The sequence below is a fragment of the Pholis gunnellus genome, assembly GCF_910591455.1.
Source record: "Pholis gunnellus genome assembly, chromosome: 6".
NCBI lineage: Eukaryota > Metazoa > Chordata > Actinopteri > Perciformes > Pholidae > Pholis > Pholis gunnellus.
The window spans coordinates 22,324,830-22,451,669 of record NC_136532.1 but is presented as its reverse complement, the minus strand read 5'-3'; the positions used below and the strand labels follow the sequence as shown (position 1 = coordinate 22,451,669).

General features: G+C 43.6%; 6 protein-coding genes across 8 annotated transcripts in view; 1 reads left to right on the top strand and 5 right to left on the bottom strand.

Moving 5' to 3' along the window:
• Nucleotides 1–9,358: 9,358 nt before the first annotated feature.
• On the bottom strand, nucleotides 9,359–29,737 carry camsap1b (calmodulin regulated spectrin-associated protein 1b). Its single transcript, XM_079162131.1, has 18 exons — nucleotides 29,348–29,737; nucleotides 27,745–27,911; nucleotides 23,349–23,611; nucleotides 19,929–20,090; nucleotides 19,400–19,480; nucleotides 16,875–17,016; nucleotides 16,486–16,625; nucleotides 16,245–16,341; nucleotides 15,854–16,010; nucleotides 15,315–15,400; nucleotides 15,118–15,202; nucleotides 12,328–14,602; nucleotides 12,105–12,241; nucleotides 11,793–12,019; nucleotides 11,273–11,375; nucleotides 11,038–11,150; nucleotides 10,658–10,776; nucleotides 9,359–10,191 (listed from the first exon to the last, which is right to left on the bottom strand). Exons 2-18 carry the CDS (start codon nucleotides 27,908–27,910, stop codon nucleotides 9,895–9,897), a joined length of 4,650 nt encoding a protein of 1,549 aa, XP_079018257.1. The 5' UTR covers nucleotide 27,911; nucleotides 29,348–29,737; the 3' UTR covers nucleotides 9,359–9,894.
• Nucleotides 29,738–33,188: 3,451 nt separating this feature from the next.
• On the bottom strand, nucleotides 33,189–40,090 carry ubac1 (UBA domain containing 1). Its single transcript, XM_079161154.1, has 10 exons — nucleotides 39,682–40,090; nucleotides 38,525–38,645; nucleotides 38,363–38,436; nucleotides 38,150–38,257; nucleotides 37,960–38,062; nucleotides 37,495–37,603; nucleotides 37,124–37,379; nucleotides 36,510–36,596; nucleotides 36,246–36,384; nucleotides 33,189–35,574 (listed from the first exon to the last, which is right to left on the bottom strand). The coding sequence occupies exons 1-10, from the start codon at nucleotides 39,817–39,819 to the stop codon at nucleotides 35,459–35,461; spliced, it is 1,251 nt and encodes a 416-aa protein (XP_079017280.1). The 5' UTR covers nucleotides 39,820–40,090; the 3' UTR covers nucleotides 33,189–35,458.
• Nucleotides 40,091–41,817: 1,727 nt separating this feature from the next.
• Nucleotides 41,818–82,265, bottom strand: notch1b (notch receptor 1b; the record flags this gene model as incomplete). The annotated part of the gene is made up of 34 exons (XM_079161379.1): nucleotides 41,818–44,687; nucleotides 44,812–44,909; nucleotides 45,050–45,197; nucleotides 45,646–45,944; nucleotides 47,295–47,457; nucleotides 47,760–47,850; nucleotides 48,182–48,395; nucleotides 50,112–50,260; nucleotides 50,380–50,814; nucleotides 50,900–51,471; nucleotides 51,933–52,045; nucleotides 52,698–52,955; nucleotides 53,688–53,820; nucleotides 54,531–54,715; nucleotides 54,841–54,994; nucleotides 55,226–55,427; nucleotides 55,950–56,178; nucleotides 56,308–56,460; nucleotides 56,945–57,064; nucleotides 57,775–57,888; nucleotides 58,046–58,191; nucleotides 58,320–58,512; nucleotides 59,851–59,961; nucleotides 60,045–60,278; nucleotides 60,434–60,547; nucleotides 63,732–63,845; nucleotides 64,568–64,753; nucleotides 64,931–65,086; nucleotides 66,025–66,258; nucleotides 66,415–66,537; nucleotides 68,400–68,738; nucleotides 69,415–69,677; nucleotides 81,388–81,469; nucleotides 82,208–82,265. The coding sequence occupies 34 exons, from the start codon at nucleotides 82,263–82,265 to the stop codon at nucleotides 43,314–43,316; spliced, it is 7,557 nt and encodes a 2,518-aa protein (XP_079017505.1). The 3' UTR covers nucleotides 41,818–43,313.
• Nucleotides 82,266–119,138: 36,873 nt separating this feature from the next.
• Nucleotides 119,139–120,198, bottom strand: LOC306697217 (gamma-crystallin M2-like; the record flags this gene model as incomplete). Its single annotated transcript, XM_079160997.1, has 3 exons — nucleotides 119,139–119,418; nucleotides 119,524–119,766; nucleotides 120,166–120,198. The coding sequence occupies 3 exons, from the start codon at nucleotides 120,196–120,198 to the stop codon at nucleotides 119,140–119,142; spliced, it is 555 nt and encodes a 184-aa protein (XP_079017123.1). The 3' UTR covers nucleotide 119,139.
• Nucleotides 120,199–121,646: 1,448 nt separating this feature from the next.
• inpp5e (inositol polyphosphate-5-phosphatase E) lies at nucleotides 121,647–126,114 on the top strand (the record flags this gene model as incomplete). 3 transcript variants are annotated; one of them, XM_079160451.1, is made up of 11 exons in its annotated part: nucleotides 121,647–121,712; nucleotides 122,296–123,137; nucleotides 123,364–123,487; nucleotides 123,583–123,680; nucleotides 123,777–123,901; nucleotides 124,128–124,247; nucleotides 124,765–124,872; nucleotides 125,279–125,440; nucleotides 125,547–125,662; nucleotides 125,761–125,897; nucleotides 125,970–126,114. In XM_079160451.1, exons 2-11 carry the CDS (start codon nucleotides 122,365–122,367, stop codon nucleotides 126,112–126,114), a joined length of 1,908 nt encoding a protein of 635 aa, XP_079016577.1. In that variant the 5' UTR covers nucleotides 121,647–121,712; nucleotides 122,296–122,364. The 3 variants fall into 3 exon arrangements, with proteins under 3 accessions (XP_079016577.1, XP_079016578.1, XP_079016579.1); XM_079160452.1 differs by lacking the exon at nucleotides 121,647–121,712 and adding an exon at nucleotides 121,717–121,801; XM_079160453.1 differs by lacking the exon at nucleotides 121,647–121,712 and having other exon boundaries at nucleotides 122,188–123,137.
• Nucleotides 126,115–126,169: 55 nt separating this feature from the next.
• The window catches only part of pmpca (peptidase, mitochondrial processing subunit alpha), a 6,756-nt gene continuing 6,085 nt past the window's right edge, over nucleotides 126,170–126,840 (bottom strand). The window contains exon 13 of the mRNA XM_079160454.1: nucleotides 126,170–126,840. This exon is cut by the window's right edge and continues 1,235 nt beyond it. The gene's annotated coding sequence lies outside the window, so the exon portion shown is untranslated.

Below are 126,840 nucleotides of genomic sequence, written 5' to 3'. Positions count from 1 at the left end.
CATCTGTGAATATACACACTGTAGTGGCACGTTTATCAGCCATATTCGCATTGTCAGCATTTCTCTTTGTTGTGCTGTTTTGGACACTGATTTTTATTTTGTTGTGATTGTAAAAGAGTAAATATTGTTAATTTATTTTACCATTTTAAGTCTGCTATCCCGTATGTTCCATTCTTCTGTTTACTCTATTGCTTTGTAAATAACTTTTAAATTATTTGTAGATTTTGTGCCATTTTGCATGTGGGATGCATTGTGATATCGGTGTTTTTAGTTCAGAGCCTGACCGATTTATTGGCCGAGCAGATATCATCAGCTGAATTCAGCTTTTCAAAAGTATGTCCGGCTGAAAAGGTAAAACCAAAAATGTATTAATTGTGCCCACAAAACATTCTACTTTATTTAATGTATATTTAAAGTCTTATTTTCGTAGCTGAACTTCAGCATATTCATGTTATATTTGTGTGGTTTATTTTTATAAAGTATTAGTGTTGTGTTTTTGACATTTATGTATTAAAATGTCTCACTCGGTACATATCCAGCCAAGGAATAGTTTGAAATCATGGGAAATTTGCTTATTTGCTATTTTGCAGAGAGTCTGATGAGAAGCTTGACGCCACTCTCACATCTGTACGTTACATATACAGCTAGAGCAAGCGGCTGCTTAGCTTAGCTTAGCATAAAGGTTAAGCTAATGGAAGCAGGGAGAGAAGTGTTTCTCTGGGAGTTTAAGGTGCTGGTAGGAAGATTTGAGGGCAAACCAGGCAATCGCTGTTTCTCCCTGCTTCCAGTGTTTATGCTAAGCTAACGGTCTTCTGGCTGTGGCTTCATAAGTGACGGGCAGACATCAGAGTGGTATCCATGTTCTCGTCTAACTCTCAGAAAAGAACAATAAGCAAACCTGAAGAAGCGCGTACAAAGAACGGTCAAACTATTGTATTGGCTGACATATCAAATGTGAAGACCCAGTATCAGTCAGGCTCTAGGGTTTTTATTGATTTACTCTTTTTAAACTTTAACTCATTTGAAGTTGATGGTAAATATTCATTCATATTGTGATCCTCCAGTTTCATAACTCTTTAACGAGTTGCAGTTACACTGGTAGCAGAATCGTTTTGCACAGACGGCGACGGGCACAGTCGAGTCCATTTCTATCCTGTAACCCGTCTCCAGATCTCGTTGGAACATACTTGAGCTGAAACAAAGTGCTCTCCTCTCCCAACTGTACAGGCCACACCTTTTGCGTTAAAAGGCAGTGCGAGTGTGCAGTATTTAATCTCCATTTGTGTTTCGTTTAATCGCTGTAAATAGGAACTTTGTACATCGTTTCAGTCTCTTCTGTTTGATGAAAAGTGAAAGAGGACTTGGAACGTTTGTTTTGCACTAAGCTCTTCGGGGGGATGTGTGGAGCGTAAAAGCATGACCCTTTAATCCGTACAACACAGTGGACGGTATTCAGCTCTGTGATGCAAAGACAAGTCAAAACGTGCAGTAACATGTCGTGCTTTTTGTTTTCATTTTTGCAGACGTTTGAAAAAAAAGTATTTTGGTGAGAACCTTTATTTAGTTAAAGAAATATGAGGAGACAGTCATGATGGATCTTTGATGCAGCATAAGCTTCTTTTTTTTTTTTTTACATTTAACTGTATTTATTTATTTGTACCCTCTACAAGTGTCCGTTTACAGGGCAGGAGAGCTGAGGAGTAAAAGTGTGAGCGACCTCGATGGAAGATACGATCGGTGTGCTGATCCATTCATTTAACGTCTTCCTTGGTCCTCGCTCCCGACTAATCTCAACTGTCCACACAGAGCTCACTCAGACCTCCTAGTGTCCATACTTACAACTACCACAAGGGGCATGTTAACACTAAACAGCATGTTTTGATATACAAGCTTGCCAAGACAGATACGTTTTGTACATTTAGTGGGATGTCCCATGGCTAGAGAAACCCATATTCAAGTCAACTGCTTGCAAGTTGGGGCCATTATTTGATACTGTGTATTTCTATGAATGGAACATGCATGTTGTGTCCAGGTGTTATCAAAAGCCTACGTATCCTGTTTACCTCCACTTTATGTTTTTAAGTCACTGTCAAAAAGGGGTTGGTCCATTTTGTACTCTTTCTTATGAGGAGCGAGTGTACTTCTCGACGTATAAAACATGAACAAATAAATGCTGCATGCAGCCAGATACCATTAAAGAAAAGACCTTTTTATTTATTATCCCACATCGTCTGACAACTTGATGAATATGGAAACAAACATGTAGATGAATGTGTGTTTTTATTTGATTAGAGTGCTTTTATTTGAGTATTATGACTTCATCTCGCAATCACATTATCACAGAGATCACATTTAAACTGCAGCAGCAATCAAAATAAACAATTTTCTGAAGGAAAAAGTTTGATATATGTCTATGAGTAGCATGAGAAGATCAATACCACTTGTGTCTGTATGGCAACTATGAAGAGACTGCTAGCTTAGCATAAAGACTAGCCTGGCTATGGCCAAAGGTAAAGAAAATCCGCCTACCAGCAGCTCTAAAGCTTTACAATTAATTAAATCTCTTGTTCAATCGCAACAAAAACTGTAAAGATGTTGGTTTTAAGTTGCATCTTTACAATAAGATGAGATACGTTTCTACATTGTTAAATCTCATACAATGACCTCAAGTCTGATGGATTCTATAGTACAGTAACCTTACAATAAAAAGCTAATCAGTGTTTACTTTATCTCACACAAAGATCATTTTTACATGTTATTTCAGCAGCAGGTAAAAATAAAACTATTTTCCTCTAACTTAAAGAGTGATAGAATAAAACTACAATATAGTGTGTTGTGTTGTGTGCACGTCACTTTAAGCGAATCCTTTACTAAACTCCTTCGGTGGCTCTGTCGTGACGCCGCTGCTTGTTGGCTTCTTTCTGCTTCCACCGGTCTCGGGTCCAGCGGCCGTTGTTCTGCACGACTTCGTGCAGCAGGTCCATGAAGGCGTACTCGTTGCCGGACAGCAGCGTCTCGTCATCCGGCGAGGCGCCGCCAGAGGGAGCCTTTGGGCCGTTCTCTGCCCTCTGTCTGCTCGTCACAGCTCGCTTTGATTCACTCCTCTGTTCTGCTTTGGTGCTGCTCTTCTTCTTCTTCTTCTGTGCACGATTTGCTGCAGATTCCAGGTCTTGATCTGGAGAAAGTTTCCCCTCGTTCAGAGTTTGGGTCCATCCCACAGTGGTCGGGTCCAGGATGATCTCCTCCTCCTTTAGCTGCTCTTCTCGCCTCGTGCCAGTGTGGGTAAGAGCCTCACTGAAACAAGTGGTGTCCTCATTTGGTTTTGAGGACTGCGAGAGTCCAAACTTCACGGGAGCTGCGGTCATTTTTAAAGGATCTTGGTTTGCTGCAGTTCGTAAACCTTCCATTAGATTGTTCTCGATGTCGTCTTCCTTTTTGTCCCAGGCAGAGCCGGAGGGCCGCTCCTCTGTCTTTAAAACTGTCTTCACCTCAGCTGGAAACATTGATGTCCAAACAGTGAAGACATCCGACCCCTCCTCCTCCTCGTCCTCCTTCGCTTTACATCTGGCCTGCCACTGAACTGCGGTCGGAGGCCAGGTGGAGATCCTCCCCATGACTTTTCCCGTCTGCGATCTTTGAGCTGAACCGTCAGTGGACTGTTTGTTGAAATCATCAGGACTGAGTTTATTCTGGTTTGTACCGATGCTCAGATAAGCCACAGTGTTAGTGTTGACAGAAACCCGGAGGGAGTTTTCATCTAGATCTCCACCAGCCTCGGCTTGTTTAACATTTCTTATTACATCAGCATCATCCGTCTCAACTCCTCCATCTACTTCAGCTTCATCTCCCCGTTTCTGCTTTAACCCGGCTTGGTTTTCTCCATCTTCTGACTGAGCTTCCGTCTCGGTTTGCAAAGTCACTTCATCTTTCACAGGTGCACAAAAAGGAGACAGGAAGAGAACAGCATTAGCCGACTTAGCTCTGACTCCAGTAAAGGACGTCCTCCATCCCGTCTCTGAGTCCCACTGATTGGTTCCTCTTTTCTCAGAGCGTCCTGGAGACGGAGCACGACTGGATCTGCCGTCTTCTTTCAACTCGGGTCTGTCTTCTTCTGGACGTCCGGGCGTCACAGCTTTGCTGTTGCGTTTCCTCCGATGCAGCACCGCCAGGAAGAACCCCACAAACAGGAGCAACGAAAGAACCACTGCGGAGGAGCAGGTTGTTAGAACGGAAGATAATCTTTCAAGCAATATTTTTCAGGACGATCAAACAGAAACATACCTATCACGACAACCAGCGTGAAGACAACGTTTGTATCTGACGGTGGTCTTGATGTCGCACACGTTTCTGGAAGGAAAAACAGACACATGAAGCACACGTTATACATAATGGTTCAAATATCAAAAGACCAGAAGAACCACACACACACACACACACCAGTCAGCCCAGTGGGTGTAGATGTAGCTCTGGGCAGGTCAGACGGTTCAGGTCGGACAGAGATCTCCGTCACTGATGGAGGCGACGTCACATGAGCTGCTGAAGGGAAACAACGGACAAACTAAAGAGATTCAAGCAGCTCAAGCTGCACAGTCCTCTAAGTGTGTCATTTAAATAACAGATCAAGCTTTCATCCTCTTATCTGCACCTGGATACACATGTGCTTCAGAATGCTTATAGTTAGAGACGATCATGACGAATGATGGTTTAGCTTCTAGAAAAAAAAGAATCCATCTAACCAAATGTTTTGAGAACAAGTTCCGCTCACTGATTTTCTTTTTCAAACACATGGTTGGACAAACTCTTACTGAAGGCCATGAGATCAGGCTGAAAGCTCCAGTAAAGTAGATCTTGTGCCACAAATGTATTGTCAAACTAATATTTTCAATGTCAAGCTTAAATAATGTGTAATCCTTTATTATTATTATTACTCAACACAAGAATAGAGAATAAAAATATTAATGAAAAAAGTTATATTTCAGAAGAAAATAAACAAATATCACGAGATATTTGTAGGAGGTGTTGTGAACACATTGGGCCTACTGTTGTGTTTTTACTAACTTTGGTGAAGACTCGATACAATTTATGGCAGAAAAAACACTGAAATAAAATTCAAAATGGTGGACACAGTGGAGAATTCATTCAGGGATATTTGTCTTGAAGGAAAGAATCCAATTTAAAAACAAAACTAAACAAATGGCCACATGGTGGTGCTGTTCACACAAACACCACACTAACTAGCATATATAACTGAAGTATTTGAACGACTGAATGAGTAATATTATTAGGGAAAAAGTTATTTTTAGAAGAGTCCTAATATGTGAATTTTAGGACTACCGGGTGAAAAGGTGAGATTAGTTTTTGGGGTGTGGATGACCTGAAAGGTTTAATGATATTAAAATAAAACCAACAACCAATTCTGCTGGTAAAGGAATTCAAATATGAACAAAACTAACCAAATGCACCAGAACTTAAAGTAGACGTAGTGACCGTTGTGAGGACGTCAGAGGGTTTTGTCTCTGATGTGGGTCGTGCTGGAGGTCTTGCTAGAGAGATCAACAGAGATACTGAGCACACATTGAATTAAAACTCTTAAGGTAAATCATTAAAAAAAAAAACAGAAACGGGGGACAAGAAGAACCACATGTACCAGTGTTTGAGGACATAGTGACGGGTGCATCAGTGGGCTGGACAGAGGTTTTTGTCTCTGATGGAGGTGTTGTCACAACTTTTGCTGGAGAGAACAACAGAGAGACTGAGCACACATTATATATGTAAGGAGCGGGAAAATAATCCCGATTGTAACCGTGAAGAATTCCAAACTGAGAAAAGAAGATGTACCAGATGTGGGTTTGCGGTGGGCGGTCTGAGTCACTGATGGCGGAGGCGACATCACACACACAGACACGTTCCACACAGGTTGACCCCTCAGAGATGGAGGACTCGCACAGGTCACCTCCGTCTGTCTGTCGAGCAGAGATCTGCTTTGTAGCTCTGAGAAGAGAAGCAGCTTTAGGTTTATAAAAAAAAGTTTGTAGAAACACACACAACTTCATGTTTTACAAACCTTTTAGGAAGTCGACAAAGTCTCCAACTCCACAGGAACAGTCCCAGGGGTTCCCATCTAGTCGGATCTTGGTGGACCTGAGAGACCCGAAGACCTGAGGCGAGAGCCGAGTCATCCTGTTCCCAGACAAGTCCAGCTCAGCCAAGATGGTGTTGGAGCTAAAACTGTTTGGATCAACGGTTCTGATGTGGTTCTTACTCAGATTGAGGCTCGTGAGGTTACTGAACCCCTTCAGATTGGACTCATGCAGAACTTCAATGTGGTTTTCTGAGAGGCTGAGCTCGCTGAGGATGTCCGGCTGACCGAACCATTTTGGGTTAATCTCTGTCAGGAAGTTCTGGTTCAAACTAAGATCTGTGAGGTGCATGAAGGAACTGAAGGCCTCTTCAGCGATGCCTGTAACAGCAGCGTTGTTGATTATAAGACTGGTTACAGAGATGAGGTCATCGCTGCGTAACACAGTGGAGTTTATCTCCCCGACGTCCTTCACAGCCAGCAGCAGAGTTGACAAACCAGGCCTGAAAGCTAAGAGCACGGCAATCAGGGGTCTGCAACACAACAGCAGTCTTTATCAGCTGCATTCATTGCGTGATTTCAGACCAAATTGGAAACCCCTTTATTAAATTACTTTATTGATTCTATCAGAGAAAAAAATGGCAGCAGTGACGATGCAGATACAAGACGAGTGCATTAAAGGGAACCTCAATGTCTCACTGCATTTGAAAGCCAGTACTTATGTACGCATGATGGAACATATTTTGCAGCAATTACCTGTATATTTATTATTTGACCCAATTTCAAAGTTCTGCTCCCATCTAGTGGACAAGTTGCACAATGTGACATCACCAGACTGATGAATGTTTTTAGAAATGCACAAACTTTAAATCCATGGATGTTAATGTGCCGAAGCTTTTCTGCATTTAAAAGAGTTTATGTTTGGTCGCCCATTACACAACATCTGGATCATCAGCTGATACTGAAACGCTCCACTGGTTATCAGAGGGATGAACATTTTCTTGGACAGAATGGCAGAACTTTTAAGAGTAGAAGAATTTGATTTACACATTTAAATATGTTCTACAAAGCTGTGGTATGGAAGCGATTACATCAGAAGACAAGATATCACTTCCAGATATCTGGCTAAACAAGGTGAGTCCTCACCTGATGGAATCTCCGTGCAGAACCAAACCTGTTCCACTTCGCTACAAGAATGACTCAAACGCACATTTATCAGCAACAAGACGAGAGCAGCCACAGCTGTGGAGAAACAGAACTCAGATCAGCTCCGACTTCAACATTTATTACGTGTTGTACGAGCGTGGAAGACGTGCACTTACCCTTCATGATGGACGCTTGCATGCAGGTCTACAGCTCGGACTCTACCTGGACTGAGTTTACAAAGTTTGGGGGGGGTCTTGTGATCACCTGAAAGAAACATTGTTGCCATGGCAGATCATAGCTTGCCATGGTTATGAGCGCTGGCGTCAAGGTGCTGTTCCAGTTGGGTGGTGGAGTGTGAGGCAGTTAGAGCCAGAGGAGGAAACCCAGCGTCGTGTTGGATGATACACGTTTGCCTCTTTGCTTTGAGAAGATTCCCTCAACCCTGTGTCGTTAGTGTCAACTCACAAATGGGAAGAAAAACTAAACATGTCAGTGAAAAGATGCAGCTCCGCCTGTTGTGAAAGAAATGTGAAAAAAAAAATAATAAATAACTTGTTGGTTGTGCAAAGACTGAAATCAGTGTGGTGTCTAAAGAAATAACATAAACAGTGGAGTCTCACAAATGGACAAATCAAGCCATGAGAAAAGAATAAAAATGAAAAATGTGACTTTTATTCACTTGAAAATGTGTTTCCGTTTCAGTGCTTCCATTTGTAAAATAAATAGATGGCATGGGATCAGAGATAAAATCAACAAGGATGAAAAGTACACTAGTGTAACAAAAATGGTGACCAAATGCCAGTACAATCGTTTAGTGAACATAGAAATACACTTGCATACAATTAAGGATCTGCCACCCCGTCCACCCAAAAACACATCAATATGCAGCAAAGGAGAAATCAAGTATTAGCTTGTTTTTGGAGACAGCAGTAGTATCGTATCGACTTTAAATGTCAGTATTAAATCTTAGCGTTTGGTTTAGTTTCAACAATTTTTACGAGCGCACAACAGCAGGATTATCTATTAGTTTTTATGCCCATTCGAAAAGGTTAAATCCCAACAAACAGAAAGTAAAGTGCTCGTGCAACACTTGTGGTTGTTCTCGAGGCCAACAAACGGTTTGTAAAAAAAAAAAGCACTTTTGTATTTCTTTTAAAGACGGAGAGAAGAGAACATGGCAGCTGTTGTCAACACCTTGGAGGAATGTTCTTTAATGTTGGTTTAATAACTGAACCACAATCCCCACACACACACACACCCCTCTGTGAACGTATCAAATACTGTCACTCCAAGCGGTTACAGAGCGACACGCAAACACCCTTCACAACAAGAGTGTGTGCGCCGCGCTCGTGGTTAAAGACGGGACGGGCCGACAAAAACACTCCGGGGGGAGGGAGGGAGGGAGAGAGGGTGAGGGGGGAGTTACATTGCATGAAAGAAGCCGTCGACAAGTGTTCGTGAGTGCACCTTTATACAAGACAATTCAAGAGTGCCCAGTGGAGCGAGAAAACACAACTAAGCTCTAAACATCAGAGAATATCCGTTATGATGAAAACACATAACATCAGCTCAGACTCTAAACCACATCGCTGTAGTCAGAAAGAAAAAGGCTGAAACAAAAGAAAAGAAAGCATAATTTCTGTACCAAAAATCTATCCGTCACCCTATTCTTCCCTGAAAAGGATGTTTTGACAAATAAAAAGTATTTAAAATGACCGTTAACTTTCTTTTCTTTTTTTTGTTGCTATACACATATCCAGTGCTACACGATCAGCGTCTAGTTTAAAAAGCCGTTGAATAAATAGACGATAGTACCACGATGCGTGAAAAGGCCAACGGATGTCTGAGGGAGACCTGAGGAGCTCCCCGGGACTAAAGAAGAAGACAGTTCAGAGCAGCAGCTTTGTTTTTTTGGAGATCCCCGGTGAGGCAAATTCGGCAATGCCAGCCTGATTCGACCGATTCGACAGTCCACGCAGGAAGAGATTGTTGTTGGGACAGCAGAGCAGACTGGCGGTCCTAAAGGGTTGTAAAAAGGTCATTTGCTTTCGGATTTTCCCGAAAAAGAGCGACAGAATTCCCCCAATGCCCCCCCCCCCCCTCCTCCTCTCCTTTTGTTCCCAATTCGTCCGAAAGGAGAGACTTTAGTGCTGCAGCTGAGCTCTCGACCATGACAGTGCTGAACTAATAAATACTTCATGTAAAACAAAAGAACATCCACCACGTATGAGAGAAACACAGAGGAAGACAATGCCACATGCTTGAGTCGTATAAAAACCGAGCCGGACCAAAAGAAACCCGAATAGATCGCACTGAGATCACTGGGAGGCAAATTCAGCCGGCATTCCTTTTTGTTGCAAGCACCGATCCCTCAGACCACCTGTGACACACACACACACACGCACACACGCACACACACACACACACACGCACACACACACACGCACACACACGCACGCACACACACACACCTTTTCCCTGGTTTCTGCCCGGGTCCACCTACAGAGGACCGCAGGTCCATAAGTGCGGCCTCTCCCGAGTAGGTTTCCAGGCCGAGCGTGGCGGTGAGCTTGGCTGTGGGCGTCAATGCAGTGAATGTCTTTTCAGGAAACAAGCGAGATGGGGAGGAGACGATTTGGATGAAGGAGGGTTTGAAATCCGGCTCTCTGCTATTTTGCGCTTTTCTTTGGCACAGCACCTCTCTTGGCCTGCCACAGGTGGTTGTGGATGGTGATGGCGTCCACGCTGACTGACACAGTCTTGGCGGGGATGACGGTGAACTGCTTTCGGTCCGAGCTGTACTTGTACAGCTTGTCGATCATCTTCTTGCTGATGCTCTTGGGTCCCGTCCCCGTCAGCTTTTGGATCTCTTCCGTGTCGGGGAAGAACGAGTAGAGCGCCCGGAACTGGCAGCCGCCGTCACGGAACAGGATCATCAGGTGGTTGGACTCGCACTTCTCCAACTCCTGGAGGGGAAGGGAATAATAATAATTAATACGCCGCTAATATAACACTGAAGTACAGTGAAGTAGTGTGCAAAATGAGTAGGAAATTCACTTTTGGGCTTTAAAAGCTGTGTATGATGTGGTGTTTTTAGTCTTGATACCAATACCGAAATAATATCACGGCAAAAAACTAAAACAGGAAAAATAATGGAATAATTACAGAATATGGAACCTTAAACTCTGTGCAGTCGTCAGTTCATGACCTGCTTAAATCTCCTTGAAACTGTATTTGTTGACTCCATCCCTCCATTCTTAAACCCTCCCACCAATGTTAAATCCACCCGATTCCGCCCCCAGAGCAGTCCTAAAGCAGAGCGCTACGGCTCTTATTACTGTCATTCTTAAAGTACCAGTACTAATGAAAAGGTATTGCGATACCTCTTCTAGTATCGGTACATTGTAAACACTATGTTGGCAGAGGACTGACCTCTAGGATCTGGTTCTTCTGAGGCTCGTTGACTTTGCCAGCCAAGCAGCAGTGGGAGATTGCATTGTGGATGATCGGCTTATTGGACTTGGCGCTGGGCTCTTTGAATAGTTTGGGACCTAAAAGGAGAAAAGCCAGTTAGATCTCATAGTTGTTGGTACACTTAAGAGAGTAAAGAGGTCGGATGACTTGTGCTCGTCATGCAATCGTCACTTTGGCAGGAAACAATCATCCATTTATAGTATTCTGAAAATCAAGACAAGCAACACAATGAGCACGGCATGTCAACTCCACTGACACTTCGCTCTTTTCTTCACCGATCAATAAATAACACAACTACTGGTGTGTTATCATAGCAACATATCTGATAATAAACTGACCAGTGTATTCAGCCATGGAAGTGATGGAGGACGCAGTGGAGCCGTTGTCCCAGTCCCTTTCTGCAGCTCGACTGTTGGTACGAGTGCCGGGAAACGACTCCACGGAGTCGCAGCTGGAGGACAAAACCAAAGGAGGCACAGACTGAAAATACTAGAACTACTGCAAACAACACACAGAATATTTCTGAAGCGCAAGCTAACATTGTAAACAAAACTAAAGCTGGAAGCAGCTTACCGCTGAGAGCCCGCCCCTCCAGAGTTGACGCTGTCGGCCTCGTTGGTGGCAGCGGAGGCCAGAGACAGACTGGAGCCTGATTGGGTGTTGTTCAGGTTGTCAGCTGTGTGGAACAGAGAGTTTGCTTTGTGGTTAAATGGCATTTGCTGCATGAAATCCCCAAGTTTGTTTCATTTCATATAATTTGAGGGCTGTACCCTCATTACGTTGGCATTTGCATTTGATTACGTTGTAATCATTTTTTGATTTAGGTTTTCTTCTGCCCAGTTGCAGATAACTATTAGGCTACACTAATCAGTGTATTACTCCATTTGATATTTAACCCGTCATTTAATCCAAAGAAGTGAAAACATTTGTGTCAGAAAAGAATCTCAGTCATGTGGCAAAGTAACCGTAGAACAAGTATCAGCCAACGTGCCCCACAGCTCAGCTGGAGAAAGCAAATGAAGCACACTGTGCTAGAGCGTGTTAAGAAACAATGTGACCGTTAAATGTCAAACTCATGATGTAACGATCTTACGTGTGGAAGAATAGCACTTGGAGAAATTGTCGCTGGACGACTCCTCTCTGAGGACGGGCTTGGGTCGGTGTTTCTGCTTGGGTTTGGGGGCTTTGGGGGCTTTGGGCTTCCCGAGGCCTTGTTCCTCCAGCATCTCCTGCTGCTTCCTCCGGAGATACTCCTGCTTTATCAGCTCACGCCGGGTCTTCTCATCTTCTTTTCGCAAGCGGTCCTCCTCTGCCTTCCGTCTGGTGTTGAAACCAAACAGCAGTGTTAGCGTGTGGTTTTTAGAAGAACGACATGTAAATCCTATGCAAACGTTGGACAGGTTACCTGACTTCGTCTCGTTTCAGCTCTGATTCTGATTCTAGCTGTTGTTTACGGACTCGAGCCTCCTCGGCTTTCTTCTGCTGCTTCAGCAAGAACGCCGCTCTCTTCTTAGCAAGCTCATCCTCTGCCTTCTGCTCGTCCTACAACACAAGAACATGAAACCCGACATCAACGACTGGATTGGAATAATTGAAATAAATAAATATATTTCATTCAACGGCATTACCTTGAAGAAGAAGCCCATAACCGCCTTCTTCTCTCCATCACCGCCTTCTGTCGTGTCCTCAGCAGCTTCCTCTTCCTCGGGGGCTTTCAGCACCGACAGGTCCACCTCGATCAGTGCGGATCTGTTGCGCTGCACCTCCTCCGATGGCATGTTCTCTTTCCCTGAACCGTCTGAGGAGTTGAGGTCGGACTCTCTCTGGGCGCTGGACAGGCACTCGTCAAAGGACACTTCCGGGGCGACCACGGCCTTCAGGTCCACTCGGGTCGGCACGCGCATGTTTGCCTCGTCGTGAAGGCGGAAGTTGGCGCTCCGAGCGTGGCCGGCGCCTGGCCTGTCGATTGTCTCCGCTGCTGCGGTGGGGGTCCTGGGGCTGTCGGGCTGCTCGGTCCTGGGGGACCGGCCCCCGGCTAACTGCCTTAGGTGTGGTAATGTCTCCGAGCCGCTCTGGGTGGGGGTGAGGGTCCTGGAGGCCTGCCGGCCCTGCTCCTTGGCTATCTTTAGCTCCGATGGTTTGGACCTGGAGCCCCGGCCTGAGCTCAGCTTGGGGGGTTTCCTGGTGGGAGTGAGGCCGGCGCTGGAGATGTGCTCCACGAAGTGAAAGCCTGCCTTTCCCTTTGAGTCGCCGTTTTTGTCGCCGGCGACGGGAGGAGGCTGAGCTGCACCAGACGGGGACTGTACATTCTGTTTCATCAACATCTCCTGCTGCAGTGACAGCTGCATCATCTGTTGCTGGATGCTGCCGATGGCGTCGTTCAACAGGTCGATGGAGTGGCTGCACTCGTTTAGGTCCAACTCTTCTTCCAGATAGAAGCTTCCGCTGGGCTCTTTCTTTTCTGCTGCTAAGGCACCTGGCGGGGGGGTTACCACCACCACTTTGTCCCCTCTGAGGGCATCGACACACATGTCGTCTTTACTTGATGGTGCTCTCTCCGCCGCACTGAGCTCGTCTTTAGAGATGTCAGCTTTGAGTGGGTTGGGTAGCGTGTCGCTTTTGCCTTTCTTCACGATGTGCAGGAAGGCAGCCTTTCCCAGCTTCTGCCTCTGCCTCGCCGACAGCACTTCCATCTTCTTCTTCTGGTGCTCGATGGCACGCCGCTTCTCCTCCAGCTGCATGCGGAGCTGGATAATTTCAGAAGCCAGTACGTTAGAACCGCCGCCACCGTCGCCGGAGGGGCTCTGGTCCCTTTTAAGCCTCCAGGAGGAAGCCAGGGGCCCGCTGCTCTCCGACCCATCCGGAGTGGTCCTTTGGGAGCTGGAGGCACTGGAGCGGAGGTCGTGGTTGCTGCCGAAGCGCTGCTGCTGGGCCTTGCGCTCGGCGAAGGAGGTCATGCGCACACTGCCGCTGGCCATGCTGCTGGCCTGGGAGTGACCGCTGAGACAGGGGCTGGAGCGACCGCTGCCGCCGTTTATGTCTTTGTCCTCGTGCTCTTTCACGTTCATGTCCTCTTGGAGTTTGGCCGATTCTTCTTCTTCATCCTCATTAAGGGCTTTCCTGGCCCAGTTGGGGTCTTTAGTGGTAAGAGCTTCATCCAGATCCTCTTCCTCTTCATCCAGGTCCTCAAGCTCAGGGTCCAGGGCCTGGGCAGGCTTTGGCTCTTCAGAATCTGAATGAAGGTAGAAGCCCCCAGCTGGCTCTCTGGACGAGGGGTCCACACTGCTGGTAACAATGGGGCAGAAATCTAGCGGACCCTGTTGAAGCTCCTCTGACAAGTCTGCCTCCTCACCCGGAGGGGTAAAGGTCCGGTTCAAGCTGCAGGGAGCTTTCCTACGAACGGCCGATGCAGATCCGTCTCCCCTGCGTAGAGAGCCCCTCCCAGAGGAGTGGGGCCCCTCACCGCTCTCCTCCTGCTTGTTCAGACATACAGACTTCTCTTTAGCTGCTTTGATCACAGAAGGCATCAGTGGTTCTAGGTAAAAGCTATCGGGTGCAGGCGTGGACTCCGCGGATTGTTTGGGTCCCGCTGCGGCAGTTGCTTGCGTCCCGTCGACCCGTTTGGGGACGACGGCAGCGTCAGTCCTCGCAACTGCCACCAGAGATTCTTCCCCATCCTCGATGTTGACGTTTCCCAGGAGGCTGTGGCCGTTGACGCGGCGCATTGCAGCCTGCGAAGGCTGGTGGACAGACGTCTGGTGTTTGGGCGTGACGGTGAGGACGTTGGACGCCAGGCTGTCCTTACTTATGGAGCGAGCCAGACTCACGCTGTCGCCAGAAGCCATGTCTGCATCGCCGTCTGTGCCCGAGTGAAACATGTAGGGGCTCAGCGTGGACAGCGGTCTGCAGAAGGAGAGAATGAAAATAAAATAACACTTGATTGTATTCTTATTAAAACATTTGAATTTAATTGTTATAATTATATATTATAAGCTGCTTAAAGCTAGTGTTAGGAAGTTAGTCCATCCAATGTTCAGCATTTCTGCTTCAGCATTTACATTAGCCGATGGATTGTCTATAAATCGACTGATCAATTAACAAGCAAATCATTGCAGCTGCACAAATATTTAGACACAACCTAAATCTTTGCCGTATAAATTATAACATTGTACACGTTTACAAAAGGACGGACAGGGAGTGAACCTCTAATTTAATTATATTTGCATCCATTACAATTAAAAAAAATGTATCAGCGGATTTACAACAAAGCCCACTGAGCTTTAAAAAGGTTTCATCTTCTCACCTTCAGTAGTATATGGACTGCCATATGGAAGCAAAAGTTATTCCAAAACCATGAGTAGAAATATACGTTTCATATTAGAGCCAAGTCAGGTGTTAGTTTGAGCTACTTTAGGTACCTCTGCCTCTTGTCAGGCCATGCAACAACAGAGCCTCGGAGTTGTCCGTCCATTTGAGTCAGGGAGTTGGAGCGGTTTCTGACACCTTAACAGAAATACACACAAAAGCAAAGAATAAATATAACAGCTGCTGGTCACAATCATATACCGACAAGCAAACCGTTGTCGTCTGTTGGTGTAAAGACTGTTGTCCTTACCGGCACCATCTTCTCCATGCTGCTTCTGCTGCCTCTGTCTGAGGGGCAGGAGCGGGTGGGAAGGACTGAAGGTTGGACTCCCTTTACTAAAAAAATAAACAGAAATCACTTCTTTTAAAGTCTTTCAAACACTGTTGGGAGAGCGGATTAACAGAAAGTCTTCGCTTCACCAGTGCAAAGTATGGGGTTAGAACATTTCCCCCTCAACCAAATACATACAGTTATCTCTCAACACAGACAAAAGGCAACAGACAAGAAAGTGGCATGAAAAAGTCCCAGTGACAGTTCAGGACCCTTTGAAGCTGGAGTGCAGGACGTTTACATATAAATGCACAACCATTACATTCATAAAATGCAATAATCATCTTAGCATTGTGCAAATCCATATTAAATGTGTTGAGGTGAAAAGAGGGTTAGCGGTGTGGGGCACATGTGAAGACCATGCTGCAGATCTACCCATCCTTTGAGGGCTACTGTTACTGGTTAGGAGACAGGATCATGATGAGGCGGAACGAGGAGCAGAGCGAGAGAAGACTTACAGGGGGTCAGAGTCTTCAGGGTGCAGGAAGTACCTGTTACACACTTCAGGGCTGCTCTGGTTATCGGCCGAACCAGGGCTGACCAGGAAGCTGCGCTTGGTGGCGTTGGAGATAGGCACTGATGGGCGGGCACTCTTGGGCTGAGCTATGGTTCGAGCTGAGAAAAGGAGGAAGAGAGAGTTTTAGTGACTAATACTGGAAATCTCAACATAGAACCTCGACTGTAATCCAAATAAAAATAACTTAAGAAATAAGAAAGGGGCATTTTAGATGCTACTTCCAATGATGCAGACGTGACATTTTCCTGATTACACGTGTAATAGTGACACTCGTTACTCAGAGAGACTGGAAGGAGATTTAGGATTTGTAGTAATCACACGGGGATGCTTACCATCTTTGAACTCTTGGAGGTCTCTGGGCTGGACAAACTCTGGCTTGACAGTCTCAAACCACCAGAAGAGTTCAGCAATGAAGACCATCACATTGTGCTACATAGAGAGCACGAGAAACACATCAAAAGGACTCGATGATCATCACTAAGCTCACAATAACAGCAACAATTGTTTAGCCCAAGTAGTTTTTACATTGTTATTGCAAACGTTTATGAAAACACAGGATGTCACGTTTTGTACCTTGAGCACGAGTGGCGAGTAGAGCATGTCCTCCATCGTCAGATAGAAACTCTTATTCAGATACTCGTTGGCGAACTCTTTGAGTAGATGAATGTTGTACAGGCTATCGGCAATGGAGGGGACTTCCTTCAGGCAAACATCTGGTCAGACAGGCAGAGAGAGCAGAGTCAGATCGGGACACAACTCCATGACCTGCTGGCTATAAATGTCACACTGACGGGACCGGGACAGGAAGCCATGTGCAGGCGCCAAAAATAGGGTCACACATGGATATTAAATTCAATGTGTGAGCAGAGAAAGCTCGATGCTCTTTACAGAAAAATATGTTGAGGGCAACTGATAATTAAGATTAATCTATTGAACGCGGGTCTGCGAGTGGCTCAGCGTACCCTCCAGCTTCATGAGGTCTGGGCAGTAGTAGTTGACCACAGTGAGCAGTGCCGCTCCGTCACACACGTCCCTCATCAGGTCTTCCAGCAGAGGGAAGAAGGGCAGCTGGCGGCCTGAAGCATGCTCCCGACGATACCGCACCTAACCACCAGGGGGACACGAAGAGGGCGTTATGAGGAGAACGGCAACTACAAACACCACAGTGATACTAACAACCAAGGACACCACATGAAACATCCTAAATGCATTGACTAGTGTCACAAGCACCAATCTCTTTTGTTGTGAGATTCACGTCTGAACTAGTCAAGGCATATATTGATCACGGATGTTTCGCTTTGAAGCATCAGATCAAGGTTCGCCCCTGGAGTTTCAAAGAAAGATAGTGGTTTGATTTGCTGATAATATAGTGTAAGATGATACTCCTCTTCAACTGATCAACAGCAGATTTAGTGCAAAGACAAAGCCTTGCTGCTCGTGATCAAGCAGTTTAGGGAGAACCCTAAAGAGCTGGTTAACTGTGAGGAGGTGGAGGTGGAGGTGTTAGAGCAGTGGTATGAACAACACAGTGGATGGTCAGCCTTCCTCTGGCCTCAATAGCAAGAGGAGCCCAACGTGAGGCAGCTGACTGGGAGAGAAACTGGGCTAATCACTGTCCCACTTCTGGGAAATGAGTAGTAAGAACAGGAACTCACCGACTACAGATGCAAAGCTACTAACAGCTGCTAAAGATGGGCATTTTCAGATAGAACATGCACAAATTAAGGCTGAACATTGTTGCAGAGGCACGTTTTAGAAACTGGAGATGGAGCTCGATTACAGGCCTACATAGGATTTGGAGCAACAAAAATATAGATCGCGCAGGAAGCCAGAGCAGACTGAACTGGCTGGTACTGCAGCTTGTAACTCCAAAATGCTTCTGCGTGACATCAAAGTATTCACCTTATACGAGGAACACCACTCGGTATGCAATGACTAATCAATCTGACATTGCAGTGGCACTTGTAAAAGAGCTTAGTGCAGATATGCAAATACGTATGTTGGCCGATAATGAACAAAAAAACTGCAGTACAGAAATATCAAAACAGGTTTTTATATATGTAGTTTTTTCACCAGAGAGCACTGACAAGGTGATTTTTTGAAAAATATGTTTTTAAGGAACTCTTCAATAAAGAGATCAAAGCTTGATTTTAAACCCAAACTGATCAAAGAGGGCAAAGCCTAGCACAGAAACTATGAGACGACTATGCACGATTTAAGAAGATCACAACACAACAAAGTATAACAAAATACTTATCTTAAACTTGTAACATGTACAGCATTTTCTCAACATCTACAGTGTATTGGGAGGCTATTGCACAAAGTTAGACTAACTATACTAAGGAAGCTTTTGTCACAAGTCACAGGTGAAACTACCAACCAAACTTAAGGAACTCTACTACTAAATAAGTTCTACATAAAAACTTCTCCCGACAAAGAGGGAACACTGTACCGCTTCTAAGAGCTCCTCTGGCTCCAGCATGCAGTGGGCCAGCTCGTGCATGACATCAGGCTGACACACACACAAGAGAGCAGAGATAATGTCAGAGGAGACCGTGTGTGTGAGAGCAGAAGAGAGAGAGACCGGAGGGGGAATGACAAAGCAGATCAGTGAGAGGAGGTGGCCAGGGATGGGACTGCAAAGCAAAAAGGAGAGGTGGAGGCATGGATGTCCTCTTATTCTCACTGGGCAAGCAAATACCACACACACACACACACACACACACACACACGCACACAGCAGATCCACATGGCGTACTGGAGCTTGAAATGAGGCAGCACACATTGCGTCGCTAAAGGAATATCTCTTGATCACTTCACAAATAGGTCAGAGGAACCTTACACCTGGGTGACATGTTTGCCACGAGGGAACGAAAAAGAAGAAACAAAAGAAAGAACAGTCAGCGTTCTCCCCCTTGCTGACCGACGCTGGCTACAAGCAGCACAGAATGAGCTTGAATGAGCCATGGTGGAGAGTGTGCGCGCACATCAACACAGGACTACGCGTGCAAAGGGGGGAGAGAGAGGAAAGAAAATGGGGTTATGGGGGCAGGGCTGGCATCCAACTTACAGGGACTAGCTTCCAATACCATTTGGAGGGAGACTATCCAGTTTGCAGGGATAAGAGAGGAGAGGGAGGGAAAGACAGATGAGGAAGAGGAGCAGAGAGATCAACAGGTCAGAGGAGACAAAAGGGTCCGATCGGAACAGGAGAGCAAGGTCACAACAGCTGCCATCAGGGAGAAACATTCCTTCCATCACAACTAAGGATCTTGTCTTGAATTTAAGTTTTTGAAAAAAGATTTTGCAGCAAATGACACCTGGATAAAGACCAATGAAATACATGTTACTTGGTTAGAAAAGTCACTTCTAAAAGTTCCAAAAGGCCAGACAGATAAAGCTACTGTTAGAAATGTGTCGGTCACTTTAGCTCTGGTATTTTAGGTTCTCTCTCTCCTGTAGAAGAAGACGCTGGGAGTGGCTTTACCTTTTGGTGGCTGGGGGATTCCAGCGGGTGGTGCTTGACTTTGTGCTCCCTTTCTGTAATCTCCCTCATCTTCGTGTTCACCTGCAGTAGAAAAAATGACAGTGTGTGTTTACATGTAGTCAAAAAAAACAAAAACAGGTCAATGATGATCTTTTATTCTCCCACATGGGAATAAAAACTGTCCCAAACGGAGAGCGACGGTGTGGGACATCATGGTGATTAACGGACACACTGAGTCACGGCTTTCGCAGCCTCGGGCCTTCAACTCATTGAAAGATAAGTGCAATATGAGCCACACTGCTATCTGTCTCTGAGCACCAGTGACATGCAGGCCTCCAGAAAACAAGAGGGCCACTGTCACCTATAATGTCAGCATGAAACTGATTATTCATACCGCATGGTGCAGAGCGACAGCCGAGGGTCATAATCAGATTGACAGTAAAGAGGCTGGACTGCAAGATGTATGGAACGCTGTGGATGTGAAAGGTTTTTAAATATGATAAATGGGCGTGTGCGTGCGTATTCCAACCTTGTTGATCCAGAAGACCATGGCGTCCTCCAGGTCGAAGGGCAGCTCCTTGGAGGCACTGAAGGTAGAGAAGCGCTTGACAGAAGCCACCACTTTCTCAATGCTGATCATCTCCACTGTGTAGGCCATCATGAGGGCATCGATCATCGGCATGTGAGCACTCTGAGTGAGGGGGAAGTACAAACAGAGGACAATTCAATTTCAATGGATTAAATCAATGAAAGCTAAAAACAAAGAAGCTGAAATTGCAATCTAATGCAGATTTACCCAAATAACACACAGAGTTTATTACTGTAGAATATGATATAATGTGTATCTCCTCCTCCTCCTCCTCCTCCCTGCTCCTCTTCCAGTAAATGAGAACCATGCTAAAACTGAGAAAGTGTATTTAGTTTGAATCCCTTCTAATACAAACTGAGAAATTACACATATACTATATAGTAGTACTCCCCAAGACCTGTAAACAGACTTTGATGTGTAAAATCTGTAGGGTTCCTTATGAACATCCTACACCATGTCATGACAACACCTTCATGAGAACCAGTTTAAAGCATAGCCCTGTCTTTACTTTATTGAACAATCATTTGTAGTAAAAATAGTCAGTGAGCAGTGGATTCTGGGACAGAACAGCCACTATTGTGTGTGAACAAATGACTGAGGTGAATGGATAAGGATGCTGTCTTATTCAGAACTCTAGCAGGACAACCCTGAGGTTGAAATAACTCGCTACGGTTTAATCATTTAGCCCAATGGGTGTCCGCCCTTAAACCCACTCTCTATACCATAATGAATCCAGAGGCCCAGCAGGGGGGTATCCCCACTCCAAGTGGCCGAACACCTGCTTCCTGCCAGTAAAAGATATCCCTTTTTAATAGCCAGGGAGGGGATTAACACCAAATACTAATACATCTGATCCCAGCTGACAAAACACCATGTTGGTAGTCGGCCTCTTTTCCTGAATCTCATTCTATGTAAAAGTCTACAAAAGGTTATTCCTCGTCCACAACATCACAACTATGCAGCACCTGAATCCATTATAGAGCAAATACGTCCATGCCATTGTTTCAGTCAGTGCTTTGTGCAACATATTGCTGGATTAATCCAATTGGTGATGGAAGTGCACAGAGGTTAGGCTCGTTAGCATAAAGAACGAGAGCTATTCAGAACATTCAGCACAGCGTACATGAACAACGACAAAGACAGTGAAAACCTACTTCCAGACAGACCTAGACTAAGACATGAGACAGGGGAGAGGAAAGAAAAGGAAAGGAAAGGAAAGGAGGAAGACGAGCATAAAGGAAGCTAAAGGCTGCGCAGGTTCTGCTGGCTCATTGGATTTACTCACACTGTTTCTTTTCTGATTCGATTAAATCATCAAGTCTTAAAAATGTTCACGTAAATTCTTGGTGCTTTAAACTGCTAACTTCCACAATTGCTGTTGCACGAAATGACTCAACTTAAAAAAACGGTGTACTGCACTTATCATCCAAATGTCAATAAGTAGTGCTAAAATAAAATTTAAACAAAAGGGCAAATATAGCAGCACGATGTGCTGTTAAATCTTTTGTTCTCCACCAACACTCACTCTGCCCTTCATCAGGGCAGCGAGGAGCCCCATGGAGAGGGCTGCTGCTGCCCTGAGCTGTGTCTGTGTTTGACTGACAGACAGACAGAGACACACAAACAGACACACACACACACACACACACACACACACACACACACACACACACGTTTAAGTGGACTCCAGAGGGTGGCGAGCTTCTCAAGGTTTTACAAGTCCAGCTGTTGCCCCAACAAGAGTCAGACAAGGTGCAGAGGAATTGTCTGCCGGTACAGAAGCGGTTTCATTCACACAAACACACACGTAGAGAAATGTTGCTATGGAAACACCTTGTCAAGTCAGCAAACTGGGATGGGGGGGGGGGGGGGTTCCCAACAGTCTATCAGAGATAAGCGCTGTTCTGCTGAGGCTTTTCCGTCCCCTCACAGGGCTTTTTGTGTCTGGCTGCTTACACACGAGCCTGCGTGGATTAGTTTGTCAGATGCCGCACCCCCAACCAGCCTCAGCCTGCAGAGACGAGGCCTGCTCCACCGCCATCGCTGGTTTCCATGGTAACAAACAGGGGTAGGAAGATGGCTGAGAGCAAGCGAGCTGGTTGGCGTTCATCCTGTCCCGTGTAAAGTGTGAGACGCTGCATCTCATTGCTACAGAGGGGCTGCTCTGTACTTCAGTCACTACAATGCAGGCTTTCCCCTACCATGTTATTGGGGGGGGGGCGGCCCCCAACGGCCCCTCCCGCCCCCCTTGAAGGACGAGTTAATTTTGCTTAATTTATTTACACGCCGGCATGTCACGTCTGTCACTGCATGGTCGCGCGTTTACAATTCCCCTGCTCTCTGTATCGCGCATTAACATTAAAATATTATAAGCATTACACCCACCAGGCAGGATAAAAGGACATTCTAGATGGTTTTAAGGGCCAGCATTCTGTAAATGCTCTGAACAGATTGACGAAAACGCAGGTGAGAAAAATATCACCGACAATGAAATCCATTCTAAGAAGTAAGCAAGAGTGAAACCCTCCTAACACGGATGATTAAACTGCCTGTTCTCAGAGGGCACAGGCACCCTTTGTTTATTAGGATTTATACATTATTTCTTCCATAAACTAGAGAGAAGTATCAGCTTGTTCCATTTGTGAACGCTCCAGTAGAGAGGATGCTCACTAACATGGAGGTAAAATCAATGTCCCAATTTTACTGGATGTTCTTCGCATTGTATGACAATATAAGTGAGGTAGGTAGTAAGTGTTTTCTTTTTCTCAATTATTTAGTCAACTAATTCATTAGATCAGGAATTCATTCTAAAGAAACTATAGCTGAAACAAAAAGTCGTCGTTTTTTTTTGTAGTTTCAAGCTAAAATAATTGAGATACATTTGTTCCAGATCTTCAAATATGAATATGTGGACAGGAGAGAGAACAGATGTGGGAAAATGAAACACCGCAGCCCTCATCACGGCCCTGTTTTGCATGATAGTCCTCACACAACTAGCAAGAGTAACAGTCAAATTCCACCTCATCATTTGAATAAAGAAATGATAAGAAAGCGGCCAAATCCTCTTCAGAAAGCGCCAACAAGTCAAGCAAAACAACTCACTACTTATACAATCGCAAATAACGTGAAATGTCATGCCTATGCACAATGTTTCAGTTACTCTGCACGGCAGAGAGAACGCTTCCTCGTGGCTCAAACGTCTGTGGTGGAGACTGATTGCACTGCTGGATCTAGATAAACGCACTGATTTCACTGGAGGTAAAATAACACATCAGGAGCAGGAAGAGCTCAGCTGATGTGCAACGTTGTCATAGCTTCTGGCCTTATTTCCTTGACTCAACCTCGAGTCAGTCCACTCACCATTTTGATGGGCACACAGGCCAGGTCCTCATCTGTGACCGGTGTGTCGTCACTTTCCACAACGTAGATGCCCTTCCTGGACAGAGACTGGATGACCGAGAGGTGCGACTGCAGAGACGCCGCCTGCTCCGTCTTGAGGATGAGCGCACAGACGCGGCAGTAGAGCTCGCAGGAGAGCAACAGGTGGATGACGGGCGGCTTGATGTGCTCCTGCTCGTACTGGTCCGTGTAGAACGGGTCCCTTAAGTCCTCTGGAATGTGGTCTGCAATGGAGACAGTGGTCAGGTGAACCATGAGGCAATTAACAATATAATAATATGCTGATGCAGGAATATATACACCTTTAACACCAACATCTCTGCCTCGGCCTACACCCATCAAACGTCTACCGTGTCAATAGGCTACAGGAATGCGACAACTTTCTATCTAATATTTGTTCTTTGCCGGTTTCAGTTTACCTGAAGCAAACAGGACAACTTGGGTTTGGAAGTCACAGCCTATTACTTCAGGAGAACATTGGGAAACGGAGCCTCTCAGGTGACACGGTGGGCTGTGCCAGCACTAACTTAACAAAAAACAATGAGCTACACTACAGAGTCTGTTGCTTTGGATGTGAAGTCACTCTCAAAACCCAGAAATCACAACCATATAAGGGCGAGGGACGGAGGCAGGCACAAACCAAAGTTATATTGCATCGTAAACCACACAGAGGCTTAAAATAGGTCGAAAATTATGCAAGAAATCCGGTGCGGTGATAGAAAGAACCCTGTTCTGTTAAATCTGTTTTTCTGTGCTTTAGCTCCAGCGTAAGCCGTATGTGCGTGCGTGCGTGTGTGTGTGTGTGTGTGTGTGTGTGTGTGTGTGTGTGTGTGTGTGTGTGTGTGTGTGTGTGTGTGTGTGTGTGTGTGTGTGTGTGTGTGTGTGTGTGTGTGTGTGTGTGTGTGTGTGTGTGTGTGTGTGTGTGTGTGTGTGTGTGTGTGTGTGTGTGTGTGTGTGTGTGTGTGTGTGTGTGTGTGTGTGTGTGTGTGTGTGTGTGTGTGTGTGTGTGTGTGTGTGTGTGTGTGTGTGTGTGTGTGTGTGTGTGTGTGTGTGTGTGTGTGTGTGTGTGTGTGTGTGTGTGTGTGTGTGTGTGTGTGTGTGTTATGTGTTCTTAGTGCTGGCTCTGAATGGGGAGATAAAGGGAGCAACTCGTCAGCAATCTCCTGCTCAGGAAAACAGGAAGGCAGGCCGGCAGCTCCTTCCAGCTGGTTTTGTAGATGATAATACATAAAGCACAGATGTTGAACGGCACAAGTGAGGATGTATAAAATATGTAGGCAAAGGAATATTACATTATAAAACATGATCGGGCGTGTTAACCAGATAAATGCTAATAAAGAATAAGTCATCCAGCATGACAAAAGAATTGAAACAAAGACATCTTAGTCACCTACCACCAAAATGGCTGATTAGTCGACCAATCAACTAAAAGGGGACCGCCCTAACACATGAGCTATAGACCGAGAATGTTTTACTCAGATCTAGTGTTGGATAAGACCACGTTGAACATCACAGGAAGGTTTCCTAGGTTCTAACACATTCAGTCTTTCCCAAAAACAGAAATGTTGCTCTTCTCTGTTCAGACATTGTTTTTGTTTCTGCCTGTGATCATCGCACGGTGCATCAGAGACTTGTCACCTGCTGAGTCAGCTTAGAGAGTAGGGATGTCCCGATCCTTTGTTTGGAACAGTAACTCTGAGTCTTTGGTTTGATCAAATCCCTTTATCAATGCAACTATGAACATTTGTTGTTATGTAAGAAAGAGATCGCATGAAAAAAAGTGTAAACAGAAATGGCGATTTTCAATACGATTGGGCATGCAGCACTTATGTCAGCAGCCGCTAATGCACAGATCACATGACTGTCTGCCATCGTGCACATGGTGCAAATAAGGATGTCATTATACAACAGCATAAATCTATTATGAACACACTCGGCAGCAGTGTGGGTCGTTCCTGGAGAGCCACGTCTGAGTAAACACATCTAAACAGTGGCAATGATTGTGTATGAAAACAAAGGGGTCTGGCTGGGGCGAGTCTTCACGTTTGACTTCATTCCTCAGATACTGATGTTGTGTGGCAGCTAACCCCCCCCCCCACCCCACAAACCCTCCTGCCACCAGAAGCCAGGCTGAAACATCTACTCACTGGGATTGGGTGGAGCATTGAGGATGGGATTTGGCAGCAACACCCAGGATGTGCTTCAGCAGAGTCAGCCAACCGTGATCAGCACAAGCAGGGGAGAGCAGGGTAAAGACATGTGCTCGCTCTCTCTCTCTCTCTCTCTCTCTGTCTGTCTGTCTGTCTGTCTCTCCGGCTGGGAGCAGCTGTGGTCCATGAAGAGGGCGGTTGGACAGGAGAGCATGACGTATACAAACGAGATGGCCCCACTTATTTTAAAACAGCGCTACGTCACCGTTTGTGTCCGTCAGTCGATGCAGGAGCAAACAACTGCGCAGCATTAGCTACGTAGCAGACACCATGTGAGCCATAGGGTGGAAAACAAATGGGCCTAGTGTATTCAGTTCCCAGGGGAGGAAGATAATTGCGGCTGCACCTGAGAGTTGCCTCCCTCTGGGCTGCCAAAGCTTTGGAGCCAACGCATGCTTTCTGTTGTGACTGAACAGCATCTCCGCCCAGGTTTATTTGCGATGCATCGCTAATATGCTTACATTTTTGTGGCCTGCGTTGCTTGCCAGGCACCAATGATGACAGACCAAGAACTGAGCGAGCAATTGCCTACAAGCTTTGTTATGAACACTGAGAAAATATGAGCCCATAAATTACCTTAGAGCAAACTGCTAGGCTAAAAGAAAAAAACAAATTGGGCAAAAGAAACTGTAGCATTCCACCCATAAACTGGATTACCATTAAAACTCCAATCTGACTGACTGTTCAATATGAATACTTCAGCGGCTTTAGAAAATCTGGGTAATGACCACCGAGAGACAGCGGAATACAAAGCAAAGCTTGTACGAGCCTCTGAAATAATGACCAGAGACTACGCTGATGCAACAGACATGCAAAGCTGCAAATAATGGGCCTTGTGCACAAGTTAGCTGAGGCTTACACTGACTTAGCTTAACGTCTATGATGAGGAGGAGACACAGTCAAACAAACCTAAAGGTAAACAGCAGCCCTGCAGTCACACAATAGCGCCAGTCTGTGATGTTACTGCAGCAACCTTTGCAGACGGAAGCTTAAACACCTGACAAACAGTCAGGATGTACCACAGGTTTACTTTCTCATGGTTAATATATAGGTATGCACAAAGAAACAATGTACAGCCCATAATAATTCATAGTGTATCTAATCTGAAAACATGCCAACACTTTAATGGCTGGAGATATGAAGGGCGTAAGCCAACAGCACCACATCAGACTTTAAAATGAACATTAAGTTGAGTCAACATCTCTTTCAAGCATTTCAAATAACTTACACTAACATTAGTATTGTTGACTCTTTGTAGGAGACAGATCTATATTCTTATGAATCCATGATTTCTTATTGTGCTTGTGTGTGTAATTCATTCCATGTAATTTATTATCTTGTATCTGGGACCTGAGTATGTAATAAAGTTTTGATTTGAATGGATTTTAACCTTAATGCACTTGACCAGCTGCTCCCAGTAAAAGAAATTGGACTTATGATATCAACTACTCAACAGAAGATAAGCAGCGATAGTGCTGCCTTCTTTTAAAGTGGATCTTAAGGTTCTTAAGGTTGTCCTAAAATCCAAACAACTCATCTGAGTCCTGGAAATGCATTCAGCTCTTGACTGTTGCAAGCAAATCTGTCCTAAATGCTCAGTTACTAATGCTGATACCATCGTGTGAGTGACCGGCAGTGCAGATCAGTATTTTCCATGCTCTGAGTGTCCATGTCTAACAAATATAGCCTGATCCTCAGCGCCCGTCACTCAGCCTGATTTGGGTTCAATCTCACTGGCCAACCGACAAGAATGAAAGGATCTGGTGAGTCAGTGTGTGGTGGTGGTGTGGGGGGGGGGGGGGTGGCTTCAGTTGCCAAGTGTCATGGAGGGTATTACTGTTGGCTCAAGTGCACACACACACAGAAATATTTCTCTTTCTCTTCCTGTCACTGTTTCCCCGCTGACGCTTTACAACAATCTGCTGACGGCAGTACGTGGATAAGAGTAAACGCATTGTTTCAACAATAACGTCTGAAATAACTATGAGAACACGAGGAAGACATTGTGCGGATAGCGCAATCTCTTGTTGTTAAATCTGTAATGGCAGATATTAAGACATTCTGTCATAAAGTGTAGCTAAATGTAAATGTTAATAAGAAAACTTAGTTAGCATTTGTGTAGCGTGAATGCCAATTTCATTACTTACCAATGCCATAGGCTGTGGCAAACAGCCAGCGCAGGTTGGCAGCTATTTTTGCTCTGGCCGAGTCGTACATCTCCAGCGGTACGACTTCCATTGTGCCTTCTGCAACCCCAGACAAGTCCACCTTTCTCCTGGTACTGCCCCCACTGGCACACAAATCAACATCCATCCTTAAAAACAAAGACAAATATGATGTTACCGTCACCATTATACTGAACATACGGCTGAGTAACAGTCAAATAACAGGATATCAGCCATCCACGATATATTGAATTACAATTTCACTGGTTAGTGTCTAGATGCTCTATTAGAGTGATTCTTCAATGAGTAACGAAATAAAATCCTCATCTGGTGTTTGCTGATTATAAAGGAAAGTGCTGTTTTGGGTGCCGCTGTTAATCCTCCCTATAGTAGTCAATTAGGCTTCTATCTGGTGGCTGAGACATAAGCACCAAAGTAGCATGCTCCTCTCTGGCGTGATCACATTCATTATGTTGAACACTTGATGACAGAGAGCAGACCATGTCTTTGCAGTTAAATGAACCTCGGCCTACAGTGACTGAAAACAGTGCTGAATATGAACAATGAAACTCTCTGGTCATTATTTATATATGTAGCAGGCACACATGTACTACTGTATATCCAACAACTGCAAAATAAAAAGGTAGAAGGCTGAATCTTTTTCCTTCACCCAATAAATGATCACATTAGTTGATTTAACCAAAAACACTTGCTGAGACAGCACATTTTGGGCCATTAATTAAGAACCTGAGCAACTTAACAGATAGTTGATAAAGCCTCAAAACTACAGTCTCACATCCTGCACCAAAACAAAACTCACAACAACACAAGATTGTATGTACTGTCTCACTGACTTGTGCTTCCTCTCTGGTAACTATCTTGCTTAAATTGGGTCATATTTTTGTTTTGTTTTCAGTGAGTTCTCCTTTAAAAGCACAACTTTGTACTCTGCTGCTACACAGTATTATAACCATTACATCGCGTCTGCAGTAAGTCTAGCAGACTTGTGTTTTTATAATCAGTGCTGAAGCTAAATGAAACTCAGAGCACTTTCACTTTCAACTGTAGATTCTCTTCGCACTAAAACCCCATTAGTGGCCACTGAAATATGCTTAACGTTCCAAAAACACTATGAATAAGTCCATTATGACAGTGATTCTGAGGGAAAACAAGTGCATCCACCTGCTCACAAACCCACCCTACTAAAGCTCCTTAACATCTGCAGACAACCTCAGTTATCCTCAGTAAAGTGAATGTTATATATGATATGATATTACCTGTAGCGTGCTACGTTGACGTCACCTCACCACCTTTAACGGCCCAATGCTGGCTTGATGAAAGAAGCTAATAGGTGACTGCTAATTAACTACATTAGCTGTATCTATAACATTAGTATACTTGTGTTACGGTAATCTCATTAACGAGGGGAAGAACCGTTAGGTGACAAAGTACACATTTGGTTAACGTCAGGTTAGCTAAACGGGCCATACATGCAAATGTTAAAAAGCTAGCCGTTAGCTCGCGAGTGTCTCCTGTGACGTTAATACAGGAGCAGCATGACGTTAGCTAGCTGGGAAGACATTACCTTGAAAGGTGTGGTGTGTATCTTCCAAGGCACCCTTCAGTTTAAACACTTATCCAAGGATCCGTCTCGCTTCACAGTGGCCTGCTGTGTAGACAATACACCAGCAGCAGCGGCGCATCGTAGCCGGCTAATAAAAGCTAGCAGGGAGGCGAGGAGTCTGGGTGGTCTCCTCCCAGAAACAGGACCCGATTCGCGGCCTGTGTGTGACTACCGCTCCGCGGCAGGCTTTCAGCTCAAACAACCGCCAGGTTTAGAGAAAAAGGGAGAGGGCTCTCCCGGGAAGAAACACGACGTACAGAGAGGCTGTTCCGATTCAAAAACCTAATGTTATCTCTGTATTAGACGCCTCATTTTAGTTAACAGAATAACAAAAACACACATATAATTGGCTCTGGCTTTGCAGCGAGAACCAGTGGATGTGTTCGCGCTCTGCCCATAGAAATGTAATTACCAGCCCAGGCGTTCGTAAAAGCAGCGACTGCGCATGCGTGATTACCTTCCAGAGCACTGGTAATAACTGTCAATAATAAACCAACAGTAGGCCAACTCACTCTCCTAATTAAATTGCATTCGTTGTTTTAAAGCTAGATTCTTTCAAAGCAATGACTTAGCTCAGTTTATGTTATATTCTAAATCTAACCACTAGACTCTGGCTAAGGTATTTGTTTGATAAAGTGACTAAAACCACTAGCATGCCCAGTGGTTCCTTCCTTTATTATGTCTTTATGTCAGTATGAATTTATCACAATATAATATGTCCACGTTTTTGTTGTTGTAGTCCTGTGTTGTCGTGGTGACATTGACGAATGACGCCATCTAGTGGTGAAATGTGGTATCACGATTTGAAGCATTTCAGTAGTTTTGTAACGCAGTCATTTTTAAACACTAATTTGCTATCAAAAAGAATTGTTTGCATATTAAAGACAAATTAAATGACTCATTGGTGATGGTGTGTTATTGAAATAATTTAATTAACATATCATTTAAATAGGTATGTCTTATTCAAATATATTTACAAGCCTTAATGGCTCACAAAGCACAAATAAAAAACCTAAAGTGCTGTTCTACTTAAGATAAAGTGAATGTGTGCAAGCATGTGTACTACATTAAGAAATTAAGCCTTTTAATAGCTACCACAAATATATAATAGAGCTGCTACATGTGAAATAAAAACACTTGTAGATAGAAATACAAAGGGAAGAAGCAATATGCCTCTTAATTCCATGAAATAGATATGTCCCGTTGACTTAACGTGTGAATACAGCTACTTATTCATCTTTTAAAACCTGTCTACTTATTGATGCATTGACATTTTCATTTGTAAGCCATCTATTTATCATGTTTTACTGTCCAATATAAGACTAAGACCTCAATGCAGGAGCTGCACTGGGAAAGCAAATGTCTCAGGGCAAAGCCGGTTACTTTAGCGGTCAGATCACCCCAAAGATCTGATGGGGAGGAGCTTGCAGAGGAAGTTGAGGAGAAAATAATGGAGGTGGTTCAGGAGCAGCCCTCTGCCTCCAGCAGCAGAGACAACTACTGTCACTACCCTTCAGTGACGTAAGAAATAACATCATTGGCACACTTTTACACACAGGAGCCACAATGCAGCTGATACTTCTGTTTAAAATTGCTGGCATTTCGTTCATACGCATCCGTCTTCACAAGAGCATGCTCGAGATTCATTTAAAAAGTTTATTTTCACTGAACATCTAAGGAGTAAATCAGTTTCGTTCATGCTCACCATATATATGTTTGTACACACATTGTTCAAGAGTGAACACAGTACACTTCTGTTCTCTTAATCAAAAGGCCCACAGACAACAAACTAATAATTGTTTTATGTTTCACGGGCAGATGAATCGGAGAGATCTGAGAAATCAGCTGGTCATAGAGGAGGACAGAGGAGCCACAGCTGCTCCTGAAGAGCCACAGCTCAACACGAAGCAGCCCTGAAGCAAGAGAGAACAGAAAGAGAGGCTTTTGGAAAGGCCCTGTGGAAGGAGCAAGCTGGGGGGAAAAAAACAGCCTTCCTGTTGAAATGGAGCACTTGAGGGGACGAGTGGCTGATCTCAAGAAGTCATAGAAAGAGGAGCAGCGAAGCGAAGCTGAAAGGCACAATCACCGAGGTGACCGCAGAGCTCCAAGAGGACAGGAAGTTGATTGAGTGATCTCCAGAGGGATCTTGAGTCGTCCTCTTGTCAGCACCTAAAAGAAACAGCAGAGCGTGAATTGTGCCAAAATCAAGGCACCGCCTCATTGAGCAGCAGGAGGAAAAAAGAGGATTAAATCCAATCTCCAGAACCTTCATTGAAGCCAAGGACAACATTGTCTCCTCACTGCAGGAGAAAGTGGACCAGTGAACCTCAGACCTCAAAGAGGAACGAACAAAAAAACCGGATCACTCCAGAGGATGTCTCCCAGCAGCTGAAGGAAGCAGAAGAACTGGACCATCTGACTCATGAGAACCAACAACTCGCTCCTGAGAGCAAAAGGCTGCAAAGTGACCTTGAGGCTGCTCTAAATGAGAGGAAGCTTGATCACAGGCTGCTTCAGGGCGACCGAGGAGCTTGCAGCAGACTTGAGGAGGCCATCGAGAAGCAGCAGACTCGGTCCTCGAGAGCTTTTAAAAAAAGATCCAGATGCAAGAGGAAGAGACCTCTGACAAGATGAATTCTTAGGGCATTCCCTCAAATATGAAAAGCAGTGCTTTGATCAGATGATTTTAGAAAAGCAGGCTTCAGTCGATCCTCTAGCAATCCTCAGAAGAGACTTATACCATCTCTGAGAACCAGCTTACCATCACTAAGCTCCAGTGCATAGATGGGCTCAAAGAACAGCAGTCAGAGAGCAAGACAAGATGCCCTAAAACAGAACAAGACAACAATCTCAGAGTTGCAGCAGAGAGTTGATCAGATCAACCTTTTTGTGAGAAGAAAGCGTCGAGCTCAAGGAAGCTTTAAACCCGTCAGGTGGCAACACTGGAGGAGAAGCAGAAGCCGGCCGTGGCGCTGAGGCTCAACCAGCAGAAAAGTGGCCTGGATGAGAGCACAAAAGCTCCACACCACCTTCAGCAGGAACACACAGATCTGGTGAGGAGACACGGCGACATGAACTCACTGCTTTAAACTCACAGCACCCTCCACATCAGCTACACACACAGGAAACCCCCGACCAGCCTTCAGACCGCCTCAGTCCACGTTCAAACTCATTTTACTGTACATTTATTCATGACATTTACTATTTCTTGTCTGTCAGTCCTGGAAGGTCCTGGAACCTCAGCAACCTCTGTTGCTGAGGTTTCTCCCATTTGTATCTCCATTCAAGGGGAATTTTTGGTGTTTTTCCTCATCCGAGCCGAGGGCCTACAAGGACAGAAGGTGTCGAATGCTGTATATAATGTAAGTTTGTGATTTGTTATACTGGCTATGTAAAAAAAAAAAAAAAAGAGTTGAATGTGAGGACTTAATCATCCAGATGACAGGTGACCTAAAATCTCTTTTTGAATAATTTCAGAGCCGTGACTCCGAGACAATATAACCTCAACCTGATAAGAGGACACCTGACAGCACTTGATCTTTTCAGGCGGTTGCATGGACTTTCATATTTGCCGATAAAATAAAATGCAAACCTGCATCCTATGACACACGTTATTCACACCTGAGCTTCTCTGACTGTGACATGTCAGAATGTCTTCTGTAAGCCTTCGTGGGTTCCAAAACAACAGCCTCACTCGCATAGGACACCCGCCTGGCACGACACACACGCTCACTTCTAAACATGAGTTTTCGTGCCATTCGCTTCAAGAAAAAAAAAAACAGAATCCCAAAAAATACAGCCACAAAAAATACCTTTAATGCAATAGTGATTTAAATGCCAGTAGCCGTGAGGCTGTCTGAATGAACAGACGGTGAGAGTATATTGCATAGGTTGTTAATCGGGGACAGTCCTGTATGAAAGCTGAGTGAAAACCAAACCCTGTGACTCAAACCATCCCTCAGTGTCCCTCAGCAATACAGTTCATCGTGTTCTTCTCCTGTTTTTCTTCTTCTGTAAAACGGACAGTCTCCCAAATGTTTGTTTGGAGATACTACGGGAGAGCTGTGTATGCATACTGATGCAAAGCATGGAGGTGGTGAGACAGCTGGTCACTGTGGCCGTGATGGAGGCCCACCGCCGTGCAGAAAGTGTGCAGAGGGGCTTCTGGAGATGAGTGAACAAATCCTTTCTTCATTCTAACGTGTTGCACTACTTTCAATCACACCGAGACCCTAGAAGTCCATCAGAACATTTTACAATGGTTTGTAAAAACAACATTTGAATCATTTAACTCCTTTTTTTTCTTCACATTTTGTAGATTAGCTCCGAGGTTTGCTAAAAATGTTTATAAATAAGAACAAGTTACTAGTTTGGCTTCGATATAAATAATGTAATAATACATAGTTCAAACAGACACTTCTCTCTAAAAACATTTAAATATCTTCAAATATTGCAATTACGAAACCATGTCCTGTAGTGCTCTTATTCATGAAGTTCTAGACAGATTAGTTAAAGCCATTTTCAAATGTCAAACTAGAGAAGGGGGGGGTGAGCAGAGGTGTGCCCCGACGACAGCTTTAGAAAAACAATCTCAGCCTCCCTGAGCAGAAAGTCACGTCAATACCACAATTTAAATATTGAATAAAAACACTCAAAAAGCTTGGCAAAACACACACCCACCCTCCATATTGTTTCTAACCGTCGGTCCAACCAGGAGAAGCTGAACCCGCCTTCTTGTAGCCGGAGATTTGAAGTACTCAATGCAAAGGCTAATATTGTAGAACACGCTACCCATTGCAGTCCACACATCTCTAACACGCAAAACAAACAGATTTCTTTACAGGTCGGCTGAAGTCCTCGCTATTGCACAGAAATACAGGGGATGTTTCAATGAGGGTAAAAACTAATGACAAGGCAGAGTATATAGTGACATTTTGGTTTGGTTTGACAGCATAAATGTTCACTGCTCTCAAAAGACAAAAAAGAAAAAGTAAACCAAAAGACACTGGATGTGTCTCAAATTCTTTTTTTTCCTTGTGTGTATGAAGATGCTCGCACCATCTTCATCTTTCAAATGTAAAGGTTAAAAAGGCAAACCCCTTCTGATTCGGCTCAGCTTCGTTTACCGTCCCGCTACAGCCGTTTGAGACGTGAACCCTTCTCTTAACTTCGGAAGTGCTGCAGTGAGTGATATTCGTAGAGGTGAACAAGTGCTAAATGAGCGCGACATTAAAATATGACATTCAAGAGCACATTGACAATAAAACACACAGGCCTAATATATCGTTTTTTTTCTTGTAAAAACATGACTAAGACACAAACAGTTTAGTGTACAGCTTTCGTCTAAAAAAAAAAAAAAAAACAAAGGCAAGAAAGTCAAATAAATACTCGTGAAGAAGCTCGAGGACAAATGGCCGGCTGACGGTGACCTCGTGGGCGCGAGTGGAGAGAGAGGTAACGTGTCTAAAAACCCGTTTTCAACGAGCTGAACAAACGCTCGACCACCAGCCTCTCACTTACAAGCCGTTACTTTGATTTAAAAATAAAATAAAATAAAAGACAAAGGGGGGAGAAGAACCAGAACGCGAAGCTGACAGACGTTTTTCACACATTCACCACAGAAGAAATGTAACAATTTAAAGAGACAGACAAAACTGTAATCGATATTTAAATATTGCAAAACATACAAAAACAGTTCTCTTTGAAGTGTAAACATTAAATTGATGTCTGATGTCATTTCTGCACATGGAGAAATTATATAAAATAAATCAAGTCTGTCACGACTATAAACTGTTCTCGTTAAAATGTAAAAACAACATACTAAATCTCTTTTTTGTATTATTATTACTGTAATAATGTTTATGTTAACATTTGTTTTGTATAAGTGTTTTTACTGTACTGTTATAAATAGTTATATGTGTAACATCTTAATTCATACTCCTCCAGCGTTGTCTTTACAAGGCAAAAACAATACTTGTGTCTCTGCCACACCCAGATACACACGCATCCACACACACACACACACACACACACACACAAGCTGCCTGTCACACAGGGGGTCACCAGGAAGCTCTATGTTCGATTGAGGGTCTGGAAGATTCTGGATATTTGGAGCATGACCGGGCCCGTCTCGGGGTCGTTCATCCACTGGGTGCTGTTCAGAGGATTCTCCAGCATGTCTTCAAACGCTGCGTACAAACACAGTAGACACCGGTCACAAACATACTGAACAGAACCAGCTGCTATTCAAAGGTCTTTAGGCAAAAAACGGATCCAGACCACTTGAAAAGGGGGGGTTGTTTGTGGTATGAAGGCAAAGTCAAATATTTTGTGATAATAAAGTGTTAACATGAGTTAAAAAACCTAAACTACAATTAAATCCATCTGCTGATTAAGAAAGCGATCTTTCAACCTTCATTTTTTTGTCCTGCGTCTATCTGCTCATCACTGTTTATGATGTGAAAGGTTCAGATACAGTCTGGACTTATACTGCTCACGATCAGTTACTCCTCTGGGTTTACTCCTCTGGGTCCGTTTGTAGAAAGCTAGTGTGAACAGGAGCCCGACCAGAATTAAAATGCAACAATGTTTTTTTTCTTGGTCCAGACTAAATGAACTGTACTGCAGAAAGCGTCCACATTCTGTAAAGCTCATTGCATTTACTAAATTACTTTCTTTTTTTTGGCCGACTCAGCCTTCCTCAGCTCGGTCTGGTTCAGCTGTGCTGGAGGTCTTAAAACACTACCACACCACAAAATAGGCAAAGATGTTCAAGATAGTTTTCGATATGGTTTGGGTTATCATTCTCCTTTTAGTATTTACTCTCCTGGCCTGTCCACTAAATGTGACTTGACTCTACCTAGCAGGGTCTTGGGATTGGTTAGACCCAACTGGACCACTGGATTCTCCAGAATGGCTTGGAACAGCGGGCTGTTGGTGTCGATGCCTTTGTCCAGATCTTCTGGGGAAGGTTTCCGGTCTCCCAGCAGCCACTCACACTGCAGGACGGAGAGAGAAAAAGAAAAACATAAAAAAATATTTAATTATAAATATTCCTTTAAAAAAAAAAAAGAGCCATTTCTCAAATCTGCACGCAAACCCTGTTGTGGGTGTGTGAACGTACCGCAGCATCCTGTTGGTTGTTATTCACCCTCAGAGCATCGACCACCTCCTTCTCATCGAACCCCATCTCCATCAACGCAATGACAGCCTGCAGAGACAAGGAAGAAGGCTGAGTGTCTAGTTTAAAGAAACGTTCAGTCCCATAAAGTCTACATACACAGTCACAGTTCTACTCAGTGTGGCAGGGGTCTTGGGGAAATACACAATTTGTGCTCAGTGGAAGAAGAAGAAGCTGGGTTTTGTTGGAAGATGGTACTTTAATCCCATTTCTATTTTTGGACATACTGGGGAGCACTGTTCCTGTGGAATACGGAGGTACATTAAGCTAAAAAAAATTAGGGAAACGAGAAGATTATGAACACAATCAACGTGATCTACAAATCCTATGACTAAAGCCACTAACACTTCCTATCCATGAGTTCACATTTCAATATTCTCGGTATCTAATAGGCTTTATTCCTCAAGTCCAGACCTACTACTGAATGTCTATGTATAGTACTGTATGTTAGATGGTGCAGCCAAGTAGCATCTTCCTACAAAATACAGAGCGATGGAAAGCTCAGAGGGGAGTTATACAACAGTTAGTAAGAGTCAAAGAAGGCTAAGGCCACCCACTCTTGAGTCCGGTCTGAACTCCCGTTTCCTGCGGATCCTCTTGAAGATCTCTGTGAGCTCGTCCTGCCTGATGCTCTCTTCCGTGCTCGACTGGCTGGAGAGGCTGCGGAGAAGGTTCGGACCGAGGGCTGGCACCGGTGTGGCGGCAGCCGTGGCCCCGGCTGCCCCGGACGAGTCCTGGCCAGGTATGGGTGCGTCTACAGAGGGGTCATCTACGTGCTCGATAAGCCACTCCATCGCCTGGGTGACGGACATGCTGCAGAAAGAGAGGACAAGATGAGGGGGGAAAAAAAGGGTTATTTTCTAGAGAAACACCGTCGACATATTCCAAATAGTTTGGCCCGTCATCAGACAAGTCAACAAAGACTTACTGGTTCAATCTGAGAGCTTTGATGGCTCTGCTCTCAGGGAAACCCATCTCAGTGAGCTGCTGAAGGGCTGTTTCATCCACCCGGTCCTCTTCATCCTCATCCAACATCGCTGCAACACAAAGACACCGGAGAAGTGCAACTAAGGGTTGAGCAATGCGTGTGTGAAATGTCTCCAACAATCAACAGCAGGATTTCCGGCAACAAAACATATCGAAATATGGCAGATATGCAAAAGAAAGACTTTAAATGCGGGTCGCTATATTGAGCACACGAAGACAGAACATTTCATACCTCATTTTTTAAATAAAATGTATGTAATATGTATTGTAATACACTCTCGATAACTCCAGGACTTGACCACAATGTGTGCCGAGGTTGGCTCCAGGCCCCCGCATTAACCACAGTATAAGATCCCATCCTAATTTTCCTGACTTATAAATAGATTTGAGGGATTGTAAGTTTTACCATTGGCCTTTTTGAAAAGTTCCACAGCATCAGGGTTCAAGGCTAGAAGCTTCTGGGCGACTTCAATGAGAGAAACCAGGATCTTTCTGAGCTCCGTCTGAAACTGGAACAACACAAGCGCAACAAAAATCAATAACATCTTTGCAGCGGTCTAAACTAAGCTAGATATCCATTCCACCAAGAAGCTTACATCTCGGATGTTGTGCTGGGTCACAGTGCGGTCAGTGTGGCGCGTGGACAGGTTGCCGGTGGCTTTTAGAATTGCATCTTTGTCTGGAGCCTTGTTGTCTTGTTTCTTCTGTGACAACCAGGAGGAAGAACAAAGAGACATAATTAACAGCAGGCACAATAAAGACACCACATCTCTGGTGTAGAATGTACAAATATCGACTATTCAGCTCACCTTTTCATCTGAACTAACGTCTGCCATCTTTGGAGGGGTCGGCGGCGGTCTTTTCTTTATGAGCAGCAAAACTTCTACGAGACACATGAAACACGGTCAGGTGGTGGGAAACGGCGGAGGGTTGTGTGCTTCCCAAATCTCGTCACATAGGCCGGAACATACCTTTATCTTTGAGATTTTCATCAGCGACCGTTTTGGTGTCTGTGAGGACTCGTTCTGTAGCAGCGTGTATGAGTTTATGGTGGGTAAGTGTTTTGGGGTCTTCTAGACTCCCGTGTACATACTGTAAACCAAGCACAATACAAAGTGAACAAACAGAAGGGATTACACTGTTGACTCTCTTCATTATTGCATCATCTGTTATATATTTCTTTGTCAAATATTCATAAAATCTAGAAAATGGTCGAAAAGGGTGACATCTTGAAATTGTTGTTGTTTTTTTTTACCAACAGTGCAAAACTTGCAAGTATTCGATTTACAATATACAAAGCTGACAAGCAGCGAATTCTCCCATTAAAGAAGTATGTTATGGTCTGGAAATAGCTTAATAATTAGTTTAAATGATTAACCGATAATCCAAATCAGTGTCAGTTTCTATTAATCAACTAGAGCTAAAACAACAACAAGCTGATAAATCACTTAATATTAATCCGCAACCATTCTGATTATCGATTAATCGTTTACGTCAAATATCAAGCGATAATGATTCTCCACTCATCATATTATTGTAAATGAAATATCCTTTAGTCAGACAAAACAAATCATTTGAAAACCTAAACTGGGACTCTAAATTTTTTTGAATTTTTCTAATAATTTTCTGATGTTTATAGACTAAACTGTTAATTAAAAAGGCAATTAATCAATTAGTTGTTTCAGAACTGAATCTGACAACAAATTTCAACTTTCATCATGATGTCTGTGGCAATATGTTGATGTTACACAATGTAAACATGTACGTTCCCCATGTTGTCACGCGAAACAAACAGCAGACTACCCCTGGAGTTTATGCTATAGGCCGTAGAAGGAGAAGAGATGAGTATAATAATAGACAGCCTGTAAAGTAACATGCCACTCAGACGAGCCACTGGGAACAGACAAGGTGTATAGCTGTTAGCATGGCTAGCTAGCTTGAGATGGGCAGACAACCTGCTAAATTATAAATAGCAAGGTCTACCCAGTTACTATAAATACAAAGCCAGTGACACTGACACTGACAGTGTACACACAGGGTAGGGCACACTGCAACCACCCCAGGCAGAGGAGTGACAGGACAAAAAAAAAGCAAACTAGAGAAGACACAAACAACCCCAAAAACCTACATGTTTCAAGCACTTCTCCTTCAGTTTCTCAACAGTGGTGTCTTCCGTGACCTCCTCTAACCACTCCGTGCCGTCCATGGTGCAGATGTGTATTTTCAACACTTTCCCGGCGAATATCTTCTCCTCCTGGACGAACATAGCTGCAGCCTTTGGGAGTAAAGAGTACCAGTCCAGTGACGTTAGCTAGCAGCAGTTGCTATGTGCTCCTGGCAAAGCTAGCGTGCTAGCGTTAGCACCCAGCTAGCCGTCGTTTTTGTAAATCCAACCGACAACAGAGCAACACAAGGCGCAGGTTAGCTGAGGGCCATCTTCGGTCTCCTCTGCCGGGTTTCGCTGCGGTGGCAACCGATTAGAGTGTTCAGTGACCACCAAGGTGTTTATTATGCCCAGCGCAACACACAAGCCGCCAGCCAGCAAGTACCCTATTTTTACTGTAAGGTTTGAACTTTGAACTTCAACGGTGCCACTAGCGGTGCATCATGGGAGCTGTAGTTCTTCTCGAAGTTACAGGCTATTCCATTGATACAAATCACCCTGGTGAACTCACGCCAACGTTTAACAACAAGGCTAACAACAGCATTCATATATACAGTGTATATATATATACAGAAGGGATTACACTGTTGACTCTCTTCATTATTGACTCTCTTCAATAATATATTCATTATTGTTGGCTCTCTTCATTATTGCATCATCTGTTATATATTTCTTTGTCAAATATTCATAAAATCTAGAAAATGGTAGAAAAGGGGGACATCTTGAAATTGTTGTTGTTTTTTTTACAGTGCAAAACTTGCAAGTATTCGATTTACAATATTCAAAGCTGACAAGCAGCAAATTCTCCCATTAAAGAAGTATGTTATGGTCTGGAAATAGTATGTTATGGTCTGGAAATAGCTTAATAATTAGTTTAAATGATTGAATATATATTTATATTGTACATTGTTGTTAAATGTTTATGCTTACATCGTTCCTGTTTATTGTAAATGTTGTGTATGCATGTAGAGAGCAACGAAAAACTGGAGTCAAATTCCTTGTATGCGTAAGCGTACATGGCCAATAAAGCTGATTCTGATTCTAAGGTGTTCCCTTAACCTGTGATAAGTGAGGATGGATTACCATTCTAGAAAAGCCTGCAACTGCCACGGCACCCCAGACCTCCAGGAAGCCCAGACCTCCAGGAAGCCCAGACCTCCAGGGGCCCAGACCTCCAGGAAGCCCAGACCTCCAGGGGCCCCACAAGTTCCAGGCTCAACTGAGTTATGCTAATTTACTTGAACATTTGTTTGGCAATATTCACCACTAAAGAACAATATCAACTGCTACAATAAGGACCATTATCAATTCATATGACAAGTCATTTACCAATAATCACAATAATCCAGAAAGAAATTGTCTTAAAAAATGTCAGAAAAAATCCTGTCACAATTTCCCTAAAACCTGAAATGACCTCTTCAAATGTGTTGTTTGATCTGAGCAACTGAGACGATGGAACCAGATTTGGCCCTTCTGCAAGAGAAAAGAAGGGCTTTGTTGTGGATACTTTCTTACCTGCTTTTGAGGCCAAGAGACGGCCCCTTTGTCATAATATGAATAACACACTTTCATTATGTCAGTTTTGAGCTTACATGTTGCATAGTTTATGTGTTTAATCAGAAAATGTGGGGTCAGATAGTATTCTCTCTCAGAAAAGTACAAAGCACAGAAACAGTTAGAAACTGGGGATTATTTGGGACCCTAGTGAATTAATCCCGCTTCAGCAATAAGTCATGCAGCGATTCCTTTGTCTAGTTTTGATTTTTCCTTTTTCCATGATAAACACAAGCTGCAGAAACAGCCCAGCTGGACCTTTTATCTAAGTCAGTCAAATGTGATAATTATAACCAGCACTAGAGGGAGACACACTAAGGGAAATATTTGGCCTCTTCAGCAAACTTCAAAAGATTAAATAAAGTGCTACAGTGTATGAAAAAAGGTCACTATTATTTTAATTTGTTTACTACCAGAAGCTCATGTTTATACTGTGGTTATTGTACTAGATCTATAATTATTCAGCGAACCTCTTGTTTCACAGTGTGTACAGAAGATATTTAGAGATCTTGAAAAGTAATTTGAAAAAATAAATAACAGTTCTCATAAGTTCAAGACACACAAGTGCCATTTATTATACCAAGAAACATATTTACAGAAAAGAAAATGAAAACGGGAAATACATTTCTTGCAAATTATAACCGTATAAGAGGAAGGAAACATATTGCAGATATTACAACTCACTACAACCTAATGTTTTTCTTAAATCATAACATTTTGCAAACTACAGGAAGTGTCTCACAAAGTATTAATGCGGACACAACTGAGAACTTAGCCAACAGTTTTTCCATTTAACCAAAGTGTAACAAAAACATTTAATAATACGCACAAAAGGTTGCCTCAGTTGATTTTTATGTGTTACAGGACAGTGAATAAATATCAATTTATAAAACCTCAATATTTATGTTTTTTTTCGTGCTTTTTATGAGAAAAATGTCTCCTAATAATATATCGTATTTATTTGTATATAGTTCAAATTTATTTATGCATAAGGGACAGTAAAATATAAAATATATATTCTGTTCTGTTTGACATTTTAGAGGCTGTTGACTGGTGCGGGACCTATCAAAATTACATGCTTAAGACATCAGATTTCTTAAACAAAATCCTGCTTACAAGGGAAATTCATAACATATTTACAAAAAGAAGAACACAGCCATAGGCTCAAACTAATAGGAGGGAGAGGGGAAATGAAGTTTCCTTTTCCCTCTGGACAACAACATACGCTGTGGCCAACGGGCCAGTTCTCAAACACCAACAGATACTCAAGCCTGTCTTAACTGCCAATCTCCAAGATGGCTGTATACTGTACAACATATCACATCTCCACCACATCTCTACATATGAATGCAGTCAAATCTAGAGGCGCGACATAATGTCGTTCCGTTGATTCAAGAAATGTACACAACTGTAGAGTGTAACTAAGAATCGCATGATATTTAAAAAAAGGGGAAACTGTGAAAACAAACGGGGCCTGTGCATGAAATACAGGACACGTGTTCTGATAACATTCACAACTTGTTTATCATCGAGCGACGAGAATATTTCCCACACACATTGAAATAACACTGAAACTTAAAATGTGCTATATAAAACGCCCCATAATCACAAGAGTATTTATAAACAAGATTATACAAAAAAAACAAAGACAAAATATAAACAAAGATTGAAAAATCATATGAAAAAAAAGGCAACGACTAAACGTCCTTAAGGAAATAAATACCCAGTGTGTACGCTGCGGCTTCACTGCAGAAAAAGAAACGCTAAAAGAAAAGAGTCTCTCTAAAGGACTTTCTCTGTCCTCTGTTTGACCCAGCACCATGGATCCCAGAAATTTCTGTAAGCAGGCAATGCGTATAAATAAGGCATTAATAAATAAAAAGAATGGATGAAACGCAGGTGTGGCTGTTAGTATAAAAGCATATAAAAATGTCCTATTAAATCGTGTTTACAGCTTTGCCCTTTTTCTTTTTTTCCACAAAGAGTGCCTTTTTTATAAAAAAATATACAGCAGCTCGTCTGGGCGTAAACATACAAGCTTTTTATTTGAACTGTTCAGGTAGATGTGCAATCTGAGCCTGCATGCTTGTCGGGGGACTTGAAATGCCCTCTGACCAGTCGGACATGTTGGAATGAGGGGACGAACTCGACCACTGATCGGGGGAGCCGGGGGAGGGGGTCAGAAAGGGGTGGTCAGGCACCTGGACCTGATGGTTTGGGGTGTTGTCCATGGGGCCTGAATAGCTGTGCTGGGAGGGTGGGGTGAGGAACTGGGTGCTGGCCATTGACTGGTTGATGGAGGAGGGCATAATCTGGGTCTCCTGCGGCAGGATGGTGTGGATGGTCATGCTGGAGTTGCCGGTGCCCTGCTGGAGCTCCGGGGAACTGAGCTCCCCGCTGATGAAGCTCTGGCTGTTGGCCGTGTTCGAGTTCTGGTGCTGCAGCTGGATGCTCTGTTGCTGTTGCTGCTGCTGCTGCTGCTGCTGCTGCTGCTGTTGGAGCTGCTGCAGGTTCTGCATCTGCTGCATCTGCTGAGCCTGCTGCTGCATGATGTGGGGCTGCGGACCCAGCCTGGTGCTCTGGATCCCCTGGTAGGTCATCATCTGAGATAGGCCGGCGGGGTGGCCATTGTGGAGGGACGTCATCATCCCGTGCAGGCCTCCCTGACCGCCGGGGGCTCCTCTCATGGGGTTGAACTGGCCTGGCTGGCTCATGGCGCCGTGCATCCTGGACAGCCAATCACACTGGCCGTTTATGGCGCCCTGGCCACCGGAGCCGGACACGGGCAGATGGGTGAGTCGCGGCGGCAGCGGGTCAAACTGCATCCGAGCCAGCTCCTGCTTGTTTGGCATCACCATGTGGTTCACGGACAGGTGTGGATCGGACATACCCTGCAGGTGGTTCAGGGACACAGACGGCGACTGCTGGAAAGGTGAGGTCATCATGGGCGGCGAGGCCACATCGGAGACGTAGCCGTGCGGAGACTCCAACGAGTCAACGGGTGACAGCACGCCGGAGCTGTCCAGGAGGTTCCCGGGCTTCCCGTCCTGCGAATTCTTCTTCTTCACCTTCATGTCTTTGCCCTCCTTGCAGCCGATGCCCTTGGCGCTGGGCTTGCGGGCCTTTTTGCCCTGGCCGTGAGGCTGGTGCTGCTTCATGCCGCCCAGGTAGCCGTTGGGCGAGCAGAGAGGCGGCGACAAGGTGGTGCAGAGCGACCCTCCGTGCATGTGAGGACTCCGTACCAGGTTGTAGTCGTCCATCAGCCTCACGATGTCGTGATGCATTCTCTCCTGTGCAATGTCTCTGGGTAGCCGGTCCATGTGGTCAGTGATTTCTCTGTTGGCAAAGTGGTCCAGTAAGACCTTGGCAGTCTCGTAGCTTCCTTCCCTGGCAGCCAAGAATAGAGGAGTTTCCTCCTGAGGCAGACAGAAAGGAGACATCACGTTAAGAGGATCTGAGGAATGTTTTTTTTCTCGGAAAGATGATTCACTATTGTTTTACAGAGTTAAGAGCAGGAAGAGACAGCTTGCTTTTTTTTACCCTGTTGTTTTGCATGTCCTTGTTGGCACTGTTCTTGAGAAGCACAATTACAGCCTCCACGTTATTTACTGCTGCGGCCCAGTGTAGAGCTGATTTACCTGAAGAAACAAAAACAGGGTTATTAGATCTTAAGTGTTCTTTTGATGCATTTGAGGGTCATTAACATTTGACTGCCTTCAACACTGAATCGCATTGATTTTTAGGTTCATACAAGTGGCATAAGAGAGCGAAACCTTACCGAAATCATCGATTGCATTGACGTCGGCGTGGCAGTTTATGAGCTCCTCCACCATGCCCTCCACCGCCAGCCTGGCAGCCAAGATCAGGGGTGTGGTGCCATCATGCATGCGGGCATCCAAGTCTGTGGCGCGGTTCCTTATCAGAATCTACAGACACATAAGACATGTTTTTGAGCTGAACATGAATACATTAATCAAAATGTCGCACTTCAAAGGTAGATTCAAACGTTCTAATAAATGTAACTAAAACCTCGGGTATCTCCGGTCTAAGTATTTGACAGGTATACTTTTCAGGGCTGCAACTAACGATTGACTACGAACTGAATTATTAGTTTTGTCCAGAAAATGTCAGAAAATAGTTAAATCACAATTTCCCAGAACCCAAAGCGATATCTGACGAAAAATTATATTCAATTAACAGAAATATTAAAACAAAGAAAAGCAGCAAATCCTCACAATTGGGAAGCTGGAAACAGCTAATGTTTTCACACCTTTGCTAGATAAATTACTTAAACGGTTACGTTCGACTGATAAGTCGATTTATTTTTTTAGCACTAAAACTATATTAAAAAAGTGTTGGCATATGAGAGCTCACCTGGAACACCCCCTGGGCATCAGCAGCCACAGCAGCATGCAGAGGCGTCCTGCCCATGTTGTCCTGGACGTTGGCGTCTGCGCTGGCCTCCAGCAGGCGTTTGGCAGCGTCAGAGCGAGCGTAGCGGGCGGCCAGGTGGAGGGCGGTTTCACCTGTGCGGTCGGTCTGGTTGTGGAGGTTAGCGCCCTGGTAGATGAAGTCGTTGATCACGTTGGCCGAGGCGTCCTCCTCCTCCTCGCTGTTGCCCGTTTCTAAACCTCCCCCGCTGCAGGACGCAATCATCAGCGGTGTGAATCCATCTGGACAGAGAAGGGAGAGGGAGAGGGGGGGGATGTTGAAAGGCACTTGTAGGTAACAGAATGCACGGTCAGCACGGCACCGGTAACTGCTGCAGGAGGCGCGCACTTCAAAGCAGCAGGCAGATCAAAACAAAGCAACAAACAAATCGAATGTGGATTTGACACTTTTGCCTGAGTTGAATCATCACGGCCCTCTCCTTTTCGATAACGGATTCTGATCAAGGCCCCGACACAGGAGAGGCTTCAGAAGGAAAGCGAAGCTGGGGGGATAGAGGCCGGGGCTCGCTAAAGCTAGGCTGCTGCAAAAAAACGAAGCATTAATATCTAACTGTGAGAGGCAGCTCAGTCAGTCGACTTGAATAGGTTTTCTCCTCTTCAAAAGGATAGCAAGCCCCAGATCTCGCAGATTTGGTCGATTCAAGTGCATCGAACCACGACGGGGGGAAAAAAGTGTGCTCTCAAGTTGTTAACCCTGTTACTTTGATTTTTCATAGCTTTTCCTCAGGGAATTTGGCACTTACTACAAAAATTGGGTTTTTGCATTTGATGCCGTCATTGGTTTTTGTAATGTGGAATAGAAAAAAAAAACAGAGGCCCATAACCGGACAAATGATTAATCTGATCAGGAATCAGTGTTTTCCCTCAGGCTCCTGGCTTCCAGCCGGCTGCTTTGAAGAAGATCCTTTACCCTGAGGACATGGGGCTTTAGCTACTCCTACATGCGCGATTAAACACACACACACACACACACACACACACACACACACACACACACACACACACACACACACACACACACACACACACACACACACACACACAGCACTAGAAATCTTCATTCAAAAAGTTATGAGTCATTCTGCTAAATCCGTTTTAAGCTTGTGACCCCGAAAAACAAAGCAAACTAACCATTCTCACAAGTTATGACCTCACACGTAAGTTGTGAGCTGTTCTATTAACACATAATTGTTGTTGTTAAATTGTTTCATTGGAAATATTTTTAGAGGTCTGAAGACCCCAAAAGAAAAAAAGGCAACAATTACAGTTAAGTCAGAAATAATAGAGCTAATTTAGTGGAAGACAAATCAATTAATTTTCGTTCTTATACCTTTACTTGTCTTGAAAAGATAACAACTTCTTCCTAAAACTGATTCCATACATATTTTCCCTCATCGTTACAGCTATGCTGACATATTAAACGAGAGCATTTTATTTTTCATATAGTCATCCAAAATGGAAATGAACCAAAATCAGGTCCACGTCCACTGATTCTGTCCACATGCGTTGGAACACAGAACTCTCTATGATTTTGTTAATAGTAAGTTAGTTAGTGAGTCTTCAGTCACCCACCTGGTCCCCGGACATTAACATCCATGCAGTCATTTTCAATCTCGCCCTGAGGCGGCGTGGGAGCAATGGAGGGGATGCGCAGGTCAGCGGCGTCCAGGTGCTGCTGCGTCCACTGGCGGTGGTCCGTCTTGTCGTCCACCTCCAGAATAGCCTGCTCGTCAAACTGCTAAAACAGGGACAGCGAGCGGTCAGGCAATTGAAATTGAGCATGAGGATTTAAATTATTAAAATCACAATGGAACAAAAAAAGCTAAAACTTAAATTTGAACACAGATGATAAAATTATTTTCAAAAAGTCTTCATAAAAATTTCAATTTTACAATTAAATCAGTTTCAATCCCATATGGGAATTTTCAAAATTCTTGAATTAGTATTTGTAAAAAATTTAAACTTAAGTTATAATTTTTTTTTTTTTTGAAAAATCCTTAAAAGCTCCGTTGATGTGTAATATTTCCGTTTCCTTACCCTGAAGCGTTTTGCATCCGAGGGCTCGTCTTCTCCCCATTCATTCTGGGTGTCATCCATGAGTGAAATGTCTGAGGGGTTTTTCAGCGGCCTGTGATGAAGCAGAAAACCCAGTAAAAATCCACGCACTCTGCTGCTTCCATCTCATCCGAAACACTCACCATTAATGGCGCAGCAATGCCGAAAAACAAAAGCATTGATTAAATCCATACCCCACCCCTCTGCCCTTAAAAGTCAATTAATGCGCACCTAAACCTGCTATATCATTATCATTAATGATCCACGCAAAATACCCCTTTCCCAAATTTGTCTGATCACCAGCCACAGCCGTTCTGACCATCAGAACCAGCACTTCACCTGACCCGCAAAGAAACAGGTACCCGATGACGGGGAGCGCCATTGGTGAATAAACGGAAACTTACTTTAATCCCACTGAATCCTCTCCGACAGGCTCACGTCTCTTCTTCTTGCTGGTCTCTGTGGTCTTGAAGCCCTCGGGGAGCCAGAGGCGCCCGTGCTCATGGCGGCGCTTTCGGGCAACCACCATCCCCACTGTGAGGGCGGCCAGCATCAGAATGCCGACCAGGACCAAGTAGATCGGGTAGAGGTCCTGTGAAGGCTGGGGGTCCACTCCGCCTGGTAGGAAACGGGACAACATGGTCAAGACGGGCCGAGGAACGGACGTGGACAGACAAGAGGACGGACCGGGACACCCAGGACGCCCAAGTGTTGGAGCAGAGCTAGTCCGGCTCTTCTTCGCCCCCACGGTTCCCACTCCGGAACACACCGCAACCAGCAGCAAGCGCCAGAAAGTGACTGACGATCCTCACCGTTTGTAAAGCTAGCTTCTACTATCTATTCAGTAATAATCAGAATTGCTAACCACTTTTCATCAAAAAAGGAAAAAAAAGGAATGGGGCGTGATACAAGGGAAAAAAAGGAAAAAAAGGGGAAAAAAACGAACACCACCACCTCCTCTCTCCCTTTTCAACCCAGGGTACCAAGAGACAACTTTACCATTTCTTCTTTAAGAGAAAAAAAGGAGGGGGATTAATGAACTTCAAATTACTGCACGCGCTTTAAGCTGTAAAGACGAAGGATTTATTAGGATTTTCGAGATAACAAAGACTCCCAACTTCTAGCACACTCCCGATCAATTTTTCCCCTTCTCTTTTTTTTTTCTTCCACTAACGATTTTGAAATGATAAACTCCCCCAACCTAAACCCTTAGAGATGCATTAAGTCCTGGTATTACATTCAGCGAGGTGAAGGTTGCAGCAGCCCCTCACACTGCGGGATGAAGTGTGTGTGTGTGTGTGTGTGTGTGTGTGTGTGTGTGCATGTGAGAGTGTGTTATCTGTGGACGTATATGTGTACATGTCTGTGAAGGGGAAGAGAGACAGACACAGAGTGTTATATTGTGTGAGTAGGGGGTTGGATGAGTTGATTTGCAGCAATTAACCATTTTGGAGCCTGAAGCCAGTGGATTTACACACAGAGAGAAGGATTGATTGTTTAGGCCATGAGATTCACAATTGCATTTGTTCACCGCTGCATAACAAATACACAATCAAAGAGTGGTAGGGTTAGGACCCGACCAGAGGGCGCGGCGGATACTTTCAGTTTAAGTGTGCGCGGAGCAGCGCGTGTGTCTTATCCTCGAGTAAACGAGCATGTATGTGTGGACATTAGAGGAAGGCCTCTACCAGTGGATCACATTACAACTCATCATTATGCAAACATTTCAGTTGTGTGTTAAAAATGTTTTGGCTGTATTTGTCCTAACATCAACAGCAGCTTTGGGTTTCCACTGATATGAAATCAATTACCAGACCTCTGGAAGTTATTCGAGTTGTGCATTTCTCTAGGAGAGAAAATCAAATCAGCATCAAAGTTACATTATTGTTGTGTGGTAATGCCGTTTAAATACTTCGTACTTTTTTTTGTTGTCAACAAAATCAACAATAATAGTCCATCTCTCAACAGTAATCTTTCAAAACACAGAAGTAACTTTCTGTCAAATTTCAGGGGCGGATTAGTTCATAATATTGATTAACGGTGCCCAGGCTCATCATGATGAATTAACATGTCACCCAGCACAACATGTGGCTCATTGATGTGTTTTAACAGTGTTTGCAGATTACCACACAATGACTTGCTGTCCACTTTAATGCAACTCAAGCGAGTTTCACAAAACTGCTAATGGATTTTAATACCGTACAGAAATTAAAAGGAGCCGTAGTTATGGAGTTAAAACACTTAAATGCGCTGGTACGCTCCTTCAACTCCAGTATAATGTGCATACATACGTTTTTTTTTTATTCATGCAATCTTGTATAGGGATGTACTTACTAAAAACTGCTTCAATGGTGTAGGGAACATCCAGCTTGCCACTGGAGGCCAAAGCCCCGAGGAAAGCTGCAGCATCATTGGTGCTCTGGAAACACTCAGTGGACTGCTGGAAGCACTGACGGTTGTCCACCTCCATGTGGACAACTGCCCTGTTTAGAGAAGAGACGGCACACACAGAGGTCAACCATAAAACCTATTTTGCACACTGAAGCGGAAAGAAATTGCACTAGAGTTAAAAAATAAAACATAATAGAATATTATTGCTCACCCTTTGATCTGCAGGTGATCCAGTTCCCTCTTCGTTCTCCTGCTGCCGTCTGCCACGTCATACAGGCTCCTCTTCACCACATTCAGAACCTTGCCAGGAACCTCGGACCACGGATCCACCGAGCGCTTGACGTTGTACTTCTTCAGCTCGTGCTCGTTCCCGTAATACGGGTACACCATCGTCTCGCCCTTGGCGTCCTTCCTGAATACCACATTGGTGCGGAGGACGCGGCTCAGCTCGCGCAGGAAGCCGAAGGAGTTGTTGAGGAGCTGCTCTGGGGTGATGTGGACCACCAGGACCAACTGGCCCACGGCGAGCTTCTCGGGCATGTTGTTGGCACAGTCCAAGCCGTCCCACTCGCACTCGGCATTGTTGCAGCCCTGGTCGCAGTGGCCGTCAAAGTAGTGGTCCTTGCAGTATTGGTCATACAGAGGGCTGAGGGGGAAGAAAAGGTTAAATTAGAGGTTTGGTAATTTGGATTAAATTAACTGAATTCTAATTTAGAGATACAAACACTCACTTGCACTGTCCCTCCAGGTTCTGGCAGTCAAACCCATCGTAGAGGCACCCGGCGTTGTCACACTGTGAGTCGCACTTCCCGTCGTTGAAGTATCGCCAGCACTGCAGCGAGGCCGAGCAGTTCTTCCACGGGTCGTCGAAGTTGAGCGAGCAGTCCCCGTTGTCCCAGCCGCACGCGTGGTTGTTGCAGAGCACGTCGCAGTACTTGTTGTGCTTCGCCTCCTCGCACAGCGGGATGTCGCAGGCGACCTCCACCTCGGGCGGCAGCGTGATGTCGTTGCCGAACCCTCCCTGGAAGCCGTAATCCAGGATGTGGCAGCGGAGGCCGTTGAAGTTCGTGGGGCAGACGCAGTGGTAGAACGGCGCCTCAGAGGTGTATTCGCACATGCCGCCGTTGTAGCAGGGGTTGGAGTTACAGGGGCTGTCGGTGGGATACTGGCACTCAGGCCCAGTGAACGACGGGGTGCACAGACACTTGGGACTCTTGTGGCCGGAGATGCAGGTGCCTCCATTGCGGCAGTTGAGGCTGCCGCAGGCCTGGGCGTCATATTCACACGTGGAGCCAGTAAAGCCCTGGACAAGAAAAAAAACAAAAACATTTGAATTTGGATTAACAATTCATTTGAGCAAATACTTCATTTTCATCCAAATAAAAATCTTGTAATTGTTTAGAGTAAGAGAGGGTCAGACTACAGTAGTACTGTAGTTTGTGGTGCATGGGCACAAGTACAATTATATAAAACTCCTCTAAAGACAAAACATCTTAAAATAAAATATAATATTATAAGAAATTATCTAAAAGATGTAAATTAGGCCTTAGGGAATAAAGAGAGATCCCAGCCTTAAATCCTCCATATATTTAAAGGATAAGGTTAGATTAAAAGAGAGACGGGCTATATAGTAAGGATTAGATAAGTAGCAGTTCAGGTTTGGGTGATATGAGGAATGAACGTGGTTTAATACAATGTTCTTACAGGTGACAAAGATCTGTGTGTGTGTGTGTGTGTGCAGGAGTGTGTACTGTCGGTACTCACAGGAGGACATTTGCAGATGAAGCCATGTGGCGTGTTACTGGCTACAGCGCAGGTCCCTCCGTTGCGACACGGTTTTCCCTTACATCCATCAAACACTGTGTCACAGCGTTGACCTGCAGAGGAGTCACAGACAAAGAATGTTAATCATATCGATGTAGTAATATTATGTTGCAAAAATATCCTGACATTTGATTTACACTCTGATTTCAGTTTAAGGCAGCAACTTATTATCTTTGTTGATTATCAATGAAACTATTTTCGTCGTTAATCGCTCAGGCAAATAAAATGCGAGAAAATGGTCAAATGTTTCCAAAAGTTGATTTGTCCAGTTCAAAACCCAAAGAATCAAATCTACTATCACATGAGACAAAAATATTCATATGTCACTAGAGAATGTTTGCTTTATATTTTGGTTTGAAAAATGACTTGATGTAAGCAATAAGTCGATTATTAAAATGGTTCCAGTCGTTCCAAATAAACAAATCTGCTTCATTTCAGTTCAAGTTAAGTTCATCTTTAAAAATCCATACAAGCAACATTTACAGATTGAAGAAAAAGCTCCTTTTAAAAAAAAGAAACATGGACAAAAACTCATTTCAAAGATGACTCCCTCAAAGAGAAGTTATCAAAAACTAATTGTAATCTCACCATAAAAATGTAAGTAAGTCCGACTCTAACATGGGGAATCAAATGTAAGAACTGAATCTAACCAAAAACATCACACGTCGTCAAAAGGCTGAAAGTTTCCCCCCCCCGACTGTTTACCTGTGTATCCGGTGCGACAGTCGCAGCGGTAGTTGTTGGTGAGCTGGATGCAGCTGTGCGTGCCCCGCGGGTCACAGGGGTTGGAGAGACACTCGTTGATGTCTCCCTCGCAGCGCTCCCCTACGTATCCTGCAGAGCAGATGCAGTGGTAGCCTCCGACTCGATCCACACACTTCCCTTTGTTGAAACACTTGGGCTCTTTGGTGACCGGGTCGGTGAACGGGTTGCAGTCGTCGATGTTGATCTCGCAGTGCACACCTGAGTGGGGTATGGCAGGGGAAGAGGGACAAGTAATGTCAGCTTTCAGTAGTTTAGTAAAAGGGAAATTGAACTCTGCTGCTTCTTAATTCCTTAAAAAATGCAAAATGTCTCATTGAATTATGGCCCATTAAGTATAAAGTCTAAGGAAAATTCATATAAAAAGTACTGTAAACAAATGGTAAAAAAACAAGATAAAAAGTTAGTTGAGGAGTCCAGAAAGACCGAATGTCAATGGTGTCTCACTTTTGTAATGTAACATGCTTTAGTTTAAATCAGAAGCAGGACATGGCACAGGGAGGAGCTGATTAAGTAGCATTGATTTTAAATATTGATAGAAAAAGATTCAGAATCTGCAAAAATGATTCTTAAATATCATGAATCAGAAAAAAGATCAATTTTAAGGTGACTTTCCCCTTAACTTTGTGTCTAAACCTCTGACATTTTTTTGTTTCTTCCCCTCTCTCCAACAACGTGTCGGCTTTTTTGGGGATACACCCGACTCCGCTGGCACTTTGTGCTGACCTACAACACACTCTCCCTTCATGTGTGAGAGGGGAAAAATCAATGGCGTATTTGACAAGTGGAGGGAAGGGTGGAGGCAAGACGGGAGGAGGAGTTTTGCAGACATGCCCTGGCTGCCGCTAAGCCCTAATTAATGAAGCGTGGAGACCAGGAGGAGAGGAGGGAGAGGCAGAGCGGTGAGGAGGAGTGTGCGTGGGGTCCGCTGACCTTGGGTTCCCCGGGGACAAGAGCATTTGTAGGTATTGATCAGGTCAATGCAGGTGCCCCCATTCTGGCACGGTTGGGAGAAACATTCATTGATCTCGTCGGAGCAGTTGGTCCCCACGTATCCTGGCATGCACTGAGAGAGAGGAGAAGAAGAAGAAGAAGAAGGAGAAGAAGACGAGGAGGAGGAGGAAGAAGAGGAAGGAAGAGGGAGAAGAGAGGGGAAAGTTGAATCAATGTCCGACATGAAATGGATGTTTTTTTGTTTACCTGGCTGTTTTCTGGCCTGCATCCTGCCAAGGCCAGCAGATCCTCTATTCCAGAGGAGATTAACATAACCAAGCTGTTTGTCTTCTATTTATAACCAGGCTTCTTCATTAGGACTGCCTACGGTTGCTTCAGCTGAAAGGATGCCTGCTGTACACCCAGGCATTTTAACAAACTCATGATAGAAAATGAAAGTTTGAGATTTATAAAAACAAAAAAAAAGTAACACAAGGTGTGCAAATTTAATAGAGTTAAATAAGGTAATGATGAGGCTTTTTAAATGCCAAGTAGAGTGACATTTAAGACTCAGTTTGCAATTAAAATCAACATTAAATGAAAAGACACAGCCCTGATTGGGCTAATTTCACCGAAAAACACAAAACACAACACAAAATTATGTTTAATTAACTCTGCAAGTTACTAAAAAAAGGTAAAATAATACATGTTGGAATAATATTTAGACCAGATGCATTCCATTACATAGTATAGCATAAAAAAGATTACGGTGACATGATTTCTGAATTAAATTTACATTAAATTCACAACAACTAGATGCATAGCTTTCTTTGGCGCTGTTACCTTGCAGGTGTATCCACCTAAAAAGTCAGTGCAGGTGGCTCCGTTTTGGCAGGGGTTTGGGGTGCACTCGTCCACCTGCTCCTCACAGTAACTTCCCGTGTATCCGACCTGGCAGTGGCAGTAGTGAACGTTTCCTGCGTCCAGACACTGACCCGAGTTACGACACAGATGGGCCACGTCGACTCCTACGGATGAGACGGTGGGCTTTTCATTTTCACCATCAAACCAATTCACACTCTATTTATGATATTGCAATTTGAATATGCAAAAAGGAACACCTTTGTCCAAACCCAGGTAGCTCTCATCTCACCTCTTTGTTTGGCTGCCACCTCGCAGGAGACACTCGGGACGTCACAGTAAAGTCCCGTCCAGCCAGTCTCGCACTCGCAGCTGTAGGTGGTTCCCCTCTGCCAGCAAGTTCCCCGGTTCTTACAGGGCGACGAGTCGCACCAGCGGACCAAGTTCTGAAAGGTGCAAACACACGGTCTCTAATCAGTAATTTACTCTCACAAATTTAAATATCCCACAAAGGGATTTGGTGATTTGCAGGTCAAAAGAAGAAGTCTAAGTTTATACAGTATGTCAGTGTAAAGCTACACAATGGGGGAAAAGAACAGCTGTACGTTAAGTATCAAAGACATCTAAAATACTTCACTTTTAAACCAAATCTTTAACGCGCCTCTCCTTCCTCCTACCTGACAGTTGAGGCCGGTGTATCCGTGTGGGCAGGTGCACTTGTAGGTGCCGTAGCTGTCATGGCATGTGCCGCCGTTCAGGCAGGGCTTGGAGTCACACTCGTTGATGTCGTGCTGGCAGTAGCTCCCAGTGAAGCCCGGCGGACACAAACACGTGAAGGTGTTGATGCCGTCCAAACAGCTGCCGCCATTGAAGCAGGAGCTGCAGGAAAAAAACAGAGATAAGAATGTTGTAAATTAGTTGACAAGTAGTCTGCAAGCTTTGTAGGACAAATACAGCTCTCATTACCTGAAACTGCAGGCTTATTCACATCTGATTTTGCTCCAGAAACAAATATGTTTTTTCCAGATACTTCATATTCAGTCTCCCACCTAGGTAGGAGCTGCATTGATGATGCTCAGGGAAAGCAATTTCACAAACAGTGCTACATTTACAAGCTCATTTAGAGTGCAGTCTGCTCAACCTCCTGTTTATGGGACAGCTGCAACATATGAGATGTTGAACAAAGCTGGTGTGCGTCAATACTCCACCAGAGGGGGCAGTGCTGGACAGGAAAATGGGGTCTACGTTAACAAGTGGATGAAAGTGAACCTGTTGATCTGAGCAGATGCCCTTACTCGCCAATCTGTGTATGTATAGACGATTACCAGTCTGTCTTAACTCTTCAAATAAAAGCTGTGGGGTTTGAACATGACACTCTGGGATACTCTGTGAGCTGCGTACCTCTCAGTGCAGTCGGGAGTGTTATTTTCACAGTGGATCCCACTGAAGCCGGGCGGGCAGGTACAGGTGTAGCTGTTGACGCAGTCGGTGCAGTTGGCTCCGTTCTTACACGGGTTGCTCTCGCACTCGTTGATGTCCTCCTCGCACTTTGTGCCCCGAAAGCCGGCCAGGCAGGTGCACAGGAAGCCGTTCACCTCGTCCTTACAGAGGCCTCCGTTGCTGCAAGGGTCTGCGGGAAGAAGGGGTGAGGGAAAGGCTCAGTGCACGTGCTTTTTAGGTCTTTGCTTTAGGTTTGAAATGAATCCACAGAATATTGATGAAGCAACAGAAGTAAAAGGAGAGAGACGGGAGGACGCACTGGGCTTGCAGTCATCGATGTTGCTTTCACAGTTGCGTCCAGCGAAGCCCGGTTTGCAGGCACAGCGGTAACTGCCCAAAGTGTTCTGGCAGATTGCTCCATTGCGACAGGGATTCTTCACACACTCTTTGATGTCCACCTCGCATGTTTGTCCTTGGAGGGGTGGAAAGAGGAAGACAAAGTACATGTCACCTTTTCTTTGACTGGTGGCACAAAACACAGCACACGTGGATAACAGGATAAGAAAAGACAACACACTGATTCCCAGGAGGGAGAATAAGTATGTATATACATACACCATCCACAAATATATATGTATTATTTTATAATACTTGTTATTCTATAGTATACTATTCAGTTTTTTCTATTTGTTAGTTGCTTATTGGAGGAACAAAATAATTTCACTAGACCTTGTACTGTGTATTTGTGATTTGATTGAAAAGGATGTGTCACGCACACCAAAAGCCATTCAAAATGTATTCTGGCATTTTTACAGTACTAGAAAAAATATAACATCCAGAAACTTGAGCTCTGAACTCTAAATGTGTCTTTTCTCTGTTGGCAATACATAGTAGAACTGTTGTGTCTACAGTACAGTTCCTGCAGGACACACAGGTATGCAGACATTAATGTTCACCTTGCCATCCTTCAGGGCAGACGCAGGAGAAGCTCTGATAGTCCTCCGACTCCTGACACACTCCTCCATGCTTGCAGGGTTTGGAGCTGCAGGGAGCCATCAAGGTTTCACAGTTCTCTCCTGCAACACACAAACAAAAGAAAACACACACAGCGTTTATTAAAATAAATAACATTTGTAATGTGATCAACAGTAACTTTCACTGTGTGATATCATGTAGGAGTCATGAACTTGGAGATAACCCAACCCAAATGGACACAGAATCATCTTTCAATCAGTGCTATCACTAGATTTTAGCCAGGTTCTGTCAGTGTTCGAGGCCTGCAGAGACATTTCCCTATCTGTTTCCATAACACATGGCTCGTACAGGAAGCCGGCTCCAGTTTCCGGCAATTGTGAAGCCATTTGCTGTTCTGTGTGACAGGAAGCAGGCAAACAGGAAATGTGTCAAGCACCCCGTTCCCACCCCGGCACAAGCAAGGGCCTTTTATTATTCAAAGTCCTGTGGATTTTTCCGAAAAGACGACTCGACAAATACAAGACAATTTGCCCTCAGCCTTTCCATCATTATCTGTTTTGTCAAATAATAAGTCCGATGACATCAAAATATTTTCCAGCTCTCTTATCAGGAATGCTTGTGTATCACAGAGTCAGAGGTTCGGTGTCTTTGAGCCCTGAGGAAGTCTTGCTGTTGAACTTTACCCAACAGCTATTTCATCCGCCGCACGATCTTTCCTCTTCGCCCCAATAACTTACAGTACACAGGCTGTGGAAACTGGAAATGCCACAACCCCAAACCAACACATGAAATATTTCCAATATTTTCATACCCGTGTAAGGCAGGATACAGTTGCACTTGTAGCCTGCGACGTCGTCGATGCACGTCCCCTGGTTGAGGCAGGGGTTGGAGGCACATTCGTTGATGTTGGTCTGGCAGTTGGGTCCTGGTGTTAGAGCGGACAATATATTACACACACACACTTCACTTTAAGTTTAAGGTCAACAGTCAAGTGGCGTGGAAGTTAGGTTTGGATGACAAACACACTATAAAAGCCAAAAACATCAACACATACACACACACTCATCCACACCAATACTGACCAGTGAAGCCCATGCGACAGGTGCAAACGTATCCGCTGGTCATGTCCTTGCAGGTGCCTCCATTCATACACGGGTTGGATTCACACTCGTTGTTGTTGATGTCGCAGTTTTTTCCGCTCCAGCCAGAATCACACAGGCAGTTATAGCTGACGTGGAGAATGAAACGGGGGAAAATCTCAGTGATGAATCTCTGAATGCAGATACAATGTGCCTGGGTGGTTCTATACTTGACAGACGTTTTAAAGTGCACGTTTTTTTGCAGTGTTTGTCTCACCCATTGATCTTGTCCTCACAGTGACCGTGGATGCAGGGGTTGCTGAGGCACTCGTTGACCTGGGAGAAGCAGGTGGGGTCCTGGTACCCGTCTGGACACGCGCAGGTGAAGCTGTTGATGCCGTCGATACAGGTGCCGCCGTTGTGGCAGGGGTTGATGGCACACTCGTCGATGTTGATGTTACACATGGTGCCTAAAAGTAAGAAGAGGAGACCTTGTTGTCACAGCAACAGCTCTCCGTTTTTGGTGAAATGCACTAATAAGCTTTCTTGCCGAGAGTTAGATAAGAAGATTGATCCGACTCTCATGTCTGTACGCTAAATATGTACCTGGAGCTGGCAGTCATTTAGCTTAGCTTAGCATAATGACTGAAAACAGGGGGGAAAAGTCAGCCTACCACTACTCCTAAAGCTCACTCATCAACATGTCGCATCTTTTTTGTTTAATCCATACAAAGTAGTAAGGAAGTCTTTGCTACCGGTCAACAATAGTTACATTTTTTTTACCTAGTCAGGCTAGCTGTTTCACCCTGTTTCCAGTCTTTATGCTAAGCTAAGCTAACCGTCTCCCGGCCATAGCCTCATATTTAAAGAACAGATTTGAAAGTGGTATTCAGTTCTAACAGTGGAAAAGTTAGTCCGGAGTCCTGGGCATTGATCTTCTTTCTCATCCAACTTTCGGGTGTGTGAATAAAGGTTAACCACAAAATGTCCAAGTATTTCTTTTAAATGATGTAATCTCATCACATAATGTCTTTATTGGTGTATAGACGGTGAAGTGATGGGTTTTGAAATAACAACAATCTCGCCAACTCACACAGTCACAAAAGCCGATACACACTGAAGTCTATATCTCGGCGCTGCGAATGTATCAATTTCCAGAAACATGAGGGGGTTTTAAGTCCCCTTTTGTCGGCAACTTGAAGCGCTGAAGCCATTCAGCCTGGTGCCACGCATAACATAAAGGCAGCCCATTTAGCTTTAAAGCAGGGACCGGCTTCCAAGCTTTTAAAAGCTCAACTTTCAGGAATCTTTCAGGGAATCTTTTCTCCTGCTCAAATCCCAGGTGACTGTGTGTGCCAGAGTGTGTGTGTGGGTGTGTGTGTCCTCTCTTTTGTATGTGAGGGCAGCTTGCAGTGTCCTAACAGCAGCCGGTTGGGGACAGGGTGGAGCTGGAAAGTGACACCGGCCAAGCCTCAGAGGAGCGTGCTCACTCGCTCGCCATCTGTCACCCTCCCCGTCAAGACCCCTCACTCCTCCGTCCATACGTTCTGCACCGCTCCTGCACCTTAAACACTCATTTTGTCTACTTGTCGCCTGAGACAGTCTTAAGTTAACTTTACAGTTGCAGCGAGAGTAACCTGCACCTCACTAACAAGGATAAACTCGTAGAGAAAGCTGCAAAATAGCTAACTTGGCTAAAGAATATGCATATGCTTGCAGAGTTTGAGCTGAATTCTCTGGCATATAGCAGCCACATGTTTCAAGACTGAGCAAGTAGTTGACCAACTCTCTGTGTGCAAGTTTCTTACCCGTGTAGCCGGGTTCGCAGGCGCACTCGTAGCCATCGATCTTGTCGATGCAGGTCCCGTAGTCACAGGGATTGCTCTTGCAGTCGTCAATGTTGATTTCGCAGTTTATTCCTGTCAGAAAATTGCTTTCAGTATCCTCAAATTGCAGAAGCATGTCATGATGAGGTTTCTGTTTGTATGTGTGTGGCGGTTACCGGTGGTGCCCTTCAGGCAGCTGCACATGTAGGCGTTCTCTCGGTCCTGGCAGGTGCCCCCGTTCCTGCACGGCTGGCTCAGACACTCGTTGATGTTGGTCTCACACAGCCGGCCGGTGTACCCGGGGTTGCAGTGGCAGCTGAAGGAGGCCAGGCCGTCGATACAGTTGCCGTAGTGGCACGGGTCGGAGTAACACTCGTTGATGTCCGTCTCGCAGTGCCTCCCAGAGTAACCTGGAAAGAAATTCATTCTTTTGAGCTTTTTTTATTTTCTTTTTCAATAGGGTAAATTTCACTGGCTTGTTCTATTTTTACATTCCGTTCCCTTTTTTGCAGGGCCTTATAAGTATCTACTACTCTTTTTTCAGCTTTTGTTAAAACTTATATACCTTCGGTGCACTCGCAGGTGTACTTGTTGGGTCCGTCTGTGCACTTGGCGCCATTTTTGCACGGAGTGCTGGCACACTCGTCGATGTCGATCTGGCAAAGGTTCCCAGTGAAGCCTGTAAAAACAACAAGGGGGTGTTATTGTGTGCATGTGGGCATGAGGGATTGTGTGTGTGTGTGTGTGTGTGTTCAGACGTTGCTACTGTGTTCTCACCATTTCAAAACCGGTCCCCCTCATAATCCTGAGCCCATGCTATAAGAGCTCTCAACGAATCAGACATCTGCATGTTAATTAACAACTGCGCAACACTGCAAACTCTATTTTCCCCTTTCACTTCTTTTCAGCACGACTCCAAAAGGGGGTACGGGAGACTGGGGGAACCGATTTGTTCAAGGGGGGGGTGGGAGGGAGGGAGGGAGGGAAAGAAATGGGGGAAGAATGAAAGTTGCGAGGCCTCCTGACCAAGGGGTTGAGAGACAAAGGAGGGCCTGTCTGCTCAACGCAACGCCAAACTGAGCCCGTTGCCTCCTTTGTCCCCCCAAACTTTTCCATCACAATGTGCATTCTCCTGTCTTGCTTTCAACCCCCCCCCCCCCCCCCCCCCATCACCACCCCTCCGCTCCCTGCGCGCCTTTAAAAAGAACCAGCTTGACCTTCGACCCTCCACCATTCAAACTCCTTGTCATTCAAAACCAACCAGCAGCTTTTTCTCCTTTATTTTTCCTGAAGTTATTCTCATCACAGACATTTTCTTCTGGTCTCCCCTCTGTCACGTGATGGTACAGTCCAAGGAAGAGTAGGATGTTGTCTGATGAAGAGATAAAGTTTGAACCCCCCCCTCCTCCTCCTCCTCCTCCTCCTCCTCCTCCTCCTCCTCCACCGCACCAACGCGGGAACACACAGGTGGTTTAAGCTAAAAAAAAAGACAGACTCAATTGCAGCTAATCCGGTGAGGAAATATTTGTGCGGCTGGCTGCGAGCTGATTTCTCCCAGCGGACCTCGCTGGAACCATTCACTGAGGACCGCAGCGTAGACACAGTGGAGACGTGCTTACATGTGTGTTTTGAGTTACACATGGATGCACATACATACAAACTGTGGTTGGAAAGCTCATAAAAAGAATAAGCTGCTAAAAAAGTATTGTAATTTGGCACAAATGGGTTTATTAATGGATAAAAAATGATTTACTAATGCTTTATAAATGACTTTTAAGCTATTAATAACAGCAACTTTTGGGTTGCCAGGTTGTGGAAAAGCTATTAATGATTACCAACATTTATTACAGTATTATTACAGCAAAGATGATCACCAGCCAAGGGGCAACACGGCCACATTCTAATCACTGGCACCGTCTATAAAGGGTTTATAAGTAATAACTAATTAATAGTAAATCAATCATTCACTAATGCTTTAATGAGGTTCAAAGCATCAAATTAGACATTTTTCACAACCTACTTGCTTAAAACTGATCTATGAAGAGTTGGTAAAATATGTATTTACCATTATACCCCCCCCCCCCCTAAAACCCTGTTAATAAGCCTTGAGTTACATGTTATTAAGGGGGACTGTACTGACTTAAAGTGCTAAAACATATCTGGCAGTATTTTTTTTCATTTGCGTGTATTTTTCTGTGGCATACAGTATATCTCACTATGAAGTCACATAAGACATAATATGAAATGAAATGCTAACCACACAAAGACTACTCATTCAACGACAAACAAAGAAAGCCAATATCATAAAGAAGAAACTTCATTCACAAAAAAAGTGAACGATCAGCTGTTTGCTGCCAGTTTCCAGCAGCGGGAAGAGAAGCCGGACAAACCTCAGCGTTACAAATTGAGTGTTTTATTTTTTGCCAAGATGTGATGCAAAAGTTACGTTTCTGCTCAGTTCAGTCACAGTCCCCTGTGAAAGAATGTCTTCAGATGCACACAAATGCATCCAAACACAAAGGCGGGAGCAGAAATGTAAGCATGCACAGGGGCACACACACACAGACACACACACACACACACACACACGCGCGCATCATGCACCTCAGCAGCCAAAGAGGGATTTATCCCCAGACTGCTGGAATCAGACATTTCAATGGCTCTCAGTGGGGTTTCCATGGCTATTCCATGTACAGAAATAATAAGAGGGGACCCTCGCCTCGGGCCTGGCTCGCAACGGGGACAAATTTACATCTCAAGCAGGGCGGTTAAGACCCCTTCCCCTTCTTTACCCCTCCCTTCCTGCTTCAGCATAACGGTCTGTGCCTCTCAGCACCCCCCCTCACCCCCCCATCTACCCTCCCAAAACAACACTTTCACCACCACCACCACTTTATGCTGCTTCCTCACATAACCCTCGCTCACTGTCACACACAGTTTTCTTAGGCGTTAAGCTCCTGTGTTCACTCTTGTAGCCCTTCTATCATTTCTAAAGCTTCCTTGTTGGGGTGTCTCTCTTTCTTCCTTTCTTTTTCCTCTCAACAGGAGGAATCCTGCCTCACTCCACCCAGGCCGCCTTTGATCCACCCGACTCAGAGCCTCTCTATTTTCCTCCTCGAAAACATCGAATGAAAAAAAAAAAAAAATCACTTCCACCTCAATGATCCCAGTGAAAGAATGCAAAACACTTTTGAGGAGTTTGAGGATCGTTCCTTAGCTTTCTTCTCGCCTCTCTATCCAGGATTCAATAGTTGCATTCCTTCCACCCTGAACAAAACATCAATACCTCTTCCCCAAATAGTGTAACTCCAATGGCATTTCTGGTACAAAAAAAAAAAGAAAAAGGAACTGGCAACTAGCTGCCCCCAAAATAGACCAAACAGCTACCTCATTCGCCATTACGACAGTGAAAATGGCGTTTTACAGCACCAGCTCTGCCTGCTATTATTAGCTCTCCCTTTTTTTCCCAGTCACAATCAAAAGCTTGTTTAGAGCCACACGTTTCTGCTCACTCATCAGACTTTGTAAAAGGGATAAAAAACTTGTTTCAAAAGTTCAAACTTCCTCAAGCCTTTCCCTATAGATCCCCCCCACCCCCCCACCCCCCAAACCCCCACCCTCTGCTGCGTTCGTTCCTGGCTACCCGGGCCTGTGAAAGCCTGCCTCAGGGCTGGGATTAGTGCCCGTCCAGAAAGGTGTTTGCATGTGTGTGTGTGTGTGTTTGTGTTTGAGTGAAAAAGAGAGAGAGACAGTGAGGTAGTGAGAGAGAGAGAGAGATCGACCTCTGTGCCCCCTGGCCCCATGCCTCCCTCCCTCCCCCCTTCCCTCCCTCTCCCTCCTCTGCAGCAGCGCGGCAGCCTCACCTGTGGGGCACTGGCAGTGGAAGGCGTTGATCTTGTCGATACAGTTGCCGTTGTTCAGGCAGGGGCTGTGGGCGCACTCGTCCGTATCGATCTCGCAGAATTCCCCCTCGTAACCTGGCCAATTAGCAAGGGAGGACCAGGAGGGAGATGGATTGGTTAGACACAGAGAGGCATTTTCACACTGCTGTTATATATATATATATATATATATATATATATATATATATATAGTATATATATATTGCTGTAACAGCTTTAAATGATACACAGAGGCTATATGAATAGAAGTAGGACTGCAATTATTTTCTCAATTCATCGTAGTCAAAAATACATGTTAAGTTTAAGGTCGCATTGCTTGTTTTGTCCAACAAACAGTCCAACCCCTAAAGACCTGAAGTCTCCCAAAAGACACAGAAAAGCAGCTAATTCCTCATCGTTTAGTAAAATAGTAACCAGTTATTTACTAATCAATTAATCAACTCATCATTTCAGCTCCTTTTTCTAGATCAATGGATCGATCATTTAGTTGATACAGTAGCAGAACATTGTAAAATAGCCCAAAGTGACGCCTTCAAATGGCTCATTCTATCTGACCGACAGTTCAAAAAGTTGTATAATTATGAATGATATTAAACTGAGAAAATCAACAAATCCTCTCAATTTATTTTCTCTTTATTAATGGATCAAACGATTTTGAGTCCATGTGACTTGTTTGTAAGCCTTGATGTACTGCAATTAGTCAATATGAATCCTAACAACTAGTTGAAATGTGCAAATGTCATTTTAAGAGCAAGCCCGATACCTGAGCATCAGTATTGTTTCTATTATTAACTCACCTGGCATGCAGATACAGTGGAAGTCTCCTATTTGGTCCAGGCAGGTGGCCTCGTTCATACACGGGTTCGACATGCACTCGTTGATGTCCAGCTCGCAGCGCGGCCCCACGTAACCCCGCTGGCACTTACACTGGAAGGAACCCTTGGTGTTGATACACTTCCCCGCGTGCTCACACGGGTTGGAACCTGTTTGAAACAGATTCATACTTTTAGCTTTACTGAAACAGGCCCTCGCCATGTATGTGAAAACCCGACGGGGAGCAATTTGAGTGTAAAGACACGACAATGACATGATTTAGGAGGTTTAGCGTTTTTAGGCTCAAACAGAGAGAGAGTTTAACGGTCAGGTAGTGTGACTTTTACCCAGTGAGCACTCGTCAACATCCTGATCGCAAGAGGCTCCGACGTATCCTGATGGGCAGGTACAGAAGTGATTTCCGCTGACGGGGTTGGTGTCACAGTTGGAGCCTTTCTGACAAGGGTTGCTGATGCAGGCGTCGTCCAGCTGGCACAGCAGTCCTGGTGCACAACACAGGAGATGGACTTAACATCCTACCGTACAGTATTAAGTATTCAAATGATGTCATTTATTGGTTTATGTGATAAGGGACTGTGCATATTAATAAAAACATTGCTGTAAATGTGCCAAGAGGCTATTTTCCATCTGTAGTCCCAAATAGTAGTCCCAATGTACTACTATAAATACACAGGGCAAAAGGTATTTACTCTGAAACAACAGTTAAAATATTCAATTTCATTTGGGGAAGAAAAAGGATGTTAAAAAGACGTCCCTCCATTAAAACAAACTGATGGACTGATGTAGAAATTATGTAACGTGTGATCTGTTAGCTGCAAAAAAAACAACAACACACTCATGTGTACTAACGTGAGCATTTTAGGACACAAAAACCACAGGAGAACCCAAACATCAGCATCTATGAATGTCACTTAGAGCACTTGAGTCGACTTCACAGCCGTTCGTTTTAACCTGTTGCTTCCTGGATCCTTCACACCAATTCTTTGTATTTTTATATCAAAATTCAATAATCATTTCTTCCTGTATAACAAAATATGAAGTCTGCTTACGTAAGCTAATACCGACCAATTTCAACCAATAGTACCATGACACCCATCCTTCAATGAATCTGCAATCTTTAGTGTAGGAAGGTGTGCGTGTGGAACGAGCCACTGTAGCTTCCTATTGCGCTACATTCTAAACTCGCCCACTTTTTAACGGTCCAATCAGATGCAAAGGATTTGATTTAAATCCCTTTTGTAAATGTACACCGTTCAAATGTGACGTTTCGCTGAGAAACATGTCACAGCACAGAAGCTAAAGACACTCTAACTTCCGTTTCGCCGGCAAGTTTAAGTTGTTGTTGCATATTCATGTAAAATCACTTCCTGTTGAGCATTAAGAGACACTTTCCTGTAAATCAAAAGAAACGTGTAGCTACCTGTGCGGCCATGGGGGCATTCGCAGTAGAAAGAAGCCACGCGGTCGTGACAGGTGGACCCGTGGTTGCACGCAGCACTGGCACAGTCGTCGATGTTCTCGCTGCAGTCGTCGCCGGTCCAGCCGTTCACGCACACGCACTGGTAGTTGCCGTGGGTGTTGTGGCACGTGCCGCCGTTTTGGCATGCGTTGGGCATCAGCTGGCACTCGTCAACGTCCTCTGTGCAGAGCTGACCTGCGGGAGGAGCAGCGGTCAGAGGATTAAAGGCGGTTTGTATCCCAAAACACTCCTCTTCTGCGTCTACTGGTTTACTCTGCTATATAAAGTTACTTTAATCTGATTACAGTGGTAATAGCTTAAGTTTCTGCACCGGATCATCGCTACACAAACCTGTAAACTCTGGTTTGCACTGGCAGTTGTAGGTGTTGACTCCATCTACACATGTCCCTCCATGCTCACACTGATGACCTGGACAGTCATCGATGTTAAGGTTGCAAATTTTTCCTGTAAAACCTGAAACAAAGAGTGAAATGTGATTAAAGGGCTCGTACTGGGGGCTTCAGATTTTCAGCTGCTCGTTTTTCCTCCATCTCCCATCAACAAGAGAGTGAGACTAACTCTACAGTTAAATGTGGTCAACTGTCTTTTTCCTCCCAAAGAGAGAAGGCAGCTGTCTCCTCTTGAGGTCTGTGGCTGTGAGGTCCTTGCTGAGTAATAACATCCACTCTGCTACACAGTTACACAAGAGGCAACCACTGGACTGTACATCTGGCACGGTGGATCAAATAAATCAAAACCAGTACACGTCATCGCAACAAACTTCACAATGTTTCCTAAAAAAAGGTAATTGTTTACTTCTGAATTCAAGGCAAACAGTTAATAAACTGACCATTTCTGAAAATGTATTTGAAACGCGTGCATCATTTTATTAGAAAACTGATATTTCTCAAAAAACAATACCAGTGCTCGTTGCTTTCAACTACAGCACCTTGAATATATTCAAGAGGAGGAGACAAGATTTCATAATTTATTCATGTAACTTCATTACATCATTCGTTGCTGCTTCACACCGAAGATGGTCTTTGTGTTTGTTTAAATGAATAAAAAATTAAATGATCGCGTTATTATTTGTTACCTACCTACTGAGAACAGTTTACGATTATGAAAGAGGCATCCTGTGGACATTTCTTCTAAATGTGAACATGTTAGGCCTCAAATGCTTTTTTTTTTTCTTCTTTTAAAACATTTGCAAAACCTGTATTTTTCCATCCAGTCTTCTTCTTCTTCTTCCCTGCATTTTGCTGATGCATTTCTAGCTGTCTTGGCGTATTACTACCATCTGTTGATGAGCGTAAAACCACTGGCATGAATGTGTATCGTGTGTCACCGCAGTGCTCTGGCCCACGCTGTGCATCAGACATTCTATTGTAAATCTTGTGGGTCACAGGATTTCTGTGGGGTTCTTGCGGGATGAGAGTCAACTTCACTATTTATCGTGTGACTGGGGGCGGGAAAGGAAAAACTAGTACGAATAAACACAACAACGATTTTCTTTCTGAGGGAGTGGGATGTGACAGGATGTTGAGTTTATATTACGTTGTTTTCAAGGGTAAGAAATAAATACAAAAGGTTTTTAAGGAACATGGCTTGTTATGGACTTCAGTGGTCAACGGACAAAAACAAGGTAAAGTTATTCTGTGCGAAGGTGATGAGGTAGTGGGCACGACTAAAGTCCCAGCAAGCTTTGCTCCACTCTGCTATGTGAAAAGGATGTTGTCCTTTGACCATTTCCTTATGATAAGCCCCGATGTCTTCCTGCTCTGCCTTGTTCACACACTGGACACACCAAAGCAGAAACACACACACACAAGCAGGAACACCCCCGCCTTACATGACATCATCCCCCGAAAGCAGCAACTCGCAGACAGTAACATTTAAATTCAACCTGAGAGGTAACCTGGCTTTAATTTAAGAGGATCGTGTCATCTTACAGATGAAGGATCTGATCGATATTTCGCCTCAAAACTTTTCTTCTTCAGAACGATAAACAATGTAAAGGCAGAGAGGAAGTCTTCCTCCAATCTCGACCGTTTACTTGGTCTAGAAGCTCGATGACGTAGCAACGACGAGCTACGGCGAGCTAACACACTACACACGTGCTGTACCATTGATTAATGTTTCATAACTATCCGCAAACTATTCCCCTTTTTGTGGAGCATTTTCTACTCTGACAGAGGTTAAATAAAAGTGGATGGTACAACGGTGCTGGTCACGTCAGCATTGTATTAATACAGATGTAAATGGATTGTGTGACCAGGCCTTAGAGTGACGAAAACACCTCCTCCTTCTCCATGACTGAAGTGTCACCTCCCTACCTGGCACACAGGAGCACTCGTAGCTGGTCTCTCCCTTCTGGATGCAGGTGCCTCCGTTATGGCAGGGCGACGGGTTGCAGGGCAGGTAGCGGCTCTCGCAGTGCTTCCCCGTGTACTCCTGCGGGCACTGGCACCGGTAGCCGCCGACGTCGTTGATGCACGCCCCGCCGTTCTTGCAGGGCGACTGGCTCGCGTCGCACTCGTTGACGTCCTGTTTGCAGGTCTTTCCGGAGAAGAAGGGCGTGCAGGTGCAGATGTAGTGGGACTCGATGGCGGAGCACTGGCCGCCGTTGCCGCACGGGTTTGAGGCACAGGGGTCGGCTTGTTGGCACAGTTTACCTGAGGGCACGGAGGAGAGATGTTCTAGTATCGGCCTTTTTTTGTCAGGGTTTCATTCACTGGTCAGTTTTGAGATTTTGAGCTACTTTGCTTCCACATCATGTCTTTTTGTGTCAGTAGATTTTTCCATAATGAGTTCATAAACCTCCACTTCAGTAGCACTTAAATAAACCAAACTTTACAGTCTAATTCAAATCTGTATTCTAAAGTTTTTCACAGGGGTTTGTTCATACATCTTTCATCGCCTGATTTATGAAATACTTTATTACTAATAGATGGTGAAAATTGTTGCCTATTGACAGTACATTCTGATTTATGAAGTGATAAAAATGTCCAAAATGTAAAAACCTTTTGAACCTGGCTTTAACGAATGTTCAGTTTTATGTTCTGGAAATGTGTGCACATTTGTACATATTTAACAAGATAAGGCCTTATTTGCATATTTAAACATACATTTTCAGAAAGCTTGTAATACAAAAAAATGATTGCCTTCATGTAAATAACCAACTGGGGACGTTTCATGATGATATCTGGGGTGTCTCCCTTTCAAAATAATTAAGATTTTGGCAGATCTATAGGTTGTCTATCCTGTTTATCACCTTTGCAACCCCTCAGATATGTCTCATGATCAACTCCCAAGTTAAAAACCTCTGCACTACTGTCATAGTATTGTTACCTGACCATCCAGGTGGGCAGCGGCACTTGTAGGTCTTGAGGCTCTCCAGCTCGCAGGTGCCTCCGTTGCGACACGGCGAGCTGATACAGACAGTGTTGAGGGGCGTCAGGCAGCGGCGGTCGGTGTAGCCCAGTCTGCAGGTGCAGTTGAAGTCCACCGTGTTCCCCTTGGACACGGCGCGACACGCGCCGCCGTTCTTGCACGGCGAGTTGGTGCACGGGTCACGGAACTGGCACCTGCTCCCTACGTATCCGTCCCGGCACCTGAGAAAACACAGACGGAGAGGTCAGCAGCATTCTTTTTGCAGCCCTTGACGGGTGAGGAATCTATGACGGAGATAAATGACTGCAGACTGTGACATGCATCTTTATCTTTATCTATTTAAGAATTTATTTTCCTTTATGTTAAGTATTTCATCTTTCCCCCAGGAGTTTCTACTTCACAGAACGAAAAAGCTCAAATGACTACTAACATACTGCGCAGCTATTTGATCCCACAAAAACTGGATTAAAATAAGCTCAGCTTGCTATTTCACATACCTTCAAACTGTACACTAAGACAACAAAAAATCATCTGTAAACGACATTTCCTTTCTCATGCTGGCTAGATTAATTAAAGTATGACTGATTCAAAGTTCTGAACTTTGGGCCCCCATTTAAGAAATTATTTATCAAACAAAAGATTATAAAGAACCACCATTGTATCATGAATGCAAACAATTTTCAAATGATCTAATAAAAACCTTCTTTCTGCAAGATATATTGGTCTACTAATGTCCATTCTTTCTTCATTTAAAATTTGCATTACAAAGAGTGGAATTGGTCAAAGGGAATTCCCAATTTTCATCCGTCCAATCTTTTTCAGCTGAGCACGGATGGAAGAGTTCACGGGGGTAAGACAACACTAGGGTCATCCCTTCTCTTTGCTACTGTGCTTATAAATCAGCTGCTTGGCTAACAAACAGGACTGAGTATCCATTTCTCTTAAACAACGGTCCTGTCCGTGCTGTTTTTACAACACGGCAACACGGCCATGAGAAGCTATGCTTTAAACGGGACATTCGTCTTTCTGCCGTCTTCCCCCTCGCCAACAATGTGTTTCAGGCTGTAAAACGGAGTGGTCTGAACCGAGGGGGGAGGACGGGGGACAAACTCCTGTGATGTTTCTCACAGGTTGAGTCATAAACGCAGCTCGGACCCCAGCGAACACGTTCCCAGAGGGAGAGAGAGACAGAGAGAGAGAGAGAGAGAGAGAGAGAGAGAGAGAGAGAGAGAGAGAGAGAGAGAGAGAGCTGCTGCAGATCACTGGGACACATTCACACATTAACAATTACAATGAGAGGAGTTGAAGGGAGTCCCCTGAGGATACGCACGGCTCAACAAAGAGGGGCCACACACACAGAGCACGCAGACACTCATACCTACACAGTGTGCAGTCTTTTACACACACACACACACACACACACACACACACACACACACACACACACACACACTGAAGCCAGGCTTCTGTTAAAGGCAGGGTTGGTATTTGTCTTCAAAAACATTTGGGATATTTTTGTTGATATTCTCATTACATCCTGACAGCAATCAATGAATCCAATGCTCTGTCAAAAAGAGAGAAACATCTGGTATCTGTGGCGGTCGTAGCTCTGTAATAAGCCCGTCCAATGAGACTACCTGGCTGACCATACAGCTGTGAGTACTAACAATAGCCATGTTCATTGTTTCTCTTCATTATGACATGTTAATGTTCATAATGATAATTTTGGGGGAGTGGTTTTGGAGGGAGGCCTGAAGGGGCTGTCGGTGTTGCCAACATTCATGCTAGATTTAGCAACTTTTGTAGCAGCACTGCTCGCTACTTTCATCATTCGGTCATTACGAAAACAAAAGCACCGGAGATGAGAACAAAAAAAGAAATATCTGCAGTATTTGGAATTCTTGCTCCCAATCCGTCCTTTCCAAAAGTCAGGAGGCAAGAGAACAGCAGCCATCGCGGCACCCTTCAGCAGCTCTCGGGTCTGAAATGGGCTCGCTTTGAGCCTTTTGTCAGCACTCATTCATCCCGAGGACAAGGCGGCATCTATGCCACAGTGTTTGAGCTGCAAGCCAACATTACAGGAACTTCAAAAGCACCTTAGCCCCCCCCCCGCCGCAACGCTCGTTATTCTTCCCTCCCCAGAGAGGATTTGCTTCAGCATCAGACGATAGATGGGAAGAGGATGAAAAGGAAGAGACGGTGGCGCTACCTGAAAGATTAGTGGAATAGGAATTCCTGCACAGAGGGAAAAATCGCACCGCGAATGTCTAGAAATGAAAATTTCTTAAACTTTTTTCCTTGACAAACAACAGTCTTATTTGAATACGTTGCATTTTACTCTCACGCAGGAACAATATTGAGCTTAAAACATCCTGCCGACATCAAAGCGGCCTTCCCACAACAGTAAAAACCCGCTGTCACTGTCAAATACCTGACCAGAGCCAGCAAGTCTGTTAGCCCCGAGGGGCTGGCAGGACCACGTCCCCAAACATTCCCAGGGGGTCTAGTGTGTGTGTGTGTGTGTGTGTGTGTGTGTGTGTGTGTGTGTGTGTGTGTGTGTGTGTGTGTGTGTGTGTGTGTGTGTGTGTTTAGGGACAGGGTTGCAGGACCGGCCGTGTGTTTAGACAGGGTCTCCCTCTCAGGGGATTAGGCAGCCTTAGGACTGTGGTAAGGAAAAGAAAACATCACATGCTAGGCTGCCCGCTGCACAAACAGCAGTAGTGAGTGGTGGCATGTCACCGCGGAGAGAGCGGAGAGCGGTACCTTAGCTCGGTCACGGTGGCATTAAGGGTTAAACAAGCACTGGCGACTGAAGCTGAAAGTCAAATCTGTTACATGCAAATAAAGAACAAAAAATCTCAGGCGGGCGTTCTTTACAAAATCAACACAGTAAAGTCAAGTTTTAAGTAATTGGTCGATATTGGACCCCTCACGCACATTGTAACGTTATAATACTATTCATATCTTTACTACTCCTTCCTGTTTATTCCCTTTATTACCCCTATACGTATGTACATTTCACTGCACTTTACTGCTACTTCTGGTTACTGCTAAACTGCAGTCTGTTGTCTCATTACTTGTTCTCTGTGCAATAACAACACATTTTAACCCAATCGACTCAAATTGCCAGAGTCGAGATTGTACGAGAAATTTCACTCAAAACTGTCACATGTTGAATTTTAAAATTCAAAAGATTTTGTCTTGTTACTTTAGTTGCTGTGATGTTTAAACTGTACTACTGGCAACGTTTGCAGTCTGTTGGAGAGAAGCAGCAGATCTGGCTGCTGGAGGGCCAGTCCAGTTAAGTCCCAGCGGTGGCGGGTGCTGAGGTCGTGAGGCGCCACACGAGCTCGCTGGAAAAAGGCCGCAGGGAGCAGGTGCGCATGTTAATGAGGAGACGGCAGCTGCTGCACCCGGCCATTCAAACCTCGACCCCCCCCCTTCCATCTCCCACCGCTCTGACTCCTTCCTCTGCATGGCACCCCATCCTACTACCGCCCTCAAGCCCAGACGGAGGCAGGGGCCACGCACGGCAAAGAAAATAATCTTATTAACTTCAGAATCAGTCTGAAATAGTCAGTATGACTTTTTTTCTATGAATACGATTGAGTCAGTGTGTGGTTTCCATGTAAAAACGAACCAAAATGATATTAAAGTAAACACATTTCAAGAATCAAGCTGTCGGACTGGACATTTTTTACAGTGTTGGAATCTGAACGCCCCCCCCCCCCCCCCCCCCCCCCCCCTCCCTCTTTTCCCTTCACTACTTAGCAGAGACATGAAGAGCGAGCGAGAAGGAGAGGAGAGAGGGAGAGAGAGAGCGAAGGATGAGTGGGCCCTTTGTTTTTCCTCCCCATTCAGAGTTGACCACAGGCCGGGCGCATTCAGCTGTTACACCTCCTCTTTCCTCTCCTTTCCCTCCTCTCTGTCTCCTAAAAAAAAAAAAAATCTCTCTCTTAATCGTTTCATTATATATGGCTCATCCCTGAATTTTTCTTCCCATTATTGGTTTCACTTCCTCTGTTCAAAGTCGCTGGCATCCGCTCGCTCCCCTCTGTGCACCTTCTTTACCCCCCCCCCCCCCCCCCCCCCCCCCCTTCCCTTCCCATTTGTAAGTAACCACATTAGGATTTATAAGTCTCAACTGACTGCTGCTCACTCCCCCTGAAACTCGCCTCCCAAGTTATCCCGAGCTGCTCTTCCAACGCTTTGGCGGTCTGCGATGTTTGAGGCCAAGCGTAAGGCAAAAAGAAAAGCTTAACATCCAAAACACACACAAGCAGCGGGACAAACAAAGGAGTCTGAGAGAAAGGAGGCTGGAACTGGTTTGGTTGGGTTTTTCAAGGGGGAGAAAGACAGAAAGGGGTTGCCAGTCCAGAGGGAATTTGCGTGTTTACTCCAAAGAGTCCCCTGTGCTGAGTCTTAACCCGAGGCTCACTTTCTGTGGCTCCTTGAAAAAAAAACCTCAATACCTGGCATCTGCCCCTCGCAAAACAGCCCGGCGTCTGACACCGAGGCCCGAAAGACAAACAGAGAGAGACGCTGCCCCCCCCCCCCCCCCCCCTTACCTCGGTGCACGTGGACGCACTGTGCAAACACACTCCGGCTGAGGTGCGAGCCGTAAGTCAACCGTAGCACACGCTAGGCAAGGAATGCTAACAGTTTGCTCTTTAACTTGGCGAGAGCCCGTCAAATACACGCTCAGCACAAAACAGCTTTTACAGCCGGCAAGCTTAACTGCCTCAATAAGAGCAGAAACTTAGAAATATGGTGGTGGTGGTGGTGGTGGTGGTGTGGGGGGGGGGGGGGGAGACAAAAGATATTCAACGACTCTTTTATGGAGTCTTGGCTGTATTCAAAACAAACAGGGAAAAGCAGCTGCTTCAACAAGAGAAATCTGCTGGCATAATCTCAACAGCAGCAGGTAAACTGGGCCGCTGGAAAGGTAAATAAAGAAGACATGAAAAGAGGCGCACAAATCAGAAGCTGAGCAAATATCAGGTGTTAGGGAGGGATCGTATAACTGCAGGACAGCAGTGGAATTATCCCGGCGGTGAGGCCGATACTGTTATTATCTTTTCTGTCATCCCCGAGCCCAGTAGGCCTCATTGTTCTCCTCTGCGCTCTCACTCCCGGGCCGGCTCTTCTTCTATTGCCGCCGCAGTAGCCCGTGGCAACAGGTCCGCGACACTGATGGGATGCATAACACAGGGGCCGGGCGGCGGCTCGAGCCCGCAGCAGATGTTGTGGTGACATCTGACCCTTGGCCAGGCGTCACTCTGAAAGGGGCTTTCCTCAGTGCCGGGGCCAATCTGCCATCTGCCATCTTTCTGAGGTCACACACACACACACACACACACACACAGACGGGGGACGGAGGCTTTGGACGTATAATATGTGGGCTACACATGTGCACTGTATACAAATAAAAAACCTGGAGAGAGAGAGAGAGAGGGCGCAGATTTTGGCAGCCGTACGGACTCCAATCTGTATCCATTTTAAGAAGCTTAGTGAATTAGGTTGTGCTTTTATACAAGCATTGTGCCTTGTAAAGCTCTGTGGGAGACAGAGTCAGAGTCGGGTTCCATTTCTGTAAATATAACATAATTGAGATTATTTTAGGATTATTCTTTGTTTAGCCCACTTATTTAGATATTTAATGACACTAAATAAGTCATGTTCAGGATGTTAGATAAAGGAAAAAAATGGGGTTTATTACAGCTTTGATAATACTTAATGGTTTTGGAAATCAGATCTATTGTTACTGATAACACAGCACTCGCCATAGAACACGTGACATATCTACAATAAAGGCTGAGACGGCAGCAAACACGCAAGCCAACAGATTACATTAAACCACTTTATCTGGAGACATGAGTGAAAGTGAAAGCGCCCCAAATGTCGCTCATCATTCAATGCAGTGGAAAGCTGTGTTCATCCACAGCTACTGTAAGTCAGGCGGGTCAAAGGTGAAGAAGGAGCTAATCAATTAGTTGCCTTTCTTTGCTTTCTCTCCTCGTCTGGATGGCCAAAAAGATGTAAATAACAGTTATGCTTTAAGTCATTTAAAACATCTCTCTCTCTCTCTCTCTCTCTCTCTCTCTCTCTCTCTCTCTCTCTCTCTCTCTCTCTCTCTCTCTCTCTCTCTCTCAGGTGTCTCCTTCAGTCCCCCCCCCCCCCATCCCTCCTGTCTCCCACCCGTTCTCATTTCCTGGCTGTTTGGTCCTGTGCCTGGTTTAAGTCTCCTTTAGCCTCGTCTGATCTGTTTTTAAAGCGTTGCCCCGAGGGGGGGGGGGGGGCAACACACTTCCCTCTCTCTTTTTGCCCTCTCTTGTGTTTTCCCAGCAGCCTTCGGTGGCTAACCACTGTGACAACTCTGAAAATCGATACTGAAATGCACGCTTAAATCCAATCACACAAATCCGAGTCTAGTGAAATGAAAATAGCTCTTTCACTAAAACCAAAGCTGGCACAGAAAAAAAAAAACCAGGGTTGTTGTTTGTTGTGGAGTTAAAACCAAAGTTACCACCAAATCCCCACTGGCTACAGAAATTACAGGGGAAACGCTGTCCCTCTCTCCCTCTCCTTACATGCATCCTTCTTTTCCTTCCTCTCTAATCGTACAGGAGAGCTGACCTGGCCAGCCCACATCTGGCAGCCTTCATTAGAGACCCTGTTTATTTGGGAGCGCTACGGACACGGCCCATGGGAAAGAGTCAGCTTCCCCAGGGACCAACCACTCAGTGTGTGTGTGTGTGTGTGTGTGTGTGTGTGTGTGAATGTCTTGAGAGTCTTAGCAGCTCTAATGACTTCTGCCACTGCCGACTTTACGAGGCTGGGAACCACTTTAGGGCTTTACTGGTGTCTGAAGGTGTATCTGCAACCGGACACTCAGGTTGTTGCTGTACACGGCGACTTCAAGGTCTGAGCCAGAGCACGGCAAAATGACACTTTTCACTTCATCCTCCCGGTCCCCCCCTAAATCAAGACCAGGACTCAACTGCCAGATTGTATAAGCTGCACAGTTTATTCATGTATTCTGGGAGTTAACAAAAATGAACTTTTGGCTGTTGAGCGGTAACGTGCAAGCCAGTGTCTGCTCGCTCTGCAAATTATGTTGTTAAGGGTCGAAATGCCACTTTGTATTGTTTCGATATCAAAACAGTTATTGTGAATACGTGTGTTATCTGCTCAAAAACATCGTCGTAATATTTCCGACAGTAAACTATCGTGTTAGCTGCCTGTAGCAGTGGAGAACTAATTGACTAGCTAAAGTTCAGACAGAGTTGACGGAGCAATCATCATTAAACATAATCCCACTTTTGAATGTAATGATGAGAATAATGAGTCATTTCAGGTGTCAACAGTAATGTAGCACCTTTGAAGTAGACTCAAAGTGAGAAAACAGTCTTGAATTTGTTTACATTTTAGCAAAACTGGCGGCATTAAAAGTATGCCGAATAAGCTATTATCAGTTCCTTTTTTGCAATGTACCCATGGATGTGCAGACAACCATCACTGGATTACTGTAATACTGAACAACACCTAAAAACGTGAAGGAGTTCTGGTCTTTTGCTGTTATTTCTAAGCAGATTTAGGGACGTTTATTTATGATGGACATCAAAGATGATGACATCCTTGGGAAGTGTAAGTCACGATCTAATCTAAGACCCCTAAAAATGCATTATTATTATTATCATAAAGTAATCCTGGCTTAAACACTGCGACTTGTCATGTGTGGATAAATGTTGTAACTCATGATCCTTGAGGAATCTTTTTTTCCTCTCCTTGTAACGGATACCATGATTATTATCAGTCTCACAATCTGCATTGCTGCTTAACTGAACCACAAAGCCATCACACTCCATTCTCCTAAATATCCTGTGAGTGCGCGTGTATCAGCAGCGACTGAAAGCGAAACGCACACCTGGCAGACAAAGTCAATCTGTTCCCGTGTGGAGCTGAATTGGGCAAAACCACAAGTAATCACGGGTATTATGGAGGATGCTGCTGTGCTCCCTCTTAGTTGTTATACTATAACCCACAGACAGGTGGTCTGGCTGAAAGAGAAAAAGAAATGAGGAAGTGTGGTTTGGAGTATGCCCAGTGTCTTTGTCCCACACACACACACACACATGCTGTCAGTCCTCTCAGTCTGCGATCAAAGTTTATGGGATTTGTCTTGGCATATGCCAACGAGGGAGGCTCAAATATCACTAATCCTCCGCGCTGAAGTTCCCCGCCACCAAGTCACTTCATTCAGCCAGAACACTCTGACGATCGGCCCTCTCACCAGCCGGACTCTCGCCAACGGGAACCCGACACCGGCGGCAGCGGCCATATAAAAGCCTCGCGCTCTGTGTTTCTCGTTGTGTGATGATATGATCAGATACGGCACCTTTTCTTCCCTCGGGCCACTCTGAGGCTGTTTCCTGACTCTGAATGGATGCGTCTGGGTACACAGTAGTGTGTGTGTGTGTGTGTGTGTGTGTGTGTGTGTGTGTGTGTGTGTGTGTGTGTGTGTGTGTTGAGATAGACTCATCTGACCAGAGCCTGAACAGAGGTACCATTAAGGAATCCCCAGAACAAGGGCTCACTTTCATTGAAGTGGTTGCATACTGTAGCAGTCGCCGCACATACCAGCGAGGAATTAAAAGACTGTTTATCTTATTCAAACACAGAGAAACCCCTCAAGGACAACAATTGGGATTTGCAATCGGCGACACAAAAATAACAAATGAAGCATCTACAGAAAGAGTCAGTGGTGATGGAGAGTTGGTGAATACAAGTACTTCAGCCACGTGTCACGGGTATCAAACCTTAAATATCAGCTGCTGTGTGTTTGTGGCATTAAGTATTGAAAGCTGTATCAAGTATCAAACGTTAGCGAGCGACGCATGGCCAGATTCTCAGTCTTGGTTACTTGTGTATTTGTATCTATTCAGATACAAATAAGAAAATCCCCAAATGTTACTCATTTAAATGTCCTTATTATTTCCTCATGTCAAGACAAACTGATGTAAAGATAAGCTTGGATTGTTTTGTTAAAAGAAAATGTAGTTTATTTCTTAAACAAGCTCATGGATCACACTGGAACTAATATAAGTCTTTAAGTCTACAAGTTTTGGAGAGCATTTTCAAAACTCTGTCTCTGTGATATGCTTGCTTCCTTTCCAGTCCGGCCTCATGCATTCAAACTCTGTGCCTTCATCTAACTCGAGGAACCCAAACGACCACGTGACCCTCTGCGATCAACAGGCTGTCAGTTGTATTTTTTCGTCACGCCGACTAACCGGCGATGAAGGTCTGTGATCTCTCAGCAGCGTCCTTCCCCTGCCGGACGTCTCTCATCTCTTCAGGGCAGAGAGAGAGAAGCGCCGCCGGGAGCCGCTTTTGATTCTGGCCGTTGTGCGTGCACACTGGAATTTGCGAGTTATTTTTCCTGGTCGGGAGTTCTCTCTCGGCTCCGTCACTGCCTCGCTCCTGCTGCCAAGCCTCGGCGCTAAATGAGAGGCCTCTTTGGAGATAAACTTCAGTCGGGATCTCACGAGGCCGGTCGCGGGCCAGATATGGAGAGGGAGGTGGTATTCGTGGTATGGCATGTCAAGTAGGCATCTCTGTCACACAAAATAAAACTGAAGCATCCAATCCCACTCGCTCCTCCTCGACACGACACTTGAGTTCATAAGCGGCGGCTTTTCGATCGAGGAGAAACTAAATCGTAATCCTGGCCATCTGGATATCACAAGCAGATTAAATATACATCAATTAACTCTTGACCTTTAACTAAAGCCCAGTAAACAGTACAGTATAATGTATTTGTTGGAGCTGACAAAGTCATCCCAGGGATGTCATCTGGGTTTCTGTGGTCAGGGATTGAGATGTTATAGAACTTTAATAACAAACTGGGTGACTTCACCAGGGAGGGTCCAAGGGAAGATGCTGCCGTTTGCATTTTCTTGGATCCTACCAGGAAAATATTTTTTACATGACTAATAGCACTGAAAGGCTGGATACCATCAGATCGGCTGCATTGCATTTATGGAGGCGTAATGCTTGATCGTAAGCACCGAGCGTCCTCTGACAATGTGAAGAGGCACACGCTGACCTCACAGCTACAGAAGAAAAATATCTTCCATGTTGCTTTCAAGAGATTTTGTCGACAATATTAGTCTCAAAATACAGAACAAAAGTCATTTCCACACATGTGGAATCACACAACAGCAGCAACTTGAACCCTCACATGACATTCGAATCAGAAGGAATAAAGAGCAGTGGCTGTGTGTCAGTTTTAAGGCGTGTCCACAGAGACTGTTGATGGCTTCACTTGAAGCAGAACAAAATGCGAAAGCGAGCCTAATATCACTAAAATGATCTAAAATCACGAAGAATACCCATCTCAACTTCCCGGAGCCTAAAGTAGTTAGTTCAGTAGTTAGTTCAACCAAAAGCTGCAAACTCAAAGATATTCAGTTTATAATGCTACGTGATGAAGAATAGCGTTAAGTCTTCACATTAGAGAATATACTTTGCCATTTAATCTCTACTTGATTAACCAATCTTCAAAATTATTTTCCTTTGCGATCAATTTATGGATTAACCGACTCATCGTTTCAGCTCAGCGTTTCTGCTGTGAACTATTTTGCCGCCTGAACTTGATGAACCGAAACTTTTTCTCCCGGCCCTCTGGTGGCACGGTGACGACCGATGCAGCCACGTTTTCAAACACACTCCAGAACACTGCTGCTGCTGCGCGCTCAAACCTTTTGAAAACTGCGAGGACGTCCATCTCCGTGTTTAATTGGCGAAGTCTGGTGGAGGAGGACAGCGCAGGGGCACAATGATGGCTTTGTTGCCCAATGAGGAGGACGGGGAGGGGAGGGCTGATTAAGGGCTTAATAACACAACCAGACCAAATTAAGATGTGGCGGGGGGCCAAGATGGCTGCCCTGGCTGTCTTACAGTTTCGGAGCCGTGACCCAACCGGCCCGATCGGTCGCCCCGGTCAGCGAGCTCTGCGACAGTAAGAGGACACTGGCTGGTGCTGCTCATGCCAGGATGGAAATAGAGCCAAGCGCAAAGTAGGCTATTGTTGTAAAAGAATAAAATAAAGAGAGAGTTCTGGGCAAAGCCGGAGCTTATTGGTTTACATGTGGACTGACAACATCTACAAATACTAAAAGAAGGACAAAATGTGGATCGTGTTTCCATTTTTTTATCAGGTTAAAAAACAACCACCCAATGCCATCTGTCCAGGGGAATGAGAGAGGGAGGGAGAGGGAGAGAGCACTGAGGGCCATTGAGGAAGGGACACAATCCCAGGAGAGAGGAGGGGTTGTAGTGGGGGGGGGGGGGGGGGGGGGGGGGGTAGGAGGACAGGGTCTGAGGGTCTCTCTGGGAAGCCTCACCCAGATTAGTCACACAGAATTAATCGCAGCGGAGAACAATGGTCGCCGAGCTTCTGGCAACCCCAGCTGTCGCTCCGCGAAAGAAAAGAAAAGCAAGATTTAGGGCTGCGAGAGTTCGGCTGCAGACGGGAGAGTGTGGTGGCAGTCTCACACACACACACACACACACACACTCTCTCTCTCTCTCTCTCTCTCTCTCTCTCTCTCTCTCTCTCTCTCTCTCTCTGACCCCCGCACTCTCTCTCTCTCTCTCTCTCTCTCTCTCTCTCTCTCTCTGTGACCCCTGTCCTCATCAATGTCCACTCATTTCTGTCTCAGCTCTCGGACCATTTGCCTCCCAGAAATAGCAACACTGGTGTGAGCACTAACCCCCCCCCCCTCCCCCCCTTTTTTTTTTACAGACCTCACATGTCAACCAAAAATCTGAGTCATGTCAAATTCCACATTCACACAAATCTCCTCTGCAGGTGTTCCTCACCATTTATCGGTTAAGGAGACGAGGACACAGATGTTGAACACTTACTTGCACTCTCCATTGCCGTCTAGAGTTGCTTCACACCTCCCCTGGTTCAAACACGACTCCGTGGGCATGGAGCATCTTAGACCTGCGAAGGGAGAGTTTTAATACACCTGCTGAAACTTTGAAGGAACTTTCAAGCAACCAGTTGTTATCACAGTCAATGGGATGCAGCGAATGTTTGTTTTCCACAGGGGAATTACACAAATAGCACATGTTATCCCCCATAAATGTGAAGTCTAGGTGTGACTCTTGCCACCTTCAGAAGAGCAGGTTTTTTTTGTGGTGAACAGGGGGACTTGACACTGGTTTGGCAGTTGCATGCTCCTTACTGCAGCTGTCCCAGAGAGAATGGGCCATTTGGGGAGTAACACAGCAATAAAATAAACACACACACACACGCACTGCTCTGAATCTTAACTGGAAAGGCAAATACAGCTAGTGAGAAAAAAGTGAAGTGTTTGCTGGACAAGTGCGCACCATCAGCTGCCCCGGGGGCGGTGTACAAAATAAAAGCATGAATTGATCCCGTTTGCAACACAGGAGTGCAAAGGATGATGCCAACAGGTGCATGGAATAATGTAAGTAAAGTTGATTCATGTAAATTATCAGTAAACTGAGGAAACCTGCAGGATGAGTAAAAAAAAAAGAAGTTGCTCTACTTCAGTTTCAGTCCATCAGTTTTCAAAGCAGTGAATGCAACAAGTTCAAATCAAACTCCACTCTGAGCTTTAAAGAGTAAATAAAACATAGAGCCACATTTTCTTACATTACTGATTAAGAAAAGTGAGATTTGTCCCCCCCCCCCCTCGCGCGCGCAACTTACCTCGTGTTAGTGCTATCAGCGACAACAAGAAAGTTAGTTTCACAAAGAAAATATGCATTCCTTCTGGTTTAAAATGGTTGTACAAATCCACGTGGGTTTTTCATAGATCCGATCGTGTGTCTTCCTCTCCGTTAGGTAAAAACAAAAACAAATACACGTTCAGTTCATCCTCGAGTAGATCCACAGAGAGAAAGTGAAGCGCGTCTGAGAACTCCGAGCATGAGATGTTGTCACTTCAGATCCCGGGTTGGAAATGACTTGAGGGGACGCGCCTCTCCATCCGCTGCACTGAGGGGCGTTATTCTTTCACACACACACACACACACACACACACGCGCGCGCGCACACACGCGCGCGCGCTTGTTCCCAGACAAGCCGTACAACTCGCTGAGCAAATTTTTTTTTTTTTTTCTTCTTATCATTTCCCGGGCGTTTTTTTCCTCTGTCGTGATTGGTTAATTAACAAGTTTGAATCATTAGTACAGCAATTAGTCTGTGCCGGCAGTTTTCATCACAGTCGTATCATGTAGCCTAATGTAAAGTAAAGTTAGCTATGGCATTAGTCCAAACAGTAAACAATAAGTCCTGATAACAAGTCATTTATACAGGAAGTTTAAAACTTAAACTTTATTATCTTTAGGGGGGAAAAAACATTTTTTACACAATAAATGACAGTTTGCTTGAACCAAAGATGCTCTGTAACTTGAGCATTTTATTTTATGCTAATCTAATATAAAGCTAAATGTGGCTCATAATGCTGATAAGTGTACACTGAAACCAGTATTTCACCACCATGTAACTACCGTCCACCAGTGGAGATATGAGTTGATATCTGAAAACTTGACATTGTTTCAAAATGTCTAAAAGCACTCAGATGAGCACCAAGTATACTTGTTTTGGCAGCCAGCCCAGTTCTTTATTTTATATTTTTAAGGCACCTCAAAAGATACAGTTACAGCTGTCTAATAAACTGCTGGTGCAAACGCTGTATCTTTGTAACTTGCTGGAAGGTTTTTTAGACAAGAGTCACAATCCGTACAACAAATAGGAAAGAGAAATCAAATCGGCCAAATGCAGCTTTAATCTAGAAACTAGTGATTCAGTGTTTTGGATCACCTGCATCATAGCCTCACCACCTGACAAAGCCTGGGAAGCAACCGGTTAACAGTTAGGATCTTCTACACAGATAAATAAATGCTGACAGCAACTCACGTAGGTTTTTTTGCTGAGCCAGCCAGAGTCCACAGAAACGGGAGAAGTTTCCCATCAGGTGGTTGTGAACAGAGTCTGAGCAGCTTCACACAGGTAGCCGCTGCCATGCACCGGTGGAAAAGACCGACTGATATACTATTTATGTAGTTTTACTTTTTCTAACTGGGGTCAGAGGGTTAAGATAGAGTTTAACCTCTCCTTTACGTGGTAACAACAAGGAGATAATAAGGACAATAAATGGATCCTTCCAAAATCTGATTTTATAACTAAGCAATATAATACAACAATAAATAAAATAGCAGCTTTCACACACAATGCAACTCAAAGTAAACAAACCGGTTAGAATTAAAGATGCTCCTCATCTTAAGATCTCCTCATTTTAAGAAATACGCTAATGCATTATGGGAAGTGTAGGATCCAGTGTTTTTGGAGTCTGATCGATATCACAGACTAAAAAGTCATGATCTCAACTTTTTCTGCTTTGATTTTGATGATGTTTATTTAAATGTCGTCTCTTGCAAGCCCTCCAAATAGTGCAATAGAAAAACCCTTTAAAATAATACTTGTTTTCCCATGCTCATCTGTCGTACTAGAAAAACAGCTGGGCTAACAGTTCATTGTTGACTAAACAATCTCCTCTCAAGCTTCACCTATAGCTCTTGTGTCAGCTGGTTCTCGTCAGGAGACAAATGTTAGATAAGGATAAAGTCATGGAACTGTAAACGTTCTGTTTTTTTTACATTCTGAGCACTTTTTAAGCCAATGAGAAGTCCTAAACGTGCTCAGAATAATGGAAAGTTTCAACAGAACCGAACAAACTTCCTCTGCGAGGAAAGAGTCGACAAGTAAACCGACTGTTAGTGGAGATTGATGTGTGATTAGCTGAGTTTATTCTCTTTCCTGGAGCCACAACAGTCCGCTATCCTCTCTTATTAACATTTGTAATCCTTTTATAACGTTAAATCAAAGTAGATTTAATGTGGCTTTTTTATACTGATCAACAGAAAAAGACTCTTTTCAATCAACTTTTCCTGAAGTGGCTTGCCGTGTCGCTCAGTCTTCATGATGTCCCTTTTTTTGTAACGTTTATTTATACTTCAATCAATTGAAACCTCTCGACTACACGCAGGTACATCCTTTTAAAGGGTAAAATAATCCACTTTTACACATTAAATGGTATTTTTCTGATGATTTGTGTAAACATTTTTTAAAAAAGCTACACTAAATCTACTTTGATTCAATATTATAAAACATGAAAACCTACAAAGGAGGTGATTCTTTTTTTATGGGAACTGCATTTGTCGGGTTACACAATGTGTTGCAACGGTTACAGTAGTAGAGAGTTGTCAGATATAATCAAAAGTGCAGGATAACTGACAAACACAGGAATCCTTTTAGATGCAGTCATTCAGGATTGTTAACCGTAGGCAAGTGTCTCTTTCAACACCCTCATATTTTTTTTTATTTTTTTTATTTAACCACAGAGCGATTACTTGAACACTCTGGCAGGACATTACAGGTAAAACAACTGCCAGAGAGCAAAGGAAAAAAACACATCAAGCAGACGTTTAAAGCCTGAGGGCAGACAGAGCGTAGCAGGGCTGGAAGACGCAACGATGGAGAGAAAACTGTTAAAACAAGGAGTTGGAGGTCACACTGAAAAGATGTGTGCAAACATGTTAATCAGTCTGTTCACATGCACACTAAAACATGATTATAGTCAGATTAAGGCGATACTATCAGGCCATTGTCATGTAAATGTCTCAGTCTGGTCATCTCATAATCAGCTTTGGCTGTTCGGCTATTAACCCACCTCGATGACAGCTCAATCAGTCACTTAATTTAATCACCTTAAGAGGATAGCAGGATTTCATTTGTTGTTTTGAATGATCACATGCAGTGTTTCTGTGTCAAAACAGAGCTCATGGCGAGTGTTGGTGGAAAAGTAGAATACATTTTAAACTAAATGTGGACTTTCAGGTGAGATTGCTTAGACACCTGCTGACTCTAAAGCTCATGTTTCACGCCAACATGAAGTCATTAAACTGCTCAGGAGAAGAAATGACAATGAAAAACATTTTATTTTAATCAAATAAATCAATAAAATGAAACTTGGAATAGCATCTGTGAACCATACAAACATTTAAATACGGAACTATTACATTTATTCTGTTCTTTATGCATATATTTATTATACAAACCAGATGTGATACATGACTATGCACTGTTTTCATAAGCAGGTTAAAGCTACAGAACAGCTGGTGCTGATAGAGTGGGCTCACAAATGTTTTTTTTAAATTATGGTAAAAAAAACATTATTCGCAGCCCCATGTCGACCTTAAATCCAGGTACGAGTGTCAGAGGGTCAACTACGGCTACAGGAAGATCATTTTTGCGCTGTCACACAATACAAGCTGGTCATTTACACTGAACCAAATAACCAAACGTTTGGAGGCAATGCATTCCAAGCCTCCAACACAGGAATAGCTGGAAAAACAAAGCCACAAGGACAAGAGTACATTTTACTCTTTGTGTTTAATTAAGTGGTTAATTAGAGTTACGTTACAGCATTTTGTTAATTGCTGCTTATATCGTTCTTACACCTGTAAACAACTTTCTATTTGAACTTTCTATTTGGACAGAAGGTGAGTGGCCCCACTTGACGTGTTAGACACTGAACTTGGACCTCAGTCTTAACACTGATCTTCATGAAGATCATTGACTGGCATCAACGTACACGTATTGACTATTTCTCACTGCTGGCCATCTCCCAGGTGATAGAACGTTAGAACAAGAAAATCCCCCATCCCTGCTACAAGTTTTAAGACATTCACAAACACATGTCTAAAGCTGTCTTTCATTCAAACAACTCCCTATTGTGCTGTTGTTCATTGTGGGGGGAGAGAGGGGTGGTGGGGGGGGGTTATTGTATCACATTGTGAGGTGAAGAGTAAACAGGATTTGTGTTGATTTCCTCCTCATTGTGTTGACCTGGGGGTCGGGGTCGGTCCCATCCACTGCTGCAGCATAGATGGAGAGACCTGTTCTACTTTGTCAGCCTTGAAAAACAGAGACAGCTGCTCGGGGTTGGATCAAATCACACAAGTACAGTGCAATCTGTTAACCCCCTGATTTTTGTCACTCTAGCCAGCCAATGAGGGATTTCAGTATCGCTAGAATGCAAAGTGATTGTTAATAACTATCTAGTTTGACAGAAAAAAAAACGTGTTTTTTTTAGTGTTCTGCATGATGATGAAGACTGCTTTGATACATCTGCACTTTAGTCTCATGGCGGAACTTCAAAGCGTTTGACAAGAGAAAGCTGTTCTCACATTCTTTGTGCCCAATGCACATCCACTGAGAATCGACTCTTGTTAAACGTTTTGAAATTAAACAAATTTGCATGTTTATAGCTTATGGACTTTTTCAGGAGGAAGTAAAAGTAGATGTGTTTTTTTTTTTATTTTATTGAAGTTTATTAAAGTTCTTTATTATTCAAAGCAAACTATTTTCCCAGGTCTTAAAACATGTGTGGAGAGGAGCTTTAAATAGAATAGATAGAGCTGATATTCTCTTTTTCTATCTTTTTTAAATCAACAAATCCCTTGAGCGGAGCAAATCAACAATGAATTAGTCTTAGTAGCAAGTATTGTATGAGTCATTTTACGCCACATTGTTGCTGTGAAAGAGCCACGGTTACATTTACGCAACAAAACCCCTTATAGTTACAGGGAGAACATCATGGTTAGGCTTAAAATAAGTATGTAAACTAAGTGAAACTTAATTTAGTTATTTATTCCATTCTGTAATCACAAAACCTTGTTTCACCGATACCTTTCCCGTATCTTTTTTGTGTTTAACGCAGATTATCTTCTCTAATTCATGCATGAAATATGTTTTGTATGAATAATTATCTGAGCTTTCCTCTATAGTTCCTTTGCTTTACTATAGCACTTTGCTTTATTATCATGAATGAAATGATCACAGGACGTATCCATTATCGTAATGGTTTAACTCCTCACTTTTGGCTGCTTGCGACGGTGACGTAATATAAACTTGTTCAACTGCTGCACTCACTGTATTTCATGAATGAGCTTTCTGCCAAGAATGTACGATGTTTTTTATCACTTTGCATAAAAGATCTTCTGTTAGCGCCTTTGAGAAAGAGCGTGGGTGGTCGCCGAGCAGCCTGCAGCGGCAGATGTGGTGTGTAAGGAGCAAGTCAGGACATGTTTATGTAACTTACTGTCGTGCAAAGTACTCGGCTGGTATCTGTGTGTCCACTATTATAGGAGTGAAGGGACAGTTGTGCACAACTGTAATGTCAAAGCGTATAAATGCTTTGTTAATACATGTACATGAGGTATAGCAGAATATCAAAGCATTTACTCTTTGCGTTTCAGTTAACTTTGGTTAACAGAACACCTGTTGACTCTCATCAGAGAAAAGACCTGAACTTTCTACACGCAGGAATAAAATCAGCCTGTAGAAGCGTCCATTTCTGTCTCTTAAGTATTATCAGAGACATTTGCGGTTTCAAAGTGACTCAGGCAGATCACTTACCCATTAGGGGAAGTGTGAACAACTGTCACACATTGTAAGATGTGTTTATTGTCAATACACTTCATCTCGAGAGGGCGTGACAATTTTCCCGCCGACACTTACAGTAAACGACCCCTGAAAAGTGAGCTGCTCTAATCCCCCGATCGGTGGACAGACCGGCTTCCAGCCGATTCCTTCAGCACAGCTGTTGTCTGTCGACAGACGTTCACTGAGCATCTCAAAGGGCCCTGAAGGACCCCGAAGGACCCAAACAACCCGTTTGTAGCCTCTTCAGAGCCCCGTGGTCTTTGTTTTGTTTCCAGAGAATAACTACAGCCATTTCTAATTCTACAGTCTTGTTTACTACTTACAAACTCACAGGCCTGTAACAAGCGTCATGGAAGAGGAAAGAATTGACCCTCGTGTCCTCACGTGACGTCTCCCTGAGGGATTCTCATTAGTTGGACAAGATTGTTTGGGCCCAGTTTAGCTAAAGGTCTGTATAAAAGACCAGGAACAGTGTGGTGTACAGTGCTGTATTTCATATCATATATTATTTAAATGTATTGATTTTACATTTCTTTTATGTTTTTTTCCGTTTTGGAAATATATTTTAGTAAGGCCCTCAGCTTCTGTGCTTTTATTTGTTGGTGCGTTATTTAACCACCAAAGGTAACGCTTTATTTGGTCCATCATTTCGGAATAATTTCCACATAACTTTCTGAAAGATTCCTGGAAAGGTCTTGGAACCAATTAAGAGAAAAAGAGAGACACATTTTTAATGATACATTTCCAATAACTTAATTGCACATTAGCTTGTCGAGTCTTTAAGTCGCAGCTGGTCAGCTGAACGTGCAAAGATAGTGACATTTCATACGTGTAAGAATAACATTTCCTCTTATTTCCAACAGATGAATCACATTATTGCAGAAGAATTGTGCACAAAACGTTCTTTTCTCTTTTGTCCGTATTTCCTTTTCCCAGGGATCATACCTTCAACACCAGGCGTTTGATTTATTGTCAAAGTCACATCCAGCGCAGAGACAATTCTTACAAGCGTGGTGTCCACGACGATACGAAGCATACCTGAGGGAAGGAAAATGGGCCATTGTATTGCTGAGGTATTATTTCCTGAGTGTTTGAAACACGGATTAATGTATCCTGGTGTGGCTGTATTGTTCTTATCAGGGAGGAGGGTTTACCGACTGAATTGTTGAATTGTAGATTATGCTGAGGATATGCAGGCGAGGGTCGTTGGCTCCTGCTTTCCTGCGGTAGCGAGGTTAAGGGAAGGAGGTGGCTGCTGAGAGTCTTAATAGCAAATGTATCGTTGGGATAGTTTAGAAAACTCTGGATCAATAAATCAATAAAGCTATTCAAAGGTAATTCTTGACAAAATAACACCAGGCTCACTTAATCTCACACTCTTCATCAGTGGATGAGGATGATTAGGTCTTCAGAATTATGAATTTCATTCACGTCAATATTCAAGTTGTATTAACAGTTGAGACAGCTCTGCTAAATCTGACTTAATAATACGTAGGTCCCTGAAAACGAAGCAAACCTGGCAACTCACATCAGTTCATCTGTCAGTGTAATTAAAGCCAAATTTACTGTGTCAAATGCACGGTTATATTGTCAATGTATAGTGTTTTTTAACACACATACGAAAAACTCTGTACGGTTAGTCATTAAGATGGTCCCAAATAACAACGGGAGAGTCACGTACGGAGAACTCGGATGCATTTGAACATCGGTGTTTTCTTGATAGAAATTATTGAAGTAGAAGCATCCTCACCACAATAAGCAAGACCATCCTGCTGCATGAAGATCATAATGGAGTGTTTTATAGTGCGTTTGCTTCTTCCGCCACTGGCACTTAGTCGGGCATAGATTCCTAAATACACTCAAATAAATTGGCCGGGGGAAAATCGTAATCTTTAACCACTGAAACACAGTCACAACAATGGGAATAAGGTCAATCTGTCAGAACTCCTGACCCAGCAAATTAAAATACCATTAAGACCGCTTCCTACGACCCATTAAGCTAATTACACTAATGAAAGCTGGTGTGCTTCATGCCATTAACAACATACATTTGTCACTTTTACGTCCACAGCAGCTGCTTCCCCGTATTGTGGCTCCCCGGCTACGTAAGCACAATGTGCGGACAGCCAGACGCAGCGGGTCAGTGTTTCTCCGGCACACGGAGTCGCAGTGAAACAGAGTCGTGGGAGGTCCAGAGACCCTGGTTCTGTTTTTGGACATATAATCACAAACAGGAAGTCCCTGCAAGCCAGTCACACAGGGCCACTTCCGCCTTTTGTTTACAGGGGGGGGGGTTGAATTAAACTCCCAAAGAAAAAGTTGTACCAATGTTTGCTGCTCCAGCATCCACATTTGGTCCTGTTACTCTGTTTCTCAATCTCAGTCTTTGTATCAGAGTGAATATTCCTTCATGGTGTTTCTTCACCTGATCATCTTGTCCCAAAGCCGCATTAAAGAGAGATGTTTCGCTAACCCTGCTACGTTTATAGTGGGGGTGTTTGTTTTGTTCCGACAGTAAGGGCTTCAGGTGAGAAGATGTTTGGGGTTGTTGTTATGTCACACAGCAAATGCTGTCATTTTGTTTGGAAGACTTCAGAGATTCACAAAATATAATTTTCCATTCTTCTTCGACGGTGAAATTAGTGCCGTCAAAACTTTGGCTTCCTGTTGAATGCCAGTGCACGCTCGTCTTGGAGGTCGACATATTTGGGGGGAAAGAGTCAGCTGCTTTTTTTTGCCATGCTGCACTTTTAGTGTAAAAATGAGGTTATCGAATATCTTACATTGAATTATAAACAGAGGTGGGATGTGACCGAGAGGCCTAAAGTGGAGATGGGCTGCTTTTACCGCTGCATTCATGGCAAAGTTTATATTTTGTACATGATGAAATATGGCTCACTAACCAAGAAACGTGTAAATATCTACCACGGTGCAGATTTCGCTTTCAAAAGGAATGCATCTAGCTTGTCGGGGCTTAAAACGGAGTGTGACACACCTCCGAGCCACTGTTCCCAGGCAGAGAACACCATTCCATTGTTCCTTAAAACATTTGATAATTACAGCTGAGAGAGCTCCTACTCTCTCTGCATACCACCCTTTATGTGCTCCATCTACATAAAAAAATATTCCACTCTTTGCGTCGTGTGAAGTCTCAGCCATTATGCAAAAAAAAAAAAAAAGAGGGCATGTAGTTTAATGGGAAACAGTAATATCAGCGGCTGTGTTATGAGGATGCAAAGGCATCTCAGGAGGATTATATGTTGCTTAAAATGTCAGCTTACTCGCCTGAGGTACAGCCAGGAAAGGAAGGCTGTGTTTGGGAACTATGTTGCCTTTTCCTTACTGGATTTCCCACGGGACTCTGTAATTCCACTTCTACTTCGTCCATCTTTCAAACTGGGTTTTTTTTCCCTTCTCACTTATAATCCCTCGTACCTTTGTTTCTGTCTCTACCATCTTGATGTCATTCACTCTCGCTGCCACACACACCCTTTCCTCTCTTTCCATCCGTCATTCACTATTTTCTCTTAATATTTCAGCTGCCATTCAGTATTTCAGAACGTCACTCCCACACACTCAGTGGTCGTGCCATGTGTCAGAGATCCGGGCTTGTTTAAATCCCATGGGGCGATTTTAGCAACTCTAATCCGCTTTTTTTCTCCACAGTTTTAAATTGAAACAAGAAACTTCCAGTGAAACGTAGAAATAGACTTAATTCACATGCCATGAAATGCCTGTTGTGTTCCCAGTCAAGAGCAGTGATGTGCTCTCAATTACAGACTCAATCATAAGTCTAAATATTGATTCATGTACGTTGTTGTAGTTTTGATCATTTGCCTTGAAGTCATCGACATCTGCCACACAAAAACTCTATTCAGCGATGCCAAATTTTGCACGATGATGTCACTGACGGGCACCAACAACGTTCTCCAACATTGAATCACTTCCTGCAGAATAAGGGCCACCACCTAAAATTATAGTTAAGTGCGTCACCTTTTCCCAGTCACAGTCCATTTTGCTCCAATTTTGGCATTCCAACTTTTCTTTTTATGTAGTTACCGAGCCAGAAGTCCTCCTTTGCACACATTTTCTGAAACATTGTGACAGGAAACGGAGCAAAGAGAGGTGAGAGTAAAACATGAGCTGCCATTGAAACCTGTCTGGGCGTGGTGCATTACTGTAACTCGAGGACAAATCTGTTGCAATGTAACAGCCTTCCTTTAAAATCCATGTACATTTTTGCATTAAGAGATTTCTTTATTTGACTTGCGTACTTACAGACAGTCACAGCACCTGGTTTAGGTTGGGGAAAGATGGTGGACTTGATTAAATTAAAAGTCAACATGGACTTGAAGCACAAGACTTCCTGTTTTATATTTCACTGAAACCACAACTTTCCAAAACTGCAACCAGAGTTCTGTTGTTGCCTAAACTTAACCACACTCCAGATCCAGGATGCGGATCATGGTCTCTAGTGTCACAATGTGGCACTTTATACACCTCCCCTAAAATTCATTCCAGTAAGAACACAGAACATACTTGCCACTGAATATGGACCAGAGAGCAATTATGTTCACCCACAAAACGTAGTTAGTACAAATAATTCGCCGGAGACCGGGTTGTGAAATGTTATTAACAAACATTAGCTAAGGTTTAGTGGGAATCAGGGCGAATGTTTGCAAGCTTTAACAACACAAAACTAACAATTTACAACCACAACGGCATTGTAAAATTAAGTGAATACATTTATTAGACAACAGAGATAACGTCGGAAAAATGGAGCAAAGGAGGTAAATAAATAAGTAAAACTAGAAAGATCTTCGCCAGGTGTGTCTGCAACAAGCACTGCTTTGTATGAATTCAAGAATTCAACAAACAATTGGCTAACCCCCCGTGTAGACAGTAATTGTATGCAAAGACTCGTAAAACACACATGATTAAAACAAACAAAAAAAAGCAGCGATGAATGCAGGCAATCGGCTCAAAGTCGTCGTATAAGACACGTCATAGAATCTTACCAAAAACATTGGCAGAGATAATAAGAAATAAACAAAAATAAAGAACTAGCTTTCATTTTTCTCCCAAATGCTGAGTGTTCTGATGGGACACATGTTAAATGGCTAATGTTATGTAACCAATGCTTAGTGGATTTGTGATAAAAAGACGTTTTGTTTCAACTTTCACATTATGTACAGGGCTGGGCTGTCTTCCAGTCAGTACAGCACCAGTGCAGCCGACAGCTTATCTACCAGCAGCTCTGACCGTTGCCATGTTTTCACAAATATGTTTTAACCTCTTTTGAAAGATGAAGAAAAACGTCCTGAATAGTTGTCACGTCATTACATATCACACAAATGACTATAGAATCCTTCTCGACAGTAAGACTCATCACCTGCAGGCCACACCATGAAAGATGTCTAGTGTGATCTCTGCTCTCTCCTCTGCTGTAGCCGGGATCAGGGAGACATGATGTGAAAGGCCAAACTATCGCTGCGCAGCTGGGACAGACTGGCTCCATGACCCTGTGGGATTGTGGGTAAATATCTGCAGCCCAGTCATGGGAATGAAATAGCTCCATGTCAAGTCTGTGAGCCGGGGTTACTGATATGGACTTAACCGGAGCAAGGTCGCCGCTCGGACCGAGGGGGACTTTCTGTCTTTCTCTCAGAGGGGACTTTATCTCTTTTCTCCTGTTACTTTTTTTTATGTATCTGCAAAATACACACAACCATCATCATCTTGTTTTCCCACTGTACTGTAAATCTTTGGAAGAAAAATATTTTCTGGAAAATAACTGTTTACCCAAGCCTTTGATGCTCTCCGGTTTATTATTCCAAGATGTAATGACTCCTCAAGTTCGGACAATATAAGTGCAAGCCCCAATGTGTGTGTGTGTGTGTTGCTTGTTTGTGAGAGTAATCTCATAATTGTAGTTTTGGGCGAGGGAAGGAAGGGTGAGGATTAGTGTTCCTCTGTGTAATGTGTGTGGGAGCTCGTGACACGGTGCCACACAAAGAGCGAGGAAACCAAGACTTCTGTGGGACAATGAAGCACCTGAGGGGGTTTAGCTCGACGGAGGAGGTGGCGGCAAGAAAAAAAATTCACATACCTTTCGCTTATTTATACGAGACTTCACTTTTGGAGGTGGCTTTCTGCAAAGTATTAGTGCTCGAAGGTATGATTAGATTTGAGCTCATCTCATTTGAATGCTTGGGAGGTTTAAGCAGTTTACTGTAAACATAAAGACTCACCCTTCGTATTAATACATATCTGTTTCAGCCCTGAATGAGTCATTCATTTAAAAGTGAGCCAACATATATTTACTCACCATAGCAGGTAAGTTACTCCTGGGATACAGGAAAAGTGTGGTTTGTTTTCCTTTTTGATAATAAAAACATACATAATTATTATTCTTTTTTTTTTTTTGCAGGTGAAAAGTCAGCCACCGTGTCGATTCAGTCAAAACAGTGTAACTAAGATTTTAACTAGCAGAGGAAACAAAAAACAAAAAACTTTGATGTGATAAGAAATTTAGTTTCCCAGATCTTAAAGAAGTCAAAATCCTAGTTTTACCTTTGTCATTTTATGCTTACTACATATTCCTAAATCAATTTGTGTTTGATAAAATCAACACACAACAACAAATCTGGGGCCAGGTGTGCCAGCATAGGAACGCTGTACACTGGGGTTGGAAAGAACAGGGGTTAAAGGAGATCTGTGTCAATGTTAATTTGCCCTAAAAGTTCAAGTTTGCATTTCTAGAGGCAGCAGCATGAGAACCTAAATTCCCAACAATGGCCCGTGTGATGAAATGGACTGGAGTGCATGTTTCCTCCTCAGCGGTGCCCGGCCGACAGAATCACCTTCTGTGCTGACTTTCCCAGCGACACGTACACAATTCAGAGGAAGTAAATGTTTTGTTTTCTGCAATTAAGCTCCTAAAGCTTCTTGTGTGTTTTTGTTTTTTTAAAGCTCTCAGTTCCAGGTCTCACCTATAGGACAGTGGGGTGAAAGATATCCCTGACTTTTGTTCAGAATTCCCCTTTCACTTCCAAAAATTCAGAAGACCTTACATGAATTATAGACACGGCAGCTATTTGTTTGTGTACTTAATCCTGCTCTGAAATGAAAACAGCTATTTGAGGCTCCGGCTCTCGTGCGGTTCACAGGCTACTTGAATATCCAATCTGTCTAAACAGAGACAAATACAGTAGTCTGCATTTATAGACCCGTTTGTCCCCGGCTTGCTCTCATGACAAGACAATCTTACAACTGTGGGAAATGTATAATGCAGCTGGGCAACATCATTGAGTGGCATTAATCCCTAAATAGCAGCTGTGAGAAAGTTCTGGAGAAATAAAAGGTTGAATACACCTTTTAACTGCTAATTGCTCTGAATCACCAAACAAGGGGATACTGAAAAACAAGACAACACATCATTAGAAAGGAATAAGTATTTCCCCAACACCAAGTCACAGGTACTTTTGTTGACTGAAAGGTGTTCAGATTAAACGTTCTTATCCTTCACTTCATGCTTTCTAAGAGATATTCCCATCACCACACTGTTTAGCGATTATGCCTTGAGATGTTTGTTCTCTTGTTTTACTGTAGAGAAACTGTGATGGAGGCATTCAGTGAGTGCTTAAAGATGCAATAAATAAGATGTTACGGCAGGTTTTTCTTTTTGGAAAATATGACTCAATAATTACTTCAACATGTGCGAAGACTTTTCAGAGCTTTGTGTTCAGAGCTCAACTTACAGACAATATTTTGTTTGGGAGCAGAAACCAAGCACCTGGCATCACATTTCAGTTATTAAGGCAAATAAGGCTCATTCTCAAGCCCACAAAAGGCAAATGTCAAAAACAAAACTACAGCCGGTTGTTCGCACCAAGAGTACCCGCGCACACCTCGTCAAGCACGTAGGCGAGTGGACCCTAACATTAATCAACTTGCTGCTCATGTTAACGTCATTGTGCTGCTATTTTCTCTGTAAGACTCTCTTAGTCTCTTGAAAACATGTTGGTTAAATTAAGGCAAAATAAATAAAAAATGCCATATTTGGCATCGTGACAGTGTTTGTCCTGTAGACCAGGGGTTCTCAACGTTATGGTTTATCTTGGACTGAGTGCATACAAGCAACGAATCTTGCTTTTCCCTTTAGAACAAACATTAACTGTTCACGACTGAGTCTGCTAACAAACCAAATACCAGAGAAAGAATCATGCTTCTAACCTACTTTGACACTTCATTGTGGAGGGCCTAGATATGACTCACACTGACCACCCGCCAACAAACACCAAGTTAGCAGGATTTTGAAAAGTGCACAATGTATGTGAAAGAGAAAAAAAAACATGTATAAAATGTCCTGGTAGCACAAAGTTGCCAACATAAGTAGATATCAGTCCGAGGGAGCACCACTATATGCACATTTTGAGCTTTGTGAAATCCACAAAGAACCACTTTGGCTGGCACATGTGTGGCTCTAAACAAGTCTGTTGGTTCACTGTCATTTTCTGGTGAGTATAATCTCCCGGTAGTACAATGTATCCACTCTGTAGTCCTCATTAAATGGCTCTAATCATGATGACATGCATGAATACATATCCCTTCAAGTCCCTGGGTGAGTCAGTTCACATCACTGTCCAATATTTGCAGAAGGCTGGAGGTGGAAATCAGATGTCGCGAGTGGGCTGCACGACAGGAAATGGCTCGTTACTCCCAGCACTGAACTGTGATCAGTACAGCACAATACAGCAGCGAACAGAGAGTGCAGCTGATAAGACCTCAAAGTGATGCAAAACGACTACAAAGAGATACAAAAAGGACCACACTATGACTCGATAAGAGGCAAAACCACCACAAAGTGACGTAAAAAAAGACCACAAATGATGCAAAACAACCTCAAAGTGACATAAAAAGACAAAGTAAAGTAGAAAGACCGTAAAGAGAGGCAAAATGACCACAAAGTAATGATTAAAGACCACAAAGTGATGCAAAACAACTACACAAAGATGCAAAACAAGTGCAAAGTGAAGGAAAATGCCCACAAAGTGACACGAGACAACTACAAAGAGAAACCAAACGACCACAGGGAGGCTGTGTTATTTGTAGCTGTTCTATGTCCACCTTCTCTATCCACGGCTATAAACCAATTAGTTAGTTATTAGTTCATTTATTACAGTGGTATCTAAAACACAGTTCATTATTGTTATTGTCTTCATACATTTTCACTGAATCCTCAAATGTGTCCTTTGAATTTTTGCCCCAGTCAGCCCCTCCCATATAAATGTTTCTAAACCCTTGTGAAGACTGAAGTGCTGTCTTCCAACATTAAAAAACAGCCGGCTTCCAGTTCCAGGAAAAGGCGATTGTGAGATTCACACCTCCAGCAGCCTCACAAACTCTTATCACACATTTCATCAGTTTCCCCACACAAGACGTTCCCTCTCTGTTTGTGATGGGTTTTTAAATGCCGACGCTGCGTGATGGAGTTACTCTCTCCTGGCCAAGGCACCCTGCTGCCATCGAGTATCTCCGAGACCATCGGACTCCTGTTTCGTTCATCTGACACCTGTCATCCTGTTTCATCTCAGTCAACCGTTGGTTTTTCCGCTCTCTGCACAAAGGAAAAAGCCTGAGGGTTATTGGCTATTGTTTACCAACCAACCCCGTATCTTTTTTTAAAAACAGTAACAAAATTCCTTTGGAGCCTGGGAAAAAGTCCTAGATGAGGAAATAATATTGATGTTTACGTTCACACAGTGCTTACCCTGCTGCTACATAGAGATTCACTTTTGATTGTGTTTTGAGTCAAACTGTTCACCTACAGAAATATTTGCATGCAGTACGAAGAAATGACAGTTACCGATCTCATCAAGCAGCTGCTATCATGAACGTGTTTATCCTTTAAATTGCTGGCAGAACGATCAGTGAGACTTTGCATAACATGATTATATATATATATATATATTTTAAATAGGTTAAGCTGTGTTAATGTTTTGGTTGTTGGGTGTTTGTGTGGCAACAGTAAAACTAAAAGTCAGTCCCACAGACTCTGTCATATCGCTACACATTCACAAAGAGGGCTATTTTTACTCGTAATGATCCCTCTGCTGATCGTCCCAGCAGCCTCACTGAGGCCTCTGCCCGTCCATTCAGAGTCACTGAGCTGGAGCTGGAATGGCCAACAGCGGCGGATCATCCAATCAGCCTCTATGGGTTGTTGAAGGCTGATACCAGTACTGATATTTACAGATTTCACCTGCAGAGAGCCAATGTTTTGCATAAAATCACTGCATATGTAAATGTTTTAGATAATATCTGTGAGATAAAGCAGTACAGACTCTTCAAATCAATCTGTACTTACAACTTCATTATCATGCAACATTAACGTAACACTGGCAAAAATAAACGCACATTTGACCTTCACTGTGATACAGAAATGGAGGCCAGTTGATGCATTCAACACCAGGGAAAGAGAGAAAGAACAAAACAAAAGCTATTCAGTGTGCATTCACTGTGGCCTTTTGACATAATCTGATTTCATCTAAAGCAAGCTAAGATAACTATAACATGATGAAAAACTTTTTTAACTCAAAAGTGAAAGGTTTGGGCTTTATATTACTGTTGAACACAGCATTCAGACGTAAGTATGTTTGGTAGTTTGTTGCATCAGGTGTTGTACTTTCCTAGAAGCACTTGAAGGCACCAACATGAGACTTTTTAAAACAGTTCGCAACTGAATGAGTTACTGATGATATAACTGTTGCTTTACCTACCTGGCAGCTCAAAATATAAACTTGTGTTTTTCATAATCACTGCTGGAGATGCATTAAAATGTTCCTGCACGTGAAAAAGTTGTTTTCTTCCACATTGGCCTAATTTTTCAGCCCTGGGAACCCAAAGTTGCCACTTTGGTTTGACCAATTTATTGGTGAAACTCTGCCTGAATAACACTGCAGACTTCTGCAGCCCTCCTCTTGGTCTGGGTGCACTGGTCATCACCTCTCTCTATCTCTGGTCTCCTCCGGGAACAAAAGCTTGACGGACAATGTTGAGCCCAACGAGGCGTCTGGCTCTGACACAGTCGAGCCGACGGCGACGCGGGCCACACAGGCTCTCGTCCTTTCATCGCAATCATGTTTGGTCCTTCTCCTAATTGCGGAGAGCTGGCTGGAGTGAGGCGAAGGAGAGGAGAGGCGGGAGGTTTCGGACTGAGGGGGTTTATTGAACTGAGGGATGAAGGGAGGAAGAGAGGGACGAGGCAGGGTCAGGGAGATGGTCGCTCATTAGGGATTGAACAGCTGCCAAACTCCCAGCTGCCTCTGCTCAACACGGGGCTTACTGAGGAGAAAATGCACCACCGTGGTTCATTCTCTCCACACCAGCCTTCCTATCTATTTCTCATCCTTGTTGTTTTCTTCGTTCGTTTCTATTCTTCCTCCTCTCTTTTCTGTGTGCTGAAAATGTGCCGTCTCTCTTGATGTTCCAGCCTTTGATGCCTCCTGTTGTGCTTTCTATCACTCTTATCAATTAGCATCACCCTTCCTCCTGTGTGTGGGCAAAGAGCAGCAGAGTGCACGTGACAGAGATCAACACCAGCTCCTGTAACAGCCATTATTGGTATCAACACGAGGCCCATCTGCGGCATCGTGCCAATTAATCAGGCAGCGTCGGTGAAGAGGCATTCGGGCAATTTTCATCTCCTAGCGGTCGCCTGGGATTCCCAGCAGGTCTGACAGGGCAGCATGGGAGATGTCGTTCAGCTAAAAGCTCCTGGGAAGTACCGGACTTTAACAAGCTGCAGGATACATCTCATGACAAATGAGAGGTTTATTAGCGTTTATGTGGGGAGTTAATAAAAGCCACAGATCCCCCAGAGGACGGGCGGTGACGGATGGAGAGAAACAGCGGGTCAGGAGGTTTTTAAGGAGGTTTTGAGACTTTCCGCTACAGTCAGAACCGTCTGGTCTTCATCTGATAATATCAAAACGGAAACTCAGCTCTTTAAGTTTTATTTAACATGAACCTTTCTTCCCAAGACCCTCGAGGATAAGTGGGTACAGATGGATGGATGGACGGATTAACCTTTCTGCATTGAATTATGTCAGATTCTAAAGCATCCTGGTCAATCTGCTCAATCTTTTTTTGTCTCATGGTCTAATTGAACTTCATACAAAAATGGCTTGCACTTATCTAAAGAAATGCTAGAGGAGACCTTTAACAAGTTAAATGAGAAATGTCTATATATATATATATATTTTCTTTTTTAATATATTAAGACCAGATACTTTGTCACACTCAAATACTTAAAGATCACATGTTAAGTTGGAAAAGTCCACTTGTTACACAGAAAACTCCTACATTAGTAATGTATCGAAATATTGCTGAAATACTCCAAAAATGTCAAAAACATTGTCGACCAGATCTTGCATATCAAATATGTCGCTTAGAGATTACATTTATATTCCACTAATTTGCAACAACAAATGTGTTTTGTGATAAAATGCCACCTGAATTGTGTTTTTACAAAATGTTTACACAGTGAAGAAATGTTTTTAAATGAACATTTCTGCCAAGTTGCAAAATGTTGACACAGAACATATTGCAAAATATTAACTGACGTATTTCATTTGTTTTCCCTTCAATATGTTTTTTTGATAAAACTATAAAAGAGCAGTGTGTAGGATTTAATAGCATCTAGTGGTGAGGTTGCAGATTACTCCTCCGCTCACTCCTCCCTTCATGCGAGTCGGAAATCCTACGGTGGCCTACAGGTAAAGCAAAAAAACTACGACTCCATCGCTCCTAAAATGTGGCCCTTAGATATAATCAGAGCAGCTTAAAAACATAACTTACAAAAATAAAATTGCACATAAACTTGAGTTCTAGGACACAAGGTGACGATACAATTCTTTTGAGACAGAAAGTGAGTCATCGATGCAAAAAGGTAAAGAGCTTAACCAGAATATCATATTTCACTGGTTTTATACTTTTCACACACATGAAACAGATTTTTGGAGTTCTTCACCAGTGTGTGTGTGTGTTGTATGTGTCATATATAGTTATTATTTGGACAACATTTATTTCACAGTATCACATTTTTAAGGTCCCCACGAATGGAAGTGTTGGGGTAACGCATGTATCACTGATGGTTAAAGTCAAATTAAACCTCCAAGGAATTCATATGAGTCAATGTATTGTCCTCACAAGTATATTAGAAAGGTTTGTGTGTGTGTGCCAGCTTATTGTTGTTGGATCAGTGCCTTGTATGTCGGGGACCTGAATAAGGACATTGTTGGTGGTGATAAGGTGTAATTCAGGCCTTGATTGTGAACGAGCGTATGAATCTCCGGATAGTGTCGAGTTTGTTCCCTCTATTGAGTTCTCGCCTGTCAGGAGGAAGCCAAAGCTGATTTCACTGCAAAACGAAGAATTCACACTGAGAGCAAACAGCTACGGTTCAAGCTGTTGAGGTCACTTTTATGGTAAGTAACATAAAAGCAACATTAGACTGCTGGCGGAGTTTTACTTTGGGATTTAATGCAGGAATATGAGAATGTGATGATTACATAATAGTTAAAGATTTAAACAAAGACACGATTTAAAAAATACTGAGGTTGTGAGTCGAGAAAAAAAACCTACACTCCAAAATAAAAAAATGAAGTTTTATTTAAATGAAGTCGATATTTCAATTATTTAAATCAACAAATACCGCTAAATTCAACAACAAAACTCAAAATAACTGTCAGAACTTTGTCTCTATTTTGCCCAAATTAGTACCAAAGTATGAAATACTAATGAAAGATAGAATAGACTTTGAGCATTAAAGCATTTTATTTCCCAAGATAAAGGTCTGAATATTGTTTCAAAGATGTCTTCACACTGCAAGGAATACAAATATGGTCATTTTTTCATGTCGTTGGCTGAAATGAAGTTGAGTTAACAGACACAGAAACCACCAGACACCAGAAATAAGTACAAACTAAAAATGTACCTCTAGAAATAAACTACAGTTAAAGTGAAACTTTTTCAAATGATACTCGGCACAGGGCAGGTGTCAAAAAATCAAAAGTCAAACATTATTTATCTTGTGCCAAGATATTGTAAAATCTGAGCTGTATGTACATTTTAATGGAATTCCTAAAATCCACCAAAAAAAAAAGGTGAGATGAACTCAGTGTCAATGTGGAGTACAGCGCTGGATGTATACAGTACGTACTCTGTCAAACACCAGCCCTTGATTACTGATCTCAGGTCAGATGCGTCTGCATCGCTGAGCCTCGGCTTAATATCCCTCTCAACACATCGTCTGTCCGTCTCTGGCTGGATGCCGTGAATGACTGTCGCCATGACAGACACAAAAAGCACCACAGACCTCATGTCTCCACAGACAGACTGACACTGGTCCCGTGTTTATTTCCTCACAATATTTTGAGTTTGTTTTGTCGTTACGCAAATACTTTTGACAATACAAGTTTTGACAGTTAGCTCCATAATATCAAACAAGTTTCAGGGGTGTACTTCAGCATGCATTTAGAAGTAAGTCACATTTGTAGTAAAGGAGCTGGACTATGCAAACGTGGTCTTTTACAGATTTCATCTGTGAGATAAGAAGACGATACAACCTGCTGAGGAAGATCGTGTGACACAAATACTGACATGACCTCGTGGTGAAATTGTTTTGTCAACCATGATTCATCTCAACTCACTAGTTAATTATTCCTAAACGTAATGGGATAACGTGCATGGATTTTCTCAATAGCAGATAGATTGGCACCCTGGATTTATATTATGTAACCTTAAATGATTATGTGCCTTGTTCTGAGTCCAGTTACAAAAATAAATGAAAGACATCTTGTTACTTCTTGGGGGTTTTACTCAACAGTTTATCCAGACAGCCCCTGGTTCACCTACTTATCAGCAAGTTGTTATGAGCCAATATTTACAGACAAAACCGAAAAGTATTTATCCCAGTTGTGCTGTGATCGTGACCATAAATTGTCTTGATGCAGGATTCTGAGACCACTGGTCAAAACAAAACATCAAGCGTTATTTGACTGTGCCACACTCGGACATGTGTCGACTGACTTGAGACAAACCACACATACAGGACCGCTTTGTGAAACCTGAGCAGAGACAAGTATGAGCCATCTGTCTGATGTTAATTTGTTGTTGGTCCAAGAAGTAACGTTATACTTTTATGAAATATCAGCTGTTGCTGCCAAGTTAGCCGTTCAGAGGAGGGGGAGGCGACACCTCAAGACTTGATGACCGTCGCTTGTTCACATGACCCCACACAAGAAAAACATTGAAAAGGCAAGTGACTAATCCAGTTTGGGTTTTCTTTTTATCATGAACAGTAAGGTTTTTGTACTGCATCAATCAATATGAGTTTTTAGTGGTTTCTACTGAAATGGACGTGTTTTTAGTCATACTAGTGGTATTGTTCACAGGCTCAGCATTTCATCTTGATAGTTTGTTTATTAGATTAAATCCAAAGTGGCGGGAAAAAAACAACTTGTATATTTGTTTTGTCCTCCAGGAGACTAGAGATCCAAATGCTGCACAGAAATGATGTCTTTCTCATAACTTTAATATGTCTTCCTCCTCTTCTTTTCTGTTATGAACTCTCTCTCTCTCAAAAGATAAAGGAACGGTTAAAAAGTGTGTAGTAGAAAATGTTCAATAAATACAGGCCACATAATATTCAGAGATATTTTTGGAGTCTGGAACGTGTATTGTTGTAATAATATTGACACGGTCTACAAAGAAATGGCAGCGGTTAGCTGTAAACGTGTGAACGCGGCCGTGCTGCTATGAGCTCCGGGAGCAGCCGGCCGCTGTGTTTTGGCCGCTGGCTGCAGGACCTACATGCCGCCGACAGCTGCTGCACATGCATGTGCGCCTCACACTCACACACACACACACACACACACACACACACACACACACACACACTCACACACAGCCTTCACAGAGGTCTTTTACACACTCACACACACAGCATGCCATTGTTAACAGCTGGCAGGGGTTTAACTGCTGTATTACTGCAGACATGCGAGCGGAGAGGGGATAATGTGGCATGGTAACCTTGACTGTCAAAACGGAGATGTAAACGCAACAATGTGACACAAATAGCTACTTTGTTTGCAACCGATATAAATCTTGTGTTACACATGTGTTCGAGCACATTCATACCGAGCGTGTTGGGTCCAGAGCATTCAGTCATTTTGTTTTTGGCTCAGTTAGACAAAAGCCATTTGAACTTTGGCAGCATCTCTAAAAATAAATACTTTCCAGGTCGTTAGTAGAGTAAACATATGTTTATGCCGAAGTACAATGGCTGCAGTAGCAGTTACACATAACTTAAGAAAGTGCTACATAACTAGATTAATAGGGCAAACTTGGAGTCAAGATAAGTGGAATTCATTACAAGTCAGCAGTCCGGTTATAATCAACTACATGTGCTTCACCTGGTCTGAACACCAGACAATGTGCTGTGAATTACAAGAAAGATCACATACAAGTCTATAATGCAGAGCAAAAGTCACAAGAGCTTTTTTTCTTTTCGAACTCCACCCGAAATCTTTTGCCCTCCAGGATGGCAGCTCACCAAAACAGTTGTTTCCAAAGTACAAGAACAAACTTTTCCACTGTGGTTTGGACCAAAGCAGCTCAAGCGGAGGTGTGAGTTCACTCTCTAAAGAGCTCAACATCGCTGCCTCTCGACAGGGTGAGTAGACCCGACTAAGAATCGACATTTAGTTACTCTTTAGTTAGAGTATTGGTTTTTCATAGCCTTGGTTATACTTAGTTACTATGTGGTTATTTGAAGTGTTCACATTCTTCTTGGCCTTTAAAACACGAATATGCCAAAATAGTAGAGTAGACGACATAAAATGTGAGATGTTGCGATTACATGGCCAGCATCCCTAACCTGTTGTCCACCAGGAGACCCCAAATTAAGTTCCAGACTATTTTTCTAGAGCTCTCAAGCGCATCTCACAGTCTTCCTCAGTGGATGGAGGTCACATGTGGACGTCAACACCCTCAAAACAAAGCTGAAATTCAGCACTTTCACTCGATCCACAGGGGCAGATTGTGATATGCGATTGAAAGCGCCGAACAAGCAAAGAAAGCAAGTGAACTTCGAGTATCAGGCTGCAACTAATGATTATTTTCATTATCAATTAATTTTCTGATTAATTTCTGGATTAATAATTTAGTCTGTAAAATGTTAGGAAATAGTTCAAAAAAATAAACACAATTTCCAAGAACTGAAGGCGACGGCTTGAATTGTTTATTCTGTCGGACCAACAGTACAAAACCTAAAGTGGTCCTATTTACTGTAATAGAAGGCGAAGAAAACCAGCAAATCTTCACAATTCTAGTGACAGGAAGTTGTGCATTTATGGCGTATTTGCTTCAAAAATGATTGTAGTTTCTGATAAAATGTTCAGCCGATCGATTCATCATATATCTCTACTTAATTTAAGAGTCTTTGGCAAACTACTGTCGGGCTTGCAGCCTTTTTAACCCTTGGGGGAAGGGTTACATTTCCTAGATAATTTCATGATGTGAATGGAAATATCTTCATATTTAAGCTGAAAGTTTGCGCTTTAACATTGTTTGATTTCATTCCAGTACACTGGAGTACAGAGTCCGATCAAAACTGATGCAAAAGCGCGAACGTGTCCGTGAAAACACAGGTTAGAACCAGACATCTGCACACATGAAACTGAGTGAGGATCACCACCATCATGGCTGGGAGGGCTTGTAAAACGAAGAACATACAGACAGAGACAGAAAAGAGAGAGAGAGAAGGGAAGGAAAAGTCAAAGATGACGAGACAAAGACTATAAAAAGCAACAACAGTAGTGTGACAGTCAGGGAAACGAGTGGGACAACTGGGTCCCCTCCAGGCAGACCAGGTCCCAGGCCGGTGGAGAGACTGGTTGGAGCATTGAGGGGGGGGGGTTGGGTGTAGACGAGAGAAGTTCCCATGCCCTGGAGGCCCCTTGGGAGTTGTGGTGGCAGATGTGACGTCTGGGGCTCGGCCTCCCTCCCTCCCTCCCTTCATCTCCACTGCTTCCCTTCCTCCCCGGTCTGGTGTCGTCCTCTCCGTGTCCCGGCTCGTCTGCTGCCTGTCTACTGACTTCAATCCATCACTCTGCCGTCCTCACTCTATAAATACAAACACAACAAGAGCCAGCGCCGACTCTCATTGGACAGGAGCAACTACTACCCTCACGGCCAATTAGAGGAGATTTTCTCTCCTTGTCTCTGTGGAAATTATCCTGCAAAAGTATCGTTCATGTTTTTATATTCTGTTCCACGAAAAGATTGAATCCCTTCATTTTAACCATAAATGTAAATTAATTATTAAGGAGGAAGTCATTTACCCCTTAAAATCTACTCAATTTCTTAACTAAGCGCTTTTAAAATCAAGGTGCTTTGGTCTTTGGAGAACCTGTTATATACTTTAATAATACCTTTAATTCATAATTGAGGGATCTCATAGAAATGTGTGAATGAAGGGGAACGTCATTGACTGCTTAACATCTATTTAATGTGTTAATTAGAGGTGTTAAAACTAAGGTTTGTTTAAGGGGTTTAGTTTTTGAGACTTCTTGTGTCCCTAAACTGCATCTTGAGGTGATAATTTATGGATTTGTTAAATATTTCAAATGTCAGAAAAATCTCAGGTGCCTGTATGAACACTTATACTGTCTGTAATCATCTGAAAAAAGGTAAGGACATAATGTAAAGAGGAAATGTTGCACTAAAGCTTTGGAAGATTTCTGCTTGATTTGACTCATATAAACTTTTAAAATGTATTTTTGATAAATAAAGGAATTCTGGCTGCCGTATCAAACAATCATTTAGATTAAGGTGTTTTAAGGGAGTGAGGTTTTCGTAGTGCTTGGTAATTCATATGCCTGAGAAAAATCTGAAACAAAAATGGCTGAGGCTTTGCAGTTAAGTGCACACTGTTGTGAACCAGCACCACGAGGAGACCTTATCATAACAATGATAAGAGAGATTTATGGGCAAGAAGAAGGCCAAGCTCAAGGGTTTGAAAGGAAGTGTGAGACTGCGAGGAAAGAAACCTGCAGGAGAGATACAGCCGTAGAGACGGGAAAGGATCCTCCCAGATCCTCCCAGATCCTCCCAGATCCACCCCGAGCCAGTTTTTCCAAGAGTCTTTCAGCATGAGACAGCTGTGAGGAGAGGCCTTTATCTTACTAATGCACTGTATTACAGCAGGCCTCTTGGAAAAAGCCGTGTCTCTGAGTGTCTGGATGAAAAAGCTCCGGATCGGATCCTCCCCCCCCCCCCCTCCTCTGAACAGATTAGGACCCTGTGAGCAGTCACACATCTGCAGCCGCCACGTTGCTCTTTGAAGCCCCGCGAATGGCTGTCGACGCCATCAAACATGGCAACAAGAGCGCGGCCCCTGACGCCTCACCGAGGGACCCAAATCTCCGGGTTTTGAAGTCCAGCAGGCAGCTTAATTTGAAGTCCTCTTGGCCGAGCTCCCTGATGATCTGTAAATAAACACGTTTTAAGTCCCCGACTGATAAGTGCTCGCTTGCTTTGCGCCGGGGTTTCTTTGGGAATTAGGAAAAAAAAAAGAGAGGAGGTGATGGCGGCATAACAAATTAAGAAAGGACTTCCTGGATTGTTGGAAAACAGCTGCCGGGCCTTTCAGGATGATAGCAATCGGGAATAACAAACAGGAAGTGACCTCAGATCCTCTGTGAAAAATGCCAAAGGAGTAAAACGGATACTTTCGGGTCCTGAGAGACGTCCTGCTTCTATTATATGCTTGTCTTTTAGGGCATTTTCCCATCTAATAATGGAATATATAAGACTTTTTTTCAACCCTGTTCTTTATTCTCAGATTCTCGGCCGACGGTTACTCCCCTTACTTGTTTTTAGTTTATCTGGCAACTCAAAAACATGGAAATGGATTCCCATACTTGCAATAAAGGGCAAGGAATTGAATATTTTTACACAGATCAGGGATTTCTGTGATAATATTACAACTATAGCTACTACTGAAGTAATAGAGATGGAGGATTTAGACTGACAGAACAAGTGAGTGATTGGACCTCGAGCGGACACGGTGTAGTCAAAGCAAATAGATTTAAAATCCTGAGGATATGCTTTTAATTGCAGCCAATTAAACTGACTCAAAATGTGGGTGAAAGAAAACCTCTAAATAAACAAGTTGGACAATTTTCGTTGGAAGAAGTTTCCCTACTAGAGTTATTTAAAGTTATCTATAAAACCTTAAAGCTGATGAATAGCACTCTTTCCCTGAGCGTTCCTGAAATTCCTTGTTAAGTTCAGCCAACAGTCCAAAACCAGTCACATTGAGATCATAAAAAACAAACAGGAAAGTGAACTTGCACCCTTGGAGCCGATAATGTTTGTTATTTTTGCTTGATAAATCAATGACCCAAGGAATCCTGCACACCTTCATTACTTGTATTGACGAGGTTTCGGTTCACAAACATTCAACAGGTCAAATCTTGTTAACAGAGCAGGTACATGTGATCGATTATTTCCCTCACAGATTAAAAGTTTCTGATCCTACTCAACTGTCAATAAGCCTTTAAGAACTTTGTTGAAATAGTCACCTGCTTGATAAACTAATAAACTACGATAAAAAATGTAAATTAACTCCTACTCTGCATCTCTATTTGCAGCACAACAGGGAGACGTTTTCAGACAATAATCTATTTGTTGCCGCTGCACCCCCGTGCTGCACACACACTGTAATGTCATGAAGCATCCTCTCTCAGATGTTCTATTCACAGGCGGGTAAACTGTGTACCTTTCACAGAGAGCTCTTCCCTATTGGTCCTTGGGGACCCGCAGCACCTGTTACACTCTACAGAAGAGGATGTCCTCTCACCCATCAGCCCCTGACACAACAATACAGAAAAGCAATACTCTGAAAAAAAACCCCACACACACAGGGATATACCGCGTTAAATATAGAGCTCAGGACACTCGTCCCCGTGGAGCCTCTGTCTGATACCATTGTCCCTGCCTTCATTAACACTCAAACAAAGCTGAATCTGTGAGCACAGTTTGAGGACGAGCTAAAGGGCGGTATATCTGCACCACAGCGCCTTCCTCTCTGCCTACAGGGCTTCTCAGTCACTGACACTGTGACACCAGAGCAGAGAGAAAGACCCACAATGCATCTCAGATCCGTTGTCGACAGAGAGTCGGAGTTAGGTCTACTTCGTCTGGTTGAGTTTCAGATCTTTGGCTCTGATGCTCTGCAGAGTTGGAGAATCCCATTTTTTTGGGGATCAACTGACATACAAGTGAGAGTAACAGCACCACTGCCCCCTTCTGGTAATGACAGGTATTGAACTGACCAGAAACTCTCTCTCTCTCTTAGAGTAGTTGCAGCAGCTGATGCAGTCGTGGACGAAGTACTCAGACGCTTCAGTTAAAGTACCAATACTACTATTTAAAAATATTTGAATGCAAACCATGCATTCAAAATCCCTAAAGTAAAAGTTAAGGTCCATAGAGGAAATGTCAGCCCAAAATGTTGGGAAACATGGGATTATTATGTTATATTTTAGCAGATTATATAATGTAAAATATTAATCTAAAAAATAACTATACACGAAAAATCACTGGATTTAAAATGTAGCCATGTAGGGTTAATGTAGCACCGATGCAATATTGGGTTGACTTTACCCACTACCAATGGGTTGTTTTGCCCCAGAGTCAGTGTTACTTCTTATATTAAAGTTGGCTTTTCCAAAACAAAATATGTATTTTATACGTAAGTTAGTAGTTTAACCAAGTGTTAAACAAATAAATGTATTCGAGTAAAATGAAAATTGTCAAGTAAAGTACATGAATCTCCTATTTGTACGTTGAGCACCGTTCTCCACCTGAAAACTATGATATTAATATACACAGTATATATTGATTTGTCAACATAGCAAAAAGTTCAAATCATATGAACACTGTTCCAGGTCCAACGAGATAATATTGTTTCTCATCACAAAGACATTTTCCTTTTTAGGTCAAGAGCACATTCCTCGGACTGGTTTCACACATTGGGGTGGGAGAACATCTTTCCAGTCTTTGTGTTTTCGTGAAGCTGCTGGGCTGGCAGGCAGCATGAGGTTCATCCTGGACACACTGGTTTACACCCAAACCGCAGCTGTGTCAACACCTTGGCCCACGCCACAGCCTCAGCAAATACTGATAACCTGCCAGTGGATCACTGAGGGCAGAGATAAAGTCGATAACAAGTTTTTGGTGGCACAATCTAAACCTTCTTTCCATACTACTTGATACTATGATTTAACACAAACAGAAAGTGACCAAGCTTCAATGAAAGAAATGACCATATTGCACATGAACTGTATAATTTACAGTTAATAACCTCCTTTGATTATCCTTATAACGTTTGGTAAGTTCCACTTACGGAGGCGTTGGGAGACGTATAATTAAATGACTCTACAGGGGCCTCCACCAGGCTCTCCTCTCTGAACCACCATATGGAGCTGATCTGCTGGGGTTATATTAAAAGGCCTGGGCTAAGGACAGAGGTCAGAGGTCACTGCGGGTCATCAGGGCCTCATCAGCGCCTGAGGTCAGATCAGCAGCCTCCAACATGGCGCTCGGCTGTAGATTTATTGGTTAAGGCGGATCTTTTCACATATAAATTAAAAGCCTGACCGCAGTCAAAGGCCCTCTACATCTGAATGTGTTACTAGAGTCTAACTTCAGTGGTTACTGATACCCTTAAAGGAAATACAAAGATACTAAAACATGCTTAACTCTTAGTTTGGGCTCTCTATTGTGGAAAAACATGCAATATTATTAGAAAATAAAGAAAATATCTGGTTCCACTGAGTGTGGATAAACATCTTTAAAGCAGAGACCCTTAATCAGCAGCTACTGGTGTGCTTCGTGTTTACCTTCTCAACTTGCTAAGTGGATAATGTGACAAAGGCCAAAGGTTAATCCAATGAAGCAGACTCTCAGGTCCTAAAGAGTTGGATTACTTCAGTTCCTCATATGAGCATCGCAGAGGGAACATCGATTCGTTGAGCTATCCAGCTAGAGCACCAAATAAGTGTTTAAAGCTGCTATAATCATTATTTTTGTATCGACAATGGATGAAACGATTACATTTCATTTGAGACGTAGAATACAACCTGCCAGCTCCATGTGAATGTTTGTGCAGAACTTCATGACTACAACAGTAGCTAGTTGCTGAGATATTCCGGTCGGGACCAAAGACTGAAATGTCTCAGCAGAGAACCCGTTTCATCCAAGAGAATTTTCTCAAAGCGTTTCTTAGCCAGTAGTGTTATCCTTGTTGGTGCCGATAACGACACTCGACCTGCCACGCCATTACACGGTCAGAGGCCAGAGGCCAGTGTCTGAACCCACTGCCGCTGACCAGTGCAGGGTGAGTTGAGAGCACGGCGGTGTGTTTGTGTTGAGGGGACAATGGGACACAAAAGCCCCCGGCTTTCTCCCATTACTGCCCCATCCACTCTCTGTTCACCACTTCCTGGGTATCTGGTGTTACGCGTTTCTTTTCTTTTCTTAAACAAGGCTTCCAACTGCAACAAACACTGGGAAGAAACCAGTGAGGACAAACACAAGGAAACACATGCAGCTCCAGAGCCCACATTCCTCCTGAGTTATTATCAGGGATGGCTGGAAACAGAGGAGGAGGAGGTTCAGAGAAGCACAGGAAGCAGCAGGAGGGAGAAGCCTGTAGAAACTTGAGTAGTACTTCACTTCCGTAGTCACCTGAATGTTACATCAGTATTTTGATTTTATGCAACCTTCTAGTTATTAGAGAGGAATATTGTACCGTTTTGCCCCAAAACATTTAATCTGGGGCTGAAACAATTAGTTGATTAATCCGTTAGTTGATAAAAAAAAATTAATTGGCAACATAAGTGTGAATGTGAGCGTGAATGGTTGTCTGTTTCTATGTACCCTGCCTTCGCCCGATGTCAACTGGAATCGGATATTTGCGTTGTTCTGGCGCTGTGTCCACCATTTTAGTAGTTTTTCCCATTTAAGTTTTTTATTCGTCAAAACACATCAAAATCATACACAGATACAAAAACTAGGCCGGTCAGACTGCAAAAATACAACAACGAAAAAAAAGGAAAGACGACAAATAACCATGAACATAATAAACAAAACCGCAGAATAACTACATAAAAATGACATTCATCACTTAACTTAAAAGGCAGCTGTCTCTGTCATGACTTTCTGTGAACGCAGGCGTATGTGGGCTCTTCCAGTTTTGCAGGATGAGCCTTGCTGCTACAATAAAACCAGTTAATGACAGCCTGATCTCTGTGTTGGTAAGGCCTGGTGGCATAAGCGTTTTGTCTCCGAGTAGACTGTGGGATTGTGGTAAAGGCTGTTTGAGCCACCCTTCTAGTTTCTTCCGTACCACCTTCTAAAACGGCATCACCTTGGAACACCCCAACAGAGCATGTCGAAATGTGCCCATTTCTTTATTGCATTTCCAGCATTTGTTATCCTTCTTTAAGCCCATTTTATACATGTAAAGTAATACCTATGTACAATTTTGTAACGCATGGATAAACTTGCTTCTCGCATCCCTTGTAGCCCAGCCTACATTTGATATTAATTCTTTCCATACATCGTCCCTAATCTCATTGCCAAGATCCTTTTGCCATATCAATCTCAGGCCTTCGCACATTCTAGTTTGAATATTTGACATTTTCCTATAAAATATAGAGGCAGAGTGGAAGGTAAGAGAAGCACTTAAAGTCTTGAATTTTATTCTCTTCTGTCTCGTCTCTTTTCAGTCCAAACACTGACCCTATGCTGCTCCTCAACTGTAAATACTTCCAGAAATTTTGAGTGGTTTTCATGAGTCAGAAACTCCCAGACACAGACACCACCACACACTTCTGGTTGGTCAGAATGATGATTGAGAGGGTTTACTTTGTATGAATCTATAAATTGTTAATTAAGGAAAATCCTGCATAGTATACCTTTAAAACAATAACAGCAATAGCATCAGTTGTAGCCCTAATTTATTCAATTAGTACAGTTGTTTTGGAGATTACGATTTCTTACACAAATTCCAAGCAACATGAGCCCTTATGTCCAAACAAACATTACATTTATATTGGTACACTCTGCATCCGGGGCATACAACTATTGTCAACTTGTATCAATCATACATATACAACCTCATTCCTCAGTGTAGCATCACTAGAATTAACCATAAAAGAGACAAAACTCAGACAACTCAACAAAATGACCGATAATAAATAAAGCTACATAAATAAAATATCCTGACACTTCTTGTAGAATCAACAGCTGAATAAAACATCACCAAAGCAGACAACACGGAGCTGTATGAACACACACAAACACACACATGTTACAGCAAAGCATGAGACGGTCTCACCTGGAGAGTTAAATGAGTTCATTGTTGTACTCACCTGTCTGAACGGCCTTCTAGGAGTCGTATGTTTTGTGAAGTCCTCCACAATCTGCTGTGTAACAACACAAACCTCACTGGAGGTAAAAGATGCTCAGTGAATGCAGGAGTCACCTGGAGGACCCATCGTGAGCATTTTAGCAGGTAGCATGTTAGCCAGACCCAGCATGCACCTGTTCAGGTAACATCTTTGGGTGTGTTTGATTTGGTTCACTTAGCGTACTGGCCGGGTGGTAATTAAATCAGTGCTTAATAAAAAAAAAAACTATGCCAAGGTTAAAAAATGTTAACCAGAACCAGAACAGAAGAAGGTTGTGAGTCATAATTTTAATGTATTTCTATGTAACAATTAATTGCCCCTTTGTCAGAGAAGCTGACAATACTCCAGCAATGGTTGTGTTACATTAATGTGAGAATAGAATTAATGCAGCATAGACCAAAATAGCTACATTTCAATATGTGAAATTGGGATTGATCATAAACATATATGAAGAATATGGCTCTGAGAGGACTTTGAGCAACTTCCAGGTGCTGCTAAACAGATAAGCAGATGACCTCCTCTCCACCATTTACATAAATAATCTCAGTACTTCTTCCACTGTTGCCAGACTCTCATCAGTTTGTGTACTTAAGACGGAGCACATGGTGTAGTGCAAATCTCTTCTTCGTAGAAAATAGAGACACCTTAATCTAAGCAGTGGGCATGTGTTCGTGGTATGTCTGCATGTTAATTCCCACGTTTGTTGTGCTTGTACTGATCCGTGTGTGTTTTTCGTGTGCTGTCATGTCGTCACGGCTGGCTGCAGTCTTTCATTCAGCTCGCTGCTGGAGAGCCTGAGGCCTTCAACGTGTGCTTGCTGGCTGCAGATGCTATCAGGTGTGATTAGAACAACGTGTTTGTTGGCACACTATCTGTCTGATAGCGGTTACACTTGTGACAGCTGCCCCGAGGAGAAAATCCCTGCACCTGCCTCTGTTTCTATAAACAGGTAAAAAAAAAAAAGGTGTGATGTCTATGTGTGAGCAGGAGGGGATGTAAATGGGGCAATTTGCAGAGATGAGATCAAGTTGTCAAGGTGCATTGAGGCCATCAAACCAGAAGAGAAAAATTACACCACCCTTATTAGACATGTAAGATCAGTGGGGTCGTGGGGACGGGACCCAGAGGATCACAGATGCAAATGTGTGTGAAATGAGGCAGAAGAGTGGTGTGGATTACACGCAGCATGTTGGAGCAAAACATCACCTCTGGGGAGGATTCAGCCGCTGTGACTCACTGTTTTACACTTTAAACTGATAAACTGTCGGGACGTGTTGGTCCAGTCCAGCAGTTTATATAAGAATCAGGTCCGCCGTATTTGAGCTTTTAATATCGTGGCTAAGTTTGTGACAACAGAAGCAATTCGTCTGTACAATAGTTCAGTAATGCTGCTGGCAACGCCCTCATAGAGAAGATGTTCTCCAAATAATTACGCAAAAACTGAATTAGTGATTTCAGGTTTCATATTTAGGTTTCGATTTGGTTGTATTGTGGTTGTTGTGGGTGATATAAAATGATAAATGACATAAAATAAACACAGTGTCAATTTAGGATTAAAAACTGACAAGACAGTGGAAAAAAAGAAAGTGTCCGTGGCTGTTTTTAGGCCCAACACACTTTGATCAAAACTAAGGCATGCAAATCTGCATGCTAACAAGCTGATGTTTAGCAGGTATGACGTTAACCACGTTCACCATCTTAGTTAGCTTGTTAGCATGCTAATTTGCATTAAACTCAAAATCAGTCGACTACAGCTGGGGCGGATGCTATGCCATTAGTTTTGCAGGTATTTGGTCATTACTCTGTACAAATCTAAATGTAGACCAGTCAGAGGATCACCAAAACAAGCAGTTCATCCTGCCAACAGTTGACCACAGCTGTTGACCAACCGGTATACAGAACGATATTGCCATCTCTGGAGCCATGTCTTGCTACTGTGGCAAAGAAAATGTAAAATATAGGCCTCTTGATGCTTGAAGTTGAAGTTGTCAATGTACATGAGAACAACTTTCCTTTACCAAACTTCTTTTATAGAACTACAAAAGAACCCTCGTCTATTTAGCAGCATTAACTATTAACCCTCATTCTTCACAACAAAAACAATGCCACGGGTGCATCATTGGAGAAATCATTTAAGCTTTTTCATCTCCAGATTTGCTCGTGCTATGTCGAGTGATTTTCTGCGTCTCCACTGGCCGAGATCAGCGAGGGGGAAACAAATGGAAACCTGCCAAAATAGGGGAGCTCTGCTTTTGAGAATCCTGCCTCGGGTCAAAAGACGATGAACTATTGCGGTCTTTGATCTGCGTTCATATATCCAGGCAGAATAACGATGGCTCCTTTGTGCGGAGCTAATGATGTCTGTGGTGCTTTAGCATATACTGCAGAGGGGGATTTGTAGCCACACGGGTACCTTTAATGAGTTTTATTTGTTTTGTTTTATCCCCCTCCACCTCGTACTCACCTCAGTACACAGAATAATGAAGAGGGAGGGTCGGTGCGGTTTAAAGAATCAGCCTTCTCTGCACCTTCATGGGGCTAATTATCCAACCCTCAGAGGATCATCTCACAGCTAAAGGAAAAGAGATTTCACCTCCTTTCTCGACACATAATTCTATATTAACCTCCTTCGTTAGTCCAAATTGGAGCGTGTCTGGATGAGGCTAATATCACTTGGCATTTTGATACTAACTATTCCCATCCACAGGACTCATACAAGCATGCTGCTTTAGTGATGGATACCAAAGAACACGAGGTAGAAACTCAAGAAATGAAGGGATCATGACACCGGAGGAGATATGACAGGGATTGTTAGATAAATCCCTGGACAATTAAGAATGTACTCTCTGTACTGTCAGGAACTACAAAAACTTGGGTAAACTTCCAACTTTTGTGTTACTGCTGCGCTAAACTAAAAACATCTTTCCAGGGCTCAGCATTAAGCTTTAATCCATCTGTCCCACTTTTATTTTTGAGTAATTTTCACACTCTCAGAAGTCTATAATCACCGACACAGACGTTGCCTGGAAAGTGTGCCCTCTCACAGCATCGGTCGCACAATACGCTCCCTATCTCTCTCTGTATGTCGGACGGCAGGTCCCAGTCCGTCTCCTCCTCATTAAGCATATGTCTCATTTTCCATTTCAGACGGGAGATAGCATAGAAGTGCACACAAAAGCACTATTTTCAGGCCCTGCTGCTCATCTCGTCTGAAAGTCTAATGAGAGCGGATCAAATATAACTGACACCGAGGGGAGACAAAGGGAGACGTAGCGCTGGGTGAAAGATGAGGCGAGGTAGAACAATGGACCTAAATGTGCCGTCGCTGCGGCGGTATGGAGCAGGACCAGTGAATGCAGATGATTCTGTAATGAGGGATTAAGTGGTGGATTATGGGTCTTTATTAAGATGTTTCTGATCCTCATTAGGCTGAATCTCGTATCAGGGCATCGATTCCCCGCTCGCTCGCTGGGTTGGCCGTTCTCTGGAGGAAGAAGAGAGGAAAAAAGAAAGAAAGAGTGAGAAAGAAAGATAGAGAGGCATGTGCTTCTTTAATCCTCCTCTGAGGCGTGAAACAAAAACCTAATCTAGAGATAGGCAGTGATTTATAATATATCTTTTGTCTGCATTTATCTTTTTAATAAAAGTTTAATTAAAGTATATCTTGACTTGGAAACATAAAGAACAGCTGAGGCTAATAGGAATGTCATTAGCTGTGTAGGTATTTACGCCAGAATGATATAGAATAGATGATGGTGCGAGATGAGAAGTCACAAGATCACCAAAGTTATTGTTCATCCTGAGCGGGACATGAATGTGTGTAGCAAATGTATAGACAAATCATCCAATACTTGAGCAATTCTACAAAGTTCTGTGGCAATCCATAAGGTAAATATTGATATTTCACTGATCAAAAGGTAACATTGCAGATTTTCAACCAGTTTTGCATTGTTGCATTGTGGGTGGTATATGCAAATTAATGATGTTTGGCTTCCCTCCGTGTTACCGGCCCCCAAAAGCTCCCCGCTCGTTTGCCAGGGGATCAAAATGATTTAAATTCATTCTGCAGGGAACATGAATGTGTACACCAAATTGAATAACAATCTGTCATATTGTTGTTGAGACATGTCACTCAAAACCACAACCTGCTGGTGACACCAGAGGAGAAGTCAAGAGATCACCGAAGACAGAAAGGTTCATCCTCAGGGCACTACGAATGTGTGTTCATCGTTTCACGGCAATCCACCCAATAGTCGTTGACCGACTGATCTGGTATTGCCATCCGTAGAGCTAAGCCACTAGCATAGCTAAAACTTATTTTTTTTTAAACAAATTACATTCTACCCCAACAATTCTACTATTTGCATATTATTCTCATCATCATGTACGCATAATATGTAACTTCAGTGAAAAATGTCTCTGGTTGTGTGTTTGCCTGTGCGACTGCTCTGTTATTGTCTTCCTAATAGGAACAAGACAGAAGGAAACGCACAGTCGAGCAGAAACAAACCCAGACGCTCCAAAGACAATATTTACACCTCATAACAAACTCTGAACGAGACTGCAGCCAAATTGGAGCAGTGCTAATATAATTCAGAGAGTCTCAGCTGTTTATGTGACAACGTCCAAGTTTACTACGACAGACCGTAGACACAACGGTTTGAATTCCGCTCGCACTCAGACTAAACTTCCTCCAGCTCAGTGCCATGATTTCAGCTGACACGAGCCTTACTTTGTAACAAGTAGGGCAGCAGCACGCATCACTTCTCCTCAGCTGCAAATCAAAAGGCTTCACAGATGTTGAACAGCTCCATTGCACAGAACACATGGAAATCTACCTTCACACTTCTGGCACTCTCTCTTAATGTACCATCCTTCTTCTACCTGCATCACATCAAAGAAGAAGATCTGGGTCTTACAGTTAGACAGGCAGGCAAAAATGACTGGAGCACGTTCTGAAGAAAGAGCACACAAGGCTGGCAAACCAGTGAGTGCTTTAAAGACCGTAAGAAGAATTTCTAAGTTGATTCCGTGTTGCGCCCGGAGCCACTGTCATCAGCTGGTTAGCTTAGCTTAGCACAAAGACTAACATTACTTCTAAAGCACACTAATTAAATGTTGTATCCGTTTAAAAATGAAGTGTTAAAAACTGGACTATTGCTGGCATATAAAATGGCATATAATGAGCAGAAATGGCTCTATGCTATACTGTATGATGTGTAGGTTATATATGGCAGTCTCAACTAAGACGATGGCTCAAATAACTTCAACTTTAATGTAAAGCAGTGCATTGCAGAGGTGATAAGATTGTTTTAGATTGTGCAGGTTTTTGTGTTCAATTCCCCAATCCAGCACATGTATCTGCCAAAAGATTGGAGATTGTGAAGTTGTTAATTATTCATATGGCGGGAAATAAGAATAAGAAGCAAATTATTTCATAAAAATTAGAAACTTTTCTCATTTTACAAGCATTCTCTTTGTGAATTCCCTGTAAGTTACAACCAGCAATAGAAGTCTGTGAAAGAAAGACTGAAACACAGCAGCAGTTTAGGTTATGACAGTTTTATTCAGTGCTAAGAGAGTCTAGTAGCAGGAGTCGGTGATGCGCTTCATGCTCATGAACCTCATGCCGCTACCGCCCATGTTCATGAAGTTCCTGTACTCGCCGGGCCTCACGTACATCATCCTGCCTCTGTACTGGGGCTGCTCGAACATCAGCCAGTGGCCCTCCATCACGTTGCAGGACATGCAGTTGGACATGCGGTAACGGTCCATGATGTTGTCGCAGTCGTCCATCAGCTCAGACATCTGACCTCCGAAGTTCTCCCTCTCGTAGATCTTCATCCTGTAGGATCCTCTGTGCTGTGATGCAGAAGACGGGTGGGTTTAACTCAGAACGTTTACAAAAAGAATTGCATTTTCTAGAGATGTCATCGAGAGCAAATCTAGCCAGGTGCAAGATCTTACCATGGGGATCATGCGGCAGGACCTGATGGTGTCGCTCATGCCCATCATGCTCATGTAGTCGGAGTACTCGCCCCTCCTCATGAAGTACTGGTTGCCCATGTAGTTGGAGCGGTCGTACACCATGAAGCAGCCTCTCTCCACCCTGCAGGACTGGCACCTGCTCAGGTAGGAGGACATGTCGGGGCAGTCGCTCATGCACTCGTAGGAGCGGCCCTGGAAGTTCTTCTCCTCGTAGAAGATGATCTGAGGGAGAAAGTGTTTGGTTGGCACATGTGAGGTATATGAGGGTTACAGGTGTCATATGTTCAAGCGGCACTTCTACATGTGTCTATTGACACATGTTGAAGATGCGGAGTAACAGTTTCTGTCCACTTGATGAATGTAAGTCCAATATGAACTCTTATTGTAACTCTATTTATGGTCTTCACCAACTTTTGAGGGAAATGTTCCGATCTTAAACCCTCCATATATTTATCAATTGGTCGCTAACTTGTTTTTAGAGCTTTTTCAATGAAAACAGCTGCCTGCTGCGGCAAAACATGACATTGTAAGAGCTGTCAGTGTGAACCAAAACAGTAAAAACGAGGGCCCAAAAACAAAAACAATGAACTCAAAGACCCTTTAAAGCTTAAAAGAGCTTACCTTGTTCATTGTGTTCATTCCGGTGGAAGTCATTTTGCTGGTTGGTGGGCTGCTGCTGCTGGTGGTCTTGCTGCTGCTCTTGCACCGAACTGTAACTCTATCTGATTTAACCCTTTGCTTTTATACCTGACTCACAGACTGGCCCTTTTGTCTAAACCCCCTGAGCCAGCAACAGTGCCATAGAAATGTACAGAATATGGAGGGATTGTCCACATTTACAGTGGCTGGCAGGCTCAGAAACCCTTTCAGCAGCTACAGAAAGGGTGAAAGGGTTAACAATTGCAGGTCACACCTTGACATTATGCTGTTTTGTCAGCAAGAACGTACTTTTTTTTTTAATCACATAGTGAGTCATTTGCAAAGTCACTGAATTTAGCTCGCAGTGGTGCATGTGGAAAGTTTTTGTATGTTCAATTTTGTAAGTTTCTGTTTTTGTAAGAAAAGTGTCCATTGTAAAAAGCACCGAGAAATCACAGATTTTGGTATTCTACCATTTTAAGACATTTTTGATGGGAAACAGGTTATTTTGTGATAATGAACATCCTACTTACTATGTGTTTGTAATATACAGTGAGTGTATCAGACCCTGTTCAAATGCTTTTTACAGTTTCTAGATACGGTTTGCTTATTGTAGCAATCCACATCGCTTTAATACATGTTTTAAATGGTAAGTTTAGTATTACCCATATGAAGGAGGAAATGTTGATCTATAAGGAAGCCAACCTTTGCAGATAATTAGCATAAGCCAAATGTTGTATAATTAAATGTAAAAACTCTAGATATAATACTTAACAGTATTATATACCTGGTATATACCTGGCTTTAGCCATTTAACAAATCTTTAAACTTTGACTTTTTGTATATTTACTCAAACAGTGACGCAGTAATTAAATCAATTCATCCTCCACCCTCTACATATCGTATAGTTATGTTTCATGTTTTTGTGTGTGTTTTTCTGAAGAAGCAAAATGGGCTACAAACTGCATTTTGTTGCACAACCCTGTTGTACAGTGACAATTTTCTTTGATAAACTGGCTTGTGTGGATGAGAATTTCACAAATGTTGTCCAATCAGAAGAAACAATGTCTCAATAGGAAGTTAAGCACATTGTCCTGTTCAGTTTTCTACATATCAATAATTATAACTTCATATTCACATTAGTTTATTTGACATTGCCACAATAGATTTTTTTGCATACAGTAATCACATAGTAATCAAGGATTTCAGGCACAAGAAAGGAACAATATCAAGCTGCAAAACAATATAATAGACACTTGTTGTTTCTCTTCTGCTAATGCAAAAAAAAAAAAAAAGGTTTAGGATTACTGGTACCATGAGGAGATAATGACGTTACAACATACAGACAGACTACGATCGTTTGAGTGGGGTGTACTTTCACCTCTCAACAGAGAGGGCGCTGTGACGAATGCTCTGCTCTCTGTCATGACTCTCTTGTCTTGGTAACAAAATCTGTTGTCAAACGTTGCTAAGGAAGTAACTGAGCTACTCTTAAATTAGCCGCTCTGAAACCAAACAGTACGCCAGAGGTAACTTTATTTCAACGTGATGACAATGACAGAGTTACATAAGACAGAAACTACCCACATTAGCCGTTTATTAATCCGGTCTTTTAAACGTATGCTTCAAACGTTAGCTGAGCTAGCATGTGACGTTATATCGCCTCTATAGCATGTTATAGCTAGCTTTTCTGACTACTGTAGGCTAGAAGTTTAGCTGAAGTTAGCATTGTAACGTCTGTTTATGTGTAAACGTGACGTGTTGTCTGGATGATAGGTTAGTTAGCTGAAATCACGGAGCTTTTGTTAAGTTATTGGATAACAACGCGACTCAGTCTCGGACTCTAGCTAATTTTTGAGCGCTAAGGCTAACATTTGCATAATAAGCTAGCTCACGCAGCTAGTATTTATTAACAGTAACTAAAGATAGTTAGATGGCACAATGCTATCCCTAACTAATGCTGCAAGTTTAACGACTGTGAACACTGTCTTCGACTGGAAATAAGCATGTTATATGTTATACAGCAAACCCTCTTTGTATGGTTTACGAGGCTAATATAGCTAATTTAAAGGCCAACATCTCACTGAATGATTTTCTGCCCTGTGTGTTCAGGTGCATGTCAGTGAGCGATGAGCGAGCTCCACCCACCTGATCGAAGCTGCTCTCAGACATGACAAGAGTATGACTGAGAATGGAGAGCACAGCCCGGTCCACCGGTCCCGTGAAGCTCCTGGTAAAGGAGGTTCAAAAGTCAAGACCTCCTCAGTAGATCCCAAATCCTGCAAGAACCACAATGAGGCCCTTAAACTCACTGCTAAAAAGGCAGAGGGAGAGATCAGTCCATACCAGCCTCGGCCACCCTCACTACCCAGGCTGTCAAAGTCCAGCAAAAGTGTCTCAGTGGAGGAGACCGTGAGAGCCAGGAGGCTGAGAAACAGCCAGGAGAGTCTGAGTGACCCGGTTGAGACGGGCTCCTCCACAGACTCGCTTAAAGAGGACCAAACAGCTCCAGGTGGGCTCGCTCCCATCCGGGCTGACCAGGACTCCGACGCGAGACTCCTCTCTGCTGTCACGACGGGACCCCCAGTCTTCCGGGACAGAGGTAGCAGTCTCTCCGAGTATGAAAGGAGGCCCCACAGTCAGCAGAGAGACCCCACGGACCACCGAGCGGGGCCCACCAAGCTGCGTCTGTCTCCGGTGCAGCCCACAGGGACGCTGCCCGCTCTGGAGAAGAGCTTTACGTCAACCACTTGGGGGGGGGCTGCTAATAGGATTGACAGGGATTGTTTGGATTACACCGTGTTGGCCAGAGAGAAACTCGGGGAGAGACTCCACAGGAACCTGAGCGACAGCCGGCTTCTGGAGAACATGGGGTCGGATAGTACCTCTGTCAACTCCATGAGGTCCACCTACAGCGTGCTCAGCCCCATCAGACCGCAGGACGTGAGGAACAGGTACAGTAAGCAATGGAGTATATCATCCCCAGGATAGAAGTGAAGGCTCTTTTGGAAGGCTTACTCTTCTCAGTGTCAGAGAGAAGGCTTTTTAAGACCGGTCTGTTTCAAGAGTACCTAAGATCGGTCTGAGGTCTGTCCAAGCTTCACCTACCTACGCCTTGTACCAAAAGAAAATTGCTCGAAAGAAAGTGCTGACGTTCCTTTCCGGTGTGTGTTTTCTCAGGAGCTTTCTGGAGGGCAGCATGATGGGGAGCGGTGCCTTGCTCGGGGCCGAGGAGCTGGACCGCCACTTCCCCGACAGGAGAATGGGCGTCTACGTAGCCACGTGGAACATGCAGGGAGAGAAGGTAGCGGAGGACATCGTGACCCAGCAGCATCTCCCAGACCAAGAACCATTTAAAGTCGTACTACTGAGTTGTAACCAAGTTTCTATCGTTTTCAGGGGCTTCCAACCAACTTAGATGATCTCCTCCTTCCAACGGACTCTGAATTTGCACAAGACTTTTATATTATTGGGGTCCAGGAGGGCTGTCCTGACAAGTGTGTTATGTTTTCCTTTGATTTTAATCATCTTCACAGAATTAAAGTGAGAATTATTGTAATTAATGGTGACTGTGACTGTTCATGTGTGTGCAGGAAGGAGTGGGAGACCCGTCTCCAGGAGACTCTGGGCCCTTACTACGTCATGCTCTATGCAGCATCACATGGGGTTTTGTATCTCACTGTATTTATCAGAAGAGACCTCATCTGGTTCTGCTCAGGTAATAAACTCGCTCCCTGCTTATATTATGTGTGTTTAGTGCAGATTATTGGAAGATGATTGAAATATATTTATGATTTTCTGGTACACAGTTAGTTTTTAGTTCATCTTTATTGTCCATCAAAGCATTTTGTTGTGGTGACATATTTATTTAATGGACACTGCACATGCTTTATGTTTGAGGCTCTGACACTGACCACAACATTGTGTGCTGTTGACTCACGCAGAGGTGGAGCATGCCACGGTCACGACCCGGATCATCTCTCAGATCAAGACCAAAGGGGCTGTGGGAATCGCCCTCACCTTTTTTGGAACTTCCTTCCTCTTCATCACATCCCATTTTACCTGTGAGTAGTTTCCCAGAAAGTCAGGGAGGCCGCAGACTGAAGCAGTGATTTATTTTAAATAGATAGATAGATAGATAGATAGATAGATAGATAGATAGATAGATAGATAGGTAGATGGATAGGTAGGTAGATAGATAGATGGATGGATGGATGGATAGATAGATAGATAGATAGATAGATAGATAGATAGATAGATAGATAGGTAGGTAGATGGATAGGTAGGTAGATAGATAGATAGATAGATAGATAGATAGATAGGACCAGTCGGACTAAAGTTTCAGAGGGATGATGCAACATAGAAGGGAAATTTGTCTCTTTGATACCTGAGAATAAACATTTCTACTTCTTCAGCAGACCGGCGTGTCCTCTGTAACTATTAAACACTGTCCAGACTTTCTATGATAGGCATGTTTTTGTTATAACACTCACCATAACTGCTTTATATTTGCATTTAAACTTTGCAGCGTTGGCCGCGAGGCAGTGTTCCACGTTTTCTAATTTCTGATTCTGCTTCCAGCCGGAGATGCCAAAGTTTACGAGAGAGTACTAGATTACAACAAGATCATCGAGGCTCTAGCTCTTCCCAAAGGCCTTCCAGACACCAACCCATATCGCTCCACAGCATGTAAGACTCCCTCATCTTGTGGCACAGACGTGACAAAATCAAAACGACTAGGACGGAGTCGTTTCAACATGATCAGACTTTAACAGATTGACCCGCTGCAGTCAGCCTCATATTCTGGGTTGAAATATCATCTTGTGGAACATTCTGGAAATGGGATAAATACTATTTTATAAAGTCATTTTCAAAAGACAAATGTGACTTAAACAAGGTATTCCTTCACTGGAAATGATGCATCTCTGCACAAATTGCTACTTCTTTTTCCCAAATAGTTTTTTAGCTGTTGCAATTATAACTGCAGAATAAAATGTATTGTTGTTCATGTACGGGACTTAGTTTTCAAGCCTTGGTGTCGATAAGAACAACGGCTGGTAGTCTGATGGTCACAGGATGTCATTTTTAATTGTAGCTGACGTCACCACAAGATTCGACCAGGTCTTCTGGTGCGGAGATTTTAACTTCCGGCTGTGCAAAGACCGGGTCGACGTGGAGGCCATCATGAACCGCACAGTGGGCGGCGACATGGGCCCTCTGTTGGAGCATGACCAGCTCTCCAAGGAGATGAAGGACGGTATGCTCGCATGTTCTCTGTGAAAACATTTCTTAAAGTTTATAGAACTAGGTCGATGTGTTTGATTAATTCTCCCCATGCGAATGTGCTGGTTTGTACCTTCCAGGTTCAATCTTTAAAGGTTTCCAAGAGGCACCGATACACTTCCTCCCCACATACAAGTTTGACATTGGCTGTGATATCTACGACACAACTTCTAAACAGAGAACGCCTTCGTACACAGTAAGAAAAAAGAAAGAATATCAAGCCTCCATAATAAGCCAAACATTCAGCATATTGTGGCTCTCAGCCGGGTTAAACCTCTCCGTGCGCGTTCACAGGACAGGATCTTGTTCAGGAGCCGGCAGGCTGATGACATAAAAGTGGTCAAGTACACCAGCTGCTCCAGCATCAAGACCTCAGACCACCGGCCCGTCGTCAGCGTCTTCCAGGTCAAACTCAGGCCAGGCAGAGACAAGTGAGTCCCACTGACCGTCATTTTATTTGGACTTCATAAGTCAGGTGTGTATCATTTGTCTGTGTTGTTTAGTATTCCACTGGGTGCGGGACAGTTCGACAGAGACGTGTACTTGGAGGGCATCAGGAGGAGGATCACCAGAGAGCTGAAGAGGAGGGAGGCCATGAAGAACCAAAGCAGCAGCAGCAGCAGCAGCAGCATCTGCACCATCTCCTGAACCCTTAAAAACAAACTCTCCAGACCGGAGTGGATTGAACTGTGCCAGAAACTGGAATGTAAAACCAGGCGGGCGGAGCAAAGGACCAAAAGGAAACCAGAGTTGTCTTAACTACCCAGAGCTGGTGGTGGTGACTGAGCAGAGTGCGCCCTCTGTTGGTCATTGTTGGGAACTGTCTGTGTGTGGCTGTACCTGAGGGGCAGGGACCTTGAGGTCAGACACAGAGGTTTGCAGACTCAGACTCAGTCTGGCCTTTATTTATTCAGCCCCCTTTACTCAAACATGACTGAGACTGGAGGAGGGGGCTGCTGCTGTGGTGGCTTACTCTTCAGTCACATGCTCCGGTGTGCACTGATCTAACGTTACTGCATTCATTCTCTTAATTTTCTCTTTTTAGGTGTTTCTGAAGCGTCAGGAACCACGATGTTACGTTTTCAGATGCCTTGTAAATGTGTCATCAAATATAAACATCAAATAATACAAACATAATTGCATTTTGGTGGCACATTGAGGTGCACTTTTTAATTTGATATAGGCGTCTGCCATTGGTCGATTCTCACTTGAACTTAGTTCTAAGCTCGTTTTGTAGGAGGGATTTACGCCTCAACGCTTCAGTCAGGAGGTTGTTACTTGTTACACGCTACTGTTGAATTTCAGGGAGAACAAATGTATTTGACAGCTTATGTTGAACTATTTTGCAGGAACTCACTAACTATAAAAACGATA

What these genes read in the sequence shown, in the direction of transcription:
- camsap1b (XM_079162131.1), bottom strand. Translation starts at nt 27,910, where the DNA reads ATGGATGTTGATTTGTGTGCCAGTGGGGGCAGTACCAGGAGAAAGGTG. An exon ending in ACTCGCCACTCGTGCTCAAG is followed by an intron (nt 16,342 to 16,485) that starts GTACAAAACGTG and finishes CTCTCTATGTAG; the next exon opens with CACAATGTGATGGTCTTCAT. An exon ending in GCATGGAGAAGATGGTGCCG is followed by an intron (nt 15,203 to 15,314) that starts GTAAGGACAACA and finishes ATTTCTGTTAAG; the next exon opens with GTGTCAGAAACCGCTCCAAC.
- ubac1 (XM_079161154.1), bottom strand. Translation starts at nt 39,819, where the DNA reads ATGTTCGTCCAGGAGGAGAAGATATTCGCCGGGAAAGTGTTGAAAATA. An exon ending in AAAGCTCTCAGATTGAACCA is followed by an intron (nt 37,380 to 37,494) that starts GTAAGTCTTTGT and finishes CTCTTTCTGCAG; the next exon opens with CATGTCCGTCACCCAGGCGA. An exon ending in AGTTCAGACCGGACTCAAGA is followed by an intron (nt 36,597 to 37,123) that starts GTGGGTGGCCTT and finishes TTGTCTCTGCAG; the next exon opens with GCTGTCATTGCGTTGATGGA.